The 129,568-nt window shown below is 43.0% G+C and overlaps 2 protein-coding genes across 2 annotated transcripts; both read left to right on the top strand.

The window, feature by feature from the left end:
* The first annotated feature begins 12,087 nt into the window (after nucleotides 1–12,087).
* ppt2b (palmitoyl-protein thioesterase 2b) lies at nucleotides 12,088–55,146 on the top strand. The gene is made up of 8 exons (XM_072550017.1): nucleotides 12,088–12,442; nucleotides 27,940–28,093; nucleotides 30,270–30,365; nucleotides 35,856–35,963; nucleotides 36,414–36,497; nucleotides 39,761–39,845; nucleotides 41,216–41,270; nucleotides 50,893–55,146. The coding sequence occupies exons 1-8, from the start codon at nucleotides 12,305–12,307 to the stop codon at nucleotides 51,034–51,036; spliced, it is 864 nt and encodes a 287-aa protein (XP_072406118.1). The 5' UTR covers nucleotides 12,088–12,304; the 3' UTR covers nucleotides 51,037–55,146.
* Nucleotides 55,147–91,356: 36,210 nt separating this feature from the next.
* Nucleotides 91,357–101,519, top strand: LOC140455269 (zinc-binding protein A33-like). Its single transcript, XM_072550008.1, has 6 exons — nucleotides 91,357–92,210; nucleotides 92,306–92,401; nucleotides 92,493–92,726; nucleotides 94,658–94,680; nucleotides 94,776–94,891; nucleotides 100,780–101,519. The coding sequence occupies exons 1-6, from the start codon at nucleotides 91,800–91,802 to the stop codon at nucleotides 101,310–101,312; spliced, it is 1,413 nt and encodes a 470-aa protein (XP_072406109.1). The 5' UTR covers nucleotides 91,357–91,799; the 3' UTR covers nucleotides 101,313–101,519.
* The last annotated feature ends 28,049 nt before the right edge of the window (nucleotides 101,520–129,568 follow it).

The raw sequence follows: 129,568 nt of genomic DNA, 5'->3' as shown, positions 1-129,568 counted from the left end.
ACCACATTATTGAGGTGCAGGGAGCAAAAAAGAATGTAGTGGTAGTAGGGACAACACAGTGAGGGGGATAAAGTCTCCTCCACATAGAACAAGAGCGCAGAGGATTTCCTGCCTGCACAGTGCCAATGTGTAGGATATTTATCCAGGACTGGAGAGGAGCTTGCACCAGGAGGCCACCAAGGTTAAAAGCAGAACCTCAATAGATTATTATCTGAGCAATGAGTAAATTGGTATTGAGGCAATTAGATTAGCGAAATGAATACATGTTTCAAAGAGAAGTGGGTTCGAGTTCATGGTGTATCTGGCACCAATACTCTGGAGAGGGATCTCTGCTGTTGGAATACAGTATACTGAACCGTGCTTGGACCAGTGTTCCAACAAGCCACATACTTAGGGAAGTAGAAGTGAATTTAAAGTAAGTAGTGGAAGCGAGAGATCAAATTTGAGATGACATGGGTAATCAAAGATAGTAACAAGGCAAGAGAGAAAGATACTCATTTGGAAAATACTAAGCAGACTGCCACAGAAAACGGTAGAGGATAAAGGGATTTTCTAAAAGTAAATTGACAGATAAAGCTAGAGGTTACAAAAATAATAAAGGACAAAACTAGATGCTCTGTATCTGAATTCACATTCCAAAAAAAAACAGATGAACTGATAATGCAAATAGAAATAGATAAGTATGATCTGGAAACAATGCAGGATAATGTGGATTGGATTCTGATATTAAAGGGTATATTTGGGAAGGACTGTAAACATGGAAAAAAATGATGGCTCTATTTATTAGAACAGCACAATTATGGAGCTTACCAGAGAGTCAGCTTTACTAGATCTGATACAATACAATAAGATAGGACAAGTTAATGACCTCATAATAGTGAAAGAAAGAAGTGCCCATAACATGACGGAATTTTACATTCTGTCCAAGGAAGCAAGACATGCTTCTGAGACGACTATTAAAGAACAAAGACATTGGCGTGCATGTTCTTCGCTCCTTGAAAGTGGAGTCACAGGTAGATAGGATAGTGAAGAAGGTGTTGAGTATACTTACCTTTATTGGTCAGTGCATTAAGTATAGCATTTGGGAGGTCATGTTGTGGCTGTACAGGACATTGGTTTGGCCACTTTTGGAGTGTTGCATGCTCAAGGAAGGACGTTGTGAAATTTGAACGGCTGAGGCTATTTTCCTTGGAGCGTCAGAGGCTGAGGGGTGACCTTACAGAGGTTTATAAAATCATGAGGGGCATGATTTGGAATGCTGGTGTTGGACTGGGGTGTACAAAGTTAAAAATCACACAACACCAGGTTATAGTCTAACAGATTTAATTGGAAGCACCAGCTTTCGGAGCGTCGCTCCTTCATCAGTTGGTTGTGGAGTACACAATTGTAAGATACAGAATTTATAGCAAAAGTTTACAGTGTGATGTAACTGAAATGATATATTGAAAAATACCTTGACTGTTGAGTCTTTCATCTGTTCAAATACCATGATAGTCTCACTTCTTTCATGTGTAAATCACAACATGTTTTTTTAAAAGTTGCATTCCCAGGTTAACAGTAACAATTGGTGTTAGCTAGTTAATATATTGAAGGTGTTAGCCCCCTGTGTTCTCTGCCTGTGCCACAATGTTTAGACTGATTCTAATCTAAAAAGTGAGATAAGTCTTACATGAATTCATGCAGTTTTTGAGCAAAGTACAATGTAACTCTGCAAGTACAATTTCACCCCACAAACTTATATATAATGTGTGTTTGTGTGTCTGTCTGTCTGTCTGGGTTGGGGGTGTTGTGCGTGTCTGTGAGAGAGAGTGTCTTAAGTCTGTGAGGGAGTGCATGTGTGTGTATAGTGCAATGGTGGTCACCTGTAGTGTGACATGAACCCAAGGTCCCAGAGAGGGGCATGGATAAGGTGAATAGACAAGGTCTTTCCCCCTGGTTGGGGGACTCCAAAACGAGAGGACGTAGGTTTAAGGTGAGAGAGGAAAGATATACAGGGGACCTAAGGGGCAATGTTTTCATACAGAGGGTGGTGCGTGTATGGAATGAGCTGCCAGAGGAAGTGGTGGAGGCTGGTACGATTACAACATTTCAAAGGCATCTGGTTGGTCTGTGAATAGGAAGGATTTAGAGGGATATGGGCCAAATGCTGCCAAATGGGTCTCGATTTATTAGATTAGATTAGATTACTTACAGTGTGGAAACAGGCCCTTCGGCCCAACAAGTCCACACCGCCCCGCCGAAGCGCAACCCACCCATACCCCTACATCTACCCCTTACCTAACACTACGGGCAATTTAGCATGGCCAATTCACCTGACCTGCACATCTTTGGACTGTGGGAGGAAACTGGAGCACCCGGAGGAAACCCACGCAGACACGGGGAGAATGTGCAAACTCCACACAGTCAGTCGCCCGAGGCGGGAATTGAACCCGGGTCTCTGGCGCTGTGAGGCAGCAGTGCTAACCACTGTGATATGTGGTCGCATGGACGATTGGATCAAAGAAGTTGTGTTTGTATTGTATATCTCTGACACTATGACTCTAAACAAGGGCAATTATGAAGGATTGGAAGCAGAGCTAGCTAACGTGAACTAGCAAGTTAGGTGGAGATGAGTTGATAAAGATGCAGTTGTAGAAATGAGGAATTTAGAATATGCAGAATTCTTACAAAAATTTTTTAAAAAAATCAAAGCGGTGGACCTGCCATCTGTTAAGGATTACAATGAGTTGGCATGCCACAGAGATCAATGTTGGCGCCTCAATGTATTATAATGTATGTGAATAACATGGATAAAGGCACATAAGATATGGTTCCTAAAACTTGTCAATGCTTAAATAGGAAGGAAAGTTGTGACTAGGACATAAGGATGCTATAAAATGCTATAAATGGGTTAAGTGAATGGGCAAAGATCTGGCCATTGGAATATAAAGTGAGAAACTGTGAAAATGCCTATTTTTGGCAGAATGAATAAAAAAGAAGTAAATTATATAAAAAGTGAGAGATTGCAGAGGAATTGGGGTGTTCTGGTGAAATATTTACAAATAGTTTGTGTGCAGATAAAGCAAATAATTTCAAAAGCTGATAATTTGTTATAGATTGGTCAAGGTGAATTGAATACAAGAGCAGGGAGGTTATTTTTCTCTTATACAGAGTATTGGTGAGACTACATCTGGTGTAGTGCATACAGTAACCATCTCTGTATTTTAAAAAGGATGTAACTACATTGAACACATTTCAGAAAAGGCTTACTATCCTCATACCTGGAATGGGTAGGTTTTGTCATGAGGAAAGATTGTCAGTCTCGGCTTGTATCTGCTGGACTGTCGGAAGATAAGAAATAGCTTAGTGGAAACATATATGATGCTGAAGGGTCTTGGGAGGGTGGATGTTCAAAAAATGATCTAGAATTAGAAGTCACATTTACAAACATTTTTTTTTCTCAAAAGTTGAAAAACTTTGGATCTCTTTTCCTGAAAAAGTAGTGGGAGCAGAGTCTTTGAATTGGCAGAGATAGTTAGATTCTTGAGAAGCAAGATGTGAAAGATATCACTGGCAGTTGGGATTGTGGACTTATCAGGCAAGCCATGATCTAATTAAATGGTGGTGTGGTTTTATTTCTTACTTGTGCTCCTAAATTTTATTTTTGTATGTTTGTACGTTTATGGAATTTCTTGTCAGTGGAAAGGTTGAGCTGATTAATGAGGTTTACTGTCTTTTGAGATGACTATTGCTTGCCAACTCCATCTTAATTCAAGTTCTACCCTAGGTTACTATGTGCTGTTTCATTATCAGAGAAATTATGCGCACAGGAGTCACACAAGTCAGTCAGTGAATATCCCAGAGTGGCTTTCTGACTATCTTAACCACTTCTTCTCAAACGATGTGGTAAATTACTAAACTGTGATTAAAATCTGAAGTGATACTCTGTGCCCCGTGGGCAAGTGACTAAACTGTGAGTAAAATCTGAAGTGATACTGTGAGCCTTGAAAGTTGCAAACAATGAGTCTAAATGTCAGTTTATGTCTTCCTGCAGGTGCTGAGTACATGCAGAAATAAATCCAATCCCAATTTCCTCATAATCTATTGTTTAAATTCTTGCAAATGGCAAACTGCATTTCTCTGTCTTGACAAATGCTTTATTGCTATAATCAGATCAGCCACAATTTTATCGAAAGATGGAGCAGGCTTGAGGGGAAAGGGCTAAATGGCTGATAATTGCCCCTAATTATATGTATGTATGTAGTCTATTATGCAGTGAGGGCCATACATGTAATTGCAATGCCTTGTTTACATTGAGGTAAGTAATCTCAGACATGAGGCATTGCAAATCCTGCAACAGAGATCTTAAATCAGGCAGGATAAGAATTGAATACAATTTCTGCCCTTCATTGTTTATCATCTACTTTTCTGGCAATCCATAATCAGAAATAGAAATGTAATACTGTTGTGAAATAACCTAGTAATCCAGCAACATGGACTGAGTATGCAAATTACATGGCCTCAATGCCCAAACTAGTAGTCTGAGAACTTTGAATTCTTTAAAATAGCTATCAGTAAAGGTGAGTGAGAAGCTATCAGAATGTTGTAAATTCTCAAACAGTTTCTAGCCAAAGGTAGATCAATCTTCTCTAAATTGAAACCTGTACTTTCCAGTATATCCTGAAAAAAAAGCCAAACTGTAAAATTAGCATTTACAAAAAGCTAACATTTACATGGAGTTTTTAAATTTAAGGAACTTTGAGGGATTCACAGATTCATGAGGAAAATGGACATTGACCCAAAGAAAGAGTGACTAAAGTTGTGATTTTTTTTAATGGGTGGTTAAAGCTATTATTTCCTAGCTACTGTGTCCATGCCTCTCACTAGCAACAGACTGAGATTAAACCAAAGTGTTCTCAACATTGATCTCACATTCCAGGAGAGTTCCTAATCAAACATTTTCACTATCAGTAAGACTAGCTATTTCAAGTTTAGTTACATTGCCCAACTTTGCACCTACCGCAGCTCAACAACTGTCAAAATGCTCCTTCATGTCTTTGTCACCTCTAGCCTTGACTATTCAAACACATTACTGGCTGGTCTCCCATTTTCAACCTTCCATAAACTTGAGGTCATCCAAACCTCTGTTGCCCATGTCCTAACTGGCATTATGAGCCATTCCCCCCCTCATCCCGTGCTGTTGACCTACTTTGGCTTTTGGTCAAACAATGCATACATTTTGAAATTCTCTTCCTTGTTTCCAAATCACTCATAACCAGGCTCCTTCCTATCTCTGTAATCTTCCCCAGTTCTGCAACACTCCAAATTGTCTGTGCTCCTCAAGTTCTGGCCTCTTGAACATTCCCGGTTTTCAGCACTCTATCGTTGGTGACTGTGCCTTCAGCTGTCTAGATCCCAAGGTCTGTAATTCCCTCCTTCCCTGTCCCTCCATCTCACTTAAGACATTGATCAAGCCTTTGGTCATCTGAACGATCATCTCCTTATCTGTCTTCTAGACGTACTTTCTTTTATGATGCTCCTGTGAAGGGCCTTGGGACATTTTATTACATTAAAATGCACTGAATAAATTTATGCTGTTGTTGATTTTATTGGCAGTTAGCCCATAGGTTTAACATCTTCAATTGAAACTGAAAATGTGAATAATCTGACTGTGATTTACTGTTGTGGGAATTGTTTCATGTTAGAGTCAAATCTTTAAAGCCAAATCTCACTTTAATATTTAGATCTTATTGGAAATACAGCTATTTGAAATCATTTGGCCAGACTGACAGATGGAAACTTGAATATAAACTGACTGGGCTTTTGTTCCCTATTGTAGGATGTTGTGGGTAGCTGCACCATTATTAACTGTGTACATAAAAATAACCAAAGAACTGTGGATGCTGGAACCTGAAACGAAAGCAGAAATTGCTGGCAAAATGCAACAGGTCTGGCAACATCTGTGGAGAAAAGTAGAGTTAATGTTTCAGGTCCAGTGACTTTCTTCTCCTCCTGTTCTGAAGAAAGCTCACTGGACCAGAAAAGTTATCTTTGATTTCTCTCCACAGATGCTGCCAGAGCTACTGAATTTTTTCAACAATTTCTGATTTTGTTTATGAATTTTACATAGTTTTTATCAATCTAAGTCATTAATGATGTTTTGTAACACAAATACTTTAGAAGGAGGAATTTGAATGTAAGCCATCCATCTGAAAACTGCTGGGGTTAGTTCTGTCTGGCTTTCACACTCAGCGCAATTTGAATTTCCACTGGAATCAGTGAAGGGTGATTTTGAATGAGGTGCTTAATTGGCTTTCCACCCAGCCACACAGTTAAAAATTACAGCCCATTGTATCTATTATAAAAAGAATGCTGTTAAAAAGCAGTCTTACCAGATCCTGCATGTTTAAAATCATACTTTAGAGCCTCAGGAGCCAAGTCTCATGCCCTAGAGTGACGCTCAGTGCACCAAACAAAGGTTTGTTTTTTTTTGTAAAATCACTAAAAGATACAAAGAATGCTGGGAGTCATATGGATGTTCTGCAGTACGTTTCTTTTTTAAAATTACTTAAATACTTCACTGGCAAGGCCAATATTTCTTGCCCATCCCTATTTGCTCTGCAGAAGGTCATAGTGATCTGCCTTGTTAACCACTGCAGTCCTTTGATGTAGGGCCATCAGCTGTACTGTTCGGCAGAAGTTCCAGGGTTATGACCCAATGATAGTGAAGGAACAGCGATGTATTTCCAAGTAAGGATGAAGTTTAACTTGAGGGAGAACTTGCAAGTGGTAATATTTCCATGGATCCACTATTCTTGTTCTACTAGATGGTAGACATCACTGGTTTAGACAGTGCTTTGATGAATTACCGCAGTGCGTCTTGTAAATGCTACATATTGCTGCTGTTGTGCAATTGTGTTGAAGGGAGTGAATATTGAACATGGTGCATGGGTGCCAGTAGAGTTTGCTTCCACGATGTGGATGCTGTTAAATGTTGTTTGAGCTGCTTTCATTCAGGCAAACATGAAAATATAGAAGGTAGAATTCAACGCCTTGGATCCTGCTCCACCACTCAATATGATCATGTCAGATCATTGAGCTCAATATCCTAATCCCACTCTTTCCACCACCACCCCCCCCCCCCCACCCCCAGCACCCACAAATTCCTTTAGAACCTTTTAGCCATAACAGCTATACCTATCACCTCCTTGAAAATACCGAATGTTTTAGCCTTAATCACTTTCTGTGGTAGCTCACCACTCTCTGGATGGAAAAAATTCTCCTCATCCTCAGTCTTATTTTAAACTGTGACCCTGATACTGGACTCCCTCACCTTCAGGAACTTCCTTCCTGCATCGAACCTGTCAAGATTGTTAGAATTGTGTCGGTTTCTATGAGATCCCATCCTCCTTCTAAACTCCAATGAATACAATCCTAATTGACTCAATGTCTCCTCACCAATCCTTGTTCCTGTACTTGAATTCTTTCTCTATGAAAGTCAACATAAAGTCAGTGACTGGGGCATGAGGACACCTGGTCTTGTGGAACATCGCCCCTCTGTCAGTTTACAGCCATTCAAATAATAATCTGCTTTCTTATTTTTGCGACCAAAGTGAACAACATCACATTTATCTATAATACACTGTCACACGTTTGCCTACTCCCTCAGCCTCTCCAAATCACACTGCAACATCTCTGCATCTTCTTCACAACTCACCCTTTCACCCAACTTGGTGTCATCTGCAAATTTTGGGATATTATATTTAGGTCTCTCAACTAAATTGTTAACATATATTGTGAGCAGTTGGGGTCCAAGTATTAATTTCTGTGGTGACCCACAGTCACTATCTGACATTTGGAAAAATACATATTTTGTCTGACTCTTTGTATCCTGTTTGCTAACCAATTTTCTATCCATCTCAATCCACTACCCCCAATCCCATGTGCTTTAATTTTATACGTTAATCTCTTCTGTGTGACTTTGTTGAAAGCTTTCTCAAAGTCCAAATAAATCACAACCATTGACTCCCCAGATCACCTCTACTAGTTACAACCTCAAAGAATTTCAGTAGATTTGCCAAGATTTCCCTTTTGTAAATCCATGTCACTGTGTCTGACTACTACTGTTTCCTCAGTGCTTTGCTATGAAATCCTTGATAAGAGACTCTAGCATCTTCTTCACGACCAATGTCAGATGTCTTTCTCTACCTCCATTTTCAAATATTAGCTACCCTCCAATCCGTAAGAACTGTTCCAGAGTCTAAAGACTTATTTCTAGCTCCACTTTCTTACGTACCATGGACGTAGATAATCAGGCCCTGGGGATTTATCAGTCTTCAATCCCATCAATTTCTCCAACACCATTTATCTATTAATTTAACTACAGACAAAGAAAAGTGTTGGAGATCACAGCGGGCCAGACAGCATCCATTGGGAAAGAGAGCAAGCAAACATTTCGAGTCGAGATGACTCTTCATCAAAACTAATGTGAAGTGTGGAGGGGACAGCATTTACGCAATAGGAGAGAGAAAGGATTAGCTCAGATTAAGGTATCGGAATATGAGAATGGCAGAACAATGGTGTGTCTAACTGCCAGACTGGAAAGAACAGATGGTCCCATTGGAGTGGAGGGAGGGAAGAGAGAACGTGGTTTCCAGTAATTTGCATCTACTAATATAGATTTGCTTCAGTTCCTCTCTCACACTAAATCCTGTGAATCCCCATTGTTTCTGTAAAATTAGTTTGTCAGTTATTTCTTTGTTCTCCATTAAAAATTCCCCCAACTAATTTAAGAGGTCTACATTAATTTTTACCAACCCTTTTCTCTTTCCCTATCTATAGAAAATGTTACAGTCAGTTCTTAAGCTCCCACAAGCTTACTCTCATACTCCATTTTCTCCTTAATTCATCCATTATTCCTCCTTTGCTGATTTCTAAACTGCCTCCAATCCTCAGATCTATTGTTTTTCTTGCCAATTTGTATGCTTTGTTTTTGAATGAATACTATCTTGAACTTTCCTCATAAACTATAGATGGCTACTATTGTCTTTGCACTCTTGCATCAGACATGAAGAAACAATTTTTGTCATTTACTTATTCACTGTTTGCATGTTTGCCATTGCCTACCATTTCTTTAATTAACATTTCCCAATCCACCACAGCCAACTCACACCTCAGACCATCGTAGTTTGCCTTATTAAGATTACTTTCCTAATCTCGGAAACAGCTAGCTTACTCTCCATCTTGATGAATAATTCTGTCATATTATGATTGTTCATCCCCAAAGCCTCTGTTCTGACAATATTACCAATTATCCTTTCTCATTGCATAATACCCAGTCTAAGGTGTTTTCTAAGATGTTAGTTCCTCAGTGTAGTGTTCCATAAAACTATTGGATATACACTCTAGGAACTCTTTCTTGACTAATTTGATTTGCTCAATCCATATGTAGATTAAAGTCACCCATAATTACAGATGTTCCTTTATTGCATTCATGTCTGATTTCCTGTTTATTGCCATTCTCACCATAAGTACTACAGTTGGTGATCAAAATACCGCCCCACCCCACTCATGTTTTTTCTCAATTCTACCCACACAGTTTTGACATTTACTATCTTCCCTCAATGTTTGTTCATGTGTTCTTTAACCAGTAATGCAGCTTCACCATTTTTTTGTCTGTCCTCCCTTAATACTGAATAACTCTGGATGTTCAGTTCCCATCTCGGTTACCCTGCAGCTATGCTTCCATAATTCCAATGATATCACAGCTGTTTACATCTAATATTGTGATTAATTAATCTACTTCCTTTCAAATGTTCTATGCATTCAGACATGAAACCTTAAGACTTATCTTTTAAAATTTGTTGTCCCATTCCCGATAATTTTTATTATGGTCTTGTTTGATTCTGGTCTTTGATTCCTCCATCTATCACTTCAATTATTCCCCTTTCAGTCTTTCTCTTTGTCCTTGATTCCCCTTCCTCTGATTCCTTACATAGGTTTCCGTACCCCACCAATGTAGTTTAAACCCTCAGTAGCAGATACTCCCCTTTGGTCATCAGTCCCAGTCCTGCTCAGGTATAACCTGTCCAGTTTGTACAGGTCCCATGTCCCCAGGAATCTGAAAATGCCCTTCACACTATCTCTTTAGCCACATATATCCTGCTATTTCCACACTGACTAGCACATGGCACTGATAGTAATCTCAGGATTACTACCTTTGAGATCTAATGTTGCAGTTTGCTTCCTATCTCCCAATACTCTGCTTTTCAAAAAAAAATTCTCATTGTAGGACTTCATCCCTTTTTTTAACCTATGTCATCAGTGCCATGACCATGGCTGTTCGAGGCCCCACCACATCCCCTACTCCCACCTCTAGATGTTGTGTAGACATTCTGAGACATCCTTGCTCTCGTGCCTGGGAGGCCATGTAGTACCATCATTTGTGGCCACAGAAAGACTTAACTATTTCTCTTACAATTGAATCCCCCAGCATTTCCACACTTTTTTCCTTTCCTTGTGCAACAGAAGCAATCGTGGTGCCATAAATTTGGCTGTGGCCATTCTTCCAAACATTATCCAAAGTGATATACCTGTTTTTCAGGAGAATAGCCACCGGGGATTCCTGCACTGCTACCAAGTCCTCTAACTCTGCCTGGTGGTCAGCTGTCCCTTTCTGCCTGTGGAGGTTTGGCCCGTAGTGCGACCACTTCTTTATATGTGCTATCCACAATTCTCTCAGCTTCATGGATGCTCCACAGTGTCCCCAGCCACCACTCCAGCTCCAAAACCTGGACTTCCAGGAGCTGCAGCTGGAGACACTTCCTGCATTTGTGCTGGTCCCAAGCACTGGAAATGTGCCCAGCCTCCCTCATTGAGCAGAAGAATCACAGAACAGCTTTGAACTCACATGCCATGCTTTACCACTTTAATTTAAACTTTTAGGAAGATATTTAACATCAAATAATATCAATTACTCTAGAACTAAACCAAGAACTGTAGGTGCTGGAACCTGAATCAAAAACAAAAAATGCTGCTGAAACTCAGCTAGTCAGGCAACATCTGTGGAGAGAAAGCAGTATTAACATTTCAAGTCCAATGACTGGTGAGCAGAACTCAGTTCTCAGTACTATCACTGTACTGAATATCAAAAGACGGTGGTTAGATTCTCACTTGTTGGATTTCGTCTATACCTGGACATCGTCTGATACAAACATTACTTGCCAGTTGTTGGCCCAAACAATGGTTTGGAGCTCAGTCCTGTGCGTTTACACACATCTGCAACTAGACACAGAGGCTGGGACAGTCTTGATGATACTGGACAGGTGGGAATACAGGTTGAACATTTTCCTGCCATCTGGACAAGTTCATCTGGAAACTGTTTTCATGAAAGCAGTGTGATTATGACCAGAAAATCTGCTTTTGTAATGTTGGTTGAGGTATAAATATTAACCAAGGAACCCTGCTGTTCTTCAAAATAAAACACGGGATCCTCTACACACACTTAAGAGAGCACAAAGACTAAAACAGAAATTGGTGGAAAATTTCAGCATCGTTAACTCTTGATTTCTCTCCACAAATGCTGCCAGACCTGCTGAGCTTTTACAGCACTTTCTAGTTTTGTCTCTGATCTACAGCATCCGCATTTCTTTCAGTTATTATTCGTAAGAGATAGAACCTCAGTTTAATATTTCATCTGACAGGCAGCCCCTCAGCGTAGCATCCAGGAGTATCAGCCTGTAATTTTCTGCTTAGGACACTGAAGCGGGTTGTGAAATACTGGAGCAGGATATTCCTTTTTTTTTGGCTAAATCGATGTGGCGTCGAGGTTTTTTCTCCTCCCCAAGTTGACTTGCTTTGCTTCAAATGGTTCAGTTGTTCACACTGATGAGAAATGAAATGAATTTGCTTCTTGTGATTCTTTACGTTTAGAAACCTGTAAAAGCCCCTCCCCAACCCCACATGCACATCCCCTCTCCTCCCATCTCCAAGCACGGCATCTTGTTTTCAACAGGACACAGGCAAGGCCGGGGAGCCGGGGGCTGGGGGGGAGATGAAGCCGAGTGGCGCGGGAAGTGCACTGCACAGTTGCTAGGGACGCCAACGTGGTTGCTGGGGAAACAGGATGTGACATTCTCTTCTGGACGTCGCGCGCAGCTGCTCTGCTCAGTTTCAGCTATAAGTGACGGGGGAAATGGAGCAGGGGCAGGCTCTGCTCACAGACTAAGGGTTTACAACGGGGCACGCGGCGACAGGCATAGGCAGCAGCTTTTAGTTGTGTTGCTCTCTCTCTCCCCCTCGGGATATCCTCTCGAAAGGCAGCGAAATGTTTGCCTGGACCGTGCTGGTGTTGTCAGCCGCGATCGTCCTGCGAGCAGCGCAATCCTACAAGCCGGTCATTGTGGTGCACGGTTTGTTTGACAGCCCAGGGGATTTCAAATTGTTCCAAGGTTTCATCAACGAGGTAAGCCGATGCCGCTATTTTCGCTGTGCCCAGGGCCTGATTTCCCGCATGATCATTTTGGATCATAGCCTCCCGCCCCCCTCTCTCTGCTCTGTCAGTGGCTGTAAATTGAGGATCAGCCCCTCTGCTCTGAAATATGAGCTGTTTTGCTCTAGGAAAAGGGAGGCGGGGGGGGGTTCGTGTTACACAGGCACCACACTGAATTTACACTAAAATCCTGGGTTAGTGCTAAATCACCAAATCGGAACTGAATGTCTACAAGTTTATCAAGTGTATCCCTGGTGGAGAGTGAGTCCGTTCATGGGATTTCAAAGACTTAAATGTGGGTTGACATGAAATATTCCGCAGACTTTAGCTGGGAGCAATTATCCCAAGTAGCCAAGTTTTGTTCAAGTTTTGACCTGACGGTTGAGAATTTATATAATGCGTAAGAAAAACGTCATGTTTTTTTTCGCAGTGACTGGAATCTGAAATGCAATGTCAGAGTAGTTGGTGGAAACTGATTCAATCGAAAAGGCAATTAGATCTGATTTAAAATAGAAAGAAGTGTAGTGCTGTGGGGAGCGGCGCTGGGTGAGTTACAACTTGCAAGGGCAGACGCAGATATGACGGACTGAATGGCCTCTTCTCTAGTGTAACCGTTCCATGATTCTAGAACTTCTCCCAGATTCAGCGTCTAGTTGTCTTTTTAAAGGCACAATCACCCCTTTTACCCCGCGGTGTCGGAGAGACACTCCGCGATGAACTTGTTGACGTTCCCACAGGCTCCCTCCCTCAGCTGTGCCTTCCAGCGTCACATTATCGTCAAGATACTTGCTCAGACAGAGAAGTGTTAAAATAATATCTTAAGGCCGGGGGGGGGGTGGAATAGTGAGGTTTTGGGAGGGAATTCCAGAGTTTATGGATAGGGAGCGGAAAACTCAGCGGCTGAGGAGTGATCTCAATAGTCAATATATCTGAATTGGAGCAGTAACTTAAACCGACTGTGTCAGGAGGGAAATACGTTGGATTGAATAGAAAACAGTAGTTATGTACTGCCAACTTTCCAATAACTTGGTAAACTCAGCAGGTTTGGCAGCCTCTGTGGAGAGGAAACAGAGTTAACGTTTCGAGTCCTGTGTGATGTTTCTTCAGAACTGAAGGAGAGCTGTACCAGATTCGAAATGTTAACTCTCTTTCTCTGTGCACAGATGCTGCCAGACCTGCTGAGTTTCTCCGGTGTCGTGTGTTTGTTTCCGATTTCCAGCATCTGCAGTGTTTTGCTTTTATTTTGTTGATTGTGCAATTGAGCAGACTGCAAATGCAAGACCACATTTTATCCCCTAAGTTTAGTGACTGTGGCTTGGTTGAACTTACCTTCAAAATCTTCAAAGCAGACACTGGAAATTTCAGAGTTCGCCAAAATGAAGGAGAAAATTCAAAATATTTGAATAATCCAACTAATGTTCTGGGATTTTGGGTTCAAATCTAACCGTGATGGATGGTGAAATTTAAGTTCAATAAAAATCTGGAACAACTAAATCAAAGGTGTTCTATTGACTATTGTCAATTGTTGTAAAAACCCATCAGGTTCATTAGGGAAGGAAATCTACCATTCTTAGCTGGTCTGGCCTACATGTGACTCCATCCTACAGTGTTGTGGTTGTCTCTTAACTGCTCTCTGGGCAATTAGGGATGAATAAAAACACCCACACACCATGAAGCAATTTTCTAAAGGTTCATAGCACTCTTGAGTGAATAATTTCTCCTCCTCCTCCTCCTTGATGGCTGTGTTCCTATCCTGGGTGTATCACCACTAGGTGTGGACTTTTCATCTGAATGAAACAGTCCCTCAGCATTTACCAAGTCACACTTTCTAAGGATTTTGTTTCCACTGATCTACAGACAATATAAGCCCATTCCAATCAGTCTCTCCTCATAAAAATTCAGTTGTTCATCCCAGGAATTAATTTGATTGTTGTTGGAAAAATGCAATAGGTTTATAATTGACAAGCAGTCGAACAGAAAAATAATCATGTAAATTCCAAGCTCTGTGAAGGAAAGTACACCTAGTATCTACTCTCTGACATTGAGTGATTTACACTCATTTCATCTGTTGGGCTCTATGAATCTATATGCTGTGGATGTTTTAGGACCATTAGCCACGTGGGGAGTGTGTCATTCTGACCATAATCCATCCACAAATACTCGTTTGGCTGGTATTCCTCAATGATTGCTCTGACCCAGCATAAAAATACAGGTAAGAAAGCGCAGCTGTGAGAATTCATGGCCGAAATTGATTACTCCCATGGAAAGCCAATGACAAACATGACCTGGATTCTCTATGGTTTCTTGGTGGTGGACAGTCAAATATAGAAAGGAGAACTGTATTATCAGTACAGTAATAAGCAAAGAGGGAGTGTGTTGATATGAGAGGGAGATGAATTCAGGTTGAGGATCTGGAGATAAGTTATTGCTGTTTGTGCACGAGGTGAGCAGTCAGATATTTGGGGTTCAGTTGAGGAGTCTTCTCTGTAGTTGAGACTGAGATGTGTTACTGCAATAAAGATATAAAAACCTGCATTGAGACTTTCCTGACCTCACATGCTTTACAACTAATTAAGTGCCAAGTATGGAGCAGCACGAGGCTCAGTGGTTAGCACTGCTGCCTCACAGCGCCAGGGTCCCAGGTTTGATTCCAGCCTTGGGCAACTGTCTGTGCGGAGTTTGCACATTTTCCCCGTGTCTGCGTGGGTTTCCTCTGGGTGCTCCGGTTTCCTCCCATTGTCCAAAGATGTGCAGGTCAGGTGAATTGACCATGTTAAATTGCCCATAGCATTAGTCAGAGGGAAGTGGGTCTGGGTGGGTTACTCTTCGGAGGGTCGGTGTGGACTGATTGGGTTGAAGGGCCTGTTTCCACACTGTAAGGAATCTAATCTAATCTAATCTATAAAAATGTGGGAAACATGACAACCAATTTGTGCACAACAGGATCCCTTAAAGAGCTGTGTGATAATGAGATTATCATCTTGTGGTACCGGTGGACCGCTTGACCAAATTAAATGTTGGTGTTAATTTTAAGTAAGATTCTAATCTTTAACCCCTAGCTGTATTCAGAAGTAGGCTTTGGCTGTGCTAGCTAGCAGAACTTTGTTTTATTTTTAAGAAGCAAGCCGAAGAGGGATCAGGGGCATGAACATCATATGAACTGGAATATTTGTTTGGTTATTTGCATCCACAGCCATAGGTTGGTTAACAAACATACACTGACTGACTGACTCCATCCTATTCTTCCCTCCCCACCAGCACACCCCATCCTCACCAAAAAAAAGTCAGGACATTTCACTTGAGATATGAGGACAAAAGCTAGTCTGATACAGCCAACAGAGCTCAGAGGAGGATGTCCTCTGTTTGTGGTGCTGTCTTTTGTTTGAGATATTAATTGCAAGTTCTGTTTGCCATGTCAGATAAATATAAAAGATCCCTCAGCCACAATTTGAATGTAGAATGAGGGACACAGACTGTGATTTACTTGACCTGAAGTCCTTGGTGACATTAGTTGCTTAAAATCACTGCTTACTTTTTCTGAACTTAAAAGCCCTAAAACTTTTTGTGCTGAGTAGAATTCAAAATTAAAATCACTTAATGAGGTATAGAACTGAGATTTGAAAGCATCCTTTTGTGCTCGTTTTCTTAGCCAAATCTTTGTTTAAAACTCCAGGGCAGGATCTGTCACTATTCATTCCCCAGTGACTCTGGGCACTGAGGCATAAAGTGCACTTGTCAATTTGTGAAGAATGCTGAAGGCAGCAGATCAGGAATAATCTGTTTGACTACACCAAGAATTCTTTTGGCACACTGCCGAAATGATCAGCTGCCTGCCTGATCTAAGAAATAGATGGTTCAATTGACAGACGATTCACCTCGGTGCATTCTCCCAATTTTGATGTTTATTGCTCGTTAACAAGCCACACCTAAGTGAAGAGTTTCAATTCTCTCACACTGTTGATTTGCTTTTAATTATTTTGTAGATGGATTTCTGCTCTTTCTGTAAAGCAAATTGCACAACGAGTCGCTTTTCAGGGAGACCTGTATAGTCAATCAGATTGGGAAGGATATGAGATCAGTACCTCATTCTAATTGCTGACTTGGACATTTTAATTATCCTGTAGGATTTATTCCTTCCAGCTGACCCCTCTCCTCTTACACACACACATGCACACGCACACCCACCCACCCACCCACCATTGTATTGCCATTGGTTTGACATCTTGTGAATTGGTCGGATGCTGCCTGAACTGCTGTGCTTTTCCACCACCACTCTACTCCAGAATCTGGTTTCCAGTATCTGCAGTTATTGTTTTTATCTTGTGAATTGTGAACTGGTTTGAATTCATGGCTACTTGGGAGTCATGTACAACTTGGTCCAACTAGTCCATGCCGACCAGATATCCCAACCTAATCTAGTCCCATTTTCCAGCACATGGCCCATATTCCTCTGAACCCTTCCGATTCATATACGCATCCAGATACCTTTTTAAATGTTGCAATTGTACCAGCCTCCACCACTTCCTTTAGCAGCACTACCCTCTGCATGAAAAGTTGCCCCTTAGGTCCCTTTTATATCTTTCCCCTCTCACCCTAAACCAATGCCCTCCAGTTCTGGATTCCTCACCTCAGGGAAAAGACTTTGTCTATTTATCCTATCCATGTCCTTCATGGTTTTATAAACCTCTGAGGTCACCCCTCAGCCCTCAACGCTCCAGGAAAAACAGCTCCATCACTCAAATCCTCCAACTCAGGCAACATCCTTGAAAATCTTTTCTGAACCCTTTCAAGTTTCAAAACATCCTTCTAATAGGAAAGAGACCAGAATTGCACGCTATATTCCAAAAGTGACCTAACCAACATCCTGTATAGCTGCAACATGACCTCCCAGCTCTTATGCTCAATGCTCTGACCAATAAAGGAAAACATACAAAATCTCTTCTTCACTGGATGTAGGTTTGCTTGCTGAGCTGAAAGGTTCATTTTCAGATGTTTCATCACCATACCAAGTAATTTCATCAGTCAGGAGAAAGTGAGGACTGCAGATGCTGGAGATCAGAGCTGAAAATGTGTTGCTGGAAAAGCGCAGCAGGTCAGGCAGCATCCAAGGAGCAGGAGAATCGACGTTTCGGGCATGAGCCCTTCCTCAAGAATGAGGAAAGTGTGCCAAGCAGGCTAAGATAAATGGTAGGGAGGAGGGACTTGGGGGAGGGGTGTTGGAAATGCGATAGGTGGAAGGAGGTTAAGGTGAGGGTGATAGGCCGGAGTGGGGGTGGGGGCGGAGAGGTTAGGAAGGTGGTGCTGAGTTCGAGGGTTGGGACTGAGACAAGGTGGGGGGAGGGGAAATGAGGAAACTGGAGAAATCTGAGTTCATCCCTTGTGGTAGGAGGGTTCCTAGGCGGAAGATGAGGCGCTCTTCCTCCAGCCGTCGTGTTGCTATGGTCTGGCGATGGAGGAGTCCAAGGACCTGCATGTCCTTGGTGGAGTGGGAGGGGGAGTTGAAGTGTTGGGTTGGTTGGTCCGGGTGTCCCAGAGGTGTTCTCTGAAACGTTCCGCAAGTAGGCGGCCTGTCTCCCCAACATAGAGGAGGCCACATCGGGTGCAGTGGATGCAGTAAATGATGTGTGTGGAGGTGCAGGTGAATTTATGGCGGATATGGAAGGATCCCTTGGGGCCTTGGAGGTAAGTAAGGGGGGAGGTGTGGGCGCAAGTTTTGCATTTCTTGTGGTTGCAGGGGAAGGTGCTGAGAGTGGAGGTTGGGTTGGTGGGGGGTGTGGACCTGATGAGGGAGTCACAGAGGGAGTGGTTTTTTCGGAATGCTGATAGGGGAGAGGAGGGAAATATATCCCTGGTGATGGGGTCCGTTTGGAGGTGGCGGAAATGACGAAAGATGGTACGATGTATATGGAGGTTGGTGGGGTGGTAGGTGAGGACCAGTGGGGTTCTGTCCTGGTGGCGGTTGGAGGGGCGGGGCTCAAGGGCGGAGGAGCGGGAAGTGGAGGAGATACGGTGGAGAGCATCGTTGATCACATCTGGGGGAAAATTGCGGTCTTTGAAGGAGGAGGCCATCTGGGTTGTTCGGTATTGGAACTGGTCCTCCTGGGGCCAGATGCAGCAGAGACGAAGGAATTGGGAATATGGGATGGTGCTTTTACAGGGGGTAAGGTGGGAGGAAGTGTAGTCTAGGTAGCTGTGGGAGTCGGTCGGTTTATAATAAATGTCCGTGTTGATTTGGTCGTGATTCACCCGAGATAGAAATGGAGAGGTCTGGGAAGGGGAGGGTGGAGTCCGAGACGGTCCAGGTAAATTTGAGGTCGGTATGGAAAGTGTTGATAAAGTGGATGAACTGAAAATGTGTTGCTGGAAAAGCGCAGCAGGTCAGCCAGCGTCCAAGGAACAGGAGAATTGATGTTTCGGGCATAAGCCCTTCTTCAGGAAACGTAGTCTGGAGTTTGTGCGGGATCAGTCGGTTCCGTAGGCAGGTGCTGGGGAAGGAGTTGTGGCTGTGGTAGCGAGTCTGTTTGAGGACGTGGCTGAAGAGCTTCTGTGCAGAGGAGATGACCTGGGGTGTGCAGTGAGAGAGGGACCCACTGAAATCCTTGTAGAGGGAGGAAGAGAGCTTCTTCAAGGAAGGCATCCTTGCAGGATTACTGAAGAAGGGCTCATGCCCGAAACATCAATTGTCCTGTTCCTTGGATGCTGCCTGACCTGCTGCACTTTTCCAGCAACAGATTTTCAGCTCTGATCTCCAGCATCCACTTTCTCCTCGAAGTGGATGAACTGTTCAACCTCCTCGTGGGAGCACAGGGGAGCGCCGATACAGTCATCGATGTAGCAGAGGAAAAGGTGGGGGATGGTGCCAGTGTAGCTGCGGAAGATGGACTGTTCCACATATCCTACGAAGAGGCAGGCATAGCTGGGGCCCATGTGGGTGCCCATGGCTACTCAACATGTGGCGAGACATCGAACAATTCTTCCGCCACTTTCGCCTCCGCGCCCACTTCTTCAACCAGGATTCTCGCCCACCCTCTGATGACCCCTTCTCCCACCTCCAACACACCCCATCCACCTGGGCACCCCGTGCTGGCCTCTTACCTGCCCTCGATCTCTTCGTAGCCAACTGCTGCCGCGACATTAACCGCCCCAACCTGTCCACCCCTCTCACCCACTCCAAACTCTCACCCTCACAACGTGCAGCCCTCTACTCTCTCCGTTCCATCCCCAACCTCACTATCAAACCGGCAAACAAGGGAGGCGTGGTAGTAGTTTAGCGCACCGACCTTTACACCGCTGATGCTAAACGCCAGCTCGCGGACATCTCCTCCTACTGCCCTCTTGACCATGACCCCACCTCCCACCACCAAACCATCATCTCCCAGACCACCCATAACCTCGTCACCTCAGGGGATCTCCCATCCACCACCTTCAACCTCATAGTCCCACAACCCTGCACCGCCCATTTCTACCTCCTGCCCAAAATCCACAAACCTGACTGCCCCGGCCGACCCATTGTCTCAGCCCACCGAACTCATCTCTGTATACCTTGATACGGTCCTGTTCCCCTTAGTCCAAGAACTCCCCACCTAGGTTCAGGACACCACCCACGCCCTCCACCTCCTCCATGATTTTCGCTTCCCTGGTCCCCAACGCCTTATCTTCACCATGGACATCCAGTCCCTGTACACCTCCATCCTCCATCATGAAGGACTGAAAGCCCTCCGCTTCTTCCTTTCCTGCCGGAACAACCAGTACCCTTCCACCGACACCCTCCTTCGACTGACTGAACTGGTCCTCACCCTGAACAACTTCTCTTTCCAATCCTCCCACTTCCTCCAAATCAAAGGAGTAGCCATGGGCACCCGCATGGGCCCCAGCTATGCCTGCCTCTTTGTAGGATATGTGGAACAGTCCATCTTCCGCAGCTACACTGGCCCCACCCCCCACCTTTTCCTTTGCTACATCGATGGCTGTATCAGCGCTGCCTCGTGCTCCCACGAGGAGGTTGAGCAGTTCATCCACTTTACCAACACCTTCCACCCTGACCTCAAATTTACCTGGACCATCTCGGACTCCTCCCTCCCCTTCCTAGACCTCTCCATTTCTATCTTGGGCGACCAAATCAACACGGACATTTACTATAAACCGACCGACTCCCACAGCTACCTAGACTACACCTCTTCCCACCCTGCCCCCTGTAAAATTGCCATCCCATATTCCCAATTCCTTCAACTCTGCTGCATCTGCCCCCAGGAGGACCAGTTCCAATACTGAACAACCCAGATGGCCTCCTCCTTCAAAGACCGCAATTTCCCCCCAGACATGATTGACGATGCTCTCCACCGCATCTCCTCCCCGCCCCTCCAATCGCCACCAGGACAGAACCCCACTGGTCCTCACCTACCACCCCACCAAACTCCATATACATCGTATCATCTGTCATCATTTCCGCCACCTCCAAACGGACCCCAACACCAGGGATATATTTCCCTCCCCTCCCCTATCAGCGTTCCGAAAAGACCACTCCGTCCGTGACTCCCTCATCAGGTACACACCCCCCCATCAACCCTACCTCCACTCCCGGCACCTTCCCCTGCAACCACAAGAAATGCAAAACTTGCGCCCACACCTCCCCCCTTACTTACCTCCAAGGCCCCAAGGGATCCTTCCATATCCACCATAAATTCACCTGCACCTCCACACACATCATTTACTGCATCCGCTGCACCTGATATGACCTGATATTGGGGAGACAGGCCGCCTACTTGCGGAACATTTCAGAGAACACCTCTGGGACACCCGGACCAACCAACTCAACACTTCAGCTCCCCCTCCCACTCCACCAAGGACATGCAGGTCCTTGGACTCCTCCATCGCCAGACCATAGCAGCCAACTGCTGCCGCGACATTAACCGCCCCAACCTGTCCACCCCTCTCACCCACTCCAACCTGGAGGAAGAGCGCCTCATCTTCCGCCTAGGAACCCTACAACCACAAGGGATGAACTCAGATTTCTCCAGTTTTCTCATTTCCCCTCCCCCCACCTTGTCTCAGTCCCAACCCTCGAACTCAGCATCACCTTCCTAACCTGCAATCTTCTTCCTGACCTCTCCGCCCCCACCCCCACTCTCCCCTATACCCTCACCTTAACCTCCTTCCACCAATCACATTTCCAACACCCCTCCCTTAAGTCCCTCCTCTCTATCTTTTATCTTAGCCTTCTGGACACACTTTCCTCATTCTTGAAGAAGGGCTCATGCCCAAAACGTCGATTCTCCTGCTCCTTGGATGCTGCCTGACCTGCTGCGCTTTTCCAGCAGCACATTTTCAATATCATCAGTGAGCCTCTGGATGAAGCACTGGTGGTATGGTCCCTTTCTATTAATGTGTTTTGGTTTTCTTGGGTTGGTGATGTCACTTCCTTACAAATTTGTTTCTCAATTTCCTGGTGACTATTAGGGGATCTATAATACAATCCTAATAAGGTGATCATCCCTTTCTTATTTCTCAGTTCCACCCAAATAACTTCCCTGGATGTATCTCTGGGAATATTCTCCCTAATTACAGCTCTAGTGCTATCCTTTAACAAAAACATCCCTTTTCCCACCCCCACTCCTCTCTTGCCTCCCTTTTTATCCTTTCTGTAGCATTTGTATCCTGGAACATTAAGCTGCCAGTCCTGTCCATCCCTGAGCCATGTTTCTGTAATTGCTATGATATCCCAGTCCCATGTTCCTAACTGTGCCCTGAGTTCGTCTGCCTTCCCTGTTAGGCCTCTTGCACTGAAAGAAATTCAGTTTAATTTATCAGTCCAATCTTATTCTCTGTTTTGTCCCTGCCAACCCTGACGGTTGACTCGCTTATTTTCTCAACTGTACCAGTCTCAGATTGATCTCTTTCCTCACTATCTCCTTGGGTCCCACCCAACCCCTCCCCCCTTCCCCTTCCCCTCCCCCCTTCCCCTCCCCCTCCTAACTAGTTTAAATCCTCCTGAGCAGCTCCAGCAAATCTCCCTGCCAGTCCCCTTCCAATTCAGTCCTCCTTGTACAGGTCACATCTACCCCAGAAGAGATTCCAATGATCCAAAAATGTGAATCCTTCTCCCATACACCAGCTCCTCAGCCATGCATTCATCTGCTCTATCCTCTATTTCTGCCCTCGCTAGCTCATAGCACCAGGAGTAATCCAGATGAGCCTACCATTGAGAATCTTCTTTTTTAAATTCCTGCCTAGCTTTCTATATTCTCCCTTCAGAATCTCATCCTTTTCCCTTCCAATGTCGTTGGTACCAATGTGTACAATGACCTCCTGTTGGAACCTCTCCCCTTGGAGAATATTCTGCACCCTCTCTGTGACATGCTTAGTCCTGGCATCACACCATTTTGAATTTTCATTGCTGGCCACAGAAATGTCTGTCTGTCTCTGACTAGATCTCCAACACAATTGATCTCTTGGAACCCAACGTACCCCTCATTGCATTAGAGCCTATCTTGATAATAGAAACTTGGCTGTTTGTGGTACATTCCCCTGAGAATCCATCACCCCCTACATTTTCCAAAACAGCATACTTGTTTGAAATGAGAATAGCCACAGAAGATCCTGCACTGCCTGTTTACCTCTCCTATTTTTCTTGGAATTAACCCATCTACCTGACTCTGTCTGTGGTTTTTCTCCCTTCCAATAACTGCCATCCCCAGCTCTTGTAAATTACTCACTGGCTCTAACTGTTGCTCCACCCGATCCAGTCAATCTGACAAGATTTGCAGCTAACGACATTTATTGCAGATATAATCCTCAGTAACCCGTAAACACTCTCAAAACTCCCACATCTGACAAGAAGAGCATATCACTCTACCGAAGGTTTTGCTCCTTCCAATTTACAAACTCGGAAAATAGCACCGTCTTATTGCTCATCAAAATACTGCTACAGGCTAACTTAAAACTTATGGTTTATATTTTTAAAATTTAATCAAGAGACGCATCCCAATAAAAATATATAATCAAGAGAGAACCCACTCAACTCACTACTGTCAATTTACAACAAGGCTATACTTAAAACTATTTACTTATCTGTTTGTGCTGTGACCTCTCCCAACCAGATTCCTCTAAAACCAGTTGTGAATTTTGTTTGTTAAGTTTTCCTGGACACACCCAATGTTCAGCGATTCATAAATTCAAACAGCAAAGGCAATAACTGCGCAGATTCACTGCTGTGTCAGTTAGCAGTGTAGGTTTCTTTCTCTCTCTCCCTTACAGACCATGTGCTTGCTGCCTTTGTCTGTCTTTCTTTTAAAAGTGCCATTGTTTTGACTTTTTTTTCTCTCCAAAGTTCCAACACAATTACAACAGCATATAAAACAGTAATTGTTGCTCCTGGAATTCGAGGAAATCACCTTCAACACCTAAAATACCTCAAAAAAAGGGAGTAGCTGCTACAGCTACAAATCTTTCCCATCTTCCATCTTGGATTACTCAGTGGAGCCAAATCACAAACAAAGTGTACCTACTGGCCTGGAATAGTGGACCTTCAGTATGGAAGGGAAATGGCTGTGCAGCTAGAGAGGGCAAGGCAGATTCGGCTGTGTACCATGTGCACTTTAATCACATGGAGCTAAATTCTCAGAGGCTTCAGGATTGAGAGAACTATTGGAAATAGAAATGACAAGAGATTTTGACCAAGCAATGTCAAGTAGCCAGAGAGGAGATTGAGGGCAAGTGTTGGGGTAGACTGTGATTTTGCAATGCTAAGGGAATATATGTGAAGGTTCTAGAGGCAGTGAAGGCGATGAGTTACACTGAATGAAAGGTGTTGAGCTATAACCCTGCTGTGATACAGAGTATAATTTCAACTAACATCACCATGAAGGATTCCATTGGATCTCAGATGGAATGATTGCTTCACACCCTCAGCCCGATATTTTTCAGGAATATTAGTAAGACGGTAGACGTGGGGCAAGAAGTAGGCCTTTTGGGCGATTGTGTCTGTTCTACTATTCAATTAAGTTCAGATCAAAAATAAATCCTGTACTTCAATTTCCTGCCATATCCCTAAACATCTTGATATCCCTACTTAAAAATCTGTCAGTATCAGTCTTGAATATGGTTAATGATCCAACCTAATGGAAGGTAAAATCAAAGGATGTCTGAAATGAGACTCCCGTTTGATCGCATGTGATTCCCAGTGAATGGCTTCGGCTCAAGTTGGCTGTTGAATGTCAATGAAGCTCAAATCTTCTGTCCATAACTACGGAGCTTCCAGGCAGGGTGAATGGTTAACCATCATAGTAAGTCTAAGGTGCTTCAGCTCCAATGGCTGAGGTTAGGTTGCAAGGTCCCTACCTTGAGATTAATAAACATAAATATGGACATCGATTGAATCTGGCACCTTCCTTGTCACCATGTCCTCAGCGTTACTTGGGTTTAACTCCCCATCCACAGAACTATTGAGAGTTTGCAATTTTAAATTTTAGTTTAAAACTTGTTTGACCTATGCAGTCTTTAGACACACTGAAATGTTGTAATCTTCACCCTGGCCACGTGAGGGCTGTGACATCTGTATCATGTTGCTGGGAGGAATGGAAGTTGGACTATTTCAAGGTTAGTAAATATTTGTGGATGCAAAGGATTTACCCACAGTAACATCAGAGACTGAGTTTACTTTGCTGTTTATTTACAAACAGCCAGTTAGCATGGCTGTTAAACAAGGTCACCCTTAAAATACTTCATAAATAGCCAATTCTATCTTTGAATTTCTGGGACAATATTTGCTCAGAGGAGTTGCTGGATTTATAGATGTTGGAATTTTATTTGCATCAGCTCTGTGGGTTTGTAACTTGTTCAATATCACTGCTCTTTTAAAGTTGATGTTCTCCTTGTTCACACTGTCTGGCTGCTGACTTGATTATATCTTCAATCAGGGGAAATGTAGAATAATAGTGTCGGGGAATGGGTCTGGGCGGGATATTCTTCGGAGGGTCGGTGTGGACTTGTTGGGCAGAGTGGCCTGTTCCCACACTGTAGGGATTCTATGATATCTGGACACATTGTGTGATGCAGTTCAGACAGAGGCTGTTTCACCCATTGGGCCTGTGGCAATTCTTTGACTGAATTTTCCAGTTGATTATCCTCTGTTCTTTGCACCACTGTTCTGAAAGTTTTCCCATTAAAATATTCAACAAAGTCCTTTAACAAAACCTGACCGCTAAATCTGCTCCCACCATCCATTCAGACAGTGCATTCAAATCTGTGACAATTTGCTCTTTAAACTTTACTGTTCCCTTGTATAGTTCCTGGTTGTTCCACCACTCTGATTAGTGACTTTCAGTTGCCACGAGAAATAGTTTTATCTTTTGTATGCCACTCTATTGAAACCTTTCACGATTTTCAACGTCTTTATCAATCTACTCTTAACCTACAAGGAACACAACTAAACTTTCTTTGGGGTGTCCATGTCCTTCACGTTAGTACCATTGTAGTGAACCTCCTCTGCAACTTTTCAAAGTGTGATGCCAAGAATCGAACACAGTCTTCCAGCTGAAGTGTAACCAGTGTTTTATAAAGTCTCTCAAAGCCCACTTCATCACAGCTTACCAGGGTAGGGAGGGGGCAGTTAATGAGAAAAGGTTGGTCAGTGTGGCAACCTCTTTGTATTAATTATTCCAGGCTTATTGTTTATTGAAGGGAGAATTGAATTGAAAGTGGGAAGGTTATGCTTCAGTTACAGAGTAAAAACACACCTGGAGTGCTGTGTACAGGTTTGATCACCTCACTTCAAAAAGAATGTGAAAGTGTTGGATGTAATTCAGAGAAGATTTACTGGAACAGGTGGATATTCTTATGAGGACCAGTTTGATTGGCTCGGTTTGGATCTGCTAGAAATCGGAAGATTCACTGGATTGGAAGATAAAATCCTGAGGGGTGTTAACTGAGTGGATATGGAAGAATGTTTCTTTTTGTGGAAAACTCTAGAAACTAGGGGTCACTGTTTAAAATAGGCAGTGCCCTTTCAAGAGAGAGATTTCTTTTCCCAGAAAGGGTTGACAGTATTTGGAATTCAGGGAGGGGAAAGTGAGGACTGCAGATGTTGTCAGAGTCAAAACGTGTGGCGCTGGAAGAGCACAGCCGGTCAGGCAGCATCCAAGGAGCAGGAGAGTCGATGTTTCGAGCACAAGCTCTTGAGGAGTAATCGGGTCAGCCGTGATTTTATCGAATTGCAGAGCACTCAGTGGATTGGGTGCACAATTCCTGCTCATAACTCATACACTTGTATGATCATATATTTCTTTTTTATATTTACACATGGGATAAGGGCATCTGTGGGTGGACTGGCATTTATTGCCATCTCTAGTTGCCTTTAGGAAAATTATGGTGAGCTGCCTCCTTGAGCTGCTACAGTCCTGAGAATGTTTGGAAAACAATACTGTTAGCAAGAAAGTTCCAGGATTTTGACCCAACTACAGTGAAGGAACAATAATACATTTCCAAGTCAGGATGGTGTGGTTTTGGAGGTGTTGACCTTCCCATGTATCTGCTGCCCTGGAAGTAGTTGTGGTTTTGGAAGGTACTGCCGAGGGAGCCATGGTGAACTTCTGCAGTGCATCTTGTAGATGGTGCACCCGATTGCTTCTGAGGATCAGTGGTGGAGGAAGTGAATGTTTGTTTTGGATGTGGTGCCAGTCAAGTGGGTTGCTTTGTCCTGGATAGTGTCAAACTTCTGACTGAAGCATATAAGATCCTATGGGGACTTGACTGGGTAGATATTGATAGGATGTTACATCTTGTAGAAGACAGCAGAACTCAGGGACATAATTTAAAAATAAGGGGGCAGATATTTTAAGACAGGATTGTTTTCTCTAAAGGTTGGGAGTCTTTGGAGCTCTCTTCCCAGAGGGTGGTGGAGAGGGAGTGATTGATTTTTGATATTTCAGAGGTAAATAGATTCTTGACTAACAAAACGTCAAAGATCATTGGGTTCTGGAAGAATGTGGAGCTATGGCCACAGACAGACCAGATAGAATTTTATTGAATATCGAAGCAGGCTCAAAGGCGTACGCCTGCTTCTGATCTGTACGCTTGTATAGAACAAATTGACCATAGCTACGGCTAAGGTGACTAGAGATTGAAATTAATGGATATTATTCATTAAGGTTTTAAACATTTTGTTGCAGGTTTTTGGAGCATAAGCTTTTTTTTTAGATTGAATAAATTTTTGTCTTGGTATCTGTAGTTTCATTGGGATGCAGAATATGGGAGTTCTCCCAAACAGACTGCAGTTTAACAGAAGCTGCACTGCAGATGTAATGGATTGGCCATGAAATCACTTTGGGATTTCCCAAGGATGTGTTAGACAGAGGGGAATGTTCATGATTTTATCCCCGTGAGTTTTTCTTTAAATTGTTTGAAGGAATTTAGCCGTGAGGAATCCTGTGTACTTACTAATGAAAGGTTTCTGTTTTGTTTCTGCCTACGCTCAGACACATCCAGGTACCAACGTGACTGTCATTGACCTGTTTGATCACACACAGAGCCTGAAGTCACTGTGGAGTCAGGTGGATGGATTCAAAGCAGCCATCTATCCCATCATGCAGAATGCAGCGAATGGGGTTCACATGATCTGTTACTCCCAAGGTATGGCTCTACCGAGGGGTTTCTCTCAGAATGCAGGGGTTTCTCTCAGAATGCTGATAGTGTGATCGATTAATGCATTTCACCATGTTTTCACCATGTAGATTTGTGGCATATGTGGCTGTTATTTATTTGGCTGTTATACTCACTCCACATGACCTGGCGAGAATGGAAACGCTGAGATGATTTCTCCTGTCAATTATGCCTATATACCTGTAGTGTGGTTTTTGAAATGGAGTGGGATAGCTCTTATTTATATAACTTGCCTTTTCTGACCAGCCTTCACACACTGCATTTTGTTGGAGAATGGGTTGGCTACGGTCGAGAGATTCTGTCAGCTGTAAATGTTTCCAATGAAAGGTCGTCTTGAACTGTAAGACTAGCTTTGTTTCTCCCTCGGTGAATGTTGCCTGAGTTTCTGGGTATTCTCAGCATTGTTCTTATTTTGTTTCTACTTTCCAGCATCTGTTGTGCTTTGCTTCACATTCTTTGCTTGTGGTTTTGATCATGAGGTCAGTAAATTAGAAACCTGTCCTACCTCAACCTTATTGGCTGCTATAGTGGTGTCACTATTCATTGGGTATTTTTAAATACAGGTTTTGTGATGGGGTCTGTACGTAACGCAACATACCTTTTCTCTTCCCCACCTGCCCACCTGATAGGCTGAGTCTCAGAAACTGAATTCCTCAATTTTCTGTCCAAAGAGTTTTGTCGGAGAGTGCTTGGAAAATCATGCATTGTCAAATAAAATGAAGACCTGAACCTGACTGGCCCTGCCCTGGGTGTATTTGATGGAACAGTGTGACTATTTTTAACCCATTTAGTCCCAGCCTTGGGAACGCACAACATGAAACTGTAGGCTGAGTTTCCCTTTGTCCTTTCTGAGAGTGTCGATAGTTCAGCGAACACTTTAACCACCTTTTGAAATGAATTTACTGTCTGTGCTGGGAATGTTCTGTTTTTGTCTTCACCACAAGCTTCCTGTTCGTGCGGTCACTGCAATTTATATTGTGTCAGCTCCAGCCTCAACTGCACAGAAACGCTCACAGACACAAGGTGTTTCACTGATATGGCACCTGCTCTTGCATGCAGATCTCTGCACTTGTATTATTATTTAACTTGTTACTTCTGTGCAGAAATGGAACAGTTCACGCAACTGAGCAGTGTATTACTTTGAAACTAATCATTATTGTATTCTGTTCTTCAGATAATGACATTGCTGACAAATCTGACATTTATTGTCCAACTCTAATTACCCTCCGAGGTGGTAATGAGCAGTCCTCTGGTTAGACTGCTGATGATGTAGGGTGGGGAGATTGCAGAGTCATCAATCAGTGACACTATGATGTGACTCCAGATTTTATCCTGTGCTGAAAATAACTGCACCAGCTACAGTGAAATATTTTCACTGGGTCCATTTGGATTCTTGCTTATCATTGGATGGAGAGGCTTTTTGGCCTTATCTCTGTGCAAATATTAATGCATAACTGTCTTTCATAATATCTTTTTATTCAGCGACACTGCATGTCAGGAAACCATCCTTGGATTGTGGAGATCTTTGGACAGTAAGCTATGTTTCATGATGTGTTGGTTTCCACTGCATTGACCTTCCGTCAGGGTGAAAGCATCATCGTTTACAAGTTCCCCTCTAAGCAACACATTATCCTAATTTGGAACCATATGACTATTATTTCATTGCTGCTGGGTCAAAATCCTGGAACTGCTTCCCCATCAGCTGCATCACATCGACTGTGGTGATTCAAGAAGGTGACTCAATGTCACTTACTCAAGTGCAATCAGGGATGTGCATTAATACTAATCTTAAATGAATTTTTTTTTTTAAAGTGCAGAGGTAAAAATAGCCAGCTGAACTTATGTTTCCAGTCTTCCCTCTCCGTCCTTCTCTTGTACCTTTCATGACCAGTTGAGGACTTTATTGCGTAGAACTAGCAATTTTCAGGAGGACTTTGGGCAGAGGTTTCTTGTGTTGGAAGAAGGATATTGAACATTTGTTTTTTGATACAGCATCTTCTCCACTTCTGCTACTCTGGCTGCAGTGCTGTGAGAGTTTGCTCTTGAGGGGTTTGGAAATCTCCACTTCCTGAAAAACCGATTGGTGTTTCCTCCTTATTTCTGTCAAATGTTCTTGAAGAAACTGAGTGTATGTTTTCTATTCTAGGTGGCTTGATCTGTCGAGGTATCCTCTCCACGATGCCAGACCACAATGTGGACACCTTGATATCCCTGTCCTCTCCTCAGCTTGGCCAGTATGGAGGTGAGTTGCAGACTTTCTGTCGCTCCCATTGTGACAAGACATTTGAATTGAGAAGTAGAAATGACTGGGGCCAGCTGGGGATGAGGCAGGGGATGGGATATACATTGGGGCAGTGTACAAGCTGAGTGCAGGCAAACTGGCTGTATTGTTTCACTTGGATCAATCTAGCGTACTCTCAACCAAATGCCAAAGAGATAGGGACCTGAAGCACAAACGACCCTGAGTGCTAGCATTTTGTATGCAGTCAGAAGTTCATAGGGTCAAGTGCCGATTCTGAAGATTGAATATAAAATGCTGGCTGACACTGCAGCGCAGTGCTGAGGGGTTTCTGCATGATTATCTTTCAGCTGCAATGTTAGCTGGAGACCCTGCCAATCCCATCAGGTGCCTGTCGGAGATTCTATGACACCATCAAAGTGACATCACTAAAAAAAACACGTTTCCATGTCTGAATATTTTGCTCTGTCTGAAGACTCAATTTGTATGTTGCACAGACAAGGCAAGAGTCCAAGCCACTTCAATTCTTCCTGTTTTTCAAAAATGCGCACTAATTATTGGGATGTGGGCATCCCTGGCTCAGTCAGCTTTTACTTTCCATCCCTTATGACCCAGTTAAAGGTTAACCACGTGCTGTGGGTCTGGAGTAGGCTAAACCAGGTAAAGTTGGCAGATTTCCTTAGGAAAAGGACGTTAATGAGCCAAGTGGGCTTTTACAACAATTGACACTGATTACATGGTCAGCAACTGGCTAGCTAGTTCATTCCAGATTTTTATTGGATTCACTTGCCCTTTTGGGATTTGAACCCATGACCCCAAAACATTAGCCTGGGATGTTAGATTACTAGTGACATTGTGACTAGGCCGTTGCCTTCCGATATATAACTGCTCAGCTCTGGTGGGGGATATTTAACAAATACTTGATGGAAATAGAGAGCCAATGACAAAAAAAAGGACAAATGCATCAACTAAAGGATATCCTTAGTTCCAACAAGTAAATAAAGCCTTCAGCTAAGCAACTGACACAGGGACAATGGAGGATGGTGGGTAAATGGAGTTGAATCATGGAACAGCCATTAATGTGGTGGATGACAGAACAGACTCGAGGAGGTGAATGGCCTCCTACTGTTCCCATGTTGCTCTAAGAAATACCAAGAAGGGGAAATCTATGAGAAATACCAAAGAATCAGAATGCAAGATCATAACAAAGTTATTGTTATTCCAGCTGTGATGGGAATGTGCTGATTACCAAGTCCCCAATACCCCACCAGTAGGTGTACATTTGTTGATTCCATTATCAAAATGACCAAATACTTCAATTTGTTACCATTATAAAGTAAAAGAAATATCACAAAGCATCTGTAACTGAATAAAAATAAGCTATTTATTATGAGCAAAGATTATTCCCAAAATCTGTGAGAAAGAATGATTAACTTATAAATTATGATCTGGAATTGAAACTATGTTCCCTTAATTCCACACACATCTACACTCCAGTACAACAAACAAGTCTCCACTGAGATGATGGCTTATTTTAAAAACACAAAAGGGAACAAACCCCTCCATTGGACCAAAGACTTGGGAACGGAGAATAAAATGTGATGATGTCTTACTGTCATTGAATTTCTTGTTGATAAAGCTAAATTACTGAAAGCTGTAGAGTGTTGATAAATGTACAGTTTGGATCCCAATCGATTTGGATTTGAGTCATTAAGATTGTCACGGACTGTGACTTTAGGGTCTAAAAAGCAGGCAGAAAAACTGGTATCTGGAGCTCCCAGAGATGACTTTGAAGAATCAGAACTTTGAGAGAGAGAGAGACAGAGAGAGAGAACTCTTTGAGATGTTGTCTTTACTTTCTCAGAGAGGGTTACTATGGGCATAGGTTTGGAGTGCTCTCAAAGTCAGGATTTTTTTAAAAGATAATTAGAGTAGTAAATCTATTCCCTTATCTCATTGAACTTTGCTTAGCTGACTCTTCCAAGTCACTTGATTTACAATAAGACAGAAGGCAGCTTAGAGTACGTCAAATTATTGGCTTCAAGAAATCACACATTGTAATCCTTTTCAAACCACAGAATGTCCAAATAGTATAAGACCTTAGTATTTCCCAGACAGTTTCCAAATTAAAAAAAAGTATTCTCAACATTATCTCAACGTGCTCTAGCTTTGATTATTTTTTATCCTGGCTAAATGCAGAACAGTTGTGGAGCTTTGCTCTCTGATTGGCCCAATAGGATTGTCTATCTGGAGTGTTAACTATATCCAGTGTGAGCTGATGTACCAGTAAGTCCAGGAGTTGGTGCCAAGAATTACATGTTGCTCCCAAGAATTCACAAACAATCCTGCAGAGATTAAAACAAGTCATTGGCAGGAAGACAAAAAAAAACTGTGGGATGATCTAAAAAGATTGGCCCAGTAGGCAAGAACAAGTCACACAGTGGCTTAGTGGTTAGCAGTGCTGCCTCACAGCACCAAGGACTGGGGTTTGATTCCAGCCTCAGTCTAGAAGAGTATCAAGGCTGTAGGAGAATACTTAAGAGGGAAATCAGGAGGGCAAAAAGTGGACATGAACTAGCTTTGGCACATAGAATTAAGGAGACTCCACAGGGTTTTTACAAATACATTAAGGACAAAAGGGTTACTAGGGAGAGAATAGGGCACCTCAAAGATCAACGAGGAGAAAGTGAGGGCTGCAGATGCTGGAAATCAGAGCTGAAAATGTGTTGCTGGAAAAGCGCAGCAGGTCAGGCAGCATCCAAGGAATAGGAGAATCGATGTTTCGGGCATCAGCCCTTCCTGAAGAAGGGCTGATGCCCGAAACGTCCATTCTCCTGTTCCTTGGATGCTGCCTGACCTGCTGCGCTTTTCCAGCAACACATTTTCAGCACCTCAAAGATCAGCAAGGCAGCCTTTGTCTGGAGCTGCAGAAAATGGGGGAGATACTAAACGAGCATTTTGCATCAGTATTTATTGTGGAAAAGAATATGAAAGATGTAGAATGTAGGGAAATACATGGTGACACCTTGCAAAATGTCCATATTACAGAGGAGGAAGTGCTGGATGTCTGGAAACGCATAAAGGTGGATAGGATAAATCGGCAAAGTCTTTTCCCTGGGGTGGGTGAGTCCAGAACTAGAGGGCATAGGTTTACGGTGAGAGGGGAAGGATATAAAAGAGAGCTAAGGGCAATATTTTCACACACAGGGTGGTGTGTGTATGGAATGAGCTGCCAGAGGAAGTGATGGAGGCTGGTACAATTACAACATTTAAAAGGCATTTGGATGGGTATTTGAATAAGAAGGGTTTGGAGGGATATGGGCCGGGTGCTGGCAGGTGGGACTAGATTGGGTTGGGATATCTGGTTGGCATGGACATGTTGGACTGAAAGGTCTGTTTCCATGCTGTACATCTCTATGACTCAATGACTGAATGACTGACTGTATGTGTGGAGTTTGCACATTCTCCCCGTGTCTGGGGGTTTTCTCTGGGTGCTGCAGTTTCCTCCCACAAAGATGTGCAGGTTAGATGAATTGGTCGTGCTAAATTGCCCATCGTGTTCAGTGATGTGTAGGTTAGGTGCGTTAGTCAGAGGAAATGTAGAGTAATAGCGTAGGGGAATGGGTCTGGTGGGATACTCCTCGGAGGGTATAGACTTGTTGGGCTGAATGGCCTGTTTCCACATTGTTGGATTCTATAAACTTCTATTCAATGAACTAAGACAGATAGAATATAATGGAAAGGTGACGTGTGAATGTGTTCATTTGGCATGAAAGTAAAAGAGTGATGAATAGTGAAAGTGTGAGAAATGTTGGTATTCACAGGGACCTGCGTAACTGTGACGTGAATTTCAGAATATAAACAGGCAGGTACAGCAAGCCGTTAGGAAGCAAGTACCATGTAAGCTTTTCTTAACAGAGAGGTCGGGATATAAGATTAATGAAGTCTTTTTGTTAACTGAGGATTCTGGTGAAAGATCACTGACCTGAAATGTTAACTGTTTCTCCCTGGTCATTCAAAATTGCTGCCAAACCAGCTGAGTATTTCCGGCGTTTTCTGCTTTTAGTTTAGCTTTACAACACCTGCAGGATTTTGCTGTGTTCTAAAGGACGTTGGAGAAGGCAGATCTGATGCAGTGCATGTACCTAAGATAGGATACATTAGATGCCTGGAGGGTGTGAAGCAAAGGTTCATGAGATTGTGTGCTGGTACGCGTCGAAAAGTATGGCCCTTCAACCAGGGCTTATGCCCGAAATATCAGCTCTTCCGATGCTGCCGACCTGCTGTGCTTTTCCAGCGCCACACTTTTCGACTCTGATCTCCAGCATTTGCAGTCTTCACTTTGTCCTGCGTGCTGGGATGAGGGGAGTATCCCAAAATAAGGTATGAACAAGCTAGATTTTTATTCCCAGGATTTTCAAAGAGTTGATCGAATTGAAGTATCCGACATTTTGAAGGGCTTGACCAGGTAGATGTTGAGAAAACCCTTCCCCAGATTACAGAGTCAAGAAAGCAGGTTTGCAAGCTCAGACTGAATGGTTCCTCTCTGCCCTGAGCTGTCAACGTTCCATCCTTCAGAACTGACTGAGGGTGATATTGAGGGTTAGTGCCAGAAACTCCAGCTTCCATTTTAGTCCTGCTTATGTTTGTTGCTGAGCCTCATCCTCCTTCACTCAGGACAAGATCAGCTGTATTGTGATAGCTACTTGCTACAGATTAAAATAGTTACCTCTGTGTGGAGATATTGTGCAGCCAGGATTGTGTTACTCTGTTATCTTAAGGCAGTTGATAATATCTGTTTACATTCAGGTTGCTGTTACTCTGAGAGAGCACTGTTAATATTTCCCAGAGAGAGCAGGGGATTTGAATCCTGTCTCTGCCGAGATAGCAATTCATCTAAACACACTCAATCCAAAGAACAGTGAGTGTTCCTTGTGGGGAAACTGTCAGTGTAGACCAACGAGAACCTAAACTTAACCAGATTTAACTCCTTTGAGATATCAGTTATACAGGCCTGGCTGTGCAGTATCTTCACACAGAGATAACCATTTATCAGGAGTGATCTGTTTGCTACATTTAAATATTATTAAAATAGTTTGTGTCTGCACGCTGAAAACAAATCCTGATTCTGGTGATTAACTCACACAGGCATGGTCTGGTGAAAACTGCTGAGAAATATGGTTGTCATAGTAAGGGAATCCCTTTTTAGTGTAGCACTCTCTCCATTTTCGACAGGAGGGGGATTACAGTGTAACATTGCACCGGTCCCAGAACCAAACACCAATCTCCTGCTAAATCCTGCATGTGTTTGACTGGGAACAGACACTTTCTGTGTGCCTGGTTGTGTCTGTGATAGGGAGTAACGACTGAGCCTTCTATACATGAGCACACACACGTGTCTGAGAATAATGTCTGCATCTTCACATCCTTCTGAAAGTTGTGACCAATCCTCAGTGTGTGATTTCAGTGACTGAGTCGCTTTCTGTTCAACAGATACCAATTACCTGAAATGGCTTTTTCCAAATTATGTGAAGTCCAATCTCTACCACTTCTGTTACACACAAATCGGACAGTGTTTCTCCATCTGTAATTACTGGAATGGTGAGTAACAAAATCTTTTGTGAAGAATATATGTACAAAGTGGCAGTGCATCACACACTGTTTGTACTTTGACTGTATACAGAGCATGTTGGACACTGTTTCTGTGTACAGTAAGTGTCAGTGCTGCCTCTGTGCTCTCTTTGTGTAAAACACACCATTGTCCTATCAGAACATAGGGCTGCTCTCTCATGAGAGAGAGAGAGAGAGAGAGAGAGAGAGAGAGAGAAATGATTGGTGGTTGTTTAACCTGAGTGTTACCATATCTCAGGTGAAGGGAGAGGATGAAACCTTCATAGTGTCTCAGCTGGTACACGAATTGAACTCGTGCTATTGGCGTCAAACCGACTATCCAGCCAACTGAGCTAACTGACCTGTGCTTTGAATACAGTTTGAATGTAATTAGAATCTCATGTGTCCGACATATCTGAGTTGTTTCTGTGTCTGTTTCAGATCCTCATCATCACAAACTTTACCTCAATAACAGCAACTACCTGGCCTTCCTCAATAATGAGAGGGAAAATCCGAATGCAACAGGTAAAGTGGAGATGGATCACAGAATGGTCTCGGAACCAGATTCCTGTGGAGTAGGGATGAGTCCACAGACCCTTAGGAGGAGCGCTGGAAGTTTTGCTCCTATTTCTGATATTCAGTTTTTGCCAGTTGGGGGGAGCAGGGGGTGATGGGGTCTGATTTATACAGGAGAGAAACTGGAACCCAACATGACCCTTTGAACCTAACACTGAGCTCAAACAGACCACACTTTGATTTGCTGCAAGGACCTGAATTTGCATGTGGGAGTCACAAGAAGGTGTGGTAGGTGTAAACTCTCTTGAAGGATAGAAAAGCTCTATCGAGCTGACATGGTCTGAAGTTATTTAAACCCTGAGCCCTTTAAACTCATTCTTGAAAAGAAAATTGGCAACAGCTTTCAGTGAGAGTTTTAAAACAAAAACCTTTGGCTGGACTTCTTCAGTTAATCATTATTTCAATTGGAAGGTTCTAATTTCAAAGATTGACTGACAGTTTAGAATATTGCTGAAGAAAAGAGGTGTTTTGTCAAAGATTTTTGTCCTGCATTCATCAGGGAGAGTTGCAAGAACAGCAAGTTAAGGGAAAAGCTATCATTAAAATTGTATGAGGAAAGTGGTAATTAGCTAGCAAATGGACTGTGATTGATAGAGGTGTTGCCATGGAGAAGGCCCCCAATGATGATTGACTGTTAACTGCTGAGCTTTGTTTAAATTTTAAACCAGACAGATAGAGTCTGATGAACTGATCAGGCATCACCTCAAGATGTGAACCAGTGAATAGCTGTCATGTAGTTTATTGAGTTGATATGGGCATCATTGACAGCATTCTGTTTATTAATATATGTATCACTTCTTTTGCAGATCCCTTTAGATCTGTGCCTTCCTGATCTTGTTTCTGATATAAAGTGGAAACACTTTCTGTCTATTTACTCTATCCAGTCTGCTATGAATTTGAAAACCTCTATCAGATTGGTTTGTGTCACAGAGATGGGGTGATTAAAAAGGCTTTTGCCTTCATTGTTCAGTCCTTTTGAGAATAGAATTTGGGAAATTATGTTGAGGTTGTGCAGGACATTGGTGAGGCCACTTCAGGAATACTGTGTCCAGTTCTGGTCGCCCAGTTATCAGAAGAATAATATTAAGCTGGAGAGGGTACAAAAGGAATTTACTGAGATGTTGCTGGGTAAGGAAGCTTTGAGTTATAAAGAAAGGCTGGATAGCCTGGGACCTCTTTCACTCAAGCGTAGGAAGTTGAGAGGTGATCTTATAGAGCTTTATAAAACCATGAAAGATGTAGATAGGGTTAATGGTAGGTATCCTTTCCCTAGGATGGGGAATTTCAAGATTAGGGGTCTACTTTTAAGGTGAGAGGAGAGAGATTTAAAAAAAAACACGATGAGCAAATGTTTACACAGAGGATGGTTTGTGTGTGGAATGAATTTTCAGAGGAACTGGCAGATGCAGGCCCAGTTGCAATGCTTAAAGGGTATTTCAATAAATACATGAACAGGAGAGGTTTGGAGGGACATGGGCCGGGAGTAGGCAGGTGGGACTAGTTTAGATTGGGATTATGTTTGGCACAGACTGATTGGACCAAAGAGTCTGTTTCCTTGCTGTATGACTATGTAACAGTCCCAATTTCTTTGAACAATCTTCAGAACTGCCGTTCTCGTTCTGGGAACCATTCTTCTGCACTGTCTCCAATGCATTGACATCTTTCCTATAAAGTGACGCTCAGAACTGTCCCAATACTCCAGCTGAAGCCTGACAAACATCTTGTTTATATGCAACATCACCTCCTTGCTCTCGTGCTCTGTGCCCCGCTTGTAAAGCTGTTTGATTATTCACTGTACATTCCACTGTCCTACCGTTTTCAATGATCTCTGCGCAATATACACCCAGGTCCCTCTGCTCCTGAACCCACGGCATACACACCCAGGTCCCTCTGCTCCTGAACCCACGGCATACACACCCAGGTCCCTCTGCTCCTGAACCCACTGCATACACACCCAGGTCCCTCTGTTTCTGAACCCACTGCATACACAGCCAGGTCCCTCTGCTCCTGAATCCACGGCATATACACCCGGGTCCCTCTGTTTCTGAACCCACTGCATATACACCCGGGTCCCTCTACCCCTGAACCCACGGCATACACACCCAGGTCCCTCTGCTCCTGAACCCACGGCATACACACCCAGGTCCCTCTGTTTCTGAACCCACTGCATATACACCCGGGTCCCTCTGCTCCTGAATCCACTGCATATACACCCGGGTCCCTCTGCTCCTGAACCGACTGCATATACACCCAGGTCCCTCTGCTCCGGAACTCACTGCATATACACCCGGGTCCCTCTGCTCCTGAACCCAGTGCTATACACCCACGTCCCTCTGCTCCTGAACCGACTGCATATACACCCAGGTCCCTCTGCTCCGGAACTCACTGCATACACACCCACGTCCCTCTGCTCTTGAACCCACTGCATACCCATCCAGGTCCCTCTGTTCCTGAACCCACTGCATATACACCCAGGTCCCTCTGTTCCTGAACCCACTGCAGAATTCTTCCAACCAAATCTCTCACTTCTCTATGTCAAATCTCATCTGCCCACTCCACCAAAGCATCTGTGTCCTGTGGAGTTTAACACTGTTTTCCTCATAGTTTACAATTATTCCAAGTTTCATTTCATCTACAAACTCCGAAATTGTCCCCTGCATCCCAGGACATAGATCATTAATATTTAACAGGAAAATCAAGGATCCCAACATTACTCCCGAGGAAACTCCACAAGTGACCCTCATCCAGTCCAACTGGCATTGTGTAGAACTCCAGAGGAGAGTGAAGTACAGTGTCTGACCCACCGTCCCCACCCCAGTCCCACAAGGAGACAGGGTCTGACCCACCGTCCCCACCCAGTCCCACAGGGAGACAGGGTCTGACCCACCGTCCCCACCCAGTCCCACAGGGAGACAGGGTCTGACCCACAGGGAGACAGTGTCTGACCCACCGTCCCCACCCAGTCCCACAGGGAGACAGGGTCTGACCCACCGTCCCCACCCAGTCCCACAAGGAGACAGTGTCTGACCCACCGTCCCCACCCAGTCCCACAGGGAGACCGTGTCTGACCCACTGTCCCCACCCAGTCCCACAGGGAGTCCGTGTCTGTTTAAATTCAATTCAGTTCGATTCAAGTTGCTGGTTGTTTATCAGTGTTTGACAGCTATTTTTGGTTTCTGAGTTGTTGTTGTTTTTGTCCTTGTTTTTATTAGAATGGAAGAAAAATTTTCTGAGGATCAAGAAGCTTGTTCTGATTGGTGGACCAGATGACGGGGTGATAACTCCATGGCAGTCGAGGTAAGAGTCTGTTACTGATGGGGTGTGAGTGTGAGTGGCTACATAGCTGGAGACTACCCTCTGATCATGGTACCAATCTCCCTCCGACTGGGCCACAGGCTCCAGACTCCGCCCGGACTGCGTTCCTGAGGCTGGAATATCCTGTCCCAGACTCCGCCTGGACTGCGTTCCTGAGGCTGGAATATCCTGTCCCAGACTCCGCCCGGACAGGGTTCCTGAAGCTGGAATACCCAGTTCCATACTCCACCCGGACTGGGTACCTGAGGCTGGAATACCCTGTTGCGGACGCCGCCCGGACTGAGTTCCTGAGGCTGGAATATCCTGTCCCAGACTCTGCTCGGACTGAGTTCGTGAGGCTGCAATACCCAGTCCCAGACTCCACCCGGACTAGGTTCCTGAGGCTGGAATACCCTGTCCCAGACTCCACCCGGACTAGGTTCCTGAGGCTGGAATACTGGGTACCATACTCCACCCGGACTGGAGAATAGAAAATAGAATAATGTAGCAATATTTAAGTAGATACCCATGCTGAGAAGGGTGTGTAAAATGAGTCTGGAGTTAATGGCCTAATGGTAACAAGGAAACTATTCTCGGTTGTCAAAAAAACCCATCTGGTTCACTAATGTTCACTAGGGAGGGAAATCTCCTATCCTTGCCTGGTCTGGCTGATGTGTCTCCAGACACACAGCAATGTGGTTGACTCTTAACTGCCCTCTGGACAATCAGGGAGTGGGTAATAAATGCTTGTTTAGCCAGCGACACTCACGTCCTGTGAGTGAATTTAAAAAAGGGGGATGATTTGGGATGGAGTGTGTGTGCTCATGAAAGGGCTGTTTATTCTGTAAGGTGTTGTCCAGGGTCTGGAAGCAGGTTACACAGCACACCTAGATTTAACAACGTTTCAGGACAGCTATGATCGATTGACAGCGTAGGATTCATTCAATCGGACCAAATTGCTCACAAAAACATTAACCCTTTGTGGTGAGGAATGTTAAAACATGCCCAGTCTTTTGTGAAAGGTGATTGCAGGAGTGAACAACTGAGGCTGACAATCAACCAGGGGCCTTTACTCATGTCCTTCTCCCACCATCTGTCTGTCTCTCTCTCTCACACGCATGCAATCTTTTTCTGTCACACTCTCTCCCTCCCTCTCTCTCACTCTCACACACTTTCTTTCACATTTACGCTCTCACGCAAGCGCACACACACACTTTGTCACTCTTTGTCTCTTTCACTCACTTCCCCTCTCTCTCTCTCTCTCTCTCTCTGTCACTCATTCACTCACTCTCAAAAATGTTGCCAGAGGAACCTCCCCCTCACCACTTTATGTTACGAGATGTTAATTAAAGCCCTTTCTGTTTCTCTTTCAGTCAGTTTGGATTTTACGATGAGAATGAGACAGTGATAGAAATGAGACAACAGCTGGTGAGTTGTTGAGCGCTCACATCAGTGAGTCACAACCTGAGGAGTGGGGGGGGGGTTGTCATCCTGGGGCAGCGTCTGTGAGGGAGGTGATGGGGCTCAACACAGGCCAGGGTCTGAGGGAGGTGACAGAGGGGACCACAGGCTGGGGTCTGAGGGAGGTGACGGAGGGGACCACAGGCCAGGGTCTGAGGGAGGTGACGGAGGGGACCACAGGCCAGGGTCTGAGGGAGGTGACGAAGGGGACCACAGGCCGGGGGGTGGGGGAGGTGACGAAGGGGACCACAGGCCGGGGGGTGGGGGAGGTGACAAAGGGGACCACAGGCCAGGGGGGTGGGGAGGTGACGAAGGGGACCACAGGCCGGGGGGTGGGGAGGTGACGGAGGGGACCACAGGGCGGGGGGGTGGGGAGGTGACAGAGGGGACCACAGGCCAGGGTCTGAGGGAGGTGACGGAGGGGACCACAGGCCGGGGTCTGAGGGAGGTGACGAAGGGGATCACAGACCGGGGTATGGGGGAGGTGACGGAGGGGACCACAGGCCGGGGGGTGGGGAGGTGACGGAGGGGACCACAGGCCGGGGGGGTGGGGAGGTGACGGAGGGGACCACAGTCCGGGGTCTGAGGGAGGTGACGGAGGGGACCACAGACCGGGGTCTGAGGGAGGTGACGGAGGGGACCACAGGCCAGGGTCTGAGGGAGGTGACGGAGGGGATCACAGACCGGGGTATGGGGGAGGTGACGGAGGGGACCACAGACCGGGGTATGGGGGAGGGACCACAGGCTGGGGGGGTGGGGGAGGTGATGGGGGTTCCCAAACATCACTGTCAGGTTGATGGGGTCTTCTCCTATTTCTTCCATAGAATGTCTGGGCTCTGAGAGACTTGGCCAGTTTCTCCAAGTCTCCCCTCCCTCTGTGTTATTCTGCTGTAAATGGTTACATTTCATCTTTAAACAGATCTTTTTAATTTTCTTTATTGTCACATTGGCACATCACTTTGTTATTCGTTGCCTCAGTGTTGTTCCAAAACTGTTTCATTGGTATCAGTTCTTCCAGGTGGTCATGTTAGGTTATTTCAGTCTGGTTGGTTTGCTCTATAACTCTGTATTCTGTTAACTGCTTTCTGTATTTCCCGTTTCACTTGTGATTTTCACCATCTGAAATATTTTGGTTTTGGTAATAGTGACATGAAGAAATGCTTTACTCACACACCGAGTGGTTAATGTCTGGAACAGAATGTTTGTCTGTGAGGGAGTGAGGTGGAGGTAGATTCAATTGAAACATTGAACAGGAGGATAGACTGTTATCTGAAAAACTGGTGTTTATAGAGAGGCAGGAGAATGACATTTGGTGAAATGTTCATTTGGAAATCTGGTGCAGACATGATGAGCTGAATGGACTCCTGTTCTGTAACTCTTCTGTGATTCTGTTGTACATTTCTTTTGTGTCTTAGCTGCTTGTGATGAGCAGGTATTATGTCCTTGTGTTCCTGTGATAGGATCAGAGTTGAGAGTGTTGTGCTGGAACAGCACAGCAGGTCAAGCAACGTCTGAGGAGCAGGATAATCGATGGTCCCCCTCCCTTTTCCTGATGCAGGGCTTTTGCCTGAAACGTTGATTCTCCTGCTCCTCGGATGCTGCCTGACCTGCTGTGCTTTTCCAGCACCACACTCTCGACTCTGATCTCCAGCATCTGCAGTCCTCACTCTCTCCTGTGTGAGAGGATCATCCTGGTTGAATAATTGGGGTCATTGATGGATAGTTTGAAACCTGCAGTGAGTCACTCCCCTCCTGACTCCCCACTTCCCTGGATGAGTACAGCTGCACCAACACTCAAGAAGTTTGACACCATCCAGGAGAAGCAGCACATTTTATTGGCATCTGCTTCACCAGCTTCATCACTCACAGCCTCCGCAGTGTGCACCAACTGTCAGAATATTCAGGAATTAAGTCGATTCTCCTGAAATCTCCCAGGGTGATCCATTCTGTGGTTTCCACTCTTCCCCTCCACCTTCACAATCAGAGGGAAGTTGCCTCATAGATTGAATGGTAGAGAATTGTAAAGTACTCCTCCAATCAGAGGTTGGCTCTCTCCTGTACTTGCTTCTGATAGCCATAATATGGAGGTGCTGGTGTTGGACAGGGCTGGACAAAATTAAAAATGACACAACACCAGGTTATGGTCACTTGTTAGCTGAAGAAGGAGCAGCGCTCTGAAATCTTGTACTTTATTTGGAACCACTAGCTTTCAGATTGCTGCTCCTTCGTCAGGAGCTAGTGTCTATAACCTGGCATAGACCTGTTGGACTATATCCGGGTGTTGTGTGATTTTTAACTTTGCTTTTGATAGAGCCAGCTGAAAACCTTGAAGAGAAACAGCTTGTGATTGGTGAGCAGCAAGGAACATCAGTGCTGGAGAGCAGGTTTTTTCCACAAGATAGGAATGGCATGCTGGAGAAGGAGGATCTTTTGCTGGATTCTGTTTCCTGGAGTGGATGTCAGCCAAAGGAAGTCAGGGGTGGAGAGAGAAGAGGGAGGCTGCAAAATAGGAAATGGCAGCTTGCAACCAATGTATGGCTAAACGGGATTGAGGAAATTTAAAATCACCACTGAGATACTGAATTCCTTACAAATCAATATGGAACATCTTATTGAGGGCTATGTAAATTCAGAAGTTTCTCTCTTTGGAAAGGTGTGGTTAATCCTCCTACAATAAACCTTGCCAATCATTAAATTTGAATCTGAGATTGAGATCCGGGTGCAGTAATGGGGTTGTAAACCAGCTAGTTAAATTGTTTCAGTTTTATATTGGTGCCATGTAAATGTAGGAGCTGTGTCCTTGCCAGTCTGAGGAAGATGTGGTTAATTCAGCTGATGGTTTTTGTGTCTGGAATAAAAATCAATTTTTAAAAATAAACTATGTAAACTTATGCTGTTATCTTGTGCCAGTTGCTGTAGTTTCTAGGAAATGAGTGCTTTCTTTGTGTTTTAGTTTAATGGAGAGTTGATTATTATTGAGGATATTAGTTAATCTACTTCTGCATCTGTGTATCCAAATACATCATCACAAACAGGGAAGGTAAAGATACAGTGAGACAGCATTAAAACATAGAAAAGTACAACACAGAACAGGCCCTTTGGCCCATGATGTTGTGCTGAGGATTATCCCTAATCTAAAATAAAATAACCTAACCAACGCACCCCTCAATTCACTGCTGTGCATGTCCAGTAGTCGCTTAAACATCCCTAATGACTCTGCTTCCACCACCGCTGGCAATGCATTCCATGTATTCACAATTCTCTGCGTAAAGAATCTACCTCTGACATCCCCTCTATACCTTTCCCCTAATATCTTAAAATTTTGACCCCTCGTGCCAGTCAATCCTGCCCTGGGGAAAAGTCTCTGGCTATTGACTCTATCCATGCCTTTGTATACCTCACTCAGGTCACGTGTCTTCCTCCTTCTCTCCAGAGAGAACAGTCAGAGCTTAGTCAACTTCTCTTTGTAAGATAAGCCTTCCATTCCAGGCAGCATCCTGATAAACCTCCTTTGCATTCTCTCTCTCCAAAGCCTCAGTATCTTTCCTATAGTAGGGTGACCAGAACTGGACACAATATTCCAAGTGTGGTCTCACCAGGGACTTGTAGAGTTGCAGCAAAACCTTGCAGCTCTTAAACTTGATCCCCCTGTTAATGAAAGCCAAAACACCATATGCTTTCTTAACAACCCAATCCACTTGGATGGCAACTTTGAGGGATCTGTGCACTTGAACACCAAGATCCCTCTGTTCCTCCACACTGCCAAGAATCCTGTCTTTAATCCTTTATTCAGCATTCAAGTTCGACCTTCCAAAATGCATCACTTCGCACTTATCCAGGTTGAATTCAATCTACCATTTCTCCGCCCAGCTCTGCATCCTCTTTATAATGTAACTGTTGTTCCAGAGAAAATCTCAGGAGCATCGGAAAAGAATTATTTTGACATCTACAAGATGCCATATAATCACTGGAGCTCCTTAGTCAGCACTTTGCAAATCTACCATTTAGAAGGACAAGGGCAGCAGACATAGGGAACATCCCCACCTGCTTCCCTTAGTATCACTGGGTCAAAATCCTGGAACTCCCTCATGGCGTTGTGGATCTCCCTATACTAAAGGGAATGCAGCGATTCATGCAGACACCTCTGAAGCATTTTCTTCGGGGCCATTCGGAATTGACAGTAAATGCAAGTTTAGCCACATGCCCCACGAAACGTTAAAAAAAATGTAAATTGAAAGTAGAATCAGGTAGTGCAACTCCAGCACCACCTGTCTGAGGGATAAAATTAAGTTTTTTTTCAGCCGGTGCAGCAGCACCACCTAATGTCTTTATGATGGTACTGCATCGACATGTTTCCTTGTTTAACCTTTACTGTTAGATTGTATAGCAGCTTAGTTAGTGCAACAACACAACTGGTTAGCAAAACAGTAAAACTAAAGCCACAAGCTTTATGCAGATTTAGTTTTAATGTAGCATTTTCTAAGAATATTTTAATGTATCTTGGTGGGGACAAGAGAAACTTATCCAGGATCTAAATTTTGATTTATTTGTGTTAGGTACGTCAATTTCTTTTACTGTCCGAGCTTTAGTCACGACTTCACTAACAATCGTAGGTGTACTGGGTTACTTTGTCAAGATGTTTATTAAATACGGTGATGATGAACAATTTTGAAATATAAAACATCATTTTATATGGAGACACACTGCCACCTCGAGGCTGATAAGTTTTACAACTTTATGTATGTCCTGCATGACTGGATTTGAACAGCTGATTGTACTGTTATTTCACCCAAATATTTTATTTATCGTTAACAACCTATTCCTGAAAACTGCATTACTAACTTCAACAAGAAACTCTAGCGTGGGAGATGAAATGCTTCCTCCCTTTTCACCATCCACGTTCTCCTCGGTGAAACTGACTTACAGTATTTTACTTATTTCATGTTTATATGTTGTAGATATGCAGTCTGAATTCACATTGCCAAATAGAGAACTCATCTGTTCAGCCAACTAGCATCATCCTGAGGCTCTGGTTACCTGTCTTTTTAATTCTATCTTTCACTTAACAAAATGCTGGAAAAGCACTGGTCTGGCAGTGCCTGGAGAAAGAAAAAGACTTGACTGTTTTAGGTCAGTGAGTCATAGTCATAGTCGTAGAGTTATAGAGATGTACAGCATGGAAACAGACCCTTCGGTCAAACCCATCCATGCCGACCAGATATCCCAATCCAATCTAGTCCCACCTGCCAGCACCTGGCCCATATCCCTCCAAACCCTTCCTATTCATATACCCATCCAAATGCCTCTTGAATGTTGCAATTGTACCAGCCTCCACCGCATCCTCTGGCAGTTCATTCCATACACATACTACCCTCTGTGAGAAAATGTTGCCCCTTAGGTCTCTTTTATATCTTTCCCCTCTCACCCTAAAACTATGCCCTCTAGTTCTGGACTCTCCGATCCCAGGGAAAAGACTTTGTCTATTTATCCTATCCATGCCCCTCATGATTTTATAAACCTCTGTAAGGTCACCCCTCAGCCTCTGACGCTCCAGGAAAAACAGCCCCAGCCTGTTCAGCCTCTCCCTATAGCTCAAATCCTCCAACCCTGGCAACATCCTTGTAAATCTTTTCTGAACCCTTTCAAGTTTCACAACATCTTTCCGATAGGAAGGAGACCAGAATTGCACGCAATATTCCAACAGTGGCCTAACCAATGTCCTGTACAGCCGCAACATGACCTCCCAACTCCTGTACTCAATATTCTGACCAATAAAGGAAAGCATACCAAACGCCTTCTTCACTATCCTATCTACCTGCGACTTCACTTTCAAGGAGCTATGAACCTGCATTCCAAGGTCTCTTTGTTCAGCAACATTCCCTAGGACCTTACCATTAAGTGTATAAGTCCTGCTAAGATTTGCTTTCCCAAAATGCAGCACCTCGCATTTATCTGAATTAAACCTGTTTGGTTTCTCCAGCGCTTTTGTTTTTTATTTTAAATCGAGGGCCGAAGGGCCTGTACTGCGCTGTAATGTTCTATGTTCATGCTTAGGATAAATAGATAAAATCTGTGGTAGGGGACTCCAGAGCTAGAGGGTTTAGGGTGAGAGGGGAAAGATCTAAAAGGAACCTAAGGGGCAACTTTTCCCCACAGAAGATGGTATTTATATGGAATAAGCTGCCAGAGGAAGTGGTGGAGGCTGGTACAATTGCAACATTTAAAAGGCAACTGGATAGGTATATGAATTGGAAGAGTTTAGAGGGACATGGGCCAAGTGCTGGCCAATGGGACAAGGTTAGGTTGGGATATCTGGTCGGCATGGACGAGTTGGACTGTTTCCGTGCTGTACATCTGTATGACTCTGACTTGCAGATTTTTCTGATTTTATTTCGGATGCTCAGCATCTGCAAATTTTTAGTTTGGTAGCACAGCCATGATTCCCTATCAATGATACTTGGCGGTAGTGCCGGTGGCAGCCCTACACCACCGTTCTGCATCGCCGTTCAGAAATCTCAGCGCCACTTGTTGCTCGCAGCACCGCTCATCGCCAGAAGGTGGTAATATTGCACCAAATTTTCTGTAACTGGTATTAAGCTGTTGAAGTGGAACTTGCTGGAACTATCCCGGGGAAGTGGAGAGAGGGAGGCTGTAAGAGTACAGTTTAAAGATAAGTTTTTAAGATGGGGGTATGGGGATTTTTTTTTCATTCAGAGAGATGTTAGTTAGTTTCTCCCCGAGAAGGCAGTGGAGGCCAGATCTTTGAATTTCTTCAAGGCAGAGGCTAGATTTTTGATAAGCAAGTAGGTCAAGAGTCATGGGAAGCAGATGGGGAAATGGAACTGAGACAGAAATAGGTCAGCCACGATCATTACCAAATGGCAGAACAGGGTCAAAAGGGCTGAATAGTTTGCTCCTATTCCTAATTCCTCTGATCCCATGTTTGGACAGAATGCTTTTTAACAGTTCTTTGAAATACGCACACTTTTGCAGAACAATAATGTGAACATAAAGTTGTGAAAAGTAACTTGGGAACTGCCCCAGTAACCTTAACTTACTCAACCACTTGCTGTCCCGTCCCAACATTATCTGAAACAATGAGTCTGGTTCCTGGGGAACACTGAGCACAGGCAGTTCCACCTCGCCACCTCCTCTCTGACCCAAACACTGTTGGACAATCGAAAACTTCCACCTGCTAAATGACAAAACGGTCCAAATAGTTGATAACTGGATATCAGCGGTTAAATTCTGAGGATTTTAGGCCTCATTTCTCTAGAATTTAGAAAGTGAAGGGTAATCTGATTAATGTTTTCAAGATATTAACAGGAAACGACAAGGGAGATACTGAGAAATGGTTTCCACTGGTTTGGGATTCTAGAACCTGGGCACGTAGTCTGAGAATTAGGGCCAGACCATTCAGGAGAGATGTGATGATGCACAACTAACTACAAAGGGTGGGAAAGATTTGGAACTCTTTTCCACAAACAACAGTGGATGCAAGATCAGTTGTTAAGTTTAAATCTGAAGTGGATTTTTTGTTTATTATACAAAGGTATTAAATGGTATGGGGCCAAAGACAGGTACATGGAGTTCGGCCACAGATCAGCCATGATCTCATTGAATGATGGAGCAGGCTCGATGGGCTGAATGCTTCCCCCCCCCCCCCCCCCCCCCCCCCGCCCACTCCACCCCCCGTTTATCTGTCCACCCCAGAGGCTCCCTGCGTTCATTCCTTATGAAGGGCTTTCGCCCGAAACGTTGATTGTCCTGCTCCTCGGGTGCTGCCTGCCCTGCTGTGCTTTTCCAGCACCACTCTAATCTGGCCTCCTCCTGTTCCTATGGCCTTTGGTCAATACTGTAAATGGCATTCCCTCACTAGTAAACCCCAAACCTGCTCCCCATTCTCTGGTTGGGTTTTGCAGCCACAGTGTTCTGTTTAACCTCACTCAGCGCTTCAGACCAAACATTCCCAGCATCACCAAATTACCTGACTCTAGTCCTGCCCATCGACTGAAAACCTTATTAATTTCTTTATTCCCTGAGACTCAGTAATGCCTTGTGATGACAAGGCTAAGATCTGTAATTCCATCTAATTCATTTGATCTCTCCATCCATTTTGCCTTGTTTGATCATCTACCTTAATGTGCTTCAGAGTCACATTTTTGTTTGATTACATCCCTGTAAGGTTTTTACACTGTTAACTTTGCTATGTCAATGCAACTTGTTGCTGTCATCACTTTCCTCCCTCAATAAGCATCAGCTGACCTTGCATCATGTCCAATCCACCCATCAACCCTGTGCTCACTGACTTGCACTGATTCTAGATTCCCAAGCATGTCGTGTTGAAACTCTAATCCTTCTGTGTAAGGTCCACGATCTTGCCTCCACCCAACTTTAAACAGTTCCAGCCTTTAAACTTTAAAAAAGTTACCCTTCCGATTCTGGTCTGCTCCCCATCCCTAATTTTCATTGCTCCATTTTTGGTGACCATGCCTTCACCAGCTGTGTACAAACCTTTGGAACAATCTCTATCTACTCCTCTGATTCTCTAACCCTTTTCATCCTCTTCAATGCTCACACTCCATGTACAAGGCTTTGGTCACCTGCCCTAATATCTTTCCCTTTGGTTAGTGGATATCATTGTCATCCTGTGAAGATCTTTACTACATTAAATCATCAGCTAAAAGCACAGTTTAACTGTAATGAGAGAATGATTGATTCTCCCAGAAATACAGAGCAAGTGCACAGTGGATTATAGAATCCCTACAGTGTGGAAACACGCCATTTGTCTCAACAAGTCTACACTGATCCTCTGAAGAGAATCCCACCCAGACAATTCCCCTACATTTATTCCCGATTAATGCATCTAACCTATACATCCTTGAACACTATGGGCAATTTAGCATGGCCAGTTCACCCTGACCTGCACATCTTTGGAGGAAAGTGGAGCACCCGGAGGAAACCCATGCAGACATTGGGAGAATGTGCAAACTCCACACAGACAGTCGCCCAAGGCTGGAATTGAACCCAAGGCCCTGGTGTTGTGAGGCAGTAGTGCTAGCCACTGAGCCACTGTGCCACCTCTGGTGGGGTCATTTAAGAGAACACTAACATTTCTGTTTTAAACATCTGAGTTTACCTGGTCCCTTTGTGTTTGAAAGCCCACCCTGTGAACAGTAACCTGCAGTCTGGTCTACAGTTCAGTGCACACAGTGCAGTGGATTTAATACCTCTGGCCATGTTCAAGCATTTATTCCTCTCTATCTTCTCAGGGGAAACCGCTCGAGACCAGTGACTCTTGTTCCTGTGACAGTTAGTAATGCACCGTGAATGTTTATCTTTCCTCTGTCTTTTGTGTTCTCTTTATTTCTCTCGACCCTGACTCATTTTGAGCTGCTTACTGGCTGCTGGGCCGGTGTTCCAGAGGCAGGGTAATCTCCAATGTTTGGTCTATGTCATGGAATTTAATCAGACAGTGTGTGAGGCAAATCACAACCTCATCAACTTTGACTGTGTGTTCAAGTCAAAGTAAAGTTGTATGGAAGTTGAAAATGAAATAAGATAAAACATGTGTTCTCTTTCCATCCAGGTTTACATGATGGACTTGTTTGGCTTAAAAAGTCTGGATAACCAGGGAGCCATTCACACCTTTACAGTGAACAATGTGCATCACACCAAATGGCACTCCAACCGCACTGTTTTCGACAATTACATTCTCAAATGGCTCACGTAAAAGACGTTAAGCAGGACATCCATGTTGCAAAGGACAGGCGAACTGTGAACTTGGAGTGTGCAACAACCAAACTGAACCTCGGAAAGATGGCTACTCTGCAGGGGATGGGGGAAACTCTCCAGATCTGGGAGGTTTCCTGGGGTGCCCTCTGGTTAAGTGCATTGACAATCAACAGTGGCCACTGATCAGAGGGGACTCAATGTCATCAGTGCTGATTCCAACAGCCTTGGAGTGATGGGGAGGGGATTGTCGAAAAGGGTGGGGGTGAGTGTGGAAATGAGGGGAATAACCACAGCCACTAAAGGAAGATAGTCCACACTGAGAATCAGCAACAAGTTTAAAGATTTAACTTTTGCAACTTCTGGCTTTTTGTCTCTTTACATCTTCTTCAGTGAAATGGTAGGGAACCTACATGGATGCTGCTTTCTAAAGTGTGTGTTACTCTGAATCAATACAAACTATTTTTTCAAATTATTTTTAAACATGAGAATAACATTCAAAGACTACCTCTGGTATTCTGCCCATTAGATATACACAAAATGGAGTGGGAAAGGGAGCAGGGAAATGGATCATTGGAGTTATTCCTGACTTGTGTAAAGGTTGTATCTAAACATCAAGGATGGAAATTAGGTTGTGAATTAATTTGTAGTTCACTCATCATTTAATATAAATGTCCACCCTGATGCCTCCTTTCCTATATCTCCTGAACAGGTTAATAACAGGTTGTTGCTGTAGCATTTACCCATTACATCTGACTCTTCAATTCCCCCCTCCTGTTTGATTTCCCTTCCTTGGTAAAGTTCACTGATCAATCAAGTCTGGTTTGGCTTTGTTCAGAGTTCACCTCTCCTTTAGTGATTTGGACTTCTAATCATTTAAAGGGAAATGTAATTTTCTTTTGAAGGGAAGAAAAATGTTTTCTATATCTGAACTTTTCAAATGAATAATTTTGAATGAATGGAGGGTTTTTAAGCGTCAGTAAGGTTTTTGTCTTTTATATAAAAATTATGAAAGGACTTTGAAAACAGGAAAATGTTTGGTTTTGAATAATTACTGGATGCCTCAGGAATATGAGGGTGCCCAATATAGGCGATGGGAGTAAAATCAGTTCTACAGAAGGGAAGATGTGGCTGGGATTGGAGTGAACTCCTTATTCCGGGTGTACCACTTTTTCCAGGAGGGATTGCTTTTGTACTGCTAGAGACTGGCAACGTGCTACAATAATTTACTGTACATAAATGGAATATCAGGAACTTATCACCATTCCCACCCATCACTTTAATTATAGTGAAGGGCTAATAGGGAATGATATGCCTGTTCTAGGGGAAAATCATTTGAGTCTGTTCAAACCTCTTTACAACTTGTAAACACTACTGACCTCAACCTCTTCTTATGTATTGGTCAATATTTGGTCATGGAAATTACTGTTTAAATTGGAGCAACTAGTTATCCAACATTTCCCCCACTATTGATTGTGTTTTCACTCTTGGGTTCTATTCAATGAGCTATCTTTAATCATTCCCTTTAGATACCCTCGTGGTATTGCTGAGGGAGTGGGAGGTGGTGGGCAGGGGTAGTGCCAATGCCTCAAGTGAGTTCTTTAGAGGTGAGGGAGAAATTGTGGAACAAAAGGTTGCAAGAATTTAATAGAGAGCAGATTCAGCATTACCCTAAAAAATGTCTTTACTCGCTTTTCAGTCAATGCTAGAGTCAATGTAGGCATTGTCAATAGGAAATGAAATAGAAGGGACTTGGGGATCTGAAAGAAACAAAATACTGGGAATACCAAGGGCGAATCATCAGTGTCTGATAACAACATCAGCAATGGTTGCTAAAATGCAGGTGTTAGAATTCTCAGACACAGTCTTATTTTTTTCTAATCATAAAAGTAAGTGTTCAGTAATGAGTTTATGAAACTCAGGGTATGAAAACACTGTAAGTCTGTATTTAGTTTTAACTAAGAGTGTGCAAGGAGACCTTTTACAAAGCTCACTGACTTAATATTTGGTTTGCAATATTGCAGTTGATTGAGATTTTATTTTCTTGAAGTCCCGCTTTCACTGCAGTTGCACCTGTATCCTGGATCTTTGGGAGTTCTCTGAGCATCACCCTCAATATAAATATCTGATGAAAGGTGATCGAACTGAAGCATTGACTGACTGTTTTTCTCCTCTGTCTACAAACACTGCCTAGCCGACTGAGTACTTCCTGCAGTTTTATTACAAACATAACTCCTCAATGTTGTATTTATATAGGAACAGGAATGGGCCTTTGTTCAGTGAGATTGTAGCTGATCTGCCATTCAGTCTTCTTTAATCTGATAAGTGTTCATAAGTGATAGGTTTAGAGATAAATTTACAGTCTATCTCGGTTAGTTTAGCTGCGTGAACAACAGCCCTAAATTGGGATATTATCCAACAAACACTTTCCAATCCTGTTGAACTTGTCAGTTCATTACTTTTTAACCTATTTATGTTAAACTGCCAATGTCGCCTTGTTAGATGGTATGTAGAGGCTTTTGATGGGCGTGTACTCATTCAGTGCTAACTCAGTATCTTTATGGATTTTGATCTGTTCACAGATATACAAGGCTTTGTGTTTGACAAATGTTAGTTCGTGTGAAAGCATGAGCAACAAATTAAGTATATTTTTACTCTCAGCCACATTGTTATCTAAACAATGGGGAAGTAATCTAATTTGCAAGGGGCAGGGGTGGCTCAAACAATACAATACAATATTGTGCATTCAGTGTTAGTGTGCATTTTACAGTCCCTGCCATCATTCAGATACACTTGGCTGCCATCATTGGCTACTCTGTTTCCAGGGTTTCAAAAGCATTTTAACTTTTTTTGTGTGGTTTGAAACTACTATGGGCTTAGGTTCCTGGGAGTTGCCTGGGTGAGCAGTGTCTCTCATACAGACATGATTTAACAAGTGGCTGCACGCTCTGGGTAAGATCAGACATTACTGATCCCTCCAGTTAGACAGTGGAAGTGTTTTGAGTATTCACTTGGTCCTGTCAAATAGAGGGTGAAATGACACATGTCCAACACAGCTGTTGTCCCAGAACAAGGCTCGCTGGCAGTTCTTGCCAATTCCACCAATAATCAATAATCAAAACTGATTCTGGTCCTATCCCCTCACCATTTTCATGGAGATTGGATTAATTCTGGTTGGACAGCAGCATGACTTTTTCATGAAAAAGCTGGAATATTAATTAGTTGGTAAAGTTGCTCGTGGCAAACATAACTGGAGCCTGCTGTAATCCAGTCTGATAGCTGATGCTGTGAGGGTTCTGTGTTTGAAAGAGAGCACTGTGCCCTTCATGATAAAGTGGAACCCTAGATTTTCATCTCCAGGTGCCTGACTGCCTCACTGGGCCCTCATCCTAGTGAGTACCCAACTGGAAATGGGAATACAGCTGCTGATCTGTCACTGAACTCTCCTGCTAACTTGCTTGTTTGGTTCCTGTTATGCAACCTTCTGTAAAGAATCTGGGGAATACTCAATCTTTCCGTCCCTTTCCCAGAGAAGTTAGGAAGAGAAATACGTTCACACAGAAATTGTTCAAATGTTTTCTGGTTATGAAGATGCAGTGTGTAGTTGATATTCAATAGTTAACATGCCAGTCCTTTCTCCATGCAATCCTTAGTGTAAGAATATAATGAAGGTTGAGTTATCCATGGTGATAGCTGATCCAAGGAAGCAAATTGCTCCTTTCATGTTGATTTTGAGAGTTCCAGTGCACCTCCAATCGAAGGAGGTTGGTTTTGATTATTCCGTGGTGTTTTGAATAAGTCGGTGCCTGTGATGGTGGATGGTGACCAGCTGAGATAGTGGCGGTGGTAAGGCTGGCATCATTGTGGTGAGGGGCTTCATCATTTGCTGCATGTGTAATACTGCCGGACGCTTGCTACCTGGTACCATACTGGAATAACACTGAAGGAATGAAAACATTCAACCTGAATCAACAAAATGTACTAATTATCAACAAGTTGTGCTTTTCCTTAATTTATTGAGCCTTGGTTTTACCATTTTCTGAATTGTTTGTAAATTATTCCAATGTTGCCTCATTCTCCTACTGTCTAATAAAAGTATTTTAAACAAGAATTTGTGACTGATGCAAACCTTACTCAGTTCAGTGTTTCAGGTTGTGTCACACTCCCTAACTGAGGGACTTGTTCAGAGCCTCTCCAGCTGGGCTTGGTACCTCTGCCATGTTCACTCTTCCTGATTAAACTATTATTTCACTATTGTATATAATCCTAGGACTGAATTTCTTCAATCAGGTTCTAGGGGTTCGACCTTGTTCATCTAGTCAGCTGGAGCACAGGGATACGGCCATTCAGCCTGTTGAGACTATGCTGGCTTATTCAAAGAGAGGCCAGAGTCCCCTGTTCTGTCAGAGTCGAACACTTCCTTCTTTTTACAAGTAGTGATCTCCTTCCCTTTTGCTATCACATCAGTATTGTTAGTGTTTTATTTAATCACTGAAGTGGTCAATTTGTTTCTCTTTCTCACTATTATCGAGAACAAAAGAGACTTTCACTGCATTTCATAAATGAACTCAAATATAATTCATTTTTTAAATGCAAACATATTCTTACAATAAACGGCAAGACTGGTTAAGGACTAAGCTATATTCCCTTAGTTTGCAAGCCACATAACAGACAAGATAGTACAACATTGTAACAGTGGTATATTGTGTTATCAGTTATCTTTAACTTATTCGCCAGCTCACTAGAGATACAGTTAGTAAGTTTGCAGATGACACCAAAATTGGAGGTGTAGTGGACAGCGAAGAGAGTTACCTCAGATTACAACAGGATCTGGACCAGATGGGCCAATGGGCTGAGAAGTGGCAGATGGAGTTTAATTCAGATAAATGCGATGTGCTACATTTTGGAAAAGCAAATCTTAGCAGGACTTATACACTTAATGGTAAGGTCCTAGGGAGTGCTGCTGAACAAAGAGACCTTGGAGTGCAGGTTCATAGCTCCTTGAGAGTGAAGTCACAGGTAGATAGGATAGTGAAGAAGGTGTTTGGTATGCTTTCCTTTATTGATCAGAGTACAGGACATTGGTTAGGTCACTGTTGGAATATTGCGTGCAATTCTGGTCTCCTTCCTATTGGAAAGATGTTGTGAAACTTGAAAGGGTTCAGAAAAGATTTACAAGGATGTTGCCAGGATTGGAGGATTTCAGCTATAGGGAGAGGCTGAACAGGCTGGGGCTGTTTTCCCTGGAGCGTCAGAGGCTGAGGGGTGACCTTATAGAGGTTTACAAGATTATGAGGGGCATGGATAGGGTAAATAGACAAAGTCTTTTCCTTGGGGTCGGGGAGTCCAGAACTAGAGGGCATAGGTTTAGGGTGAGGGGGGAAAGATATAAAAGAGACCTAAGGGGCAATGTTTTCACACAGAGTGTGGTACGTGTATGGAATGAGCTGCTAGAGGAAGTAGTGAAGGCTGGTGCAATTGCAACATTTAAGAGGCATTTGGATGGGTATGTGAATAGGAAGGGTTTGGAGGGATATGGGCCGGCTGCTGGCAGATGGGACTAGATTGGGTTGGGTTGGGCATAGACAGGTTGGACCGAAGGGTCTGTTTCCATGCTGTACATCTCTATGACTCTATGACCGTATATTCCCAGTTCTATTTTTACAACTCCTTAAAACCAGGAATGTAAAGATTGGAAAAAAACTAATCAGGCAGGAATTAAGGGCAACACTGAGGTGGATGTCCTGGTACTGGGAATTTCAGACCAGACTGAAATGCACACTGTGCATGAGCCTTCTCCCCCTGAGAGAATAGCAAGGTGGTCTAAGCAAATGTCTCAGCCGAAGAAGAGGCCAGTGGAGACATGGGAAAGCCTACACCGGTTAAGGGGAACATATCCACTTCATCCCTGGGACAGCGTACAAATTCTGAGCGTCATTGTAACTAAAAGAGAAGGACGCTGTCTCCGTGAGGCAGTCTCAGAGCATACGAACAGGAGCTGCAAGCTGGCTGGATAGCAATATCACAGTGGGTACAGGGGTATAACCAGCATTAGACCAATTGGATAAAATGCACAGTTTACTGTCAAATACCCACAGAAGTCCCAGAGTATGAGGAAAGGTTTAGGATGACCTGGGAAGAACATGCAGGAGTCCCATATGTGCAGGATGACCGGGTTTTTGAAGGTTGTGATTATGGCCCACTGAAGTCTGCTTTTGCAGCCGGACTTAAACCTGAGCTCACCAACATGTTAAAGCTTGCCAAAGTGGATTGGGACCAGAGGGGGACTAATTACTATGACTAGGTGGGCAGAGCCCACCAGCTCAACTGAGATGTGGGTGCCAAATTGTGAGCCCTTCAGGCAGGACAAATGAAACAGACCCCCCGGTAACCCTAGGAAGACCCAAGACAAATGCCCAGGGAAGTGTCACTTCTGTGGGAAGGAAGGCCGCTGGGCTGGGGGACACTGGCAAAAAGGAAATGGGAGAAGTTGTCTAAGAAGCAATGAGGAAGAGGGGATGCTGGAATTTGGGAGTAATACCAATCTCCCAGAACAATTTAAAAATAAACTAAGCATCCAGTAGCAGCAGAAGTTGACAAAAAACCTGCAAGAGCCTGCCCAGTGCTCCTCTGTGCTCCTACTGGTTTTATGCCAGAACAGGTGAGACTGACTGCATATGAACATTGGACATTGAGTGCCTTTTGGACACAGGAGCGATATTGATGTGCCGACCCCAAAGGTACGAGACCAAACTCCTGTGAGATGGGATAGCGAGAACAGCTTACGGAGCAGGAACTGACAGGATTGTAATCAAACGGATCGAACCCATACGCCTTGAATTCGGTTCCCAGGAGTTACCTTTATCTGGGTAGGACCTGTAACCCAGCCGCTCCTTGGGATAGATATCCTCACCCAGCTGAATTCCTCTTTACATTTCAGTGACGTACAGGTAACAAGGTCCATTAGAACCCGACAAAGGGAAGTACTAAAACACCACCCCATCGGGGCTAAAGACAAGGTTGACTGCAGATTACCGAAAATGGAACCTGCCACCTTTACAGGAACACCTCCACCTTGTACCAGACAGGAAAAATGAAGAGTTTTGAGAAGATTTGTAGCTCAGGTTGAGGTTCTGGATTTAACCTGATATGTTGATGAAACATCTGAAACCAAACCTTTCAGCCCAGCGAGCAAACCTACATTCAAAGAAAAAATGAACTTTAGTAAAAACCCACAGTATCTCTAATAGCCTGATGTGGCTGTGGGAAATGGATATTAACTACAGCTAACAGGAAAACCAAATGATTTGTCACAACACACTGCGCTGTCACGGTATCGGGGAAGCCTATCACCCAGAGCATCTGCACAGCCAACAGAATTATGGGCTTTGACTGAAGCTGCAGAACAGCAGTGGGTCAGTCTGCCAATGTTAACACAGAAATCCATTATGCTGCAGACTGTCATCTTATTGTCTTACTGTCAGCTACTAACCGATGCTGTAAGTTCTGCTTCCTCACAGGTATTGGCTGCCCCCACCAGAGGGTAATCATTACATTGTACCAGGTGAGTGGGTTCTTGTGAAAAAGGCCCACAAGGAGCCCTTAGCTGTGAAGTGGGAAGGACCATTCCAATGCTGTCAAGGTCCAAGGAAAGGAAGCCTGGATTCATGTTTCCCACATCAAACAGAGATGTCTAATACGGTGGGACCAGAGACTGACTGACCACCATGACATTTATTCTTGTTAATCTAACTGTGCATATCTCTTTTTGTAAAGTGTGGTTGCCATACTGTTAAAAGGATGTAAGCTTGGATAAGACTTGTGTGATTCTCTTTGAAAGGTCTCAGTAAAATCAAAAGTGAGGGATATTGTGTTATGAGATATTGTGTTATAGGTTATCTTAATTAATTCATTCACCAGCTAACTTTATTTAACTGCATTTTCATGCCTTATCAACCCTTGCTACAAGCAGTGTTTACCTCTAAATATGTGTAGCATACAGAACAATACCACCCCCATCAAGTCTCCATGAAACATTATAATATTAATCAGCACTTACCAACCATCTTCTGGACCTGAATAGAATCCCCAATTTGTAATTACCTATTAAATACCTTTCAACTGGGCCATATCCCTTTAAAACTGACGAAACAGTGCTTCACTGAAGTTGCATGAATGAATGAAACTCATAACTGGCAAAGAGTAAATAAATCTCACAACCCAGGTGCAGTAATAAGTTTAATATCCTTTATTCTTTTATTAACTACAGGTACAATTTCTAGCTTATTTGTTTGTTCAATATATCATTTCAGTTGTATGACACTCTAATCTTTTGCTATAAATTCTGTGTCTTATGATCTTAGACTCCACAACCACCTGATGAAGGAGCAGTGCTCCGAAAGCTAGTGCTTCCAAATAAACCTGTTGGACTAGAATGTGGTGTTGTGTGATTTTTAACATTTTCCACCCCAGTTCACATCAACTGCTCCACATCAACTCTTAAATACGCAAGCAGACCAGACAGATACTCTTAATCCCACCAGAAATAGCAGCCAGCATTTAGCACGTTTTAACCCATCTCCTGTCTCATAGAATCATAGAGATGTACAGCATGGAAACAGACCCTTCGGTCCAACCTGTCCATGCTGACCAGATATCCCAACCCAATCTAGTCCCATCTGCCAGCACCCGGCCCATATCCCTCCAAACCCTTCCTATTCATATACCCATCCAAATGCCTCTTAAATGTTGCAATTGTACCAGCCTCCACCACATCCTCTGGCAGCTCATTCCATACACGTACCACCCTCTGCGTGAAAAGGTTGCCCCTTAGGCCTCTTTTATATCTTTCCTCTCTCACCCTAAACCTATGCCCTCTAGTTCTGGACTCCCTGACCACAGGAAAAAGACTTTGCCTATTTATCCTATCCATGCCCCTCATAATTTTGTAAACCTCGATAAGGTCACCCCTCAGCCTCCGACGCTCCAGGGAAAACAGCCCCAGCCTGTTCAGCCTCTCCCTGTAGCTCAGATCCTCCAACCCTGGCAACATCCTTGTAAATCTTTTCTGAACCCTTTCAAGATTCACAACATCTTTCCAATAGGAAGGAGACCAGAATTGCACGCAATATTCCAACAGTGGCCTAACCAATGTCCTGTACAGCCACAACATGACCTCCCAACTCCTGTATTCAATACTCTGACCAATAAAGAAAAGCATACCAAACGCCTTCTTCACTATCCGATCTACCTGCAACTTCACTCTCAAGGAGCTATGAACCTGCACTCCAAGGTCTCTTTGTTCAGCAACACTCTCTAGGACCTTACCATTAAGTGTATAATACCTGCTAAAATTTGCTTTTCCAAAATGCAGCACCTCACATTTATCTGAATTAGACTCCATCTGCCACTTTTCAGCCCATTGGCCCATCTGGTACAGATCCTGTTGTAATCTGAGGTAACCCTCTTCACTGTCCACTACACCTCCAATTTTGGTGTCATCTGCAAACTTACTAACTGTATTTCTTATGCTCGCATGCAAATCATTTATGTAAATGACAAAAAGTAGAGGGCCCAGCACCGATCCTTGTGGCACTCCACTGGTCACAGGCCTCCAGTCTGAAAAACAACCCTCCATCACCACACTCTTTAAGCCCTTTCTGTATCCAAATGGCTAGTTCTCCCTGTATTCCATGAGATCTAACCTTGCTAATCAGTCTCCCATGGAGAACCTTGTCAAACACCTTACTGAAGTCTATATAGATCACATCTCCTGCTCTGCGCTCATCAATCTTCTTTGTTACTTCATCAAAAAACTCAATAAGTTTGTGAGACATGATTTCCCATGCACAAAGCCATGTTGACTATCCTGAATCAGTCCTTGCCTTTCAAAATACATGTACATCCTGTCCCTCAGGATTCCCTCCAACAACTTGCCCACCACTGAGGTCAGGCTCACCGGTCTATAGTTCCCTGGCTTGTCTTTACCACCCTTCTTAAACAGTGGCACCACGTTTGCCAACTTCCAGTCTTCCGGCACTTCACCTGTGACTATTGATGATATAAATATCTCAGCAAGAGGCCCAGCAATCACCTCTCTAGCTTCCCACAGAGTTCTCGGGTACACCTGATCAGGTCCTGGGGATTTATCCACCTTTAACCGTTTCAAGACATCCAGCACTTCCTCCTCTGTAATCTGGACATTTTGCAAGATGTCACCATCTATTTCCCTACAGTATATATCTTCCATATCCTTTTCCACAGTAAATACTGATGCAAAATATTCATTTAGTATCTGCCCCATTTTCTGTGGCTCCACACAAAGGCCGCCTTACTGATCTTTGAGGGGCCCTATTCTCTCCCTAGTTACCCTTTTGTCCTTAATATATTTGTAAAAACCCTTTGAATCCTCCTTAATTCTATTTGCCAAAGCTATCTCATGTCCCCGTTTTGCCCTCCTGATTTCCCTCTTATGTATACTCCTACTTTCTTTATACTCTTCTAAGGATTTGTTCAATCTATCCTGTCTATACCTGACATATGTTTCCTTCTTTTTCTGAACCAAACCCTCAATTTCTTTAGTCATCCAGCATTCCCTATACCTACCAGCCTTCCCTTTCAGCCTAACAGGAATATAACTTCTCTGGATTCTTTTTTTGAAGGCTCATTTCTGAAGGCTTCCCATTTTCCAGCCGTCCCTTTACCTGCGAACATCTGTCTCCAATCAGCTTATGAAAGTTCTTGAGGTAAAAACAATGACTGCAGATGCTGGAAACCAGATTCTGGATTAATGGTGCTGGAAGAGCACAGCAGTTCAGGCAGCATCAGTCCTGATGAAGGGCTTTTGCCTGAAACGTCGATTTCGAAGCTACTTGGATGCTGCCTGAACTGCTATGCTCTTCCAGCACCACTAATCCAGAATTTTGAAAGTTCTTGCCTAATACCATCAAAATTGGCCTTTCTCCAATTTAGAACTTCAACTTTTAGATCTGGTCTATCCTTTTCCATCACTATTTTAAAATGAATAGAATTATGGTCGCTGGCCCCAAAGTGCTCCCCCACTGACACCTCAGTCACCTGCCCTGCCTTATTTCCCAAGAGTAGGTCAAGTTTTGCACCTTCTCTAGTAGGTACATCCACATACTGATTCAGAAAATTGTTTTGTACACACTTAACAAATTCCTCTCCATCTAAACCTTTCACACTATGGCGGTCCCAGTCGATGTTTGGAAAGTTAAAATCCCCTACCATAACCACCATATTATTCTTACAGATAGCTGAGATCTCCTTACAAGTTTGTTTCTCAATTTCCCTCTGACAATTGGGGGTCTATAATATAAGACCATAAGACCATAAGACATAGGAGTGGAAGTAAGGCCATTCGGCCCATCGAGTCCACTCCGCCATTCAATCATGGCTGATGCGCATTTCAGCTCCACTTGCCAGCGTTCTCCCCGTAGCCCTTAATTCCTCTAGACAACAAAAACCTATCAATCTCGGCCTTGAAGACATTTAGCGTCCCGGCTTCCACTGCACTCCGTGGCAATGAATTCCACAGGCCCACCACTCTCTGGCTGAAGAAATGTCTCCGCATTTCCGTTCTGAAATGACCCCCTCTAATTCTAAGGCTGTGTCCACGGGTCCTAGTCTCCTCGCCTAACAGAAACAATTTTCTAGCATCCACCTTTTCAAAGCCATGTATTATTTTGTACGTCTCTATTAGATCTCCCCTTAATCTTCTAAACTCCAACGAATACAACCCCAGTATCCTCAGCCGTTCCTCATATGCTAGACCTGTCATTCCAGGGATCATCCGTGTGAATCTCCGCTGGACACGTTCCAGTGCCAGTATGTCCTTCCTGAGGTGTGGGGACCAAAACTGGACACAGTACTCCAAATGGGGCCTAACCAGAGCTTTATAAAGTCTTAGTAGTACATCTCTGCTTTTATATTCCAACCCTCTTGAGATAAGAGACAACATTGCATTCGCTTTCTTAATCACAGACTCAACCTGCATGTTTACCTTTAGAGAATCCTCGACTAGCACTCCCAGATCCCTTTGTGCTTTGGCTTTATTAAGTTTCTCACCATTTAGAAAGTAGTCCATTCCTATATTCTTTTTGCCAAAGTGCAAGACCTCGCACTTGCTCACGTTAAATTCCATCAGCCATTTCCTGGACCACTCTCCCAACCTGTCTAGATCCTTCTGTAGCCTCCCCACTTCCTCAGTACTACCTGCCTGTCTACCTAACTTTGTATCATCGGCAAACTTCGCTAGAATGTCCCCGGTTCCCTCATCCAAATCATTAATATATAATGCGAACAGCTGTGGCCCCAGCACCGAACCCTGCGGGACACCGCTCGTCACCGGCTGCCATTCTGAAAAAGATCCCAATAAGGTGATCATCCCTTTCTTATTTCTCAGTTTCACCCAAATAACTTCCCTCAATGTATTTCCAGGAATATCCTCCCTTAGCACAGCTATAATGCTACCCCTCTCTTTTGCCTCCCTTTCTATCCTTCCTGTTGCGTTTGTATCCTGGAACATTCAGCTGCCAGTCCTGCCCATCCCTGAGCCATGTTTCCGTAATTGCTATGTCTCCCAGGACTGAAGCCCTTCAAACCTTTGGTGTTACATTGTTTTATCTATAGTACACATAGTAATGGAATTTTAATATATGCAAGAACTGTGTGTAAAGGGGATGTTGTAAGAACTATATTTCGGATCTTGCTGCCCAAAACTTGTGCTGTGATTGCTAAATAAAGAGGCTATTTTTACCACTCATCAATTTCAGTCATTATTTGAAGACATCGCACAACAGTATTTTTTTAAAAAGGCAAAGGTGGGAGGGAGGGAATCCAAGATGGCAGTGCCCTGTTAGGATCGTGTTTGCTGGGCTCTGCACCACAACACCAACCCAACAGAGATTGAACCTGTCTCTTTCACTTTACCGTGAGTAATAATGCAGTAACTGGAGCTAGAAACTGGAAAAGAATGACTTATCTTTGTTCTTGCAGCTGCAGAATGCCAAAAAAGAGGAGGAGGCTGGGCCAGAGCCGGATCCTAGCCCACTGAAGCTGGCCTGCAAATCACAGAAATCAAACTTGCCAACATATCCAGAAACTATCCAGAGTGCTCCAGTCTTGACCATACAGGCTAACAAAAAAAAAATCAGACATGGCCAAGCCCCTTCCTAGGCCAGAGAGTACACTCCCTAAAATAGTTTTTCACAATCAGCTCCCAGCCTGATTAGCACTGCAGTCTCAACCCCCCTAAGGGCAGGCTCATTTCCCATTGAAACCAATTCCACATCAACAAACAGGCAGACCGAGAGGCTCTGGAAGACTTCACTCACAGGAGGAACATAATGGACACACCTGGATGCCAGGAAAGGGACATTTGCACATACTTGCACAGCCAGGACATACATTGAAGAATCATCCAGAAGACCCACTCATGGAGATGGCCGGAATCTCCTGTGTCAATTCCAAATGAATTGCTACTGCCAGACGTTTGATTAATTTCTGTTTTATTCTTGTTTTAGTATTTTCAACATTTTCACCATTGTACTGTAACTGCTTTACAATAATCACCTCTGTGTTGTACCCCCTATAAAAATATATCAACATTTCTGTTCGGGGAAGAGCATTTGGCCAAATGTGCAGAGAATCAGTTCTGTGTCAGCCTGGTTAATTTCTCTTCCCACATTACTTTGTGTCATAAATCGCTTGTCAATTTCACTACGATCCTTGTTTGTGGTCTCTGATCCATTGGACTCAATTCTCCGACAAGAGCACAGAGTGGAGATAAAATACAGGTGCATGAAAAACACTGGTAGTCAACAATAAGGAAAATCCATTGGTATTTTATAGGTATCTTGGGGGCAAGATAATAACCAGGGAAAGAGTAGTGGCCAGTAGCAATGCTTGTGAGGAACCTGAAGTCATAGCTGAGATTGAAAAGGAACACTTTGCATTTGTACTCACTATAGAGAAGGACTATGTAGGTGTGGAAATCAGGGAGGGGAACTGTAATATATTTGAGCAAATTAGCATTGAGAGGGCAGATGTATTAGTGGGTTTAGCAGGGTTGTAAGTGAATAAATCCACGGACTGCTGTGAGGGGCAAGGGAGGAGATTGCGGAGATTTTGACATTAATTTTCAACCTCTCTCTGTGTAGATGAGGGTTGCTAAAGTACTGGAAGTCAGTTAATGTGGTCCTATAATTCAAAAAAGAAAGGTAGGAATATACCAGGAAACTACAGGCCAATAACTCTAACATCAGAGGCCAGAATGCATTGAAAAAGTCTGAGGGACAGAAAAAACTCCACTTGGAAAGGTCAGGATTAATCAAGGGGCTTAATTAGGGGAGGCAATGCCTTAGTGGTATTACAGCTAGCCAATTAATTCACAGACTCCGATAATGTTCTGAGGACTTGGGTTCAAATCCCACCATGGCAGATGGTGGAATTTGAATTCCATAAAAATCTGGAATTAAGAATCTAATGAAAACGTTATCAATTGTTGAAAACACACATCTGGTTCACTGGTGTCCTTAATGGAAGGAAACAGTCATCCCAACCTGGTCAGTCCGATATGTGTCTTTCGACCATGGAAATGTGTTGACTCTTAATTGCCGTCTGGGCAGTTAGACCTTGCCAATAAATACTGGCCTAGCCAGCAATGCCTACATCCCACAAACAAATAAAAGACAAGGATAGACAACAGGGCTTTGTCATATTATAAAAAATATGGTTGAATTTTTTGTGGAGGTAACTAGGTGTGTAGATGAAGGCAGTGCAGTTGATGTAGTCCACATGGACTTCAGTGAAGCTTTTGACAGGGTAAACCCTTGCATGACAGACTGTTTAAGATCCTATTAGCATATAGGATACAGGCAATTTGATCCAAAATCATCTGAATGGCAAGTAGCAGAGGGTGAAGTCAAAGGTTGTTTTGTGACAGGAAGCTTATGTCCTGAAGCAAAGCACAAGGTTCGGTGGTAGGTTGCTTGCTGTTTGCAGTATACATTAATGGTCTAGACAAGATTAGCTTCCCAATTATGTTGGAGGGGCTAATACGATTTGTATGCTTGTGGATTCTACTGATAAAGTTAAGAAGGCTGAATAGGCTACTTTCTGTGTTGGATCAGAGGCTGAGGGTTGACCTTATCCAGGTTTATAAAATCCTGAGGGGGAATGGATTCAACAAATAGTAAAGGCCTTTTCCCCAAAGGTAAAAGAGTCCAAAACTAGAGGGCATAGGTTTAAAGTGAGAGGGGACTTGAAAGGCAGAGAGTGGTGTGTGTATGGAATGGGCAGTCATTGGAGGTGGTGGAGGTGGTATAAAATGACGCCATTTAAAAGATATTCAGATAGCTACATGAATAGGAAGATTTAGAAGGACATGAGCCAAATTATCACACATGGGACTAGGTCAGATGGGCTGTCTGTTCAGGTGGAACAAAGGGTCTGTTTCTGTGCTGTATAACTCTATGACTCTATGAATGTTAAAGGTAGAATCAATAAGTTTACAGAATACATGAAAATCGGTGGTGTAAATACTGAGAATGAAAGCTTTCGACTACAGAATAATATAGACTGGCTGGTCAGATGAACTGAATAGTGGCAAATGGAATTTAATCTTGAAATGTGTGAGGTGATGCATATTGGAAGGATGAACAAGGGAATGGAATATACATTAAACTGTGAGACCTCTGGATTTACCGAGACTCAGAAGGATTTTGATGTGCATTTCCATAGATCTTTGAACGCAGCAGAACAGCTAGATTAGGTAGTTAAGAAGGTATATGAGATATTTGGCTTTAGTGATTAAGAAATTGAATACAAGAGTAAGGAGGTTATGATGGATCTGTATATAATGTTAGTTAGGTCACAACTGGAGTAGTGTGTGCAGTTCTGGTCACCACACTATAGCAAGAATGTGATAATACTAGAAAGGGTGCACAAAAGATTCAGAAAAACATAGCCTGTGCCCAAGCTATTCAGCTATCAAGGGTGACTGGGTTGTTTTCCTTCGAGCAGAGAACGCTGAGGTAATCTGTCTTGGGTCCACAAAATTCTGAGGGGTATAGATCAGGTGAGGAATCAATAACCAGGGAGCACTGTTTTAAGATTAGGAGAGGATTTAGAAGGGTTTTAGGGAAACATGGTTCCAACCTGATCTTTATGGATATCTGCAACTCACTGCCTGAAAGGTTGGAAAACCTCATCACATTTAAAATGTCTTCAGATGAGCACTTGAAATGTCATAACATACAAAGCTATGGGCCAGATGCTGGAAAATAGGATTAGAATACAAGAGGAATCTCGATTATCCGAACGAGATGGGTGGGCACAATTTCATTCAGATAATTGATTACTTGGTTAATTGATTCAATGCCTTTCTTCTGTGGCTGTTAAGTCTGCTCCCTATTCAGGAAACTTGGCAGCAGCACGTCCTCCATGAGCCCTCCCACTTCCAACCCTGTCCACCCCCCCCACCACCCAACCCCTGCCCTCATGTCCCCTGCCTGTCCCCAACCCTGTCAAGCCCTGCCAACCTCCCCCCACTACGTGCCCCCCGTCCACCCCCATCCACCATCTGACCCCGTCTGCACCCCCCCCCGGAGCAGCTGGACTGGAAACCAACAATAAGACTGGTGCTGCCTTTGTGAGGTAAGTCTCCAAATAGCACACACACACATATATGCAGCCACACACACACACATATACACACACACACATATGCAGTCACACACACACATATGCAGCCACACACACATATATGCAGCCACACACACACATATATGTAGCCACACACACACATATACGCAGTTACACACACACACACACACATATATGCAGTCTCACACACACACACACACACACACACACACACATATATGCAGTCACACACACACACATATGCAGCCACACACACACATATACACACGTACATATACTGGATTAGTGGTGCTGGAAGAGCACAGCAGTTCAGGCAGCATCCAACGAGCAGCGAAATCGACGTTTCGGGCAAAAGCCCTTCATCAGGAATAAGGCAGTGAGCCTGAAGCATGGAGAGATAAGCTAGAGGAGGGTCGGGGTGGGGAGAAAGTAGCATAGCTTCAGAGCAGAGGAAATGACCTGGGAGTTGCAGTGGGAGAGGGACTCCCTGAGATTCTTGTAGATATGCAGCCACACACACACACACACACATATATGCAGTCTCACACACACACACATATACACACATACATATATGCAGCCACACATACACACACACATATGCAGCCACACACACACACATATGCAGCCATACACACATATATGCAACATACACACACATATATGCAGCCGCGCACACAACTTTTTACTGCAATGTTTGACAAGTTCAACCTTTGCCCTGTACAGGACACTGTTGGACAGATTGAAGGGGGGGGGGGGGGGGTTTAGGGTACATCCCTGTGTAGAACTCCAGGGAAAGCGTGGGAACAGAGATAGAGGGCAGGCGGTCAGTCATTTGGAGACGGTGCTGGGCTCCCATCGATATCCAGGACTGATCACAGCAGCATTTCAGTAAGCCGAGTTCGTTTTTAAATCATTGTAAACAAAAGACGCAATCAGTGTTGAAACTGCTCATTGCTGTTTTATCGGGACCTTGATATCTCCTTCAGATAATCCAAGGTTTGGATAATTGATATTTGGATAATCAAGGCTCACCTGATAGATGCGTGCTAACCAGCACAGATACGATAGGCCAAAGGGCTTCTTTCCATGTTGCTATAAAACTCAGCAGTTACACAATGACTTAGTAATATTTGAAACAATCACTTCACTTATACACAATATGACAACTCTAAGACAAGTAAATATTCAATGTTTGTATTCTGTTGACAATGAATGGTAGGTACATAGTCAAACAAAGATAACTATAGCATTCTACTTTATGTTTACAGAGGGATTATACATAGTGTCAAACTTGCCCTTACCTAAGCATAGATATACTGTACATAGTCAGCTGACTGGGATTGGGCGCTGAAAACATCTGTATATGTACTGCTGATGATGTAGAGTTTCCCTTCCCTGGCAATGTCTGTGGAGCAGATTTTCTTGGCTGCTGTTCTTGTACTCCCAACAGAACAGCTGGCCCTCTCCAGCCATTGCACTCCTCGTGGGGGGCCCCTCTCATAGCCAGGAGGCCATACCCAGGGGAATAATCTGCTGATGACCCTTTTCACCTTTGCGACCATGGACTGCTGCTGAAACAGTGCCATTCCTTCAGTTTCAGTGCTATAGCTGCCATTCAAGTGCCTGCCAATCAGACACCAGTCACTTGCACTGAAGATGACATATTATTGAGAATACTGAGTCTGGGATCACATGAAACTTCCAGCCAATGTCTGCAGCATCAACTTTGAGACAGGCTGCTGCATTCCATTGCAAAAGAATGTTGGGTGTGCTTTTCGAACCAGTATGTTCCTCATGCCACTTAAGGGCGGCTTTGCAGCCATATATTTATATGCAATATTTAAATCCATTTTTTAAAAAATCAATCGATTTGAAGAAAATTGTAATCAGACTTTTTTTAGACTGCCTTTGAGTCAACTTTTCAAAGGGACATTAGCAGTAAACACAACCCTGTCATTCTCCTAACACAAATGCTCTCTGTCTTGCTATTTGTGTGTACAGTATATGTGCATTGCCTTTTAAACCTTTATAATCTGTCAGTCTCTGCAGCAGAAAGAGAAAAACTTCCATTTTCATTACATATCCACTGAAGCAAACCCATTATTTTGCTTATACAGTCTCCTTTATGAATTCCTATGTTTCACTTTTCATTCATCTGTATTCTTACAAGTGTTGGCAATTCTCCAACAATCATACTTTATTTAATCTGTACGGATATCAAGGGTTATGGAGAAAAGGATGGAAAATGGATTTGAGGATTATCAGATCAGCTACTATTGGATAGTAGAGCAGCCTCAATGGGCTGAATGGCCTACTTCTGTTTTTATATCTTATGGTCTTATCCTTCCAAGGTCCTGAGAGGTCCCACACTTCCCAGCAACGTTTTCTCACTCGTTTCTCACCACTTATTCAAATGCCACATGTAGTGCATTTTATTTCCATAAAATGAAAACTTTAATCTTTTTCCTTAGATTAACTACTTCCTTTTCATTTCACTTTACACTTAAATGCATATCTGCCTTTTGTCCAGGTGGACAAATGTTACAGCCTCCTCTATTGAGGTTTGTAGTTGAAGGGATATTTTAAGGTTAGTGCTAAATGAACACTCAGCTCACTGCCCAGCTCTGCTCTGATTTAGCCAGTGGTAGGATTGCTCATAACCAAATTTGCCACCAACTGAGGCCCTGAATTATCCAGGAAGTCTGATAAAAAAAATTCACGTCAGGGTTTCTTGTCGGCTTCCAGGCAGGTTCTTCAGACAAAGGCTCTCAGTGATCAGTCAGGGTCTTAGTATTGGGATTCCCCCCACTTTGTCCAGACCAAAGGGGTAGCCCTGGGCACCTGTATGGGGCCCAGCAATGCCTGTCTCTTTGTTGGCTATGTAGAACAGTCTATCTTCCATAGTAACACCAGCACCACTCCCCACCTCTTCCTCCACTACATTGATGACTGCATTGGCACCACCTCGTGCTCCTGCGAGGAGGTTGAGCAATTCATCAACTTCACCAACACATTCCACCCCTTAAATTCACCTGGACCATCTCTGACACCTCCCTCCCCTTCCTGGATCTCTCCATCTCCATTAATGACGACTGACTTGACACTGACATTTTTTACAAACCCACCAACTCCCACAGCTACCTGGATTATACCTCTTCCCACCCTACCGCCTGCAAAAATGCCATCCCATATTCCCAACTCCTCCACCTCTGCCGTATCTGCTCCCAGGAGCACCGGTTCCACCACAGAACACATGAGATGGCCTCCTTCTTCCTTCCCAAGTGGTTAAAGATGCATCTCATCCACATCCTGCCTCTTCGCCCTCAAACCCCACCCCTCCAACCGTAACAAGGATGGAACCCCCGGTGTTCACCTTCCACCCATCACCAAGGATATATTTCCCTTCCCACCCCTTTCCGCTTTCTGCTTTCTACAAAGACTGTTCCCTCCGTGACTACCTGGTCAGGTCCACACCCCCAACAAACCACCCTCCAATCCTGACACCTTCCCCTGCCACCGCAGGAATTGCAAAACCTGCGCCCACACCTCCTCCCTCATCTCCATCCAAGGCCCTAAAGGAGCCTTCCACATCCATCAAAGTTTTACCTGCACATCCACCAATATCATTTATTGTATCCGCTGCTCCCAATGCGATCTCCTCTACATTGGGGAGACTGGGCGCCTCCTAGCAGAGCGCTTTAGGGAACATCTCCAGGACACCCGCAACAATCAACCCCACCACCCTGTGACCCAACATTTCAACTCCCCCTCCCACTCTGCCGAGGACATGCAGGTCCTGGGCCTCCTTCACCGCCGCTCCCTCACCACCAGACGCCTGGAGGAAGAATGCCTCATCTTCCGCCTCGGAACACTTCAACCCCAGGACATCAATGTTGACTTCACCAGTTTCCTCATTTTCCCTTTCCCCACCTCACCCCAGCTCCAGCCTTCCAGCTCAGCACCACCCTCATGACCTGTCCTACCTGCCCATCTTCCTTCCCACATATCCACTCCACCCTCCTCTGACCTATCACCTCCATCCCCACCCCATCACCTATTGTACTCTATGCTACTTTCTCTCCACCTCCACCCCCCTCTCATTTAACTCTCCACTCTGCAGGCACCCTGCCTCTATTTCTGATGAAGGGCTTTTGCCCGAAACGTCGATTTTCCTGCTCCTCGGGTGCTGCCTGACCTGCTGTGCTTTTCCAGCACCACTCAAATCTAGACTCTGGTTCCCAGTATCTGCAGTCTTTGTTTTTACCCAATCATGAGAGGCTGGACTTCTAATGTGTGCAGTACCAACAATAGCCACTGCAATTCTAATGGCGCTGCTGAGCAATGAAGAGCTGCTAGCTTTTGATTGGCCTCCTACTCCCAGTAGACAGAACCTCCGCCTTACTTTCCTTAATTCTGAACAATAATCCAGAAAAGCAGCAGTAAACGACTCAGGTCAGTTCTCTAGGTATATCCGTCACTCATGGTAAATTATTCCATGGGACAGTGAGATCCACTTGCCCATAGCTCTCTTAGTAAAGAAACTCCTTCACAACTTCCAACTGGAATTATTTGTAACTTGCTTTTATAGACCCAAATTTCAAAGTTCTGAAAAGTCAAAGCATGGTAACTGAATAAATCAGATTGATAGTTTAAAAACCTCTCTCAGGTCTTCTCTTTTCAAGACTAACATAGATCAATCTTTGCTATTATACCTTCTTTTCTCAGTTCTTATAAATATTTTTACACATTTTTCCTATAACTCAGTATCCTTTGAGGAATATTCTCTTTCTGTTTCATATCTGCAGCAATCAAAGTGGGCAATTCTCAGTGAATTGTAACAATGTGAATGTAATTGTTGCTGTCTAGATTTGGACAATCAGTCTCAATTCAGGTTTTTGTTTGTTTATTTCAAGATGAAACATCTCAGAAGAGGAAGTAGGACATGCACTTTACTGAAACTCTGCAAGTTGGTCATATTGTGTAGGGATGACTTTATGATCAATTTATCATCAACTGTTTAATATTTGCAGGGTAAGTGATCTCGAAATTGTACCGTCACTAGATGATAGTGTTCTCTCCATTGGAAAATTCAACAGCCCTTTACCATTCCCAGTGTGGAGAGAAATATTGGAGGACATTAACACTGATAAACATAGATAAATGATTTTGTCTTGATTTGTATCTTCGAATTTGAATTGTCTTTCATATAAATATTGAAAAGAGTGAGGTAGTTAGCAGCAGAGTCTTACCCATTGACTGGAGAGTCACTGTTAGGGATAACTCAGTGAATCAAGCATCACTCAACTCCTTGAGAGGACAGCAGTCAGTATTCCAACTCACTGGATCCTGGCCACTCGTAAATAGCATTGCGTGCCTTTGAGTGAGAAATCCAACCAAGGAATCACCAACTTTATATCAGTTTGCTGTGCTACATTATGTTGCATTCCTTCTAGCTCCTCACTGCTGGGTTAATGGTGATATCAGTTTGCAGCATGGCAATCCACCAGCTGATATTCAAAAGATATATCAGAATACACAAAAGTGACACATTCCAGTCAAAAAGAAAAAGTCCAGGGGAGGAGTCAGCATCAGTGTTTAAGTATAAAGTTTAAAAATAGCATCAAACTTAAGGAAAAGTGATATCATTGTGCAAACTTGCATGTAAGGTCAGATTATTGAACGCAACATAAAAAGCAATAAATACTTCCTGAAATATTGAGTAAAAATATTAGAGTACGAGAAAATGTCAGCTTAAAATATAAAAAGAGTTTCTGAAGTTATTTAAAAATCAAAAGCTTTAATGCAGTGAGTTTAGGTCCCTTAGAAACTGAGTTAGGGAATTAGTAATGGATAGTAAGGAAATGGCAGATGAATTAAACAGGTATTTTTTACATCAAACTTCACTATAGCTATCACAAATAATATCCCAGAAATAGCTGTTATCATGAAATAAAAGGGATAGAGGAATGCAACAAAATTATAATCATCAGGGAAGTGGTACTGAGCAAATTGTTAGAACTGTAGGTTGACAAGTTCCAAGGTCCTAATGGATTTCAATCTAATAAGAAATAACTCATGAGATAGTTGATCTATTGATTTTAATTTGCCAAATTGCTAGATTCCATTAGATTGGAAGATAGCAAGGAAATTAATTGATTGAAAAAGGGAGAGAATCAGAAAGCAGGAAACTACAGGTCAATTAGCTTAACATCTATCTTAGGGAAGTTACTACAAACTATTATCAAAAATGTTAAATAAGCACTGAAAAAACAATCAGGCAGAGGCAGCATGTTTTTATTGAAAGGGAAGTCATGTTTAACTGAGGAAGTGGTGGAGGCTGGTACAACTGCAACATTTAAAAGGCATTTGGATGGGTGTATGTGTAGGAAGGGTTTGGAAGGATATGAGCCAGGTGCTGGCAGGTGAGACTAGATTGGTTTAGGATACCTGGTTGGCATGGACGGGTTGGACCGAAGGGTCTGTTTCCATGTTGTACATCTCTATGACTCTATGACTCTAAGTAATGTGTGCTAAGAATGACGTGGATCTGTACTTGGATTTGCAGTAGGCATTTCATAAGGTGCCACACGAAAGGTTATTGCATAAAGTAAGTGTTTGTGATGGAATGGCTAACTGATTGTCACAAACAGAAGATTGGCTAGTAAACAGGAAACAAAGAGAGGAAACATTTCTCTTAATTGCTCCAGACACCACTGTACTCAATCCAGATAAATATTTTTAATGTATCGGGAGATTATTAAGGTGGGTGTTGCACTGCTGGCCCCAAATCAAAGATAATTCATTATGATGAATCAGACCAGTAATATGTAGACATCATGATCTTGATCAGTACTTTTTCCATCAGCATTGAAGAAGAAGTGTGTTTATTTTGATGAGCAAATGTGATGCCTAAGCTGTTCATGTATTTTAACATGATTGTGGCTGTGTTACATATTCCTGTCTCCAGGACAAGATATTAGTCTTTCATTTGGAGGAGACTCACCTCTTGACTTGGGTCTTGGAAAACCTAGGGGTGGAAACTATTGGTTAACCAGGTCACTATTTTTCCAAAAGCAAAATATTGCAGGAAATCTGAAAAGAAACAAAAATGTTGGACTTGCTCAACGGGCCATACAGCAGTTGTGGAGAAAAAAGCAGAATTAACATTTTAGGTCAATGACCTATTATCAGAACCAAAGAAGGTGAGCAATCTAATAGTTGTAAACAGTGAAAAGGAGGAGCAGTTATAGAATCATAGTCATACAGCATGGAAACAGACCCTTCAGTACATCAAGGAACGTTGACCATGTTCCCACACTAAATTCGTCCCACCTACTTACACTTGGCCCATATCCCTCCAAACCTTTCCTATTAATGAAATTATTCTATGACTTCTAAAATTTCTAACTGTACCTGCAATCACAACTTTCCCTGGCAGTTCATTCCACATATGAACCGATCTCTATGTAAAAATGTTGCCCCTCATGTCCTTTCTAAATCTTTTATTATCTTACCTTAAAAATATAACCCCTAGTTTTGAACACTCCTATCCAAGGAAAAAGACCCTTATCATTCTCCTTATCAATGCCCCTCATGATTTTATAAACTTTAATGAGGTCATCCCTCAACCTCCTATCGTGAAAGAAAGTACAAGCCTTTCCAGTCTATTTTTATATCTCAAACCATCCATTCCCAGCAATATCTTGTTAAATCTTTTCTGAACCTTCTCCAGTTTAATAATAGGAGAAAGTGAGGACTGCAGTTGCTGGAGACCAGAGTTGAAAAATGTGGTGCTGGAAAAACACAGCAGGCCAGGCAGCATCCAAGGAGCAGGAGAATCGACGTTTCGGGCATAAGCCCTTCTTCAGGAATGAAGGAGGGCTTCCTGAAGAAGGGGTTATGCCCGAAACGTCAATTCTACAGTTTAATAATATCCTGTCTATAACAGGGTGACCAGAACTGCACCAGTACTCCAGAAGAGGTCTCACCAAAGTCCTGTACAAACTCAACTTGATTTCCAATTTCCTATACTCAAAGCGCCGAGCAATGAAGGCAAGTGTGCTAAATGCCTTAATCATCCTGCCAACCTGTAACACAAATTTCAAAGACTTATGTTTTGAACTCCTATGTCTTGCTGTTGTACGACATTACCCAGGGCCCTACTATTAATTTTATCAGTCCTGTCCTTATTCGTATTGCCTTACATTTATCCAAATTAAACTCCATTTGCCACTCCTCTGTCCGTTGACCTGATTGATCAAGATCTCTTTGTAATCTTAGATAACGTTCTTCACTGTCCACTATTCCACCAAATTTGGTGTCACCTGCAAAATTACTAACCATGCATCCTATTTTCTCATCCAAATCATTTAAATAAATGATTAACAAAAGTGGACTCAGCACCAATCGCTATCGAACACTACTGCTGTTGAGGAATAATGTAAGAAGCCAAAAGGAAAGGTGATGGACATGAGGCATTACGTTATTAAAAACCGAGTAGTGGTAGGGAAAGTGAAACAAATGTTGTGCTTAGATGAACTATGAATGGCTGGATATTGGCTGTCCAAATGCAAAGTAATTGAATAAAGAAATATAAGAGATTTTAAAAAAACGTGGAGAAAAGCTTAAATCAAAATGGAGGTGGAGATTTTAATCTAGTATTGTTTGGTCAACATTGAGTCCAGAAGACTGTAGAGAGCTGAACCGAAAGATGGTGTTGCTCAAGCTTGCTATGAGCCTTATTGGAACACCGTATCTCTATAATGACTATCTGATCACATTCAATTATTTTGGTTTATGCTATCAATCTATCTATCTCAATATCAATACTGTGTGCATTCAGATAAAAATCATTTCATTAATTTTTTTACCTGCTTTTGATATTATTTGCTGATACATGTTTGGGTTTGTATCCCTTTTCCCGTCCTGTTACTTTCTGGTTATAATGATCTGAATCCATATCCCAAACTATTGCCTGATACTTTCTTGTTAATCTGCAATGTCTGGAGAGTGGTTACAGCACAGTTCGGGTGGAGATTATCCCAAAAGTCCCACTCTCTCTTTCCCCAGTCTTGGGGTCAGTGCCCAAAACAGTTTTCCATCTGTTGTGTAAAATATCTCACTGCCTTGAATAATTTACTGGAGTAATTAAGCAATTTTCCTCCCATGCAAACAGGATAACAGTTGTCTTCATAGACACATAGACATAATTCCCTATGTGCACATGCTAGTAGCACAATGGCTCAGTGGTTAGTGCTGCTGCCTCACAGCATCAGGGTCCCAGGTTTGATTCCAGCCTCAGGCGACTGTATGGAGTTTGCACATTCTCCCTGTGTCTGCATGAGTTTCCTCCGGGTGCTCCGGTTTCCTCCCACAATCCAAAGATGTGAGGTCAGGTGAATTGGCCATGCTAAATTGTCCAGAATGATAGGTGCATTAGTCAGAGGGAGATGGGTTTGGATGGGTTATTCTTTGGAGGATCGGCGTGGAATGGTTGGGCCGAAGGCCCTGTTTCCACACTGTAGGGAATCTAATCTAATAGAGGCACAGACCTATGCATATATACATATATATGTATAAAACTTTACACACATACATACCCACTCTTTCTGGCAGTGTGTGCCAATATACAGATCACACCAACCAGCACACAATGTCACATAACTCTCCTCGCTCTCACATCTACACAAATTCCCCCTTACACACTCACACACGTACTTGTGCCCACCCAGACCCTCCATCCCCACAATTCACACCCAGCACATCCCTGTCACATGTACAACTTGCATCATGCCACACACACTCCTTCCCCACATAGACAACCTCACAACATGCTCTCACAAACTCCAAACTCCCTCACACAAATGCACAAACCTCACACACACGCGCGTGTAGACACTCATACCCAGCTGCACACAGTAAATACCCCCCAAAACACACCAAAAACATTGTGTCCACACATGCTTCCCCATACACCCAAATCTTCCCCGCAGATACATACCTCACTACCACCCCAAATATAAAGAGCCTCAAAACACATCCTGCTGATTCTCTCACCCACATACACTCCTACCCACACATAAACACCTCTCCTGTGTACAACCAGACACACACCACCCACAAAAACCAAGCATAACCCCAACTCTCACCATCAGACTTACACTCCCTTCCCTCTACACCTCTACATGCACAACCAACTAACTCCTACACACCCCTAAAACCACCATCCCAACAAACACCACCTCAAAAACCTCATCACACACACATGTGCCTACTTTGTAATTATCTGCTTCTTCTCCCAGTCTTTGTGACCTTGGATGTGGAAACAGCAAATCCACAGCTCGAGGTGTCCAAGGAGCTGAAGATTTTGAGATGGTCTCATACCCAGAGGAGCCTTCCTCACGTTTATAATCTGGCCCTGTGCATAAGGATCAGAGGGATTCACATCAGAGAGACATTACTGGGAAGTGGAGGTGGTGCAGAATTGGTACTGGATTCTGGGAGTAGCTGTTGAGTATGTGGAGAGGAAAAGATGGGTCAGTTTGAGCCCATAGCCTGGCTTCTGGACCATTGGGCGGTATTGGAATCAGTTTAACATAAACTCCTCTCCGGAATCCTCTCTTCCCATTGTTGAGATCCCCAGGAAACTGGGAGTTTAATTCAGTTATGAGTCTGGGATAGTTTCATTTTACAATGCAGACATCTCATCCTATCTCCACACCTTCAAAGAGAATAAATTCACAGAGAAACTGCATCCATTCTTCTGGACTTGGACCATTTTCCGAGAATCTGCTCTGGTTCAGATTGGGATCTGGAAAAGGAGCTGGGTTTCTGAGGTGGTCACATCATTCCTGATGTCAGAATGACCTGACTCTACAATTAAGGTCAGACATCAGGAGTTAAGTGCTTGAAACCACCATTGACAATCAGTCATCACTAAATATGCCACTGAATTTCCAAACTTTACATTATCTGGAGATGAAATACTTGTTGATATAAATGCCAGAAGATTAAAATAAAATAGACATGAAGGTCTCATTTTAAGGTCCTGATTTGTCGGAATTATGGGGAGATGTTGGAAATTGAACACTTCATGTCTATTCTGATGGAGAAAGAGGAAGAGTGCTCCCTCACACCAATCCTATCACATGGAGTGGTCCAATTCATGTGGATCAAACATAATAATTTATATTGTATCCTTCACAAAGCTGGTTCTGAGCAGTTGCTCTGAAAGATCACAGGTGTTGAGGTCTTGTATTGGCAAGCAGTCACTCTGTGCGAAGAGAGCTTTTTTAATAGATATTTTTATTGAAAATTTAACATATGTTTACAAGTTTACAAAATATAAAAAAACCCAAGTATCAACATTGATATATAATTAAATCTTAAATAAATAATAACCAAAATTTAACAAAAGAAAAAATATCAAGAAAAAAACAAAACTTAACTAACTACTAATTAACCTATAACTAACCAGAATGTATAATTAAATCTCTTACATTATTCAAATAAAATTTATTTAAAAACCTGACAGATAACACGGAAATTGGGTAGTGAGATATGTGCTTGGAATATATTAACATCAAATCGTAACAAAACCCGTATTCGTGTGGGATTCCTCTCCCAAGGGGCCCTGGACCAGCCAGGTTCGCCATCTCAATTAAATAAAAGCCCTTGTTAGGATGGCTGAAATATCAGTATGTATATAATTCAAGAAGGGTTGCCATATTTTATGAAATAATGCGGTCTTTTGGTGCACCATATTTGTAAGGAAGTCAAGGGGAATACATTCCATAATTAATCTGTGCCAATTTGAAAGTCCAGGGGGGCCCTCAGCCACCCAGTTTACCAAAATACATTTCCTTACACAGAAAGAGAGAATAGAAAATAATCTCTTCCCGTGCACATCCAGGGAGGGTAAGTTCGAAAAGCCCAAAAGGAGAGATACAGGGTCCACTCTAATTTCTGTTCCTAAGATTTCTGTCAGGGTACTTGCTACTTTAGTCCAATATCTACGGATCTTACGACAGGTCCATAAGCAATGTACAAGAGTGCCCACCTCTATTTTACATTTGGGACACATTGGAGATGCTCCTGCCTTAAATTTTGCCAATTGATCCGCTGCTTTATGGGCCCTATGAAGTACCTTCAGCTGAATGGCCTGAGTTCTGTTGCAGATGGTGATTCTTCTGGCGTTTTCCCAAATGTCATTCCATGTTTCTATAGAGATTTCTAGTCCCAAATCCTGATCCCATGTTTTAAGCAGATTGTCCATATCTCTCAATACTTCATCATGTAATAAATGATAAATAGTACTGATGGAAGATACCCCCATTGGCCATAGCACTCTACATTCTCTATCTGATTCATAAAGACTATCTAATAACGTAATCTTCTTCTGTATGTAATCTTGAATTTGGAAGTATCGAAAGAGGTCTCCATTAGGTAATCCAAATTTCTGACGCAGCTGTTCAAAAGACATCAGGATCCCTTCTTTAAGCAGATCCCCTAAACATGGGATACCCCTGGATCTCCAGAGTTTGAAAGTGGGATCTGTAAGCCCCGGTTGAAATCCCCATGCTCCCACTATTGGGGCAATGGGGGATGTTTTATGTGAGTTGCCCTCATTTTGCCGCATTATATTCCAAGCTTTAATTGTATTTAGTATTATAGGGTGTTTACAGTGGTCCGTAATGATTTTCCTCTTGTCTGAAAATAAAAGGTTAATAAGTGGGCATTTTACTTGAGAAGCCTCAATGTCCAGCCAGATTGATTATGGGTCAGACAAGACCCAATCAGCTATGTAACTTAACTGATATTTCCTAAAATCTGAGAAATCCAATCCTCCCCTTGCCTGTGGAAGCTGTAGCTTCTTCAGCTTAATGAGGGGCTGTCTATGATTCCAGATAAAGGAACCCAACCAGCCATATAATTTACGTAGTGCCAGCCTCGGCAGCATCACCGGAAGCATTCTCATAGGGCATAGGAGACGGGGCAGGACATTCATTTTAATTAGTGCTATTCTACCCAGCCAGGAAATTGGAAGGTCTCCCCATCGCTGGAGGTCCTGACTTATCCTTTCCGTATAACTGACCAAATACTCGGGTAATAAAATGCCTAAATATAAGAAACCCTCCAGGGACCACCAAAAGGGAAAGTGGGATCCGTCCACTAAGTGGGGTATCATAGCAAGGCCATCCATTGGCATAGCCTCCGATTTTGAGAAATTAATTTTATAGCCTGAAAATACACTAAATGTATTAATAATTTGGATTAAGCGAGACACGTACATCAGGGGATTACTGAGAAATAAAAGAACATCATCTGCATAAAGGGTCATTTTATGTTTACCTGTACCAATCCTCGGGGCCGTTATATTAGGATCAGCCCATATAGCTTCTGCTAGTGACTCAATTATTAGCGTAAATAGCAATGGCGAAAGAGGACATCTCTGATGGCAGCTCCTACCCACACTGAAGTTATCCAAGCCTAATCCATTGGTAATCACAACTGCCATGGGATCACTATACAGTGTTGAGACCCACCTTTCCAACGCCAAACCTTTCCAATGTGTAAAACAAATATGACCATTCAACCCTGTCGAATGCCTTTTCCACGTCTAATGAGACTACTACTCCTGGTATAGAACATAGAACAATACAACACAGAACAGGCCCTTCAGCCCACTTTGCCTGATGGCAGGCTTGAAGGGAAGAGAGCTTTCACATTTAGCAAATAGCACTGGACCCTTCACAAGGGTGTTGTTAATATGCTCTGTTCTTACAAACAGATCCATCCAGAATCGACAATGCTCAACTAATAGATCAGAAAGCTTGGGGCAAAATGGGTCTCTTCTGTCCCTGAGGCATGCATTTTGTAATTAGTATGTTTGTTTTGCACTTTGACTGCATTCAGCAACAATTAGCATCAATGATATACATCTCAACCTTTGTACACATGCCTCAAAATACCAAACCTTTCAATGTAGCAAAGAACAAATTGATCAGCAAATAAACTATTTGGGTTACCTGCTCTGCAATATTTACTCTCCTTTGTGTCTCTTTCTTGATAGCTTTATGAGTCAGTCTGAGTAATTGAGAATGACGTTTTAGTTACACTTGCCCAGTTTTTGCCTCTGGTGCATAATTCTCAGTTGGTCAGTTTGTCGAGTGGAGACTAGCTAGAGTGATCTTATGTGAGCATAAGAGGTATAGTTAGTAAGTTTGCAGATGACACTAAAATTGGAGGTGTAGTGGACAGCGAAGAAGGTTACCTCAGATTACAATCAGATGGGCCAATGGGCTGAGGAATGGCAGATGGAGTTTAATTTACATAAAAGTCAAGTGCTCTGTTTTGGAAAGGCAAGTCTTAGAAGGACTATAGACTTAATGGTAAGCTGCTGGGAAGTGTTGATGAACGAAGAAACCTTGGAGTGCAGGCTCATAGCTCCGAGAAAGTGGAGTCACAGGTAGACAGGACAGTGAAGAAAGCATTTGGTATGCTTTCATTTATTGTTCAGAGTATTGAGTACAGGAGTTGGGAGGTCTTGTTGCGACTGTACAGGATGTTGGTTCGGCTCCTTTTGGAATATTGCATGCAGTTCTGGTCTCCTTCCTATTGGACGAATGTTGTGAAACTTGAAAGCATTCAGAAAGCATTTACAAGGACGTTGGAGGATTTGAGCTATAGGGAGAGGCTGAACAGGCTGGGGCTATTTTCCCTGAAGCATCGGAGGCTGAGGGGTGACCTTAGAGCTTCATAAAATCATGAGGGGCACAGATAGGATAAATAGACAAGGGCTTTTCCCTGGGTAGGAGGAGTCCAGAACTAGAGGCCATAGGTTTGGGGTGAGAGGGGAAAAACATAAGGGGCCCAAGGGGCAACTTTTTCACGCAGAGGGTGGTGTATGTATGGAATGTGTTGCCAAAGGAAGTGGTGGAGGCTGTTACAATTGCAACATTTAAAAGGCATCTAGATGGGCACATGAGTAGGAAGGGTTTGGAGGGATATGGACCGGATGCTGGCAAGTGGGACTAGATTGGGTTGGGATATCTGTTCTGACTCTAAGTTCAACAGTTTCTATCTTTGCAGCATGTTATGTCCTCGCAGAACAAGTGCATGAAGGTAGCTGTGCTCCCACATTTGTTAGCATTCATGAAACAGTAGTGGCTTCGTTAGCTCAAGGCTATTTCAAAGATGGAAACCAATCATATGTCAGATGACTTTCTGTATCTGGGAACCAAATAACCAGTACAATCTGCAAGTTTCACTTTGAAGATGTTAGCAAGCTTGACATGAAGCCTCTGAATGTTGGTTATTGTACTTGGGAATTGTGCAAGCAAATGGCAAGCTACCTGTGGGCTGGTGTCCGCAACTTTAATGATCAGCAGCTTAAGTAGCTTATGACAAATCCACAGAGGCTATTGTCTTCATGTGTAGCACTATTACCTGTCAAGGATTGAACTTCATCAAAGGTATACCTTGTAAAGGCACCCCATTCGAAATAGATTGTTTGTGAATGGACAAATGCCAGTAAAAATGTGAAATACTGTTCCTGATAGCATCCATGAACAACTTGGGTCTAATTTTAACATGATGTTTCCTTGTTCTGGACTATCCCAATAGAGAAGATGATTTCTCTTTTTGCTGTATTGTTTCTCCCTTTGAATTCAGCCACCTTGTGATAAAAGATAATATCCATTCACCTTTTTAAAATTTACTTTTGTACCTGTCCACTAACTTTGCTTTGGTTGAACTCCCAAATCTGCTCCAGGACAGTTCCTGACTTGTGATCATTTGGATATAGTTCTGACCGAACTTTGTTTGAGCCATAGTGAATGATCTCATGCTCTCCCACATCAAATGGTTTTTTGTCTCAGTTTTGCTGACTCACCTTATCTATCTGTGTTCCTTGGCAACTTTTTGCTGCTATCAACATTAGTTGCTGTACCTTTTCACTGAGAGTTGTGAGCATATTTAGATATGCAGCTCTATTCCTTCCACGTTGCTTTATTTATAAGTAGTGTTCCCGGTGCGGATCCCTGGAATATGCCCCTAGTTTGGTGCATACAGATCAATGAACTTTCTCACTTCTGCCTTGTAACTAATTCCCTATCCAAGCAGACAGGTTACCTCCAATTCAAAATGCTCTCATTTTGTTGGCAGTCTCTTGGATGAAACTTTGGAGAATTTATATGAAAGTCCATAAACAACATCATTAATATGTTCAGCCTCATCAGCTTCACCAAGTTAGTTACAGATAATTTGTATATTGCACTGACTTATCTCTACCCACTTTTCAATTATTCATTTTCTAAATTATATTTCTAAAAGACTAGAAGACTGTCTGAACTGGATGTCACCTCACCTCCTAATGTTGTCACGTCCAGGACCTGAGGGGAGCTCCTTCATACTGGTCAGCCTCACAACTTCAGAATGGTTCAAGTTTGTTGTTCATATTCCATATGTTATCATCACACCAGCTAATGCAGAATATGAGCCAGTTATATGAGACTAAGCTCTGGCTCATTTATTTGTCATTGACTAATTTGCCAATTAATCATGTTAGCATTGAATGTTTACTAAGCTAGATACAAGGGTGTTCTGTCCCATCCATACAACTCTATCCCTTTCCAGCTATTACGCTGCCTTTTCTCATGCCAGCTGGTCCACCAACCTTACCCCACGCCATATAGCATAATGATTAAACATTTCCTTATCTCTTTCCAGCTGTATTGTTTATCAGTAGGACTTTCTGGACTTTGCTCTAAATCATGGAACTTTCCAGTTGATTTTGCTCACATATTAATGTTTGTAGATGCTCTGCAGATTGCAATGTGCTCTTTTGTGATCTGTTATTAAGTGAGAACTTTTCTTCTTGTTTTACAGCACTCAATATTTGAAAATTCTGGAGTTGGTTCTTAATATCTCCCAGGAGATTACATAGTTCCAGTTGTTTGGAGAGGGTGCAGGGTGGCGAAAGCAATTATGGCCATTAGGTTAAATACCTTGACTGCAATCACTACAGTTGTCGCAACCTCCAAGGAGAATGCGTGTGTCCCTCTAGTGTTTGTTTTTCAATATTACGTGGTACAGGTGAGGATATTGGTTTTATTTCTTCCTCCCATCTCCAAAATATCTCGCTGCTCTGTTGAATCAGTAGCTTTCCCATTTCCTTTTTAGATGTTTTAAAGGTTTTCAAATTGGTTTGCATAGAGGGTGGAATTAAACAAGATGGAAGACTCCCTATGTATCCTGTTATTCACCCATTTACAGAATGCAAATGTTCATTTCTGAAATGTGTCATTTTAAACAACAGTTTGTTGCTTTGTTACAGAGATGGTGATTCTCCAATTATTTTTGAGAACTTTGAAGCTCTAGTGCATGTGTTAACCACCCACGCCCTCCACCTCCTCCAAGAAACCACCCACGCCCTCCACCTCCTCCAAGACTTCCGTTTCCCTGGCCCCCAATGCCTTATCTTCACCATGGATATCCAATCCCTCTACACCTCCATTCGCCATGACCAGGGCCTCCAAGCCCTCCGTTTTTTCCTCTCCAGACGTCCCCAACAGTACCCTTCCACTGACACACTCATTAGTTTGGCCGAACTGGTCCTCACCCTTAACAATTTCTCCTTTGAATCCTCCCACTTCCTCCAGACCAAAGGCGTAGCCATGGGCACACGTATGTGCCCCAGCTATGCCTGTCTCTTTGTTGGCTATGTAGAACAGTTGATCTTCCGTAATTACACCGGCACCACTCCCCACCTCTTCCTCCACTACATTGATGACTGCATTGGCGCCACCTCGTGCTCCCGCGAGGAGGTTGAGCAATTCATCAACTTCACCAACACATTCCACCCTGACCTTAAATTTACCTGGACTATCTCTGACACCTCGCTCCCCTTCCTGGACCTCTCCATCTCCATTAGTGACGACCGACTTGACACTGACATTTTTTACAAACCCACTGACTCCCATAGCTACCTGGATTACACCTCTTCCCACCCTATCTCTTGCAAAAATGCCATCCCGTATTCCCAATTTCTCCGCCTCTGCCGTATCTGCTCCCAGGAGGACCAGTTCCACCATAGGACACACCAGATGGCCTCCTTCTTTAGAGATCGCAATTTCCCTTCCCACGTGGTTAAAGATGCCCTCCAATGCATCTCGTCCACATCCCGCACCTCCGCCCTCAGACCCCACCCCTCCAACCGTAACAAGGACAGAACGCCCCTGGTGCTCACCTTCCACCCTACAAACCTTCGCATCAACCAAATCATCCGCCGACATTTCCGCCACCTCCAAAAAGACCCCACCACCAGGGATATATTTCCCTCCCCACCCCTTTCCGCCTTCCGCAAAGACCGTTCCCTCCGTGACTACCTGGTCAGGTCCACAGCCCCCTATGACCCACCCTCCCATTCTGGCACTTTCCCCTGCCACCGCAGGAACTGTAAAACCTGTGCCCACACCTCCTCGCTCACCTCTATCCAAGGCCCTAAAGGAGCCTTCCACATCCATCAAAGTTTCACCTGCACATCCACCAATATCATTTATTGTATCCGTTGCTCCCGATGTGGTCTCCTCTACATTGGGGAGACTGGGCGCCTCCTTGCAGAGCGCTTTAGGGAACATCTCCGAGACACCCACACCAATCAACCAAACCGCCCCGTGGCCCAACATTTCAACTCCCCCTCCCACTCTGCCGAGGACATGGAGGTCCTGGGCCTCCTTCACCGCCGCTCCCTCACCACCAGACGCCTGGAGGAAGAACGCCTCATCTTCCGCCTCAGAACATTTCAACCCCAGGGCATCAATGTGGACTTCAACAGCTTCCTCATTTCCCCTTCCCCCACCTCATCCTAGTTTCAAACGTCCAGCTCAGTTACTGCCTCCTTGACTTGTCCGACCTGCCTAACTTCTTTTCCACCTATCCACTCCACCCTCTCCTCCTTGACCTATCACCTTCATCTCCTCCCCCACTCACCCATTGTACTCTATGCTACTCTCTCCCCACCCCCACCCTCCTCTAGCTTATCTCTCTATGCTTCAGGCTCACTGCCTTTAATCCTGATGAAGGGCTTTTGCCCGAAACGTTGATTTCGCTGCTCGTTGGATGCTGCCTGAACTGCTGTGCTCTTCCAGCACCACTAATCCAGTATTTGATTTTCAGCATCTGCAGTCATTGTTTTTACCTTGCATGTGTTAAATGCTCGTGCTGTCAAAATCATGAGGCTCTTCTAAGTTTGTAACGGATCAGTAAATGAATTCCAGGCCAGATAGTGAAGAATGAAATCAGACACACATCCTTTTCTTGCACGTTCTTTTATAGCTTTACGTACGTTTGTCTTCAACTGATAACTTTGCTGTTCAAAACTATGCAACTCATGGTCAAACATTTTCAATGACCTAGCTTCTCGTGCTGTCTGGGAAGGAGAATTCCACAGACTAATGACCCTCAGAGCATAGAGACGAATCTCTTGTCTCAGTCTCAGATGTGAGTCCTCTAATTTATTAACTCTCTCCCCTGATTCTTGACCCTTCTGCAGGCTATTTCTGAGATTAACTTTTAGGTACTGATTGAGATAGCTGACTCAATAGACTTGCCTGCATTGACTAAGATTACCTAGCCCTGAAAGCTCAGCTACCTCTGTGTAATCAAGACTTGTGGCTTTGGTTGACCTTGTCTTCTTTTGTTCCTTTCCGAACAATAGGAGTCTGTTTCTGCTTAGTGGAGGTTGCAAACTGTTATGTGGGTCTTGTAAGCTTGAGTTTGCATTCCCCTACCTGCAGTAAAAGGTGTTGTTTCTGGAACTTCATCATTACATTAAAGCTTGAACTATATGAGTCATGGTGTTTCGACATTGACATTTCCGTCCCCTTTACTTTCCCCGTATTTTCTGAGTATTTTAAAGAGCTGGAAGAAGAAAAAAGTATTCATGATAACTTTGTTATAATCTATGAGCTACCTGATGAGTTAATGGACTTTGGTTGCCCACAGACTACAGACAGCAATATTCTGCAGGAGTAAGTGACTTAGTGTTCATTGGTATATTGCTCGAGGGTAAATCAGCCAGGAGGTAAATACACCTCCAAAAATCTTAGCTTTTTTTTAAAAAGAAAGAATCCATGATCTTTTTGTTAGTGATTGAATAATTGCTACATTTGTATTATTCCACTGGATCCTCATACTATTTTTCCTAAACATCCCGGAGGTTTCAAGTTTACCATTGGTAACTACCACTTTGCTAAAATTCAACATTAGCAAAAATGGACCTATTGGATAACTGCTCAGTAAATGGCAGTAAAAGAAGGCATGGCCAGCCCAAGCCCTCATCCCACAAAACTCGTCTCCAATTTACAGGGTTAACTTAGACCTATACCTGTGTTAACTTTGTTTTTTAAAAAAGTTTAATTCCTTACTACAGTTAGTTTTTTTTTGCTTATGATTATTTACGCACCATAAACAGCTCAGAAACAGGGAATTCAGCCCAAATGATCTTTGGTAATGTTTATGTTCTGGAGGAGCCTCCTCCCACCCTGTGTAGGTATCCTTCTGTTGACTTTTCCTGACAAATAATAAAGTATCTCATTACCTAGCTGTTTAAGAAGTCAGCATTAATGAATGTTTTTGCACATTTGGTTCCCAACATGCTTTTTATTTAAAAGATATATCAAAGTTAATAGTTGGAGTAGGTCCATTATTAAATCAGAGTATTTGACTCAGCACTTAAATTAATGATGTGGCGTTTATCTCACATTTACTTCATGCCATAATACAATTTTTGAGAATGAAAAGGTTTTAAAAGCTGAAGTAAGAATGGATAAGGATTCTAACAGATGGTGGTGCAAGGGTATGGATTAATTTCTTAACTGTCAGATCAGTGCAGGTTTAAGATTAAAAAATCTATTACTTTATAAATGACTTCTTTGTATACATTGTAGTTGAGTCTGAGAGAGGCATTAGTAAATATTAAAGACGTCTAAGGCTGAACATACCTTTTTATTTAAAGTAACCACTAACTGGGGCGGCATGGTAGCTCAGTGGTTAGCGCTGCTGCCTCACAGCGCCAGGGACCTGAGTTTGACTCCAGCCTTGGGTGACTGTCTGTGTAGAGTTTGCACATTCACCCCGTGTCTGTGTGGGTTTGGTCTGGGTGCTTCGGTTTCTTCCCAAGATCCAAAGATGTGCAGGTTAGGTGAACTGGCCATGCTAAATTGCCCACAGTGTTCAGTGATATGTAGGTTAGGTTAGGTCAGGGATAAATATAGGGTAGGGGAATGGGTCTGGGTGGGTTATTCTTTGGTGGGTCAGTGTGGACTTGTTGGGCCAAAGGGCCTGATTCCATGCTGGAGGGATTCTATGAAGCAATGAAAAGCAAATTAAATATCTTGTGTCTCTCCTTCCTTCATTTACTTCCTGCTTCAGTCTAACCACTCAGTCTTATCCTCCATGTCTTCACCTCTTTCCCAGTGTGGAGGTGGGATTTCTCTGTGCTTCTATTTCTATTCTGCACTGGAATATGTAATCCTGACGGGGAATTCCAAATGCTAAAAAGTGACAAAGATGCATTTTCATCGAGTTTGGGAATTAAAAATTGTCCCCTTCAGCCCCTCAACTCTAGCTGAGTTCATGCTGATGCTCTCTTTCACACTCCCATTCAGTTTAACACTGAGTAACTTCTGAAGATCTTCCCCTTTGCCTCTCCCCTCCTGTGTCACACATTTCACTATTTCCCTCTATTACCTTATTACTGTCTCCAGAATATCATCCATTTCCATTGCTGCCTCATACCTGGTACCTTTTCCCGACTTTTATTATTCGACTGAGCTTCCCGGCTGAGCTCCAACATTCAACTTTTCAAGGTGACAGGATGACACTGGAAAGCAAAGGTCCTCAGTAAAGCAGTCCCTTTCTCATTATCTCTGTTCAGGTGCAGCAGTTCTCCCAAAATGTAATAGAACTATGATATTTTTACAATAATTTTCAGAAAACATGTACAAATGACAACAAACCTAATTCTGCTGTTGCTCATTATTTGATGGCAGAGTAGTTTTGAGTGGCTGAGTTGCTTATGTCTACTTCTAGTTTTTATGCTTAGTTATGCTTCCCTTTTTGTATATAAAAAAAACTATAAAATGTATTCTGGAAAGTGAAAACATTCTTCATTCCCCAGTATTTAAGCTTCTTGCATCATTGGTAAAATTGTGATCTGGAGGTGCCAGTATTGGACTGGGGTGAACCAAATTAGAAGTCACACAACACTGGGTTCAAGTCCAACAGGCTGATTTGAAATCACAAGCTTTCTGAGCGCTGCTCCTTTGACAGGTGACTTCACCTGTCGAAGCAGTAGAGCTATGAAGGCTTGTGATTTCAATAAACCTATTTGTCTGTAACTGGTGACATTAGTAAAGTGAAACACAAAAAAAAGAGCACTTCAGGGATAAGGGGAGTCTGGAAATTTTGTTCTTGCCGAGCATGATTTTCATTTATATGTTTGCTGGGTATAAAACACACAATTGGTCAGGACATTATCAAACAAACTTGGACACCGAACTATATAAAGATCAGATGTTAATCAGCACAATCAATATGTCTGCTTTAGGAAGTATCTTAACTGATAAATACAACACAGAGAGGAGGAGTGCTTCAGGCAGTGAATTTGTGTGTTTTAGAGTTTAAGTAAGTGGAGACACTGCTCAGAATGGAAAAAGCATCAAACATTGGGGAGAAAAGGGTCAAAATGGATGGCACATTGTCTTCTGGGACTGAAGAAGATGACAGAGGGAGGAAAGAGTGACAACATGGAATGGTTTATAAATGTTTACAACTGATGCAGCTTTGTCACTTACAGCACCACCGGGAATGGACACTTTACAGTTGTCATGATTTGATACTGAATTCGATAATTTAAGAGAATGAACAATCTACCCTAGTTTGATTATAAATGCTCCTCCTATGTCTCTTTACATCGGTTTACTCTCAGCAAAGTCAAGCTATTTTCAACTATTAAGCCTTATCATTAACATCAAATTGCATCTCGAACACTCCTTCACTACCAGTAGCACTCTCTTTGTTTTTCTCAATGAGCACCCTCACATCTATACCACTCACATATCCTCCTTCTTGTCAACACCATGCAAACCATAATTTTTCACCCCATTTTCAGGTTCCAAAGAGGAGTCAATGGACTCAAAACTTACACTGTTTCTCTCTCCACAGATATTACCAGACCTATTGAATTTCACCAGAAATTTATCTGACTTCCCTCATTTGTGGTGACTAGATTAATAAGTATGCTTCTGTAACCTCCCTGTGGTATTGCACAAAAATTGCTGAAGGGATTAAAAAAGAGAATGTTAGATTTTATACCAGGCTTGTACCATACACACACATTTACATTTATGGCAGCTTCACAGAATTGAGAAACTTAGAAAGTTATCTGTTTTACCGGATTACCTTAACAGTAAGAAGTTCCATTCACCGAATGATCAGATTGTGTAACGTGCAAAGTTTCCCACATGCCAACTCACCCTGAACTCTTATACGGGGAAAAGGACACAGAAATGGGCAGCCAATGGGTGAAAGAAATAAATGCGCCAATACAGGCTGTGTGAATGGTTTGCATCAGACGTCCGCAAAGACACAAGTGTCCACCCGAGTGACCATGAAAAGGGATATCATCGCCCCATATATAAAGGGCCAGGACTGGAGGCGATGTGCAATGCGCTTCAATGCAAGGGTCCTGCTAAATTAACCACAAGTTCGCTACCCATTCCCGAAGAGGAACTCCCAGCCGCTTTGAGTCAGATGACTGAAGGACAGCCGCCTCCTGCACTTCTGTCCCACGCCAAGTGACAACCTACCCCGGATCTTCCTTTTACCCGCGAATGTTTCTTACTCCCCTGTCTCCAGTCGTGTTTATTGTTTGTACGTAATGCGTTTCTTCCAGATCGACAGGACTATAGATTATATATAGTCTGAACATTTGTAATCGAATGTATTCAGCAGCTGGGGAACATTGAAACTGAAACTGAAATTGTTTTGACTCAGGAAGTGCTGACATTGATCATGGCTTCCAGACAGCAGGGAGAGAATTGGACAGAGGAGACCGTTTGTCCCATTTGTCTGGATTTCTTCACCGATCCGGTTATACTGGAGTGTGGACACAACTTCTGCCGCTTCTGTATCACCCAGAGTTGGGAAAGGCACAGGATAAACTCCTGCCCGCAATGTAGACAGGAGTTTCCGGACAGAAACCTCAGGGTAAATCGGGCCTTAGCGAATCTGGCCAAGAAAGCTCGGAAATTAAATCTGAATCGACAAGAGAAGGAAAGTAAACTTCACTGTGAGGAACATCAGGAAGAACTGAATCTGTTTTGTGAAACTGACAAGAAATTGATCTGTTACACTTGTGTAGTTTCTCGGGAACACAAATCTCACAACTTCATATCAATTAAAGAAGCTGTTGAGATCTACAAGGTAAAAAAAGGAACCGATTTCATAACCTAATTATGTTATCACACCTTCGGGGCCTAAAGCCGTGATCACTGTGGTATTTTCTGTCTAAAATTCAGGGTGAAGTGAAATCATCTTTGAAATCTATCACAGAAAAGAAATGGGAGGTTTCAGAAATGGAGAGGCAGCAGAAAGAGAGAATTTCCCAAGTTCGGGTAAGGGCTCTAAGCGTTAATTTTCCAGAAATCGGTTTTGTTTTGTTCCCTTCATAGCGGGACATCACCATCTTTCAATGTTGTTTTGTAGGAACAGGCGAGCAGTCTGAAGACCCACATCACATCCGAGTTTGCTGAATTGTACCAAATTCTCAGTGAGAAAAAGCAACGTTTACTCAGAGATCTCAAGGAAGAGGAGGAGAGGATTCTAAAATCAATGGAGAAAAACCTTCGAAAAATTCAAGAGAATTTAAATTCTATTGAGGAGAAACGCTCAACATTGGAGAAACAGTTGCGAGAAAAAGACGGGGTGATGTTGCTGAAGGTGATGGATTACACTTCAATTAGGTTCAGTGAAAATGAACGGTCATGGTATGGTGGGCGAGAATTTAGAAATAAATATATCCTTGACCAATAATTTCAATCTGATTTAAACCCATGGGCGATGATATCTCTTCTGGATGAATCTGGTATTTTCACCACCCACAATTAGCCTGCATTGCTAATCAATGTGTTCATGGCTGGATGCCTCTGATAACCTTTCACGCTCTTCACAAGAATCGACCATCTGCAGTTACCTTAATAATATTCAGTTTACCTGCTGTTGCCTTATTGAGGGTGAATTGCTCTCATGTTGAGACTTAGCTTGTAATTATTTCAATGCACCAAGTTTAATACTTTCCTGCAGTTCACATTAGTCCATGAGATGTTCTGGATGCGGGAATATGAATGATGGAGTGGGTGTGAAAGTCGTGTATATGAGCCAGACTGTTGATTATCTGACAGAAATAAGATTGATCAACTCTTTCTGTTTTTTGATTTTGGTGTAATTTCTGCTGTTTATATTTTCAATTCTCCATAGTTTTACACAGAGGTAGGGCATTCTACCCAATAGATTTATGTCGGTTTTTCATTGCACAGGAGCTCCTCCCACCTACCTCAACTCACTTTTGAAATATTATTCTATTTTTTACTTCTTCATGCACTTACCTAGTTTTATTTTAATGTCTCGTTGTGGTTAATTTTAATGATTGACTACAGGAGTCTCAAAAGGAGGGATTATTCAAGTGGACCCAAGGAAAACTAGACCTCCACTAGATTGTACCAGAACTCTGCTAAATACAGGAAATGCAATTCTTTTACTCACAATTGGTCATGTGCACATGCTCCATTATTCAAATCACAACTTTGTCAGCCCATTGTCTTAGCCTGGTTTTGTCAGGTCCTGTTTTGCCATATTCCTGACCTGTTTAACTTTTGTTTACCTACACCTTCCTCTTGTGTCTCCTAATTAGTTCATATTTTCTACTTCCCTAGGCCTTCCTGGAAATTCTGCTGATTTTGACCTTTAGGCTGTAAAAAGCCCATGCAGAGAATTGTACTCTCTTGGTGTTAATGTTAACATAGAAATTCCTATTTAATCTTAATGTCCTCAAATAATGCTGATCTTATCCAGTGTACAACCTGTGCAATGTCACCTGGATGCCTCTGTCCAAGTGATTTTTTAAAAAATCACCCTATGATTTGTATGTCCTTGTTTATCATGATCTGCATGAACTGCTGGTTAACAATATTTGGGTAGATATGACCATAAATCAATCAATTCATTCTTATTGTTTCAATTGCCCCACATGTAACAAGTTTGGCATTCTAATCATTGTCCCAATAATCAAGCTGTTTCTAAGTTATCTACTCTCTTGTATCTGTTAAAAATCTCACAACACCAGGTTATAGTCCAAAAGGTTTATTTGGAAGCACTAGCTTTTGAAGCGCTGCTCCTTTATCAGGTGGTTGTGGAGAATAACACCATAAGAGACATTGCCTTATTCTCCACAACCACCTAATGAAGGAGCAGCACTTTGAAAGCTTCCAAATAAACCTGTTAGACTATAACCTGGTATTGTGTGATTTTTAACTTTGTCCACCCCAGTCCAACACCAGCATCTCCAAGTCATCTCTCATATCTGAATTCACATAGAGATGTGAATGCCCGCACAGACAACATCCCTACATCTAGCCTGTTGAATTACTTCATAATTTTAATGATTTCCACACGTTACCTCTCAAATTTCACTTCTATCAGGAAAATTATCCTAACCTTTCCCCTTAGATAAATCCCTGCACCTCTGGTATCATTATTGTAAATCTTCTTTATATCTTGCTTCTTTCAACAGAAAATAATTATAATGTGAAATTTCTGCTGTTAAGATCTGCTTGTTCATTCCCAATCAATTCAAATGTGTGTTTTCTTTTCAGGACGATAATTGTGAGAAAAGCAGGTAGGACATGTTTATTAATGAAACGATAGGTTGATAAGTATAATTGCTCAGAAAAAGAAATGATAATCAACATATAAACTTTTTAATATTTGCAGGATTAACAGGGAAAATGACGCACTGGAGTTAGTAGATGGTGCCTTGAATGATGGACATTTCTGTGGCCCTTCATCGTACACAATTTGGAGAGAATTCCTGGAAGCCATCAAGCCTGGTAAAACTCAGATTGGTTAATTGGTCCTGATTTAGATGTTATAATTGATTCATTACATATAAACATATCAAAGTGTAAATTTTAGAACCAAATAATTGCAAAATAATATTGTTTGAGAAACAAATACTTTGATTGGAATCAATGTGTTAGTCATACCAACAAATATGTAATCGAAAAAGTTAAAAATCACATAACACCAGGTTATAGTCCATCAGGTTTATTTGGAGGCACTGGCTTTTGGAGCGCTGCTCCTTCATCAGGTCTCTCAGGGTCTCTCTTGTGGTGCACTATTAGTGCCCCTATCACTGGACTGTGAGGCCTGAGTTCAAGTCTTATCCCCTTCAGAGGTGTGCAGTAACATCTCTGAACAGGGCGATTACAAAAACAGGTCCAAGTTCTCTCAGATGAGGCATTCACTTCAGAACCCATCACCTGACATATTTCAGCAAACAGACACTCTGTTATTCCCAGCAGAATATTTTCTCCTTGTAATGTTCATTCTCCACTTGGTAAATCATGCTCATCATGCTCATGGTAGCAGTATAAGTCTTTAAAAGAAATTCTTCATGTGATGTGGTGCTGCTCAATGGGTGAATATTTATTGTCCATCCCTAATTACCTTTGAGAAGGCAGTGATGAGGTGCTTTTTTGAACTGCAGGAGTTTGATTTGTTTTAATGGGCTTTGTGTTGCTAATAAATTCAATATTTCTTGCACATTTGACATTGACCTTGTCATTCAGATGTCATTCAAGTGTCAACCACATTGCAGTTGCTCTGCATTCACTTGCAAGTCAGGGTAAAGACGACACATGTCATTGCCTAAGTGACATGTTGCTCATGTCTGATTTTAGCTTTCAATTCCATTTTTTTAAAATCGCCAAATGAATTTAATTTCCACCTTGTTGGGGTTTGAACTCATGCCCCCAAACCTAAGCACAGATTGAGTAAGTGGGCAAAAATGGAGTAGCAGGCAGAGATTAATGTATGAGGTAGGAAGACTTTAGTAGGAAGAATCAAAAAGCAAACTATTATTTAAATAACAGAAGATTTCAAAATACAGCAGAGAGGTCTGGGAATTCTTGTATATGAAACATAAAAAGCTGGCAAGCAGGTGCAGCAAAAAATGAAGAAGGCAAAAGAAATGTTTGGCTTTATTGCTCAGGGTTTGGAGTTTAAAAATAGGAAATCATTTTGCAATTGTCCAGGGTGTTGGTGAAACTGACAGTTTTAGTCCCTTTATTTAAAAATTGACATCCTGACATTGGAGGCAGTTCACAAGAAATTCACTAGGCTGTTGTTTTGGAATGAAGGGGTTAACTTATCAAGAATCTCTAAACAGGTTAGGACCTTTATTCATTTGAGTTTTGAAAAATGAGGAGTGGTCATACTGAAACATACAAGACTGAGGGGAGGGCTGACAGGGTGAATGTTAAAAAGATGTTTCCACTACTAGGGAACCTTGAACTAAGGGACGCAGTTACAGAATAACAGGACACTCATTTAAAACTGAGATAGTGAGGGAATGTATTCTCACAGAGAATAGTAAATGCCCAGAATTCTCTACCCTAGAGAATTGTAGCGGCTAGATCACTGCAAGTATTGAAGGGGAGGTAGACAGATGGGAGTTGACATCTGTCTATGAGGAGCTGGCACAGAAGCGGAGTTAGAGGTATAGAATCACAGAGTAATAAAACACGGAAACAGACTCTTCAAACCAACTTGTCCATGCTAACCATGTTTCCTGAATTGAACTAGTCCCATTTGCCTACGTTTGGCCTATATCCTTCTGAGATCTGGGACAAATCAGCCATAATCTTGTTGAATAGTGAAGCAGATATGAGGGGCTGAATGGCTTCCTGCTTTTTGTGTTCCTTGGTTCATCAGGATCTCTGGATCACTAGTTCAGTAAAATTACCATGACCCAAGTGTCTTCCCTTCCTGTTGCTGCCTGGGAGCATGGGAGGAAGGAAGAGTGGAGAGGGTTAGAAAATCAACTGATGTTTGCTGTATTTGAGGAGAGCAGCATGATTGCACACCACTTTGAAGGCTTATACTTACAGCTGTCTAGAGAAACATTCGATTGACCTTCATCAAAAGTTTGTTCATCCTCTAGGTTGCCAGATTGATAGGAAGTTTGACAACTCTAACTACCTCATATAAAACTGTTTATTTCCATGGTCTAGATGAGAGGTATCTGGGAGTTAAGACCTTGATCAATATTTTCCAGTCAGTATTGCTGAGATATTTAGCTTGCTAGTATAAGCAATGATGACAACTTTAGTATCCCAAAGTATTAACATGATTGTAAAGAACCAATGTGCATCTGAGTCCCCTACTTCCTTTCAGCAAAAGCAGAGAGTATTTTTGTTTAGTACTTTATACAACCTTGGAAGGGTGTTTTATCAGGTTGCTACTTTTCCAGATCAGCTGATTTTTCTGGTGTCCTCTGTCCACTGAGAACTTGTCTATTTGGAAGTGAAGTGTGCAGCGTTAGGGTCTTTACACAAGGTTGTGCTGAGAAAACATAGGGCAAGTCTGAGGAATGCCAATGCGTCAAATGTGGGGGTCCTCACATGGGGCAGAACTGAAGTTTCACTTTGGGTCCTCCTACTGTTTATATTTAATTCAGATTGAGCAGCCTCCTTCTGCCGAATCATATCTCTGTAGAGTTATGTTCCAGGTTGTCCTCTGCTCTGGGTTGAGTAGAAGGAGATCAACATTTGTCCCACCCACTCACTCAGAAACTGAGTATGATCTGAGGGCAGTGAGGAGGGTCTTGGGTATAAATGTTGCTTCTGTCTGTCCTATGATGTTAATCTGTTGTTTTTTTTTGTATATATTTTGTTGAAAAGTATGAATTTCATACTGCTTTTCAAATGTCTGATGGTGATGTTTGTTTGCTGTGATAAGGGTAGGGTGAGATGTCTATATCCAGTCTTGCCATCAAGTAATAGCACTGTGGAACAGAGACACCGAGGGGTTCAGGTACATAAATCTTTGAAATTTGCACCACGTGTCGGCATGATGGTTAAGGAGGTATTTAGCACACTTACCTTCATTACTCAGACCTTTGAGTATAGAAGTTGGGATGTCATGTTGAGGTTGTACAGAATATTGGTGAGGCCTCTACTGGTGCACTGTGTACAGTTCTGCTTTGGAGGATATTATTAACCTGAAGAGGGTTCTGAAAAGAATTACCAGGACGTTACCCGGACTGGAGGGTTTGAGTTATAACGATAGGTTGGATTGCATGGGACTTTTGTCATTGGAGTGCAGAGATTGAGGGGTGAGCTCTTAGATTAGATTCCCTACAATATGGAAACAGGCCCTTCAGCTCAACAAGTCCACACCGACCCTCTGAAAAGTAGCCACCTAGACCCATTTAATGCACCTAACACTACGGGCAATTTAACATGGCCAATTCACCTGACCTACACATCTTTGGACTGTGGGAGGAAACCGGAGCACCCACGCAGACACGAGGAGAATGTGCAAACTCCACAAAGACAGTCGTCCAAGGGTGGAATTGAACCCAGGTCCCTGGAGCTGTGAGGCAACAGTGTAGCCACTGTGCCGCCCTACGGTGGTTATAAACCATAGAGGTTTATAAAATCATGAGGGGTATAGATAAGGTAAATAGCAAGATTCTTTTCCCTGTGGTGGGGGTGTTCAGAACTAGTGGGCATATTATAAGGTGAGGGGAGAAAGATTTAAAAGGGACATGAGGAGCAACCTCTTTATGCACAAGGTGGTGCCTGTGTGGAAAGAACTGCCAGAGAAAGTGATGGGTGCAGATACAGTTGCAACATTTTAAAAACACATTGGACAGTGACATGAATAGGAAAGGTTTGGAGGGATATGGACCAATTACGGGCAAGTAGGTCTAGTTTAATTTGGGAACATGGTCAGTGTGGTCCAGTTGGACTGAAGGGTCTGTATGACTCTGACTCTATCTTGAAAGGAGGATTGTGGAATGACCTTGAATCTGAGTCCCTCCCCATATATACAGATGTCCCACCAATATACAAGTATCCTTCTATTCAGGTACACATACACTTCTAACACACACCCCCTACCCACAGACATATGCACATATCATTATCCATATGCAGACTGTTATTTATATGCACACCTATTGATCTACACAGTTATGTATTCCCTTACTTATGTCACATATCACTACCCATATACACACACTTTGACCAATAGGCATACCTGGACCCATGTACACACACTCCCAGAAAGCTGTCACAATCAGCTGGGGCATTTGCAATAGGAATCAAGTGCAACTAGTCCTGGGGCGATCACAAATCTGAAGAAATTTAACCAAATTATCTAAATTCGCCAATTTACTGGTAAACTAATGTGAAAACAAAATGCTTACTACGTTCCTGGATTTAACAAGAAAGTAACAGTTTATTGCAAATAAATGGTCTTTAACCAATGACAAAAAGGAAATATGATTTGCTAACTTTTAGCTGTAAATCCTAAACTCTACGGATGCTTAAACTCCACCCTTCACAAACAGACAGATGCACAAGAATGGATATTAAGGGTGGTGAAAGGAAAAAAATAAATCAGGAAACACAGTTCAATTACACCAGTCTGGACCACAGGAGTTGATGAGTTACTTTCGTTCCTTCCATTATTCTAATTCCTTTCAGTCATTTACTGTTGACACAAGATTGTTTGCACAATGACAGAATTAGAATCCCCACAGTGTGGAAACAGGCCCTTCAGCCCAAACCGACCCTCCGAAGAGTAACCCACCCAGACACATTCCCCTATTACTCTATCCCAGTTAATACATCCAACCAACACATTGCTGGACACTATGGGCAATTTATCATGGTTAATTCACCTAAACAGCACATTTTTGGATTGTGGGAGGAAACCCGAGCACCCAGAGGAAATCCACACAGACAGAGGGAGAATGTGCAACCACCCCACAGACAGTTGCCTGAGGCGGGAATTGAACCCAGGTCCCTGGCGATATAAGGCAGCAGTGCTAACCACTGAGCCACCCTGCCAGTGTTCATGACAGTCAGACCTTTACTCAGAATTCATCTTTTCAATATCTTTGAAGATATTTTAATTTCTCCTTCAATAAGGAATTTTTCAGAGAAAGTTAAATGGAAATCAGCTAGCTGTCACAGGGAAAAGTCAGTACTGCTTGGAAATGAATATAGTTTTTTATTGGAGCATTGTTTTGAGGTACACAAAACAATTCGGACCAGTATGTGTCATAGACTCAAACAGCACAGAAACTGACCCTTCAGTCCAACAGTCCACGCCAAACATCATCCCAAACTAAACCAGTTCCATCTGCCTGCTCTTGTGCAAGGAGGGGGTGGGTGGGAAATACCTTTACGTTAAAGGACAGAAAGTTTAGAAAGGATTTAAGGAAATTTTTCATCCAGTGAATAATCAATAACTGGAACTCCCTGCCTGAAAAGGTGTTGAGGTGGGTACCATAACAATATGTTTGTGCTGTAAAACTCTACGACTCTCAGCCTCTTTGCCCTGATTCCCCCAATGAATCCTCCCCCTTCTCCAATTCCTAATCAGTTTCTCCAAAGAAGGAAAACTGACAGAACTGCAGATGCTGTAAATCTGAAATAAAAGCAGACATTGCTGGAAATGCTGCCTCCCTCAGACATGCACTCAGTGTCATAACGCTGTGACCTCCTCAGCCCTACAACAGGTCTGGCAGCATCTGCAAAGAGAGAACAGAATTAATATTTCAGGTCCAGTGAGTGGTTCTGAGAAAGGGTCACTGGACCCAAAACGTTAATCCTGATTTCTCTTCACAGATGCTGTCAGATGTGCTAAGTGTCTCCTCAGAAGAACCTCTAGTGACTCTGTCTAATTTTGTTTGTTTTTCCAGTCTCTGTGACTCTTGATGAAGAAACAGCACATCCAGAGCTTGAGTTGTCTAATGATCTGAAAAGTGTGAGATGGACCGGCACTGCAAGGAGCCTCTCTGATAACATAAAAAGGTTTACAATGCGGGAATCTGTGCTGGGATCAATAGGGTTCATATCAGGGAGACATTTCTGGGAAGTGGACGTGTCAGGGAATCGGCACTGGAGACTGGGAGTAGCTGCTCAATCTGTGGACAGAAAGAGAAGTGTTGGACTGAAACCAGAGAATGGATTCTGGACCATCCAGCGGAGTGAAGATCAGTTTCATATAAGACCCTCCCTTGGATCCCCTCTCCCAGTTGGTTACATTCCAAGAAATGTGGGGGTTTATCTTAATTATGAGACTGGAGCAGTTTCATTTTATTGTATGGATACCAAGTTCCAACTCCACACTTTCACTGGGAATAAATTCACAGAGAAGCTGTATCCCTTCTTCTGGACCTGGGATGAAAACAAATGGTTGAGGATTTGCTGCAATTACAATCCAAATCTGTAAAATAGGCTTAAACTCAGGATGGTTGCATCATCCTAGATGTTAGGTTGTTCTCATTTGTTTAGGGTCAGGATAGAGGTCAGAGGTCTGAAATTGTTGCTAACAAGACGTTGTAAACTAAATGAGTGCAAGGTAACTTCCATATTACACATTGTGAAATCTCAATTGTTGGTAAGACTAAGTCACATATTTACATCAGAAGGACAATATAAGCAGTAAATTTACATATCTGTGTCTCATCTTTCTTCATTTAAGGTCAAAGATGCTTCCCAAATCATTGTGGAAGAAGAGGTACTTGCAACAATCAGTGAGTTAAAAATTGATAAGGAGAGGCTTTAGATAATTGTGTTTTCAGTTGATAAGTCAGCAAGATTTAGTTCCACTGGGGACAATGACCTCCTGCTGGTCCCTCTTCCCCTTGAGTCTAGATTAGAGTGGTGCTGGCAAAGCACAGCAGGTCAGACAGCATCCGAGAAGCAGGAAAATCGACGTTTCGGGCAAAAGCCCGTCATCAGGATTAGAGGCAGGGTGCCTGCAGGGTTGAGAATTAAATGAGAGGAGGGTGGGGGTGGGGAGAAAGTAGCATAGAGTACAATAGGTGAATGGGGGTGGGGATGGGGATGGAGGTGATATGTCAGAGAGGGTGGAGTGGATAGGTGGAAAGGAAGATAGGCAGGTAGGACAGGTTATGGGGACGGTGCTGAGTTGGAAGGTTGGAACTGGCGTAAGGTGGGGGGGAGGGCAAATGAGGAAACTGGTGAAGTCCACATTGATGCCATGGAGTTGAAGTGTTCCGAGGCAGAAGATGAGGCGTTCTTCCTCCAGGTGTCGGGTAGTGAGGGAGTGGCGATGGAGGAGCCCCTGGATCTCCATGTCCTCGGCAGAGTGGGAGGGGGAGTTGAAATGTTGGGCCACGGGGCGTTGGGGTTGATTGGTGCAAGTGTCCCGGAGATGTTCCCCAAAGCGCTCTGCTAGGAGGCGTCCAGTCTCCCCAGTGTAGAGGAGACCGCATCGGGAGCAATGGATACAATAAATGATATTGGTGGATGTGCAGGTAAAATTTGATGGATGTGGAAGACTCCTTTGGGGCCTCAGATGGAGTTGGGGGAGGAGGTGTGGGTGTAGGTTTTGCAATTCCTGCGGTGGCAGGGGAAGGTGCCAGGACGGGAGGGTGGGTTGCTGGGGGGCGAGAACCTCACCAGGTAGTCACGGAGGGAACTGTCTTTGCAGAAGGTGGAAAGGAGTGAGGACGGAAATATATCCTTGGTGGTGGGCTCCGTTTGGAGGTGGCGGAAATGTCGTCGGATGATGTGGTTAATACGAAGGTTGGTAGGGTGGAAGGTGAGCACTACGAGCGTTCTGTCCTTGTTACGTTGGAGGGGTGGCGTTTGAGGATGGAGGTGAGGGATGTGGACGAGATGCATTGGAGGGCATCTTTAACCATGTGGGAAGGGGAACTTAGGTCTCTAAAGAAGGAGGCCATCTGCTGTGTTCCGTGGTGGAACTGGTCCTCCTGGGACCAGATAAGGTGAAAATGGAGACATTGGGAATAAGGGATGGCATTTTTGCAGGAGGTAGGGTGGGAAGAGGTGTAATCCAGGTGGCTTTGGGAGTCGGTGAATTTGTAAAAAATGTCAGTGTCAAGTCGGTCGTCATTAATAGAGACGGAGAGGTCCAGGAAGGGGAGGGAGGTTCCAGAGATGGTCCAGGTAAATTTAAGGTCGGGGTGGAATGTGTTGGTGAAGTTGATGAATTGCTCAACCTCTTCGCGGGAGCATGAGGTGGTGCCAATGCAGTCATCAATGTAGCGGAGGAAGAGGTGGGGAGTGGTGCCGGTGTAATTACGAAAGATGGACTGTTCTACATAGCCAACAAAGAGACAGGCATTGCTGGGGCCCATACGGGTGCCCATGGCTACCCCTTTGGTCTGGAGGAAGTGGGAGGATTCGAAGGAGAAATTGTTAAGGGTGAGGACCAGTTCTGCCAAATGTATGAGAGTGTCGGTGGAAGGGTACTGTTGGGGACATTGGGAGAGGAAGAAACGGAAGGCTTGGAGGCCCTGGTCATGGTGGATGGAGGTGTAGGGGGATTGGATATCAGTGGTGAAGATGAGGCGTTGGGGCTGGGGAAACGGAAATCTTGGAAGAGGTGGAGGGTGTGGGTGGTGTCTCGAACATCTGTGGGGAGTTCCTGGACTAGTGGGGGATAGGACAGTGTCGAGGTAGGTAGAGATGAGTTCAGTGAGGCAGGAGCAGGCTGAGACAATGGGTCGGCTGGGGTGGTCAGGCTTGTGGATCTTGGGAAGGAGGTAGAATGGGATGGTGCAGGGTTCCTGGACTATGAGGTTGGAAGCTGTGGGTGGGAGATCTCCTGAGGTGATGAGGTTCTGTATGGTCTGGGAGATGATGGTTTGGTGATGGGGGGGTGGGGTTTACCTAGTTTTTACCCTTTTCCGCTTGAGAACATTCTGCACACTCTCTGAGACATCCTTGATCCTGGCACCAGGGAGACAACACACCATTCTGATTTTTCGCTGCTGGCCACAGAAACGTCTGTCTGTGCCTCGGACTAGAGAGTCTCCAACACAATCGAACTCTTGGAACCCGATGTACCCCTCATTGCATTAGAGACAGTCTTGATACCAGAAACTTGGCTGTTCGTGCTGCATTGCCATGAGAGTCCATCACCCTCTACATTTTCCAAAACAGCATACTTGTTTGAAATGGTGATAACCACAGAAGACTCCAGCACTATCTGCCTATCTCTTCTACCTTTCCTGGAGTTAACCCATCTACCTGACTATATCTGCGGCTGTTCTCCCTTCCTATAACTGCCATCCGTCACACCCCTTGCTCTTGTAAATTCTTCATTGCCTCGAAATGTCTCTCCAACCGATCCATTCAATCTGATAGGATTCGCAACAAATGGCATTGACTGCAGATATAATCCTCAGAAACATGTAAATTCTCCTTGAACTCCCACATCTGACAAGAAGAACATATCACACTATGAAGGGCCATTTTTGCTTCTTCCTATCTGAAGATCCAGAAAATGTGGGTGGCACGGTGGTACAGTGGTTAGCACTGCTGCCTCACAGCACTAGAGATCCGGGATCAATTCCCGACTCAGATAACTGACTGTGTGGAGTTTGCATATTCTCCCTGTGTCTGCGTGGGTTTCCTCCGGGTGCTCCGGTTTCCTCCCACGTACAAAGATGTGCAGGTCAGGTGAATTGGCCACGCTAAATTGCCCGTAGTGTGATGTAAAGGGGTAAATGTAGGGGTATGGGTGGGTTGTGCTTCGGCGGGTCGGTGTGGACTTGTTGGGCCGAAGGGCCTGATTCCACACTGTAAGTAATCTAAAAATAGCACCATTGGGAAAAGGATGAGATTCTGAAGGGAGAATATAGAGTTAGGCAAGAATTTTAAAAGGTCCTCGAGAGTAGTAATATCTGGATTACTCCAGGTCCTCTAAGTAGTGAGGGCAGGAATAGGAGGGTACAGCGTGACTGAGGAGCTGATGTATGGGAGAAGGATTCAAATTTTGGATCAGTGAAATCTCTCCTGGGGTAGAAGTGACCTATACAAGAAAGATAGATTGCACCTGAATTGGAAGCGGACCAATATACTGGCAGGGAGATTTGTTAGACCTGCTTTGGAGGATTTAAAAGCGGGGGAGGATCAAGAGGCCTAACAGGGAAGGCAGATGAACTCAGGGCATGGTTAGGAACATGAGACTGGGATATCATAGCAATTACAGCAACATGGCTCAGGGATGGGCAGGACTGGCAGCTTAATGTTCCAGGATATAAATGCTATAGGAAGGATAGAAAGGGAGGCAAGACAGGAGGGAAAGTGGCGTATTTTGATATAGGGATAGCATTACAGCTGTACTGAGGGAGGTTATTCCCGGAAATACATACATTGAGGTTACTTGGGTTGAACTGAGAAATAAGAAAGGGATGATCACCTTATTGGGACTGTATTATAGGTGCCCTAATAGTTAGAGGGAAATTGAGAAACAAATCTGGAAGATTTCAGTTATATATAAGAATAATAGGGTGGATATGGTAGGGGATTTTAACTTTCTAAACATAGACTGGGACTGCCATAGTGTTAAAAGTTTAGATGGACAGGAATTTATTAAGTGTGTACTAGAAAATTTAATGATTCATTATGTGGATGTGCCTACTACAGAAGGTGCAAAACTTGACCTATTAGATTAGATTACTTACAGTGTGGAAACAGGCCCTACGGACCAACAAGTCCACACCGACCCTCCAAAGATCAACCCACCCAGACTCCTTCCCCTACATTTACCCATTTTGCCAGAGTGGCGAGGAGAGAAGGAGAGGTGAAATGACGGCTACCGGGAAGGGTGAGTTTTCACGCATTAAAAGGGACTTACCTCAGGAGTCGGGCCTCCATTTTGACAGAGCGGCAAGGAGAGAAGGAGAGGTGAAACGAGGACTGCCGGGAAGGGTGAGTTCCCGCATTAAAAGGGACTTACCTTGGGAGTCAGGCCTCCATTTGCCGAGAGGTGCGAGGGAGGAGCGAAGTCATATATTTGTGTGGTTGCATTACCCGAAACACAACTTGGGTAGTGTCTCCCACCCGTCCTCCTCCTCTAACCAAAAAAAAGGACCTGTGTGGCAGATTGGTAAGGTAACGAGTTTATTTTTTATTCCTTATTTTTTCAACGTCTCTTTGGGAATTTAGAATAGTTGGAATGGAGGTTAGGGCAGTTGAATGTTCCTCCTGCAGAATGTGGGAGGTAAGGGTCACCACTAGTGTCCCTGCTGACTACATCTGCGGGAAGTGCACCCAACACCAGCTCCTCGAAAACCGTGGTAGGGAACTGGAGCTGGAGCTGGATGAACTTCGGATCATTCGGGAGGCAGAGGAGGTTATTGAGAGGAGTTACAGGGAGGTAGTCACTCCTAAGGTACAAGAAAAAGGCAAATGGGTTACAGTCAGGGGACGGAAAGGGAACCAGCAGGGAGTGCAGGAATCCCCTGTGGCCATTCCCCTCAACAATAAGTACACCGTTTTGGATACTGTTGGGGGGGACGACTTACCAGGGGAAAGCAGTGGGGCACAGGGCTCTCGCAGAGTCTGTCCCTGCTGCTCAGAAGGGAAGGGGGAAGAGGAGCAGAGCAGTAGTCACTGGGGACTCCATAGTTAGGGGGACAGATAGGAGGTTCTGTGGGGACGAGACAGACTCACGGTTGGTGTATTGCCTCCCAGGTGCCAGGGTTCGTGATGGCTCTGATCATGTTTTTGAGATCCTTAAGGGGGAGGGGGAGCAGCCCCAAGTCGTGGTCCACATCGGCACCAATGACATTGGTAGGAAGAGAGATGGAGATTTAAGGCAGAAATTCAGAGAGCTAGGGTGGAAGCTTAGAGCTAGAACGAACAAAGTTGTTGTCTCTGGTTTGTTGCCCGTGCCACGTGCTAGTGAGGCAAGGCATAGGGAGAGAGAGGAGTTGAACATGTGGCTACAGGGATGGTGCAGGAGGGAGGGTTTTGGATTCTTGGATAATTGGGGCTCTTTCTGGGGTAGGTGGGACCTCTACAAGCAGGATGGTCCTCATCTGAACCAGAGGGGTACCAATATCCTGGGGTGGAATTTCGCTAAGGCTATTGGGGTGGGTTTAAACTAATCCAGCAGGGGGATGGGAACCAACAAGGGGCGAAGCCACATTAGATTTGGTAATGGGTAATGAGCCCGGCCAGGTGTTAGACTTGGAAGTAGGTGAGCACTTCGGTGATAGCAATCACAATTCTGTTATGTTTACTTTAGTGATAGAAAGGGATAGGTGTATACCACTGGGCAAGAGTTACAGCTGGGGGAAAGGCAATTACAATGCGATTAGGCAAGATTTAGGAAGCATAGGATGGGGAAGGAAACTGCAGGAGATAGGCACATTAGAAATGTGGAGCTTATTCAAGGAAAAGCTACTGTGTGTCCTAGATAAATATGTACCTGTCAGGCAGGGAGGAAGCTGTAGAGCGCGGGAGCTGTGGTTTACGAAGGAAATGGAATCTCTGGTCAAGAGGAAGAAAAAGGCTTATGTTAGGATGAGATGTGAAGGCTCAGTTAGGGTGCTTGAGGGTTACAAGGTAGCCAGGAAAGACCGAAAGAGAGAGCTCAGAAGAGCCAGGAGCAGACATGAGAAGTTGTTGGTGGATAGGATCAGGGTAAACCCTAAGGCTTTCTATAGGTATTTAAGGAATAAAAGAATGACGAGAGTTAGATTAGGGCCAATCAAGGATAGTAGTGCGAAGTTGTGTGTGGAGTCAGAGGAGATAGGGGAAGCACTAAATGAATATTTTTCAACAGTATTCACTCTAGAAAACGACAATGTTATCGAGGAGAATACTGAGATACAGGCTACTAGACTAGGTGTGATTGAGGTTCACAAGGAAGAGGTATTAGAAATCCTGCAGAGTGTGAAAATAGATAAGTCCCCTGGGCCAGATGGGATTTATCCTCGGATCCTCTGGGAAGCCAGGGAGGAGATTGCTGAGCCTTTGGCATTGACCTTTAAATCGTCATTGTCTACAGGAATAGTGCCAGAAGACTGGAGAATAGCAAATGTGGTTCCCCTGTTCAAGAAGGGGAGTAGAGACAATCCAGGTAATTATAGACCAGTGAGCCTTACTTCAGTTGTTGGTAAAGTGTTGGAAACAGTTATAAGAGATAGGATTTATAATCATCTGAAAAAGAATAATTTGATTAGGGATAGTCAGCATGGTTTTGTGAAGGGTAGGTCATGCCTCACAAACCTTTACTGAGTTCTTTGAGAAGGTGACCAAACAGGTAGATGAGAGTAAACCGGTTGATATGGTGTATATGGATTTCAGCAAGGCGTTCGATAAGGTTCCCCACAGTAGGCTATTGTACAAAATGCGGAGGAATGGGATTGTGGGAGATATAGCAGTTTGGATCAATAATTGGCTTGCTGAAAGAAGACAGAGGGTGGTGGTTGATTGGAAATGTTCATCCTGGAGTCCAGTTACCAGTCGTGTACCGCAAGGGTCGGTGTTGAGTCCACTGCTGTTTGTCATTTTTATAAACAACCTGGATGAGGGCGTAGAAGGGTGGGTTAGTAAATTTGCAGATGACACTAAGGTCGGTGGAGTTGTGGATAGTGACGAAGGATGTTGTAGGTTCCAGAGAGACATAGATAAGCTGCAGAACTGGGCAGAGAGGTGGCAAATGGAGTTTAATGCGGATAAGTGTGAGGTGATTCACTTTGGTCGGAGTAACCAGAATGCAAAGTACTGGGCTAGTGGTAAGATTTTTGGTAGTGTAGATGAGCAGAGAGATCTCGGTGTCCAGGTACACAGATCCTTGAAAGTTGCCACCCAGGTTGACAGGGTTGTTAAGAAGGCATAGAGTATTTCAGCTTTTATTAATAGAGGGATTGAGTTCCAGAACCATGAGGTTATGCTACAGCTGTACAAAACTCTAGTGCGGCCGCATTGGAGTATTGTGTACCGTTCTGGTCACCGCATTATAAGAAGGATGTGTGGAAGATTTGGAAAGGGTGCAGAGGAGATTTACTAGGATGTTGCCTGGTATGGAGGGAAGGTCTTACGAGGAAAGGCTGAGAGACTTGAGGCTGTTTTCATTAGAGAGAAGAAGGTTGAGAGGTGACTTAATAGAGACATATAAGATAATCAGAGGGTTAGATAGGGTGGACAAGGAGAGCCTTTTCCAAATATGGTGACGGTGAGCATGAGGGGGCACAGCTTTAAATTGAGGGGTGATAGATATTGGGCAGATGTCAGAGGTAGTTTGTGGGAAGTTAGGGAAGTGATTGCTGGGCCTCTTGCTGAGATATTTTATCATCGATAGTCACAGGTGAGGTGTCTGAAGACTGGAGGTTGGCTAATGTAGTGCCACTGTTTAAGAAAGAAAGGGCAAGCCAGGGAACTACAGACTGATGAGCCTGATGTCAGTGGTGGGCAAGTTGTTGGAGGGAATCCTGAGGGAGAGGATGTAAATGTATTTCAAAAGACAAGGACTGGTTCTGGATAGTCAACATGGCTTTGTGCATGTGAAATCATGTCTCATGAACTTGATTGATTTTTTTGAAGAAGTAACAAAGAGGATTGACTAGGCTAGAGCGGTGGACGTGATCTATATAGACTTCAGTAAGACTTTCAAAAAGGTTCCCCATTGGAGACTGATTAGCAAGGTTAGATCTCATGGAATACAGGGAGAACTAGCCATTTGGATATAGAACTGGCATGAAGGTAGAAGATAGAGGATGGTGATGGAGGGTTGTTTTTCAGACTGGCGGCCTATGACCAGTGGAGTGCCACAAGGATCGGTGTTGGGTCCACTACTTTTTGTCATTTATATAAATGATTTGGATATGAGCATAAGAGGTATAGTTAGTAAGATTGCAGATGACACCAACATTGGAGTTGTAGCAGACAGCGTAGAAGGTTACCTCAGATTACAATGGGATCTTGATCAGATGGGCCAATGGGCTGAGGATTGGCAGATGGAGTTTCATTTAGAGACATGCAAGGTCCTGCCTTTTGGGAAAGCAAATTTTAGCAGGACTTATACACTTCATGGTAAGGTCCATGGGAGTGTTGCTGAACAAAGAGACCTTGGAGTGCAGGTTCATAGTTCCTTGAAAGTAGAGTTGCAGTTAGATAGGATAGTGAAGCAGGCGTTTGGTATGCTTTCCTTTATTGGTCAGAGTACTGAGTACAGGAGTTGGGAGGTCACGTTGCAGCTGTACAGGACATTAGTTAGGCCACTGTTGGAATATTGCGTGCAATTCTGGTGTCCTTCCTATCGGAAAGATGTTGTGAAACGTGAAAGGGCTCAGAAAAGATTTACAAGCATGCTGCCAGGGTTGGAGGAGTTGAGCTATAGGAAGAGGTTGAATAGGCTGGGGCTGCTTGCCCTGGGGCGTCAAAGGCTGAGGGGTGACCTTTGGACCTAAGTGGCAACTTTTTCACGCAGAGGATGGTATGTGTTTGGAAATCAGCTGCCAAAGGAAGTGGTGGAGGCTAGTACAATTACAACATTTAAAAGGCATCTCGATGGGTATATGAATAGGAAGGGTTTGGAGCGATATGGGTCGCATACTGGCATGTGGGACTAGATTAGGCTGGGATATCTGGTTGGCATGGACGAGTTGGCCTGAACGGTCTGTTTCTGTGCTGTACATCTCTATGTCTCTGTGACTCAAAGGTAAAATGAACCATATCTAAGTGATCTTGAGAATGAAGGAGTTAATTGTTGCAGGAATTACTGTTAATGAAGTTCATACAACTTAACCTGTTTTTTTTCTACTCTGTACTTTTCCATTCTGATTACGGAGCTTGTTTATCTGTGTAAATGTGACAAAATTTGTTTTCCAAAGCTACTAATGAAGACTGAAATGATGTGGACAAACAAACCAGAAAAGTTGAGCTATAGGGAGAGTTGAATAGGCTGTGGCTGTTTTCCCTGGGGCATTGGAGGTTGAGGGGTGACCTTCAGACCTAAAAAAGACCTAAGGGGCAACATTTCCACGCAGAAGATGGTATGTGTATGGAACTGGCTGCCAGAGGAAGTGGTGGAGGCTGGTACAATTACAGTATTTAAACAGCATCTGGATGCGTATATGAATAGGAAGGGTTTAGAGGGCTATATAGGCCAAGTGCTGGCAAATGGGACTACATTAGGTTACAATATCTGGTCGGCATGGACAAGTTGGACCAAATGGTCTGTTTCATGCTGTACATTTCTATGACTCTATAAGGAAACTCACTTTGTGATGTTACAACCTCCATTTAATTTAAATTCTACCACTTCCTTAAAATTCCAATGTACATACAAATAGGCAAGACAGGGTCACAAAACCAGAAATAGGATTAGTTGTCGTCGTTCAGGCCCTTGAGCCTGCTCAGTCATTCTTCATGCTGACCTTTTAGCCTTTTCCTCATAACCCTTCGACTTTCCACCAGATCACGAATCTACCTATCTCAGCCTTAAACACACAGAATGACGAATGCCCCTGACGCACTCTGTGGCAAAGAATTCCAAAGACTCAGAACCCTTAGAGAAGAAATTCTTCACGATCTAAGTCTTAAATTGGTGCCCCTTTATTCTGAGATTTTGCCCTCTGGTCCTAGACTCTCTCATTAGGGGAAACATCCTCTCAGTATTTACCTTGTCAAATCGCTTAAGAATCCCATATATCTCCATGCAATCACCTCTCATTCTTCTAAATTCCAATGGATAGAGTCCCAACCTATTCAGTCTTTCGTTATAAGACAATGCCTCCATACAAGGGATCATTCTCGTGAACCTTCTCTGAACTGACTCCAATAAAATAATCTTTCCTTCACTAAGGGACAAAACCTCTTCACCCTACTCCAGACACAAGTATTATGGATGAAGGAGAGGGAAAAAAAAAATCAGAGATGCACAATTCTAACACCAGTTCAGATGACCAATGTTGATGAGCTGTTTTCTTTCAGTTCCTTTTGATTCTTTGATGAAGACAAAAGGTCATCGTAAGTCGATTCTCTGTCTTTTATTCAGTGGTTCAGGGTTCACACTTTCAGTGCCTCTGAAAGTGTTTTTTTTAACATCTTTTCCTTTGAACAGGGGAATTTTGGGGGTGTGATGGCCGAGTGGTGTTATTGTTGGACTGTTAATCCAGAGACCCTGGTAATGTTCTGGGGAGCAGGGTTTGAATCCTACCGTGGTAGATGGTGGAATTTGAATTCAATTAAAAAAATCAGGAATTAAGAGTGTAATGATGAAGCTGAATTCATTGTCAATTGTGGGAAAAATCCATCTGGTTCACTAATGTCCTTCAGAGAAGGAAACTGCAATCCTCAACTGGTTTGGTCTCCATGGGACCTCAGACTCACAGCAATGTGATTGACTCTTAACTGCCTTATGGGCAATAAATGCAGGCATAGCCAATGACTCCCTCATTCCATGAATGAATCTTTTAAAAAATTAAAGAATAGTTTATATGGGAAAAGCTAATGAAAGCAGCTACCAGGATACGTTCTCCATACAGGAGGGAAAGAGAGAGAATTTCCCTTTGCAACCAGGATGTTACTGCCATATTATCCATTCCCAAGTTTATAGTCAATCAAGTTGTTGTTACCATGCCATGCTCTTAGCCCACAACAGCTGGTCAATTGAAAAACCAATCAAAAGACTATTGTTGGACAATTTTAATGCTGAACAAACACACTCAAACACATCATGGAATTCAGTCAAGCAATCTCCCCACTGCTCAAATTTGGTAACATTATCAAGATAACTCACAATCAGTTCCAGTAACTATTATTAAATGTAAACATTTTTTTTCCACAGTTTCCTGGTTTTAAATTGGTAACATTTCCAATTTTACATCCACAGTCCGAAAAAAAAGTCTTGACAGTTTCCTACTTCTAGTCCAATATGGCGGAGGAAGCATCCATTCTGCATCTACTTTGTGAAGACCATTTGGGATCTAATGCACTTCAAACAAGTCACCCCTTCCTTTTGAAACACTCGTGAAAACAATTGCAGGCTGTCCAATATTTTCTCATAAGACAATCCTCTCATTCCAGTTATCATAGCATCAATAGTGTGGAAGCAGCCCATTCGGTCCATCGAGTCTACACCGACCCTCCCACCCAGTCCCACCACCTCCATCCTATAACCCATGGCTAATCTGCCTAGCCTCTACCTTCTTGGAGAGTATGGGCAATTTAGCATGGCCAATCTATCTAACCTGCACATCCTTGGGCTATGGGAGGAAATCGGAGTACCTGGGGGGGATCCTATGCAGTTACAGGGAGAATGGCAACAGTCTGTGGGAAGTTTGCACAGAAGGTGGAATCGAACCCAGGTTCCTGGTGCTCTGAGGTAATCCAATCTAGCAAATCTCTTCTGATGTAGCTGCTAAGGTATTTATATCTTTCTTAATTAAGTATACCAAAAGTGCACACAGCATTTAAGATATGTTCAACAATGTATGACATCTTATCTTTTCTGTGCAATTTCTCTCATAATGTGGAGTTGAGCTTTTGTGACTCGTGCACGAGAACATCTTGATCCCTCTGGACTTTGGAATTCTACAGTCATTCTCTTTTTGCTGGAATTGCTGGAAAACCTCAGCTGATCTGGCAGCAGAAATCAGAACTAAGGTTTCAGATCCAGTGACCCTTCTTCAGAATTGATGCCTGTAAGGAAAAGGATGGTACTTATGCAAAAGATGGGATGGGGATGGGGGCTGGAGGAGAGTAAACAATAGATGGAGAAATAGCACAGAGAGAGAAGAAAACAGACAAAGAAGTGGGTGAAGGTTGCCACTTTAACACACCACACTGTTTCTTGACCAACATCTTTCTCAGGTTTGCTGCAGTGCTCCAGTGAATCTCAGCACAAGCTGGAAGAAAAGTACCTCACCAATTGCTGCAATTTTTGTTTCAGTCTTTGTTGGGACTGAATGTGATCAGAATGTCGAGCACTTACTGCTCATCTTAATTGTCTTTGAATTAAGTAGCATTTTAGAGTATTTCAGAGGGCAGTGACGAGTGAAACACTGTTGTGGATTTGGAGTCACATGTAGGCCAGACCCAATAAGGAAATTAAAAGGGGGATCAATGAACTCGATAGGTTTTTTTTTATGATTTATGATAGGGTCATGGTCACTTTTACTGATTCTAGCTCTCAGTTTCAGGTTTCATGCATTGAATTTAAATTTCCCCAATTACCACAGCTGGATTTGAGCTAATAGCCCAGCGCTAATGAATTTGGGTCTCTCGGTCACAAGTCCAGCACCTTCACCACGACATCACCATCTCCCCCTGAAGTCCAGTGGCTTTTGAAATGACTTATGTGACACAGTTTTAATGACTTATCATTTTACCTTTGATAAATCCCTAATGGTAAATTATCTAGGTTCATGCGAGACTTAACCATAAGGTGAGACCAAAGACATAAGTTGTTAAATTCAGAACATTTATTGAATATTACACATTTAAATGATAAAAGATAAAGTTTCAAGTAACAATAAAGACAGCAAAAGTTTAGAAGCTTAAAAGAATTTCTCACAATTCCTCAAGCAATTAGGTTGAAGTGAAGTGTGTGCCCTTTCCAGTTCCCTGATGCTGGATAAAGCGTAAAAAATATCTTCCTAAAAAGCTTCAATTTTTACCTTCAATTCATATCTTCTTATCTCAAATCAGTCAAACTGTCCAACACAAATTGATTAATTGTTTGTTAATTATACTGGTTTCTGAAACCTGCAAACAGATTCCCAGGTGTGTGAACGTTTTCCAATACAACAGCTCAAATCAGAACATTTACATGTCTGATTTTTATATAAAATTTCTACCATACTTAATTTAATTTATTGACATTGTACAAAGTCATTTATTGATGTTTTATTTACATTCCTTATCTCCAGCTGGGAAACCATCATTTTACAGAGTAAAAACTCACTATGTAACCTTAAATATTTAAAACTGTATATTATAAATCATAGATTGTCTGTTACAAGTTAAACGTCCAGCTCTTACTAATATCTATTAGTTAGTTATTCTTCAGTTGTCTTGGAGTTGAGGTTCAGCACATTATTCAGTGGTTCCTGACTGCTTTCCAAACATGCAAATCATATAACTGAATTAAAATATCGTGTTTGTTGGAGTCAACATGGATTCTTCTAGCCATGTTCCTATAACAACTGTATTATAGAAATGGTTAAGTCCTACTAAATGATTAGTTTTAAAAGTCAGCAGCATTCAAATAGATGTCCTTCACAGCTCAGATACTTGGTCATTCTTGGCAATGGACACTGAACTAGAGTCATAGAGAGCTACAGCACAGAAACAGACCCTTCGATCCAACTTGTCCATGCCATCCAGATATCCTAACCTAATCTAGTCCCATTTGCTAGCACTTGGCCCATATCCCTTCCTATTCATACACCCATCCAGATGCCTTTTAAATGCTGTAATTGTTCCAGCCTCCACCACTTCCTCTGACAGCTAGTTCCATACATGCACCATCCTCTGCGTGAAAAAGTTGCCCCTTAGGTCCCTCTTATATCATTCCCTTCTCACCCTAAACCTATACTCTCTAGTTCTGGACTCCCCCACCCCAGGGAAAAGGCCTTGTCCACTCATCCTATCCATGCCCCTCATTCTTTTATAAACCTGTATAAGGTCACCCCTCAGCTTTCGACCCTTCAGGGAATTCTGCTACCCAGAACACATTCTGTGCCTTGCCACCTCAGTTTTTCCAGACTCATCAGCTGAGGGAAGGTAGCAGACTGTAATCAGCAGGAGCAATTTCCTTGCCCAAATTTGAACTGATCCCCTGAGACTTCAAAGAGCTCAGAGTCAATGTTAAGTATTCCCAGGACTAGTTACTCCCAACTGTATAACACAGTACAATCACTGCTGGGGCAGAAAAGAAACCATGCAGGATGATGCATGAATCTGCAACTTTGTAAGACATGATTCACTGAGTCTGACTATATCAGGCATCTCTTGACTGGTCTGTGGGATCTCTCTCCTCATGTTAACAAAGATCCTCAGATATTAGTGAAGACAATCTTAGCAAAATTGACTAAGTGGGGTGTGCATTGAAAATTCTGATGTCTGGGTTAATGCCAAGTAGTCCTTGCAGTGTTTTGTTTTAATTGAACCTCTTTACAGTGGTTTGATGAAATTGTGAAGCTCACTGGGCCATTTGGAGGCAATCATATTATTGGGGACCTGTAGGCCAGTCAATAAGACACACTTCCTTTCCAAAGTGTATAGGTGAACCTGATGTGTTTTTTCATATTGTCATGGTTTCATTATTATTATTATTATTTATTATTATTATTATTATTATTAATAACACTGATATTTTATTCTGACTAATTCATTAACTGAATTTAATTATTCCACTTGTCAAAATGGGATTTAAACTCAGGGCTCCAGACCATTAGACAGGGTTCTTTCATTACTGGTCCAGCAGCATTATCATTATGCACTACATTTCTGTCTCAAATAGCAGGTTTCACCAACTTTAAACATCCCCTAGTCTTTTTATTTTGTGGTCTCTGGGCACATTTTTCCCCGACCCTCTCTGTAATTTTATGTTCTCATTATGTAAAAGGTACAGAAATGTGAGTTACTGGATCTTGTGTCTGTGGAGGTTGGGGTCAGTATACAGGTGATGAAAACAGACAGCAACAGTTCCTCAATTATCCAAGTCATAAATCACCCTGGCATATTAAAGGGGATATTAAAATGAGAAAAGTCTTATTTTAGTAGTTTGGCATTTTGAAAATATCAGCCAGAGTTTCATTTCCCCAAATATCCTCTCTTCCCTCTCCAACACTGGGCAGGGGATGTTTGAGACCAATGATAAAAGTTACTCTAAGAATTGTGGAAATTCCATGTTTCCCCTACTTCGTTAATGGTTTGGTCATTCTTTAATGTTCTTTATTTTCTGTACAGTCTTTCTGACCTTCCACTCATCTTTCTGAAATCTTTCTTTCAGTCTGACACTAACTTTCTTACTTCGCCATGTCCTTCCATTATAATCTTAGCACTGTAAAGTCTCTTTTCTGAGAATTCTAAAAGATCTCCTGAAATGACTGCCACTGCATCTTGACTAACATATCCTTGAACATAAATTCTCAGATCACTCTGACCTCATGCCCTCATAATTCCCTTTTATTTGAGGTTTGAAGCATCAGTTCAAGACACTTTATATGATCACTTCTATCAAAGGATACCTTTGGAATGAAGTCATTATTTAAAGCTGCTTCATTGCACATTACCAAACAGTGTGCTTTCCTTGATCCCAGGTTGCCCAGAAAAACAGTTTTCATTAACTCTTTGAACATTTAAGCTCTCCTTGCTAATGTGACACATTCAATCTCTATGCTGATTAAAATGACTCATGATTATCACAGTTAAAAATCACACAACACCAGGTTATAGTCCAACAGGTTTATATGGAAGCACTAGCTTTCAGAGTGCTGCTCCTTCATCAGGTGGTTGTGGAGTATAAGATCATAAGACATAGAATTTATAGCAAAAGTTTACAGTGTGATGTAACTGAAATTATATATTGAAAAAGACCTGGATTGTTTGTCAAGTCTCTCATCTTTTAGAATTAACATATTGGTTTCAGTTTTTTCATATGTAAATCGCAGAACTTTTTTAAAGTTATATTCTCAAGTGAACTTTAACAATTGGTGTAACGTCGGCCCAAATAATGCATTGAAGGTGTGAGGTACCCTGTATGAGTCTGTCTGTGCCCCAATGTTCAGACTGATTCTGACCTAAAAAAGGGATTTACAGAACCTTACATAGATTCATGCAGTTTTTGAGCAAAATAAAGTGTAATTCTACAAGTATAAATTCACCCCACAAATTTGTGTGTGTGTGTGCGCGTGCACAGGCTATGAGTGTCTGTGAGAGAGTGTGTGTACGTGTATAAATGTGAGTGTAAAGGGGTATAAGTCTGTGAGAGGTTGCATGTGTGGGAGTGTATGTGCGAGTTTCTGTGAATGTGTGTGTATCTGTGTCTTTGTGTGTGTCTGTGTAGTGCAGTGGGATCACCTATTGTATGACATAAATCCAAGGTCCTGGTTGAGGCCATCCCCATGGGTACCGAACTTGGTCATTAGCCTCTGCTTGGCCTGTCCTGAAGTCTGCCTTGGAGGATGGTTACCCAAAGGTCCAAGGTCAAATGTCCTCATCCGCTGAAGTGTTCTCTGACTGGGAGGGAACACTCATGTCTGTTGGTTGTTGTGCAGTATCCATTCATCTGTTGCTGTAGCCTCTGCTTGGTCTTGCCAATGTACCATGCCTCAGGGTATCCTTGCCTGCAGTGTATGTATAGACAACGTTGGCTGAGTCGGATGAGTACCTGCCATGTACATGGTGGGAGATGTCCCCGTGTGTAACGGTGGTATCCCATGTCAACCATCTGACACGGCTTGCGGTGACTACCATGACAGGGTTGTATGGTATTGTCCTGAAAGCCGGGCAGTTTTCTGTGAATAATGATCTGTTTGAGGTTGCTTAAGGGTGAGAAGTGGAGGTATGGGGAAGGTCTTGGCGAGATGCTCATCCTCATTGATAATATGTTCCAGGCTGCGAAGAACATGGCGTAGTTTTTCAGCTCCTGAGAAGTACTGGACAATGAAGGGTACCCTGTTGGGTGCAGCTCGTGTCTGTCTCCTGAGGAGGTCATTACAATGTCTCGCTGTGGCATGTCGGAGCTGGCGTTTGATGAATTGAGCATCATACCCCATTCTTATGAGGGCATCCTTGAGTACTTCCAAGTGCCCGCCAAGTTCCTTCTCATCTGAACAGATCCTGTGTATGCATAGGGTCTGTCCATAGGAGATGGCTGTTTTAATGTTTTAGGTGGAAACTTGAGAAGTGTAGCATCATGAGGCTATCCGTGGGTTTGTGGTAGACTGAGGTATTGAGGTGCCCATCCTTGATGGAAGTGCACGTGTCCAAGAATGAGACAGATGCTAGAGAGCAGTCATTCAGAATCGAATAGATTACTGCAAGAAAGTGTTATCGATAACAGAATAATCAGGAACATTGAAGGCACCTATCCGGCAATCTGACCAAAAAGCACACCTGTGAACTAAACACATTGATTCGGACTTTGGATCCAGTCCTTCAGAGTTCCCTATGTGCCCTCATCCCAGGTACTTCTCGCATAGGCGACTTCTACTGCCTTGTGAAGATACACAAAGCCAACATACCAGGGCATCCCATTGTATCAGGCAGTGGGATCCTGTGAGAGAACCTCTCTGGCTATGTCAAAGACATCCTGAAACAGGGGACCCCCCAGCTTCTGTCATGACACTACAGATTTCTTACAGAAACTCAGCACCCACGGACCAGTTGAACCGGGAACATTCCTCGTCACAATGGATGCTCCAGCACTCTACACCAGCATCCCCCACAATGGCGGCATCAAGGTAACAGCCTCAGTACTCAACACCAACAACTGCTAATCTCCGAGCACTGTCTTTCAACTCATCTGTTTTATCCTTGACTACAATATCTTCATCTTTGACAACCAGTTTTCATACAGACACATTGAACAGCCATGATGACCAAATGTGCACCCCAATATGCCAACATTTTCACACACATTTTCAAACAACACTTCTTCTCTATGCAGGACCTCCAATCAACAGTATACACCAGGGATATTGACGACATTTTCTTTTTCTGGACCCATGGCGAGGAGTCACTGAAACAACCACACTGTGAGTGATATCAACGAGTTTCATCCCACCATCAAACTTACCATGAACTACTCTCTAGTATCTGTCTCATTCTTGGACACATGCATCTCCATCAAGGATGGTCACCTCAGCACCTCATTCTACTGCAAACCCATAGAAAACAGTAGCACAGTGGTTAGCACTGCTGCCTCACAGCGCCAGAGACCCGGGTTCATGTCCAGCCTCAGGCAACTGTGTGTGGAGTTTGCACATTCTCCCAGTGTCTGCGTGGGTTTCCTCCGGGTGCTCCGGTTTCCTCCCACAGTCCAAAAATGTGCAGGTTAGGTGAACTGGCCATGCTAAATTGCCCTGTAGTGTTAGGTGAAGGGGTAAATGTAGGGGAATGGGTCTGGGGGGGTTGCTCTTCGGAGGGTCGGTGTGGACTTGTTGGGCCGAAGGGCCTGTTTCCACACTGTAAGTAATGTATCTAATCTAATCTAACACCTCACGATGTTACAATTCTCCAGCTTCCACCTGAAATATATTAAAACAACCATCCCTTCTGGATAAGCCCTACACATACACAGGATCTGTTCAGATGAGGAGGAATGTGACAGGCATTTCAAAGTACTCAAGGATGCCCTCATAAGAAAGGGGTATGATGCTCAACTCATCAACTGCCACTTCTGACGTGGCACAGTGAAAAACCAGAATGATCTCCTCAGGAGACAGACACGAGTTGCACCCAACAGGGTACCCTTCGTTGTCCAGTACCTCCCAGGAGCCGAAAAACTACACCATGTTCTTCGCAGCCTGCAACACGTTATCAATGAGGATGAGCACCTCGCTAATACCTTCCCCACACCTCCACTTCTCACCTTTAAAAACCATCAAACCTCAAACAGATCATTATTCACAGCAAACTGCCCGGCTTTCAGGACAATACCTTACAACCCTGTCATGGTAGACACTGCAAGACGTGTCAGAGTGTCAACATGGATACGACCGTTACATACGAGGACACCTCCTACTATGTACGTGGCAGGTACTCATCTGACTCAGCCAATGTTGTCTATCCCATACACTGCGGGCAAGGACACCCTGAGGCATGGTACATTGGCAAGACCAAGCAGAGGCTACGGTAACGGATGAATGGACACTGCACATCAATCAATAGACAGGATGTTCCCTCCCAGTCAGAGAACACTTCAACAGTCCGGGACATTCGACCTTGGACCTTCAGGTGACTGTCCTCCAAGGTGGACTTTGGGACAGGCAACACGAAAAGTGGCCGAGCAGAGGCTGATAGCCTCAACCGGGACTTTGGGTTCATGTCACACTACAGGTGACCCCACTGCACTACACTCACACACTCCTACAGACCCAGACACTCATGCAGACCTTCTCTCATATGCTTACACATACACACCCATGCACACATGCACCCTCTCACAGACTTATACTCCTTTACACTCACACTCATCACATACACACACTCTTTCACAGACACCCATACACACAACCCCCTCCCGCCAAGCATACACACACACACATAAATTTGTGGGGTGAATTTGTACTTGTAGAATTACATTTTATTTTACTCAAAAACTGCATGAATCCATGTAAGATTCTGTAAATCCCCTTTTTAGATCAGAATCAGTCTGAACATTGGGGCACAGACAGCCTTACACAGGGGACCACACACCTTCAATGCATTATCTGGGCCGTCATGACACCAATTGTTAAAAGTTCACTTGAGAATGCAACATTATAAAAGTTCTGCAATTTATTTAGAAAGAACTGAAACCAACATGTTCATTCTAAAAGATGAGAGACTTAACAAACAATCCAATATTTAATTTCAATTACATCACACTGTAAACTTTTGCTATAAATTCTGTGTCTTATGATCGTATAGTCCACAAACACCTGATGGAGTAGTGCTCTGAAAGCTAGTGCTTCCAAATAAACCTGTTGGACTATAACCTGGTGTTGTGTGAATTTTATCTTTGTACACTTCAGTCCAGCATAGGCACGTCCAATCATGATTATCACACCTTTTTCACAAATCTCCATTAGTTTTTCCTGTATCCTCTGTGGTTTCTCATCTCTATGCAAGCTTATTTCTACATATTGATCTCTGGATTCTACACATTGACCTCCTGAACTAAGGTTATCTTTCACCATTGTACTTATGCCATCCTTAATTGAAAGAGCTGTCCTTTCACATTTTCCAAGTTTCCTGTCTTGCTTTAATGTGATGGTACTTTTGATTTTGGTGGAAGTGCAGAAGCTATTGACTGGTCTTGACAAGGTGGACATTGAAAGGATGACCAGTCCAGAAGTAGGTAGCACTGTTTTAAAATTAAAACTAATTATTTTAGGACAGGGATGGCCATTTGTTTTGTACCTCAGAGTTGTGCAACTTTGGAACTCTCTGAATTATTTATGGTGAGCTATATCTTGAAAGTTACAGTGAAAAGTGTTTTGTCACCACAATCTGGCACCATTTCAAGTTACAAAATGAACAAAAAAGAAATTACATAAATCGAGTTCATCTTCTGTATAAGGGTCTTCAAGCACAGCATCAAGGCTTCTGCAAGCCCTCTGCAGTGTAATGGGGGCATCAAGGAGACCCCATGCTTCAGGCCTACAGCAGTCAGGAGTCCCTGCTCTGGGCACCAGCACTGTAGTAGACGGCAAACTTCTAAGTCCCCTCCTTCCCCAATTTCCAACAGATCTGTCCCCCCAACTAAACCTCAGATACTTTCTTCAAGGTTCTCCCTTTCTCTCAGAGTCTCTGTGATTGTGGATGGATAAAAAATGAATCCCTAGCTTGAGTCTTCTGATGTTCGGAAGAGTTTAAAATGGATCTTGACACAAAGCTCAATGACAATGGGAAGAAGTTTGCAAAAGGGTTCAGTATGTCGGGATCTGAGGGATTCATTTCAGGGAGATGTGGATCATTGGGAGTAACCTATGGAGAGGAACTAGTCATTCTGTAGCTGGAGATTGGATTCTGGACTCTTGGGAGTAGTGGAAATCTGGTTATGATGAAATCCTTCAGTGAATCCCCACTCCCTGGTGGTCAGATCCCCAGGGATGTTGGAGTTTATCTCAGTTATGAGTCTTTGACAGTTTAAATGTAGAGTGCAGGCATTAAACCTTAACACCACACCATCATTGAGAATAAATTCACAGAGAAACTTTATCTTTTCTTCCAGACTTTGAGTTTAAACCAGTTTCTGAGAATCTGTTCTGGTTTGGATCTGGATCCTAGAAAAGGGGCAGAGCCTTATCCCCGACATGACAATGACAACCTTATGATTAGAGTCTGGGTCAGAGATCAGGGATTGGGAATTAGAAACCACCATTGACAACAGATTGTCACTAACTGTGTCACTGAACTTCCAAATTATCTTTTTTATATGCCAATCAGACTGTCAATAAAACAAATGCAGCTAATCCCTCGCTTTTCGAACGTTTCGCTTTACGCCAATTTGCTTTTACAAAAAGACCTATTTTAGTACCTGTTTTCACGAACCAAAAGAGGATTTTTGCTTTTACAGAAGTGCGCACGCAGCAAGAGTGGCCTTCCCCAGGAACTACACTCAGCATCTCAGCATCAAGCTGCCATAGCTTTGAACTGTGAATGTGATCATCTGTGCTTTATCTCAATTTATCTTGTGTATCCGTTAGCAAAATGTGATCTAAGGTATCAGAAAAGCCTAAGAGAGCATGTAAGGATGTTATGCTTAGCACCAAACTGAACATAATTAAACGTTTTGATCATGGTCAATGAAACAAAGACGTTGTGCGTGCACTGAACTTGACTGTGTCCACCATTCATTGTATTTACACACAGAGATAAAGAATCTTGAAAGCTGCCAAAGTTACTATTGGTTCTTTCAGTAGCAAAGTGATCTCTTTTAGTTGGCATCTAGTAATGGATAAAATGGAAAGTCTATTGCTTGACTGCATTGATGGATGTACAAAGTGTAATGTTTCGTTAAGTTATCTTATACTTAAGGAGAAATCGGTCAGTCTTTTTAATAAGCTGAAACAGAAAGCACTGGCTGATGGTGATGAAAGTGTTGCCAAACTGGAATGTAAAGGTAGTAATGGGTGGTTTGATTGGTTTTCGAGGTGAGGGCAGCTTAAGAGGTTACTGGAGAGAGTGTTTCAGCTGATACTGAAGCAGCTGAAAAGTTCCCAGAAGAACTTAAGAAAATAATTACAGAAGGTGGTTATTCGTATAAGCAAGTGTTTAACTGTGACAAAACTGGAATTTGTTGGAAAAAATTGTTGAGCAAGACATTTATTTCAACAGAAGAAAAGTAGGCTAAAGGACACAGGCATCAAAGGACAGTTTACCATAAGGCCTGTTATTAACACCACTGGTGATACTGTCCTTAGGCCTCTACTAGTGTACCATTCACAAAATCCGAGGTAACTTAAAGGCCTTGATAAGAATACACTTCCTATTGTGTTTCGTTCACATCAAAGCAGTTGGAATACCCAGGTGATTTTTTTCCTGAGTACATGAGTGGATACGTTAGTGTTTTTGTTGAAAAATACTATAGAGAAAATAACCTCAATAATAGGTGACTTATGATTGTTGATAATTGTGTTGCTCATCCACCTGGCATTGCCGAGTATGGTGGTAACATTCGTATTGTGTTCTTACCACTGAATATGATGTTGTTGCTGCAACCGTGTGACCAAGGCCTAATAGCCACAATTAAGGCTTACTATACGCAAAACGTGATGCTTTTTATGGTAAGTGTAAATATATGGCTTAGTTCGAGGCATTCAGAAGCCTTTAATGATATATTTGTTCCAGTTACTTATAATACAATGCTATACTTAACCATTAACTAGCACAGTGTGTAGTGTAACCCTTGTATGTACGAACAAACAGTGGAAAAGTACTGAGTACATCTGACTTGTAAAGATGTGATGTGACCACACAATAGAAAAAAACATTAACGCAGATCAGAATGTGCTAGACTGATCCCCATATCTGGTAAAAGAACCTCATGTACTAACGGCTTAATGAGAGCGGCCACAGTTGCGGTCAGGGGAATGAGATAAACAGCAAGGGTGTTACCGCCCTGTGTGTACAGATACGGGATATGTGGTGCTCTGTGGTTACAAGAGGAGGTCACGTGGAGACTGTTTCACGGGCAGAAGGAGGTCACATGGGGTCAGACATCCGGGAACGCAAGAAGGCGGAGAATGGAGTCAGATCAATAGCCAATCAGAAGACAATCCCACCTCAGTGATTGCATGACGTTCTGTAATGTATAAAAGACTGGGTCAGGGACAGGAAAAGGTCAGACGTAGTGAACTGACACACTTTGCTGTTTGTCAGGGACTGGAAGACCTAGACCCAGAGCACTGTATACTTTATCCACTTACTGCTAAAATAAAGTAAGAATTTGAGACCGAATATCTTGTCCTATTGCTTCATTTAAAGAACACGCAGGACTCGGCTCATACATAAGGGAAAGTAAGCTGGTAGGTTGAGCTAAAGTCCAACATAAGTACCATTGACAGTCAGAGCAACTCCGAAGCATCTTTGCAAGAGATCTGGAAACAGTACAATACAAAATTGGGAATCGCCAACCTTCGAGATGCTCTCAGTAGGATAACAGTCTCAAAGAGAAATGGCGTTTGGAGAAAACTGTGTCCCGAAGCAGTGAAGGCTTCGAACCAACAGTAGATACAGCCATAGTGACTTAGCTAAGGATGCTAGGTTTGTGGAAGTTGACAAAGATAATGATGAAGAGGTTTTGGCATCCTATAATCAAGAACTGACAGATGAAGAGCTGATGCAATTGCAAGAGGAAAAGATACGAATCGAAACTGAACGCAATAGTGAACAGCCTGGAAGTGAAGTCGTCCAGGAACTGAACGTGAAGGACTTGCATGAGATTTTCGCTATGATTGAGAGCGCTGCAATGATTGTGGAAAAGTTTGACTTTAACTTTGAAAGGGCACGAAGGTTTAGGGCAGGTTTGCCGATGTTTTGAGTGCCTACGAAGACTTGTATGACAGAAAAATGCGTGAGGCTAAGCAGTTAAGCATACTGTTGTATTAAAAACCTTCCACATCAGCCACAGCAGACGACGAACCTTGACCTTTGACATCGAGGCAGGCGGACATAGAAGAAAGTGTAGATGTTAGTGACCTGCCTGCTCTGATGGAATCAGACGATTCGGTGTTAACAGATGACTCTCGTCCTCTCTCCCATACACCCCAGTCTCCTGTACCTCCCACCACCCCAACCTCCAATGGCTTTTACTCTATGTTAGTGTTAGTTTAGGTTTTGTGTTATTTGGTATGATTTGATAGGTTATTTTTTGGGTCTGGGAATGCTCAAAATCTTTGCTCACATAAATTAATGGTAATCGCTTCTTAGTTTTATGCCATTTCAGCTTACGGACAGTTTCGGAGGAACACTCTACTTTCGGATAGTGGGGACACCTGTACAAACGTTAGAAAAAAATTAAAAAGAAGATTAAATATCTGGTCACTCACCTTCCTTCATTAACTCCCTGCTTCAGTCTCATCCTCCACCTCTTCAACTGTTTCCCAGACTGGAGCTGGGATTTCTCCGTGTTTCCATTTCTCACACTGCACCCAGAACATGAAATCCTGAGGGAGAAATCCAAACACTGAAGAGAGGAAATCAAAGCATTTTCATGGATTCTGAGATATGATGATACAATACCATATTTGAATGTTATTAAATTGATTATTCTAAAACATTCATTTTGTTATTTTGGTTATGTTGTTGATGTCTATTTTCAAGTACATGATATTTCTGCCTGTTACAATTATGGGTTATATTAAGAGTTAAAAATGCAGATATTTATTTTCAATTGAAGGTGAATTAGGGAGGGTTAATTTTGTTATTAATACTTTGTTGAGAGTGTGGTGTTGGGAAAGCAGAGCAGGTCAGGCAACATCCGAGGAGCAGGAGAATTGAAGTTTCGGTCATAAGCCCTTCATCAGGAAGGCTGATTCCTGAGGGCTTATGCCCGAAACATCAATTCTCCTGCACTTAGGATGCTGCCTGACCTGCTGAACATTTCCAGCAGCATACTCTTGATTATGATCTCCAACATCTACAGTCCTCACGTTCTCCTTTATAATACCTGTGTGTACTTATGAACAATGTTTGAACTCTAGGCCTAATTTTGTCACTTTTGAAAGCAGGAAAGCCCTAAGATTACTGTGGAGATGATTACAGAATGTGGATAAAGAACAATGAGCAAGAACTGATGGTTTTTGGACAAAACTTAAGTGAGTTTGAAGAAAACTGACTAAAGGAAATTGTAGTGAATTGGGTAGAGGGTGGTCACGGAATGTAACTGACAACAAAACTTATAGTTGGACCAGAAAGACTTATTGGTAGAGTTATACCAGAGATCTGAGCATCCAGACCCAGCATAAAAAGGCATTGCTTTCCAAAGTGTGATTAGTGGCCTATCAGAGTTAAAACGTTATAAAAGATTATTTAAATTGGGATAAATCTGTTTAAATTAGTTTAAGGTTTTTTTAAGCATCATTATCTAATTCGTTCAATGTGCCTATTCATCATCAATGTTTGTGTTTGGTTCAAATTTGTAAAGTTCCTTTTGGTGTTTCAATTAAATTCTGGAATCCTGTTGCTTATTTTCCTACCCTTGGTTCTTCTCCACATTATATTCTTTGAATTATTACATTGGGTCAAGCCAGATCCTGACAAATAACCGGCTTGTCCAGCATTGTCAAAACTGGGATCATAGCAAAGTCAGGGCTCAAGTAGGATCTAAATATATCCAAATGTGGTGATAGGATTATAAATACTATAAATTTAAGCAGGAGGATTGTTATATCTGTAGAGGAAATCAAGAGAGATGTGATGACATGAATATACAGTTATTTATTATACAGAGCAACTGTCGTATCAGCAGGATCGATTTTCGTGGTTTCGGTTATCTGAGGTTTGCCACAGCCCAAATGGGTAATGTGGTGACACTTTCCCACTCCATCGCAGTCAGTATATGACTCATCTCTCTTTGTCTCGGTACCCGCGCTGGTCCACTTAACCCTTAATTTTGCTTAAAACTGGCCTTCATGGAAAGAAAAGCCGTGAAGTGCTTCCCATCAGTGAAATAGTGCACATTCTCCACTTCATACAACAAGAAACAAAATCGTATGCTGCAGTCGCTAAGATGTACGGTCAGAATGAATCTTCCGTTTGTGAGGTGGTGAAGAACAAAATAAAAATTCAGTCTAGTTTTGCTGTGGCACCTCAAACTGTGAAAGTTATGTTGACAGCGTCTGATAAGGTGTTAGTTATGATGGATAAAGCATTAAATTTGTGGGTTGAAGATATGAACAGGAAACATATGCCAATTGACAGTAACCTGTTACAGCAAAAGGCCGTAAGCCTATACAAAGACTTTAAGAAAGAATCCATTGAAGAGAAGGACACAAAGCCATTTACAGCAAGGAGGGGATGGTTGCCTAGATTCAGGAATAGGCATAATTTGAAAAATATAAAAATTACTGCAGAGGCTGCATCTGACGAAGATGAAGCTGGTGCCACATTTCCAACAAAAATTGAAGAAGTTGATCGAGGAAGAAGGCTACATCCAAAACTTCAAATGCGATGAAACTGGCTTGTTTTGGAAAAAGATGCCCAATAGAACATACATTCACAAAAGTGCAAAGCAGATATGAGGGTTCAAAGCCTGGAAGGACAGCTTAACTTTGGTACTATGTGGCAACGCTGCAGGACATAGGTTCAAGCCAGGCGTGGTTTACCGAGCAAAGAATCCTTGCGCCCTCAAGAATAAAAACAAAATCTATCTGCCCATCTTTCTGGCAACACAATCAGAAAGTGTGGGTGACAGCTGTGCTTTATACCAAGTGATTTCATTCATGCTTCATCCCCAAGTTAAAAAGTACTTGGAACAGGAAGGGTTACCATTAATAATAAACGATGCACCTGGCCATCCAACATCTATTGCCATCGAGAATGAAAATGTTAAGGTTGCGTTTTTGCCACCAAACACAACCTCACTGCTTCAACCTCTGGACCAGGGGATCATCCAGTGAAGGCCACATACACCCTAATATTTGAGTGGAATTGAGCAGCAATTGATGCAGAGCCTAACCTAGAAATTATGGAATGCTGGAATTCATTCACTATTGCCAATGCACTAACATTTATCAAAGCAGCAATGGATGAATTAAACCAGAGACCGTAAATGCCTGCTGGAAGAACTTACAGAGTGAAGTTGTAAATGATTCTAAAAGTTTCCCAGCTATCGATGAAGAGGTGACGAAAATCATTTGCGTAACAAGAGAAGTTGGTGGAGAGGGATTCATTGATATTATTGATGAAGAAGTGGAAGAACATATAGAAAAACATTGAGGAGTGTTGACGAATGAGGAATTAGAAGAACTTGTCATCGACAGAGGAAGAATAAACTGAAACAGAACCAGCATTGTGGACATTGGAAACTTTTGGCAAAGTGTTTCGGATTACACAGACTTTAAAGGAAAAAAATTGTGAATTACAATCCTAAAATGGAATGCAGCATTAAAGTTACCCATATAATCACCGAAGCATTAGAATCTCTCGAGCGAATGTTTGATGAGCTGAAAAGAAGGAAACAACAACTTCCTATTGCAATGTTTTTCCAAAAGGTTGAAAACCAAACCATGTCCGTTGTCCATGATGAAAAACCATCAACATTGTCTGTTCCTGACATTATCCAACCATCGATATCATCTGCTGCTTCTCCAGCTTCACCGTTCGAGGTGCCTGGATCACCCAAAGCAAATGATCCTCCTGACAATTTTTCATCCTTGTATCATTGTCACATCATCATATCATCGCAGCAACAATGAAGAACAGAGAAGCCGGTGAGTACCCACAATAGGCTAACATATTTTTAAAGAACTAGATGTAAAAAATGTACTTAAACTATGTGTGTGTCTGTATGTGTGTGTGCATGCGTGCAAGATA

Source organism: Chiloscyllium punctatum, chromosome 30 (assembly GCF_047496795.1).
Source record: "Chiloscyllium punctatum isolate Juve2018m chromosome 30, sChiPun1.3, whole genome shotgun sequence".
NCBI lineage: Eukaryota > Metazoa > Chordata > Chondrichthyes > Orectolobiformes > Hemiscylliidae > Chiloscyllium > Chiloscyllium punctatum.
The sequence above is the reverse complement of the archived record's forward strand: the minus strand, read 5'-3'. Positions and strand labels throughout refer to the sequence as shown.

Excerpts from the sequence above, each read along its gene's own strand:
- ppt2b (XM_072550017.1), top strand. The coding sequence starts at position 12,305 with ATGTTTGCCTGGACCGTGCTGGTGTTGTCAGCCGCGATCGTCCTGCGA. Across the intron at positions 12,443-27,939 it reads TCCAAGGTTTCATCAACGAG|ACACATCCAGGTACCAACGT; the intron begins GTAAGCCGATGC and ends GCCTACGCTCAG. Across the intron at positions 30,366-35,855 it reads TCAGCTTGGCCAGTATGGAG|ATACCAATTACCTGAAATGG; the intron begins GTGAGTTGCAGA and ends TCTGTTCAACAG.
- LOC140455269 (XM_072550008.1), top strand. The coding sequence starts at position 91,800 with ATGGCTTCCAGACAGCAGGGAGAGAATTGGACAGAGGAGACCGTTTGT. Across the intron at positions 92,211-92,305 it reads AAGCTGTTGAGATCTACAAG|GGTGAAGTGAAATCATCTTT; the intron begins GTAAAAAAAGGA and ends TCTAAAATTCAG. Across the intron at positions 92,402-92,492 it reads AGAGAATTTCCCAAGTTCGG|GAACAGGCGAGCAGTCTGAA; the intron begins GTAAGGGCTCTA and ends GTTGTTTTGTAG.